This window comes from Pangasianodon hypophthalmus, chromosome 21, assembly GCF_027358585.1.
Source record: "Pangasianodon hypophthalmus isolate fPanHyp1 chromosome 21, fPanHyp1.pri, whole genome shotgun sequence".
NCBI lineage: Eukaryota > Metazoa > Chordata > Actinopteri > Siluriformes > Pangasiidae > Pangasianodon > Pangasianodon hypophthalmus.
In genome coordinates this window covers 1,975,958-2,095,728 of record NC_069730.1, presented here as the reverse complement: position 1 = coordinate 2,095,728, position 119,771 = coordinate 1,975,958, and the positions used below count along the sequence as shown (strand labels likewise).

At 38.8% G+C, this 119,771-nt stretch overlaps 6 protein-coding genes across 8 annotated transcripts in view; 3 read left to right on the top strand and 3 right to left on the bottom strand.

Annotated features, from left to right (window-relative positions):
• The window catches only part of LOC113543213 (E3 ubiquitin-protein ligase RNF31), a 17,894-nt gene extending 4,743 nt beyond the window's left edge, over positions 1-13,151 (bottom strand). Inside the window, exons 1-17 of one of the 2 annotated variants that reach the window (XM_026941293.3) lie at positions 13,016-13,151; positions 11,321-11,518; positions 11,078-11,224; positions 10,095-10,250; positions 9,959-10,015; positions 9,395-9,542; positions 7,932-8,103; positions 6,796-6,941; positions 5,475-5,620; positions 4,819-5,037; positions 4,437-4,742; positions 3,351-3,536; positions 2,807-3,013; positions 2,478-2,651; positions 1,854-1,952; positions 1,037-1,126; positions 405-519 (exon numbers count right to left, since the gene is read on the bottom strand). In XM_026941293.3, coding sequence (XP_026797094.3) covers positions 405-519; positions 1,037-1,126; positions 1,854-1,952; positions 2,478-2,651; positions 2,807-3,013; positions 3,351-3,536; positions 4,437-4,742; positions 4,819-5,037; positions 5,475-5,620; positions 6,796-6,941; positions 7,932-8,103; positions 9,395-9,542; positions 9,959-10,015; positions 10,095-10,250; positions 11,078-11,224; positions 11,321-11,515 — 2,563 coding nt within the window. In that variant the 5' untranslated portion in view covers positions 11,516-11,518; positions 13,016-13,151. Of the gene's footprint in view, positions 1-404; positions 520-1,036; positions 1,127-1,853; positions 1,953-2,477; positions 2,652-2,806; positions 3,014-3,350; positions 3,537-4,436; positions 4,743-4,818; positions 5,038-5,474; positions 5,621-6,795; positions 6,942-7,931; positions 8,104-9,394; positions 9,543-9,958; positions 10,016-10,094; positions 10,251-11,077; positions 11,225-11,320; positions 11,519-11,884; positions 12,100-13,015 lie in introns of those variants that run through there. The other variant, XM_026941294.3, reaches the window with a different exon arrangement.
• Positions 13,152-15,292: 2,141 nt separating this feature from the next.
• On the top strand, positions 15,293-18,890 carry buc (bucky ball). The gene is made up of 7 exons (XM_026940979.3): positions 15,293-15,435; positions 15,535-15,594; positions 15,788-15,940; positions 16,043-17,533; positions 17,881-17,994; positions 18,089-18,202; positions 18,285-18,890. The coding sequence occupies exons 2-7, from the start codon at positions 15,588-15,590 to the stop codon at positions 18,314-18,316; spliced, it is 1,911 nt and encodes a 636-aa protein (XP_026796780.3). The 5' UTR covers positions 15,293-15,435; positions 15,535-15,587; the 3' UTR covers positions 18,317-18,890.
• Positions 18,891-21,283: 2,393 nt separating this feature from the next.
• Positions 21,284-29,336, top strand: rnf152 (ring finger protein 152). Its single transcript, XM_053227758.1, has 3 exons — positions 21,284-21,365; positions 21,487-21,597; positions 27,299-29,336. Exon 3 carries the CDS (start codon positions 27,431-27,433, stop codon positions 27,959-27,961), a length of 531 nt encoding a protein of 176 aa, XP_053083733.1. The 5' UTR covers positions 21,284-21,365; positions 21,487-21,597; positions 27,299-27,430; the 3' UTR covers positions 27,962-29,336.
• Positions 29,337-37,200: 7,864 nt separating this feature from the next.
• gad3 (glutamate decarboxylase 3) lies at positions 37,201-59,866 on the bottom strand. The gene is made up of 15 exons (XM_026941178.3): positions 59,738-59,866; positions 56,671-56,812; positions 53,828-54,070; positions 53,620-53,710; positions 52,395-52,507; positions 52,160-52,275; positions 50,516-50,595; positions 50,375-50,429; positions 49,965-50,081; positions 49,799-49,863; positions 47,512-47,590; positions 47,284-47,433; positions 44,934-45,041; positions 42,168-42,257; positions 37,201-41,289 (listed from the first exon to the last, which is right to left on the bottom strand). The coding sequence occupies exons 2-15, from the start codon at positions 56,795-56,797 to the stop codon at positions 41,116-41,118; spliced, it is 1,608 nt and encodes a 535-aa protein (XP_026796979.1). The 5' UTR covers positions 56,798-56,812; positions 59,738-59,866; the 3' UTR covers positions 37,201-41,115.
• Positions 59,867-63,477: 3,611 nt separating this feature from the next.
• On the top strand, positions 63,478-66,080 carry mc4r (melanocortin 4 receptor). Its single transcript, XM_026941181.3, has one exon. The coding sequence runs from the start codon at positions 63,867-63,869 to the stop codon at positions 64,881-64,883; it is 1,017 nt and encodes a 338-aa protein (XP_026796982.1). The 5' UTR covers positions 63,478-63,866; the 3' UTR covers positions 64,884-66,080.
• Positions 66,081-73,681: 7,601 nt separating this feature from the next.
• Positions 73,682-89,790, bottom strand: c21h5orf22 (chromosome 21 C5orf22 homolog). Of its 2 annotated transcripts, XR_003404390.3 has the most exons (10): positions 89,626-89,790; positions 88,685-88,830; positions 88,438-88,587; positions 86,342-86,723; positions 82,041-82,103; positions 81,528-81,649; positions 81,073-81,139; positions 80,240-80,379; positions 79,163-79,369; positions 73,682-78,625 (listed from the first exon to the last, which is right to left on the bottom strand). XR_003404390.3 is itself a non-coding variant. In XM_026941180.3 (9 exons), exons 1-9 carry the CDS (start codon positions 89,692-89,694, stop codon positions 79,222-79,224), a joined length of 1,287 nt encoding a protein of 428 aa, XP_026796981.3. In that variant the 5' UTR covers positions 89,695-89,790; the 3' UTR covers positions 78,645-79,221. The 2 variants fall into 2 exon arrangements, 1 of the variants encoding a protein (XP_026796981.3); XM_026941180.3 differs by lacking the exon at positions 73,682-78,625 and having other exon boundaries at positions 78,645-79,369.
• Between the last annotated feature and the right edge of the window lie 29,981 nt (positions 89,791-119,771).

The window sequence follows — 119,771 nt, the reverse complement described above, 5'->3', positions numbered from 1 at the left end:
AGTAATATCAGTATTAATATCAGTAGTAATAATGAGTAGTAATATCAGTAGTAATATCAGTAGTAATATGAGTAGTAATATCAGTAGTAATATGAGTAGTAATATCAGTAGTAATATGAGTAATTTATTAGCCCGGTCTCAGGTCAGTGGCCAGCGTGTACGCCGGGTCACAGTTTAACGCTCCTCCTGCTCTGTGCTGTTTGTTTGAGAGTAAAAGGTCGTGCTCTGATAGCGCTGTGTTTGGACCCGTGTTCCCTCAGAGGGGTTCTCAGGGTGGGGCTGTTTGTGGTACTGATCCTGCTGTTAGCTTCGTTAGTGCCAGATTAGAACAGAGCCTAGAGGGTATGATGATGATGCTGATGATGATGCTGATGATGCTGATGATGATGATGATGATAACTCACTGATCCCATTGTCACGCAGGTAACCAGCCAAACCCTGGCGCTGATACTCTGGATCGTTCTCACGCTTCCACAACTGGAACTGTTCACACGACAGGCCAGCATGCTGAGCCTCCCACTACACACACGCGCACAAACACACACACACACACACATACACACACAGAGAGAGAGAGAGAGAGAGAGAGAGAGAGAGAGAAAGAGTATAATGAATGTGTGTGTGTTTATGTGTGTGTGTGTGTGTGTGTGTGTGTGTGTGTGTGTGTGTGTGTGTGTGTGTGTATGGTAGGGACCAAATGTCTGTGCAATAACAGGAATATCAAATAACGAAAACTGCTTTTATTTAAAAACAAAACTGAGCCTACATTTTTTTTGGTTACTGAGAATAAGGTTAGGATTATAATTAGCTATATTAATAATGATGTTAATGGAAGGTGCTCACAAAAATAGTAATACAGAGATGTATGTGTGCATGTGTGCATGTGTGCGTGTGTGTGTGTGCGTGTGTGTGTGTGTGTGCGTGTGTGTGTGCATGCGTGTGTGTGTGTGTGTGTGCACGCGTGTGTGTGTGTGTGTGCATGCGTGTGTGTGTGTGTGTGTGCGTGCGTGCGTGCCCATTCAGCTGTACTACTCACGGCTTTCTTGCACTGAGCGCAGAAGCTGTTCCGGCACTGCAGACAGGTGACCTTGAGCTGATCTCCGTCATAGATGAAACCGTATGAGCACTGTGACAAGAACAGAGAGAGAGAGAGAGAGAGAGAGAGAGAGAGAGAGAAAGATGAATCTGCGGGAGGAAATGAGCTCTACTGTTCTCAGGACTTAGCACTCTGAAGGTCACTTTAACTCCTGTTACAACTGCTTTGAAGTGCAGCTTTAGAAGCGAGGACATTAGGGAAAGCTTCAGCAGGACCCCGATTCCCCACGTCACCAAATCCAGATTAACCCTCCATACACTTAGCAAAGGATCTCCATTTAATTTAGATTAAAAAAAAATAAATTTTATAACAACAGTTTCATTTAATAACATGAAACAAGTTAGTTCCTGTTCTCACTTATTTTATAGCAGCTATAAACACTCAGTCTTTTTTCTTTTTTTCCTCTCTCCTAAAGTTAATAAGACGAAACAAACGCAGTTTATCGTGTTAATGAGAAACCGCAAAAAAGCGTAAACTCCTCTGTCCTGAAGATCTCGGAAAACTTAGTTACAGCTTTACCTCTGACTGTCACAAAGCGCTGACACTGGAGACTCCTTCCATAAATGTTACATAAACATGTCCTTATAGAAAACTTCACCATAACAACAATTTCAATGTCAAGCTTCTGCCATACAAGTCCCTAGTCTTTATTTTCTTTCTTTTTCTTTTTTTCCCCTCTTGTGTTCCTGTCGTTCTCTTTTCCCCCCTCACTCACTGTGTGTGTGTGTGTGTGTGTGTGTGTGTGTGGAGTACTCACATGGCTGCACCACAGGAACTTTGGGTCCTTGATGAGAGCCTGTTCAGTCAGCTTCTTATGGAAAAGATCATAGACCTCTGGCTCCAGGCACTCCCTCAGCTGGGTGTAAACACACACACACACACACACGGCATGAGATTCCTAAAAGTACCCTGTGTGTCAAACTTTCTCTTTGCCTTACAGGCTATTATTAATAGTCTAATTTAATGTTTGTCCTGATAGTATTGTCGTAGTTCAGCTCTGTATCGTTTCCTGGGGTGACGTCTTTTGTTACAGTGCAGCAGCCAGTTGCACCAGCCTAACGTACATCGACCGTAAGTCAGCGTCTAAACTCGATCCTAAACCTTACATTGAGAAAAGTTTAAAACTGATGGTTGCACTTTATGGAACGTCATAAAGCAGTGGCTCAAATGATCCATATATTTTGTATTTGTACTTTATGTCCTTCTTCAGCTTGAGCATTTCAGTAATCGAAACAGCCACAATTTTATAATAATTAAATAAAAATTTTAACACTTTAAAGTAGAGTGTATTACTAACCATTTATGCTCAAACCAGGCCACGACAGAACTTACATTCTAGAGGTGGGACAGAGACATTCCTCAGAGACATCTGTCTCCGTACCTGGATGTCCAGAGTGGAGAAGTAGCTGTTGAGGTGCTCGGGGTCGTTGATGTCGGGTTCGGAGCACACAGGACACACCATGTCCCTGATGTGTTTGTCTCTCACGGCGATGGTGAAGTGCTGCTTAAAGCATTCGCAGCAAACAGAGCACTGACACGACGTCAGAGACTGCATCTGAGGAGGAGGAAGAGGAAGTGATGAAATGAGAGAAGAGTAACAACAAGCGGGGAAAAGAAAAAATGGAAAAAGGAAATGCTGATAACAAGTAAAGCACGCTAATAACTCTGTGTGAGTGTGTGTGTGTGTGTGTGTGTGTGTGTATATGGTACCTTGCTGTGGGGAAACAAGGACAGGCAAATAGGGCACTCTTTCGCCAACACACGACGGATGAAGTCACGGTCATGTGACTCACGCACGGCCTGTACCACGTCCTCCAGCGTGTAGGGGGCACCGGGGTCACGCAGCAGAGACAGGGCTAGCTCACAGCGCCCCCAACTGGGCAAATTGTACATGGCAAGAAGTCTGCGACACACACGCTGAAACACACACACACACACACACATATGAAGTCAGCAGAGAGCACAAAATTATAAATGATGCTAACATTAGAGTTAACTATACCACAGTGCTGTTGGATTCTGAATTCTGATTGGTCAGGGGGTGTTGATTAATTTTCTATAACAGCAGCTCTGATAATAGTGCAACTCCAAAGCATTTATTTTAAGGCACTTGTTCTATGCTAGCTATGCAATTGTTGCTAATAACGAATGTAATTAAAATCTAGCTCATGTAGTTAACAAGGTAGCTAATTAGGGATGAAAACCTGAACTGTAAACTTTAATTGTATTTAAATTGTAATTTGTATTCTCACACCTGTTTGTCTGGGTGGTTTATGTCGATGGTGGGTTCGGGCTCATCACTCCACATGCGCTTGTGGAAAGGCTCCAGCAGGGGGCGCTGCAGCAGCACCAGAGCTCCTCTCACCTCACCGCCGCTCTGCCTCAAAGCCTCCTCAGAGGCGGCCGAGTCAGTGAAGCCAAGAGAGGCTAGCTCCTTCACCTGACACACACACACACACACACACACACACACAAGCAAAGAGAGACGAGAACATTTAATGACCATTTATATCATACACGCTAACATAAACTGTAAATGGTTGTGTCATTGTTTCAACATCCTATTGTGCAATATGTTACGTTTAGAGTCGTCTGAGGGGCGGAGCTTAGCAGCCATGCTTTGGCTGGGGGCAGAGCTTATTTCTAGGCTGGAAAAAAGATTTTTAAAAAAGAGAAAAGAAAAGAATCGAGAAACAAAACTAGCAAGACCTGATTTATGCCAAAATTGCCAAAGAAGTGAAAGTACAGAAGTAAGTACAAAAAAACAAAGGGAGGCAGAAAGAAAGTGAGGAAAGAAAGAAGAAAAAAGAAAGTATATATGAAAGAAGTGCAGCTTGTGTTTATACTAATGCGCTTGTGCTAATATGTTATTGTTTCTATAGTAACAGCTCATTAAAGCTGTAACTGTAAGATTTCCAACATTTTCAGGACAGAGGAGTAGAAGGACAAGTTTTTTTTTTGTCTTATTAACTTCAAGAGAGAGAGAAAAGAGAGGCTGCTGAGGGAACAACTCTTTATAGCTGCTACAACGTGCTGGAAAATAATCAACATTGTGGGGTGGTAAAAGTCACTTCCCATCACTGATTATTTTTCTATAACAGCAGGACACAGAGTGTTTAATTCCTTACATGATTATCATATGAAGTGCACCTTTAAGTTACATGGGTGTTTGATTTGAGGCATGGAAAAAAAAACACTGAAGATGATTTTTTTTTAAAACATACTGTTAATCACATGACGTTAGGACAACCATATTTTTTTTATTTAATGGTGAAAATGTCTCTCTTGTCGATTTACGAGACAGAGTCATGCTGCATGAGAGCTATATCCTGAAACTCACTCTAGCGAGGCGGTCCCTGAGCGCCTGCCTCGCCGCTTTCTCACTGTCGCCCCCTGCTGTGAGCCAGGCCTGCTTGGCCTCGGCTCTGGATATAGGCACGGAGGTCTTCTGGGGCTCGGCGTGGTGCGCAGCTGTAGTCTGGAGAGGTTTAGGCTCGTGCTGGAACGAGGCAGCCATGGCACAGATCTCGTCCAGCCTGTGCGGCAACTCCGTCTTCAGCCAATCACACGGCGTTCCGCTGATGCCACCTGAAACCCGCAGACTCGTGTACACTTCCTCTGGGCTCACGCCCTTCATCTCACCCTCCTGAGGAAAAAAGATTAGAACGTGTAGGTACAAAAAAAATACAGTTTCCTATTGTAACAGTTTGAATGTTACATACTCGGATCAGCTTGATCAGTTTAAGCCCTTCCTCCCGCATTAATCTCTGCCTCTTCAAATCGGGATCCTCCACCGGCGGACTTTTCGGCTCGAAGTCCTTAATCGGGGAGGGTGGGAGGGGTTTAGAAGGCGACGGGGCGGGGTCTGATCTCGCCAGGTCGCACATTTCGCAGCGGGATGACGGCGTGTGGTTGGCGTAAGTACAGAACTGACAGATCCACTGAAACACAGTGCAGAGAAAAAGAAAAGAAACAGAAAAGTAACAACAGGAGGCTATAAATTCACACAGATGGCTGCTTAGCAGGTGTCTCTTCAAGTTAAAAATATAGTTTGCACGTTTGCTCCTTCTTGTGAATGGATAGTCACGATATTTTGCAGCAACATCAAAACAAGCAGTTGAAGAAATGATGTGGGACTGAATTTGTTAGGAAGAAGTGTTTAAAGATGAAACCAAAGTCCCAAATACAATTTCTAAACAGGAGTCACATGAACACTTAAATATGCATATGGCTGATCAGATTAAACTTAAGCCCTGCCCATGACCCAGAGACACCGGTACCTGAGCAAAATCTGAATCTCGGGGCCTGAATCTCAAGCCAACATCTAACAGATCTATCAAAAACTAAAACATGCAGCAGTGAGATGGCGAGGGAGTACCTGCCCGGTGTCGAACAGTCCTGCAGGAGCTGGCGTGGGTCGCGAAGGAGTCACAGGAGGGCGTGTGGCCAGACGGGGGCGCTCACACACCTCACACAGGATACTGCTGCCAGAGTTCACCACTGTGCAGCTCTTACACTGCCACTCTGATAAAACACACAGGAAACGTGATAGAGTTTCGATTTACTGTGACTGAACACACCGGTGATGTTTCATACCTGAACTGGAATTACAATTATAAATTAATTCTAATTCACTTATAATTCAAGAGTAAAATCACTGAGGAGTCTCAAGACTCCACTCAATTATTTAAAATACACAATTTACAAGCAGCTTTAGTAAGAATTATTTTACAGCACTTCAGCGCAGAACATCTCTACACACGGCTGCAGTGAAAATTCTGTAAACGATTACGAGTGTGTGATTCATTAGAGAAGTTCTTCATTAGAGACTAGCTTATGATTACCTCATTTAATCAGTGTTTAAGTTTTAGCTTGTACCTCAGTGCTGTTACAGTGTTATGAAGCAGAGTTGATCAGTTTCCTATAACAGCACTTCCTGAAGTGTTTAATTCCTCTTATATCACAGCGATTTGTTTAAAGAAGAACACTGTACACTTTTTCCGTTTATAGTTATATTTTAGTTATATATAGTTTGCCATTTTACTGAGAACTCCTGAAGACTTTCCTGTGGCAGAAGCACTTAAATGTTAAATAAACATCTCGTTACAGAAATTTTCAACACATCAACAATTAAATCCACACCACATCTTCGTCTAAATAACAACATAGTTTTTTTTATTATTAACCATTAGTGAATGAGGTGTTACTATAGAAACAATAACGTATTACAACAAGCATTTTATAATAAACCTGTGATTTGCTGCTGAACTATTGTCAGAGCTGCTGTTATAGAAAATTAATCAACACCTTCTGAGAATTCAAGTGCATTCTGGTATAAAAGCATGATCGTTCAACAATCGAGCTAAAACATTTTTAATCTGAACTTGTTAATCACTGAAATACGACAAAACACACTTTAGCTGAGTATTTCCTTGTCTTCTTCTTTTCTGCTTTCTGCTCACGACCGATCACGGCGCCCAACGTGGGGACGCGTCTGACTCGACCTGACTGTGAACTGTGGCTTTTGTAGTTTTTTAACCACGAAGAAGCTTATAAATAGTGTTTGTTTTGATCAGGTGCAGCTTCTGAAATGTGCAGAAGACAAGCTCTATACAGTGTTTATAATGTTTTAGCCATGAGCTCCACTCAAAGGCAGAGTGATAATAACAAGACAAAAGATGTACAGCTTGTTGACTGACCTGTAATGGTAGACGGCTGTGGAGGATCTTCCTGTACAACCGGAGCAGCTGCAGCCAGACGAGGGCGCTCACAGGTACTACACAACACCTGCTGCATTGTGTTCACCGTCGTGCAGTACGAACAATGCCACGTGGCCCGAGACACACTGCGAGGAAAGCAAGCATGAGCAGAGTCTAAACCATGCACGATTAGCTTTTACTGTATAACCTGTAATGGAATAAATCTTCTGGCTGCTTGTGAAGTCGATGGACAGTCATCGGTTTTGTATTAATTTGGAAAGTTGTAGCAGAAGATATCTTTGATGCTGAATTTTCTTGTTAAATCACTAATGAAGGAGTAATCTTCCAGGTTTTATAAATGCTCTGCCAACAACTAGACCTGTCTAAATCATTACATATCTGCTTAACCGTGATTAATTCCTAAATATCACAAGTTCCAGTATAAACAGATGCGGACGACAAACACGTTCTTTCCAAATTAGTTTCAATATTCCTTGATCTTTTAACGATTTCAAACATTTTATTTTAGTCATTATCACTAAAACCTTTGCAATTTTGTTAGTTTTGCTAGAATACTGAGATTCCTGTCCAGTGACCTATTATTTCTGTGTATTCTGGAAAAGATTTTGAATATTTATTATTTGTTCTGTGTCTCAGTGCAATTTTTTTTACTTGTCTAAAATACACACTGATATTTAATGTACTTCAGTGTTGATAAATGACTCTCGGTGCATAATCACACTTTTATGCCCATATTATTAAAAAAAAAAAAGTCAGCAGCCAAAGGCAAAATTTCAGAAATTGTGACAGAACTGTTCTTACTTAATCAAATATATCAAATGTTAATCCAGTATTATACTTGTAATGTTGTATTATGTATTTATATAATATTGCACTCTGTATTTTTACAGATCTTGCTTCTCTCTTTTTTTTAAAGAATAAAAAGTAAGACTGCGCAATCAACTCTAAGAAATGACTCCTTGAACCCAAATCTCTAGATTTGCTGAACTCATGCCGTATGTAAAAGGATATACAGTGCATACTGTTTACAATTTAAGCGAAGATAAGATACAGTAGATATTTTAAACCCTGTATTGCTGTGCAGTATAAACAGTGAACATGAGTGTGAATCCCACCTGAGAGATTTGGAGGTTCTGGGGGTCGCCACTGGGATCCTGGTGTGTGTGGCGCGAGCTGGGTGTGAGTGGTAGAGTCGGTCGCACTCTAAACACAGACGCTGGGAGCATGTGGTGCAGTGGGAGGTCACGGGGAAGATCCCACATATGCTGCAGTTCTCCTCACAGACAGCTGCGGAAGACATACGGAGAACGTTAGTGAGTTCACGGTTTTCCTTGCACGTTATATCATTTGCATTTAGTCGTTCATTTATCCAAAGCAGTGTGCTCAAGGACGTTTTAGATCGTCTTCAAGGACCCAGTCATGGGACGTGAACTCACATCCTTCGTTCTGGTCACTAGCTGAGCTCCAACTAGTTATTGTGCAAGGACAGACACTGGACTTTAGAGGTAAAGGTGTGTGCATCATCAACCAAATATTTAATACAATACAAATTAGAGGGCAATTCCACATCAATGGATGTGACATTTACACTAGGAAAATGTCTCACAGCAGAGACATGATTATGATCAATGATTCAACTTGCATATGTTGTCTTTTAACCTCTTATGGACAATGCAGACAAATCTTAACGCTTTATTGCATAAATTATTTATACGCATAACCCGTTTCTTTAGATTTTCTCTTTTTTCCTTAAAACTGCATGAGGTATGAATTTTGATTCTGTCTAAATATCTAAATATTAGATATTTAAAAAAGAATTGTAAATGAGTAAAAAAAAAGGCTAAAATATTACACCTTAAATATAATAATTAAAACATTTTTTCCGGTGTCCAAAATGTTTAACAATCAGATCTAAAACATGCTGAATGCTTAAGTTTTTTTTTCTGTTGAATTTTTTGTTATTTATTTGTTATTTTTAATCTTATGTAGAAAGTTTGAGAACGACAAATCTTCAGTCTATCGAGCTACAGGAGTTTACATTAATTTACAATAATGCTGTCAAGTGATATGGATCAAGTGATTATATTTTCCAAAAAATATAAAAAGAGCCTTCAATTGACTGGCCCTGAGTGTGGACACTATAAAGGGTTAAAAACTCATGTTTCAAATATACAGCAATTTATCAATGTTATGGATGTGACATCAAGTGGACAATCATTTGTAGGACACTATAGATTCTCTACAAACTCTACATGTGTAGAACATGAAAGAGACTTGAATAAACACAAAAAGTATAGATTTTAAAATATTTTTTGTTTCGAGAATATGTTGTGAAGAAAAAACTGGTATTATAGATGTGACATTTTTGCAAGTTTCTCTAAAATTTCAACCAAATTTTTAATACAGTTAAATACAGTGAAATATAAGTGAAAGATCTGAGAAGACATTGTAGAAGTAGTTTTATTCCTGTGCTCACTCCATGGTAACGGTTGATATTTGTGTGGAATTGCCCTAGAGCTGTTTGAGTGTGTTATACTGTGATGTAAAAAGCCAGGTCATGTGTGAGACAGGAGCTGACCTGTTGGCTTGGCGGGTGTGATGGAGGAGAGAGACAGCAGTCCTTTGGGCTGAGACGGAGACAGCGTGGGCAGGGAGAGCTTCTCCCACGGCCTCTCACTGGATGGAGATATTACTACAGCGTCTGAGCTCAGTCCATTATCATCATCCTGTTGGTCCGACACACATAATCACGTCAAGTCAGTCTTTACTTTCATTCCATTCTCTCTTAAAGTTAATAAGACAAAAAAAAACCACAACTTGTCATTTTACCGAAAAACCCAAAAAGCATAAACTCCTCCTGTGTATCAGTTACAGATTTACCTCTGACTGTGACAAAGCGCTAACACTGGAGACTCCTTCCATAAACAGTAAATAAATAGAAGTCCCTATGAATGAGCTGTTACTATAGAAACAATAACGTATTAGAACGAGCGCATTTATACAGACCTGTGATTTGCAGCTGCACTAGTGTCAGAGCTGCTGTTATAGAAAATTAATCAACACCTTCTGACCAATCAGATTTGGGAATCCAACAGCGCTGTGGAATAAAAAGTGTGTATTGTGTGTATACGTGCTTAAATACCTTCTGAGTGAGAGAGGGGATGATTCTCTCAAAGAACTCTGGGTGAGGATGGGTGTCCTGCACACGTAAATAAAGATTAATTATTATTATTATTATTATTATTATTATTATTACTATAATAACACTCAGCACTAACCTTGATGAGCATGTCCAGCTCTACGCGCAGACTCATGACCTCCAGCGTCACCGAAGCCACTTTGGCAACGTCCGGCTCTGTGATTTCATCGGGAAAGCTCAGTCCGTCTGGCTGCTGATTGGTGTAGCCGTAAAGGTACAGGACGGCCCGCCCACCCTGAGTCAGAACACTCATTCACTTACACACCAATTCTCCTTGTAGGCTTGTCATTAGTGCATCTTTCACATATAATCAGGATTTTTTTTTTTTTTTTAGATAATGATTAATCATTTTTATCAACACTTTTTAATTGAAAAGACTACTCGAAAATATAGCTTATAAATTTATTTATTGATTTACTTAATGTATTTATTTACTACAAATTATGTAAATTAGCCAAATATCAATTAGTACAAAAATTAAATAATATATATTTTATTTTTTATTTCATTTATTTATCTGGGTTGTATTTGATTTGCTTTTTGGGGCTTGATCATTATAGTAATGCTAGTGATAAAAATTATAACTATTACAAAACATTAGACAGGGATTTTATAATAATTATTAATTATAAAAATTCAACCAATATAAACCAGGCAAGATAAATAAAACATCCATAAATTAAAATAAAACATATCATAAAACCTTCAATTTATCAAATAAAACCCATAATAATTTAAAACATTATCATGACCATTCTGTAATTTTATTTATTTATTTATTTACTTATTGTTATTATAATCATACATATAAAAATAATGCCTTTGTGAATGAAAACGTTTCGCAAACAAAATTACCATTTTTTTCTACCTGTCTTAATAACCAACACACTTTTTATTTAATAGTTCAGCCATTACAACAACAGTTCGTGTGTGAAACTAAAGAAACCAACCTTTCTTCCCTGATTTAATATATTTAGCGTGAGACGCTGGAAACTGTGTAAAATGTAAACACAAAGCAAAATCTGGGAGTCGTGACAGAGTGTAGTTTTCAATGTCACTCACGTGAACAGCGTCCACTGTGGCCCTGAACACTGGGTTGTTGTGTTTCACCGTGCGCCAGTACTTGGGTCTGCTGGGGCTGGTCAGGTTGGAGCCGTACTTCTCCAGGATGTTGAGCGCTGTGGACAGTTTCTGCAGTGACGCTATCGCCTGGAAAAAGAAAAGAAAACAAAATAAGGCACTAAAACTACATCCTTAACTCTCAACTCTGCACTCTTGTTATAGAAAGTATGAATTCAACCTCACCTCTTTCTTGTTGCTTCCAGCACTGTTTTCTATCAGCATGGTCTCTGCGGCAATGTAACGATATTTAGCCGACGGAGGCAGTGAGATGTTGGCCACAGCGGACACGTTGTTCCTGATGTCCTGCACAGAGCCGGGTCTGGATAAACTCGCCTCGGCCCGGCTCCTCACCTCCTCCAACTCTTCTGACAGCGTCATCGCCTGAAAGTGAAAGCACCACAAAAAAAAAAGAAAAAAGAAAAAAAGAAAACAGAGACAGCTGAGCATTCTCAAATCTCCATAACATTATAAGTTTACCAAAGATTTATGATGTTATAATGATGCTGACGTCAAGAGGTGGAGCTGTCATGAAGGTCAGCATTATGTTATAGAGCTGTATAACTGAAGTATGGATCTGGTGCTAAAATACAACATTAAATACCTTTAAAAACAACAACAACAAAACAAACTAAGAGTATTCCATAGACAAAACTATAAATGAAATTATCACCACATACAAAATGTACAAAGATCAAAAGTTTTAAGTTCTTAATTATTCTGTAATAAGGAAATAAACAGAAGTTCTACCTCGGATTTACTGCAATTTCATTTGATCTTGTGAATCCAGATATCTCGGCGTCTTTTGTTACTATTTATTGTGTTTAAATTAATTAATGCTAGTATTTAAAAATAATTAATAAGTTCATTAGTTTCCGAATACTTATATTTTCTGTCAGTGAACGGAAAGTGAAAGCAATAGCAATTTTGGCCTGATTTTCACTTCCGTATTTCCACAAACCACGCCTCCTGCATTTTGATTGGCTGATAGTGGACACATTAACCAATCACAGCGCAGAAGGAAGTGTTTCAGCCGAATTACGGAAGTTCAAGAGTCGATTTTGGGAGTCGATTCAACGAGGCATTTCTATATACTCGAACACAAACAAATACGTGCGGAAAAATTATCTAGTAAAATAATACACACTATCATGATTAATAGTGTGAATGACAGGAGATTTTGGCACAAATATTAACATTATGTGCTACCGTAATTTAGAGAGCTAACGATTAGCGAGGCTATTTTATTGTAAGCCAATTTTGTCGTAAATTTTAAAATTTTTTTCACAATGTTTCCCAAAGTAAAGCATTGCTCCAATGTGTGTTGGGTTTTATAAACGCATTTATCTATAGTGACAACGAAATCTCCTACTTTTCCGTGCGCAAATTCACCCGTGTGGAATCGACTCCAAAGCTGTTGAGTCGACTCTTCATTGAGCCCAATGCATTCAAACAGAGAATCGACTCTTTCCAGGATCGAGTCATATCCAGATAGCTTTGGAGTCGATTCTCAGTTCTTATCAATGCACAGAATCAGAGAATCGACTCTTTTCGGAATTGACTCCCAGTCCTAGTTGGCTTTTAAATTTTCTAACCTGTCTCTAGATTAAACGCGATTTTACGGCATTTATTCGAGCTTTCTGGATTATTTAATCTTTCACAACCCGAGTAACAAAAAGCAGTATTATATAGGTTTGTTAAATAAATAGTTAACCTAGCCTGCTTTTGTCTTCAGCTAGCAAAACAGCTAACAAACACACACACTGACATTGACACGCACACTGACAGTTATGCGTTCATGCAGAAATATCATTTATATGACAAATTAAGTTACAACAACTCATATGTTTATGTAACTTTGTGTTTATAAGTGTGACTTACTGCGCACTTCAATGTGGCTAGTCAGCTAGCTCTCGGGTTTGTACACAGTACGGTGGCCGGTAAGGTCCACAGTAAAGTGCGTTTGTGTTAATTACCGCCATCTTCTGGAGGTGAGATGTAAAGCAGTGCAACTTTAGAGTCCCTGGACTGCTCTAATTACTGTTTTCCTGCTTTAAATCACGTATTTTAACCTTATGAATGACTCTATAATTACCTGAAGAAGGCTCCTGAAGAAATAAATATATTACAGTATGCTCACTGTTAAAATAGTTGGATTATACCTTTGTACATATGGTCAATAACCTGGTTGCTTTTGTTTGTACTCTTACTGATATTATTGTTCATCATAATACTGCACTGATTTGAATTTTTGCACGGTTTTTTTAATACTGAAATGAGTCTCTGACTACAAAGTTTGATTTCATATGGTGAAATAAAATTTCCAAAATATATTTCATTATGCACAGCAATACGATTGTTTCAAAATAAATGAATTAATTTAAAAAAGAAGTAAAAATAAAGTGGTTCTGAAGTGCACGTGTGTTTTTCACTTGCACACCTGAGAGAATAGATGAGATGATGAGGAAAGACTTTAGATTAGTGTTCTTTATCTGCTCCTTTGTGCTCAGCATATTTCTTCTCATTCTCTGTCACTCCTGCATGAGCACAGACCCACAAAAAATATATATTTTATTTATCTAAAGTATATAATCTCACAGAAGGGTTGCACACTTCCCACAGAATCCAGGCTTCATCCATTTCGAACTCTGTCCCAGACTTGGATTGATAGCACCTTGGATTTTTAATAATTTGTGTTTGGGTATGTTCTCTAACAAAAGCTGGATTCTTTTAGGAATAGATGTATTTATATTGAGGGAATGTGATGTATAATCCCAGTTAAGTCCATTTTGAACTGTAACTATCTGGGCTGTAACACTACAAAATGTGGAGAACTTCAAGGGGGTGAATACTTTTGCAAGGCATAAGTGGGTTTGTAGGTCTGGAACTTACTGATTGACTTTAAAAGAAAAAAAAAAAAGAAAGAAAATGAAAAACACAAGCCTTTTTTCAATTAGCCCTTTGATAATCCAAGTGTGATCTCCTTACATCTGGTTGCACTTGAGTGAAGGTATAATTACTCATAATGGAAAACAAAAGGAGGTTAATTATACACTCTTATCTAGTGTGTTGCTTTAAGCACGTTACCTGAATGGCTCAGCAGACCATAAAATGCTTTTCCAGTTAAACACAGAGTCACACACAGTTTTATTTTCTTCCTACGCTTCCTGCTTGAATAAATGTCTCCTCTTGTTCTCCACACCATAATATCACACCATTAAAACTTACTCTAGTGCATTCATCTCATTTTACAACAACTTTGTGTTTTTAATATTAGATTTTATTTCAAATCACAACATCTACAACATCTAGTCATATTTTATTTAATACAGCTGATTTTAAAATGTAAAAAATCTAAATTGTCCAATTCTTCCATAGAGAAGAAAAAAATAGACTTTTTTTTTTAAATTCAATCATAGAGAGATATCTTTTGTATTTATTATGTAATGGAGATATTAAGTAATAATCCATGTTTACAGTAAAATATAGTGATGTTTGTAAACTTACAGTGAATTCTGTATGTCTAATGAATGATATACAATATGTAGAAATTTTGACATATATTAGGAGATATGATTTTAAGATACAAATGCATATTTTACACATATATCTAATAGTATTAGTTAGGTCTAATAGTATAGTACATAGTACCATATTAGGAGATCTAAATCTTATTATTTATCAGTAAAAATATATATTAAAATATTATACTATATTTACTCTTTAATTTACCAAACAATTATTACACTATCAAATATTACACTATCAATACTAATATTTTTAGCTTGCTTTAAGCTCTATATAGAAAGCTTTTTTTTTTGCAAATGATTCCTTGCAATATTTATTCCTATATTAAATCCCAGGTATATATTCGCCTAAATTTTTAAAATTAAAAATATAATGATTTTTAATAATAACTACATATTTTATTGTTTTAATCTACGTAAATTCATATAATTATACGACAATCCATTTATCTATAAATTGATAAATTGAACACAGTACAGAGCAGCAGCATGTGCGCGCTGCTCTGCGTAAAGGTTGCGCAGAGGTTAAAGGCTGCGCAACCTCGACGCCGCCAGGTGTTAAAACACCCTCTAATTAATCAAGTGCCATCAAATGGGAGGTAATTACTACGAGGCGGTGCGTTTCCATTTCAAGATGGTGCACACCTGCTGACCTCAGCCATGCGTGGGGAGCTTATAGGGGCTATTTATAGGGTTGAAAACGTTTGTGTATGGAGTTTGTTGCTCTTGCTTGGTGCACTTATTTGCACGTTGTATTCACATTGCACGTTTAAGGTTTGTTTTTAATCTATAAGTGCTGTGCATAGGTCTTGAGGTCTCTCTTAAAAAAAGTTAAATGTGTGTGTTTTTTTCTTTTTTAATATTCTTTTGCAGTATATATAGTGGTGTTTTGTATCCTGTGTTTGGTTCCTGCCCTTTCACTAAAAATGGAAGGTGAGCATGATCATGGTTTTAGTGGTCACTTGTTTTGGATGGATTACTTCATGGTCCTGGAGTAGAGCCTGTCCCAACACACCTTATTAAACTAAGCAGATAATTAACAGCCATTTCAGAGTTGGGAGCAGGGAAAACACAAAAATGTTCAGGACAGGAAATGTTTTTTGACACTGAAATGTTTCTTTTCTAGACATTTCTCATCCTTCACAGTCAGATGTTGAGCAACCGCACCCCCCAGTTAATCACAATAGACCTTTTTTCTATGTCCAACCACCATCTCAACCTTATTTCTTCTATCAGTGGCCTATGGATCCATTTGGACAGTATGGCTTCCCAGGGCCAGGTAAGAAATCCATCATGAGTATCCTTTTTTTTTTTTTTTTCCCCCTCCAGTAGTTGTTCCCGACTAATGGCAGCTTTTCTTCTTTCACTTTCTTTCTCTTAGTGTTCCCGTTTGGGCGTGCTTGTATGCCTCCATATCAATTTATGCAGTACCCTGGTTATGTGGTCCCACATGCGCCCATGCAGCCGACTGATTACAGAAGGATTGCCCCCCTCTTCCCTTCTGTCACCTCCTATGACCTCCGTTTCCGTCAGCACTTCCAGCAGATGAGCATGCATCGTGAGACCACATCGTCTGAAGCCCAGACGGAGCCCGGAGATCCAGTTAGTAAACTGATGGACTGCCTGGAAGGTCTTCAAGCATGTGAAAAGTCTGGAGCAGTCAAGGAACCCAATGTGATGTTTTCCTCAACCCCCGCTGTAATCTCATTCACCCATGAGATGGAGAAGATGAACTATGGAGATGAGTTAAATATGGAGCCTGCTTCTCAGCTTGATCAGGATGATTCGGGGAAGCCGGTGACGCACTGTGACTCTGCCGTGTATGACGCCGAGTCGAGCCAGGGCCGATTGGAGGAGTGCGTGTTGTCCGATGTGCTGCCTCTTGACAGTTCCTCCATTCGTGACGAAAGCCAGGGTCAGGACCAAGATTACAAACGAAGTGATTCGGAGATGCCGTGCTTTCAGATTGAGAAATCTGGCATGAATCACATCAGCAATGGAAGCCATTCAGCTGAGGTCCATGACTCTGGAGCTCATGTTTCTGATTGCAATGGGACGTCTGATTTGTGTGAAGGTAAGACCTCCATCCAAAGTGAGAAGTGTGAGAATTTGCCTTCTGACTCTGTAGAGGTTACCGAGCCTCTGTTGCAGATGACCGCAGACTGTGATCTGCCATATCAAATTCTCCGCCTTCCTTGCAATAAGACTACCACTGGTTTGTTGCTTCAGAAAGAGGTCGACCCATTGCTGTACATGGATACTGCATCTGCTCTATTGCCTTCTAAAAGATACACTTTTGGCAGCCCATACACCCATAACTACTACCCTCAAGTGGTTCCTGCACGGCAGAGTGTCCTCAGTCCTTCATTAGACGAGCTGTCCTCCAGGGATGAGATGTTCTCCACTGATGTCGAAGATGATCTAACGTCTGGGCAAGTCTATGTAGATGGTGGCAAACTGGCAGAAACCGGTGCTGTTCCCACCCACTCTGAAACAGATCCTGCAGATAAAGCATGCTCTGTTTGGGCCAAAACGTGCGCCTGCTGTGGTGCAAGCCTTCCAGATGAAGACATCAGCCCTGCAGAGCTGTTGGATCAAGATTGCGACTGTGAGTTGGAGGAAGATACTGAGGCGGCAAGTACCGGTGAAGCTCAGAAAGTAGTTTTGAGGCAGCATCTATCCAAGCATGGACTGTCGCCTTTTGCTCAAGTTTCCAAACACAAAGCCAGGAAGGTCCTGGAGGTTGAAGAGCCAAGTGGGCAGGACCAAGACCATGGCAGAGGAGAGTGTGGTGAGCAGCCTCATCCTACTTCTAAAGGAGACAAGGGCCGAGGCAAAGGTCAAAAGGGTACCCAGTTCAGATCTTACTCTGGTAAGTAATGTGTTTCTGGTTGATAATGGTAATTAGAGATTTATGCACTGCATGGCTTGTTGGGTTCCCTGGTTCCTGGTGTGGTGAAGATTTTGAATTTTCAAATTTGGTCAGAGTTTATATTAATGTACTTGTTCTACTGATTTTTTTTTTTTTTTAATATTAATGGCTCACTTACAGGGGAAAAATTACAGATAAATGTCACTTAGCAAAAAAAAAAGTTTAATTGCGGATGGGTGAAGTTTTCTGTAAGGAGATGATTAACGTTTTACGGAAAGAGTCTCTGTTGTTGAAAATCTTCTACATGGAGTGTGTGATTCCATACTTATGATTGTAATGTTCTTCAGAACACTTACAGGGAGAATGTCCAGGAGAGATAATGGACCATGAAAATTGGACTGGCTGCAGTGGCAAGCAGAGATCACGATCCTGCAGGCCGGCCAATGGTCTTCAAGAAAAAGGCAGGCTCTTTTCAGTGTAATTATTTTTTCCATATTTACTATTTGGTGATTTTAAGATTACAATTCCCATTTGAAAACTTGCAATGCCGTGAAGGGAGACCTGCAAGACGAAGGCCTTCTTGCAAGACATTTGCTCAGCAGAGGCCGAGGAGAAATGAATACGATGACCACAATGAGGCAGAGTTTTCCTACTGCCAAAGGGGCAGAGGTAAGTGCATAACATTTTTGTGACCGTTATGTCTTGGAATATCTCTGGTAGTGCTCAACTTGATGGCATCGTTCCTTTCCAGGATCTATGAAAAGAAGAGGCACAAGATACTAAGCAACAATGAGCACTGCTTTAATACTTAAATGTATTACCTATTATAAACACTATTGCACTATGGAATGCACAAAAGCATGCTATAATAAATAAACGAGCACTGGTATTTATGTGAATAATAAGGGGTAATGCAGAAATGAATGCCTTGCTGCACATGACTGCCTTTCCAATGCTCACACCGCTTCACTTTGAGTGCTGTGCATTCATCTTAATCCTGCCTGAGGGTGATTTCTCTGGACTTTGCCTTGACGTGCTTAACTCATCCCTTTGTACTTGTGTGGCTGGATCTGGGAGGTGTAGATCTAGCCTCTTCACTGCTGGTGCTGCTCGTCAAGGTCTGAGTCATCGAAGCCATTCTCAGATTTTTTTTTTTTTTCTCCCGAAGGCTGGGCATTAGAAATGCAGCTGATTAAAAAAAAAATAAATTGGCAGATACCTCGGCAGTCTGGCCGAGCCTAGTCCAGACATGTCGTTTTATTATTGTGCAACCTGTTTTAAACCTGTAATGCAGTGTAATGTTGACTTACAGATGTGTTTGCTTGCACAGTGGTGTCATTAAAATCCTTGCATTGCACTTGTTTGAATGTTTGGTTTTAGTAATTTGGTTCTGAAATTGATGTACTTTCACATCTGAGTCATTTATGCCATTTGAATGCATTTGACACATGGTAATTTGCATATACTTACCTAAGTGTGTGTGTGTAATTAGGCCAAAGTCTTGTCAGTTGGGTTCTTCAGCAAATGGCTGAAAAACTCTCTACCTACATGGTCATTAGTGGGCATTCAGGTTTTATTTATGTAATCTAATAATCATATGTGCCTCCATATTGCCCTTTAAAGACATTACTTAAATTAAGCTGTCCGAGGTGAATTTATGTTGCTTCAGTAATTTGCAGAATGTAGCAAAACAAGTTGGGTTATTAAATGTGTTTAAATGATCACCTCATGTATGTTTTACTTTTGTTGCATTTTCTCAGTCTTTTATGCTGATTGTGGCACAGGGTTGTCCAAGGTTTTTATATTTTTATATATAGTCCATGTACACAGAAGGGAGAAAAATGGGATTAAATGGCTTACCCTAAGCATTTAAATACAGTTTCCCTTGTTGACTAGTGTCCTAGCCACAATAAGCTAATGCCCTAGAATGACAGAGACAGACATTATTATAAACCTCATGCTGGCCTTGGCTGAATGTTTTCAGTGTGGCACACAAACAATGGGATCCGAGACCTTAAGTCAAGGTGACTAAGCTCTGTGTTTAAGTCCTGTTTCCTTGGTTTTTTCCTATTCAATGTTTCAGAAATAGCATGATGGATTGAATATCTTCATATACAATGACCAATATAGTCAACTGGTGTGATAGTGATGCTTACAACACAGCATGTCATTTAGAAATGACCATTTCCTTGAATAACAGGAACTGACTTCAGCCTAGACCCATGTTGTTTACTTCAACCCCTAACCCTGCCTGCATCAAGTTGAATATGTAAACACTGGCAGGTACCTGCATGGGAGCACCCAAAATATGACCGTTTGACGAATGGCTGTCTGATCATGTCATGTTTCAGCATCACAGCATGTGGCACGTCACTTTGAGCGACAGCTTTGACATCTGGAAAATCTATGTTTGACCATTTCCTTTAAATATGTTTGCCATTTTGCTCCAAGGTTCCTGCTACCCAGAGCTGAGATTAAATTCTTCATGGTTCCAATAATACAACTGGAATTTTAGTATTATTTTACATTTTAGCATTACATGTGTGTCAAATGTGTCCATTGCAACTGAAACCAAAACACCAACTTCATGCTGTTTACTTACAGCTATACAAAACTTTAAATGAGTGTTTAGTTGCAAAAAGTGGGTGTCATTTGTGGAATTATATCAATATCTTTGTGCAATCATTTGGATAGCTGCTGTAATATGAACTACTGTAGAACAAAGTCATTTCCACTGTGGAGAGAACAATGAGCGGCTGTTTTTCCTTCCTCTGTATTCATGTCACACATGCAAACAATTAATACAAGCTGTGCTGCATACCAGCAGGCAGGTGTATTTTTTTTATTTATTTTTACTTGGAACAGTCCTTGGAAAATCTCCAGTGTTGCATAATTACTAAGAATGTAGAAGGTAGTTCAAGAGTTAACTCAGCTTGTTGTGATTCAACATTCAAGCATTAATAAAACATCATAATGCACATAGCACTAAGCTGACTTAGTGCTAAGCTGTAAGTATCCATTCAATATACGGGTTATTAAAAACTTTATATATATATATATATATATATAAAGTACAATATATGATTTTAATTATAATCGTTATTGTATTTCCATTATGCTTTTCTATCCTTTTATAATAAACTCTTTGTTCCTGTTCTCTCTTAAACTATTATAGTATTTAAACTATTTTTTAACCTTTTATTTTATTTTAACTAATTCCCTGGCATAAAATATATCCATAATACTTTAACATTATTAACTCATATTTATGATGAATTATAATCAAACTTAAAAAACACACAAAATGAAAGAGACCTTCCCTTATATATAAGGGAATGTCTCTTTCATTTTGTGTGTTTTTTAAGTTTGATATATATATATATATATATATATATATATATATATATATATATATGTGTGTGTGTGTGTGTGTGTGTATAAAAATCAATAATTATTCATTACCATATGATTATGGTATGTCATTATTAAACTTTAAACTATTAAACCCACAAAATTAAGAATAAATCTGAGCTTTCATCAGCTTCAATGTTTTTTTGGACACATTTTTCTGGCATAAAGGAAAACTGTTCAACAAGCCATTTGCACAACATAAACACAGGAAAATAAAACGTGAGCTGAGGCGGTCTCCATTTGCGCTATTCTTATTTGCTGTCACTCACGTCATTCATCCGTACTTGCTTCTGATTGGCTGAGGGGCGGGCGCTCGTGAACGCCCACAGAACTGTCAAACCAGCAGCGCGTGCCGAGAGAAAGCACGAGCTTGTCTCTCTCTGCTAGCGCGCGCGATACATCTCTCTCTCTCAGAGCTGAGGTAAGTCTTCAGCACTACATTTCTCTACTACAACTCCTTCAAATGTTGTGTTTTAGTGTTGTTGTGTTGTGTTATATCTTTATATAATGATTTAAGAAGATATTTGTTCTTTTCTGTACAGGAAAGGGACAGTAAAAGGGAAAAACAAATCCTTTAACCAGAGGGTGAGGTACTGTAGGTGAGCGCGAGCAGACCATCTGAGGTGAAAAAAACAAAACGAATTAAAACTACGGTTTGTATTTTTATTTATTTACTTATTTTTTTGGTAAAGTGTATACCTTGGTATTTCTATGAAGTGTACATAATATGTGTGCTTTTCAAACAAGCTGTCTGTTGTATTTATTTGCAGAAATCTGAGTTTTCTGCCAAGTTTCTAAGCTCATAACGGAAATAACGGTCACTCTTGGCCGTTAATTCCACACTAATATTAGATAGTATAGTATTTATCTATAGTTTGTACTCTTGAGTATGGAGCTAAGCCTTCACTGTAACAGTAAAAGTGTTATTGTCGAGCAGGACTTTGTACTCCTATGAAGATTAGGCGTCAGCCCACATTGGACTGATTAACTCAGTGTTTTATGTGGGTTGTTTAGACTACACCTACACTCCTGTATGTCCGGAGTTCAACAGAGTTTCATGATTTCCACATGTTTACACCCTTACACTCTTACACACAGCTCTAAACCTGCTCATGAGTTGATATCGGATGTGTTAGACGAGGGGAAACCACCAAAACATACTGGATTCTAGACATATAAACCACACACCGTCCCAATTTCATTGGATAGATGGACAAGAAAAAGCTACTGCAGCTTTACATAGTCAATATCGCCAAATTATATCATCGCAATACATAAAGGACACTTTGTTACATAGCACAATATGTATAAATACACAATATTTTATTTGCAAAACAGTATGCTGGTGCATTACTATTTTCACACAAAGGCTATCAAGACAGCATTTTAATTTCAAAGTTTACGAATGACGCGATAGGAATGCAAGGTATATAAAAAAAACAAAAAAAAAAACAACAACAAACCTTTTTGCATAATAGACTGATATTTAGTCAGCAGTTGTAGGTGAATAACGCTGTTAAATTCTTGCTTCTGGTTGGTCAGAAGTTTCTATTAAGTTTCTATTATCTTTATTGTTTCTATAGGAACAGTTCATTCACAGGGGCTTGTCCGGTAGACACACAAACGGATTAAAAAATGCATTTAATCGGTGATACGGTTAAGTGTTTTCTGTAAATACATGCCTGTTTAACGTTTATGGAAGGAGTCTCCAGTGTCAGCAATTTGTAACAGTCAGAGATAAAGCTGGAACTTGAACATTTCCGACGTCTTCAGGACAGAAGAGTTTGAGTTTACGCTTTGTAAAGAGAAAACAAAGAGGCTGGTGAGGGAACTACGAGGGGACAAATGTATGACGTATCGTTCTTTAATAAATAAAAATTGTAATCATTGGCAAATTATGCAGTATAAAAGGAATAAAAGGCTTCAGGATGTGCTGTTATAGGAAAATAATCAACTTTAGTGTAGTAACTCTGCTTCATCACGCCACCTCATCACTCACTATTTTATTTTTAAAAGTGTTTTATTTCTTAATACATAATTTTTTATATAATATGCAGTAGGTCCATATTTTCAGATGCGAACATGATACTTATATAAATCATTACAATAACAGCAACAAATAAGTTCCTCAAGCTATTACATTTGGCAGTGTGAATGGAAAGTTAGGATTTCTCAAGCTTGTTATTTAATTAAAACCAAATTTTTATCATATACCGCATTTTTCTTTCTACAACAATTTCCTGGATTGCGGTAATCGTCAGGAAGCTTGGAGATTAGCCAAATAACTAAATTACACCGACGTTATCTCAGATGAAAGAACCTCTATCAGATGCTGATTAATCGACTCGGCGCTCTTCAGGTCAGCTGTGATGTACTGATTGGGGCTGTAGACTCTGACTCCTTAAAGAGACTACGACCAAAGTACATGCTAAGAGTGTGTGTGTGTGTGTGTGTGTGTGTGTGTGTGCGCGTGTGGTAAATCATATCTCGTTTGTTTTGAGACCTTCATTTAGCTCCTTGTCCGAGAGCTTTGCGATGTGGAAATAAGGGCCCAAACCGCCATGCTGTGATGTAAACACCATCTGGATCTCTGTTTGTTTCGACAAATTGAATAAAAATGGTTCCAGGTGCCATTTCTTGTAGGTGAATGAATCACCAGCGCTAATAAGGACGTGCATGAATTTAAATCCCGGTTAGGACGATTCATCGCTCTTGTGGATGCACGATGTCTTCAGTGACTTTTCCCCTCATTTTTATTCCTCTCTTTTCATCTGGTGTTGACAAATCCCCCCCGCTGCTGCTCCATCTATCCAGCCGATCGGCTGATACAGCATCCAGCTGATAGACTGCTCGCTGCTTTATTGTCTTTTCTGCCATTTCTATCAACATGACAAATAACGCTTGACATCTTAGTGGAATAATTACCCCGGTTTCTCTTCTCTCGGCCTCTTTTAATATTAAGCAAGGTTTAATATCTCAGGGTTACCTCAGCTGTGCGTTTTTAGGGGCCAATCATTCGAGAATTCCATGAATGCGTTCGCTGAATGAATTTCATTAGCTAGGTTAGCAGTGTGCTTTTCACACATGGATGAAAAAAGGGTGGATATTAATGGGCAGTGAATTAAAAAAAAAAAGGCAGCAGGCTTTTGTGCCGTGGGCTGCCTCGGTCAGCAAAAAACGAGAGATTGATGTGGGTAGAAAAGTGAGAACTCGAAGGACAATGGGACAAGGTCAAAGCTTTCACATGATTTAATAAAATTACCCACAGGACCCTTGACAAACTGGTGTAGATTTTTTCCCCTTTTGCCTTTGAGTCCTGTATCAAAGTGGACAAGAGATTTTGCAATCACAAAGACGAGGTCTTTTATCACATAAGAAGGCATTTCCAAGGACTTCTGTCCTCAGCAACATCTTCTGCAACACGTCCTTGTTTCCAAACACATCATTTCAAGAGCACTGAGCAGCACACAGATATATGAAGAAAAAAAAAATGTCGGCTCATGTGAACAGTTTCATCCAGTGCATGTTTTTTTTTCACGAACCTGAAATTGTGTAATCGTATTCCATCACAAATTTGCTATCACGAACAGCTCACCATCACACATTATTCACATACAATCCCTCTATCTGCTGCCTTTCTAGTTTTTTTTTTTTTTTGAACGGAGTCCACACCCAGATTTCTATAAAACAGCTTTGGGATAAATACCGTTGGACTGTGTCCCAAACCAAAACCTATATTCGTGTTCACACTGCTTGAAATCTAGCACCAAATGATAAAACATAAATTCTTCTAGCAATCTTTATTAATAATCTTTATTTAAAATCGAATTCTTCAGTGGAATTTTGTTTGGAAACTGCGGTCTGATTTGTCAGTGGAGTTTTTTTTTTGGGCAATGTGGTTTCATTGGTTACATGTTGTCACATGTTGGACGGGAACTGTGGTCTAACTGGTTATACAGTGACATGTTTGGTAGGAACTATGCTGTGATTGGCTCCCATGGTATTTTCGACGAAAACTGCGGTCTAATAGGTTACACGTTGGCACTTTGAGCAGAAGTTGCAGTCAAATTACTTACAGTGGCATTTTGGGCTGAAATTATAGTCCATTTGGTAACACAGTGGCATTTTCGACAGGAAATGTGGCCTGATTGGCGGAGGAGGCAGGAAGTTGCAGTCTACAGTGAAGTCATTCAAAGTCAGAGACTGGTGCTCTAGAGCCTCTTACCCTTTAGGTCAAAGCTATAGCGCTCGCTAGCTGACTACAGCTTCACAAACACGTAGTAATATGTAGAAATGCTGAAATTACAAATGGAGTGGACTCAAATTCTCATGTAACTCTACTGTTAGTATAATGTGTCATCACCTTGGATTTAGGCAAAAAAAAAAAAGCTTTTAGGCATTAAAAGGAATTCTGGCATCAAATTGAAGGAAATAAATAGTTTATTTAGAGTCTCTGGGAATTCAAATCTCCCTCACCAGACATTTTTCTCTATATCACACACACCTTGCCAACATTAATAAAGACTCTGTGACGCTAAAGTACAAATTAATGAAATGAAATGCCATCTAATTCTTGTATCTGTGTTTAGTCTGTAAGTGAGAATCAATCATCGATCTCACTCTGACCTCTTTCACGCGATAAACTCAATGCGAGGTGGAATATTTCTGCTTCCTGTTTGCTAGATGCTGTGCGTCTCATAACCAGTGAAGCCTTGAAGGGATTTGTCCATTCATGAGACAATTGCAGGTTTAATTACATTATTAATTACTTTTCTCTCAGGGGATGGCGGCAGAATAATTCTTGATGAAAAGACCCTCCTTCGGTTCGATCCCTCGAGAGGAGAACCTGATTTATGAACCGTGTTATTATAGCAACAGCTCTTTCATCTTATGTCATGGCTGCTTGTGCGGGTTATTATCACAGATTGACTCCATGTTTCATGCACACTACAGCAGTCCGAGGTGGCGTTCACTACTGCGCAGGTTGAGGCTTGTCATTTTCTGCAAATTACTGAGATGGGATGATCTCATAAGGTAAATTTGTGGTATTGCTTTTTGGCTCTGGTTTCACTGGCAAACTTATTTTCACGTGAATAATTGTCCCATTTTGTGACAAGCATTAACGGCAGGCAATTAACGTAAATAATAGCTGTGTGGTTCCTCAAGGCAATGTTTGTCCTCCAAACAGTTTTACACGGCGCTGGGTAATAGCTGCTTCGGGTTCTGAAAAGGGTTGTGACTCCACAGTTTTTGTTTGCATTTTGCATACTAACCCACCGGTTATGCATACTAATTCAGAGCTATTATTTTCACTTATTCAAAGGTTATTAACCTTAATTTTAGAAGGGATTTAACAAGGCTTTGAATTATGTCACACTTCTACCATCAGCTTGGCCAGAAGGTGTTGATTCTTTTTCCATAACAGCAGCTCTGACAGTATGTGTTGTTGTTTACATACAAAAAACAGTCATTGATATGGTGAAGTTCTCTGTAAGGAGGACTTTATTTAACATTTATGGAAGGAGTCTCCACTGTCAGAGGTAAAGCTGTATCTTTAGGTTTTCCAGTATCTCCAGGACTGAATAGTTTACACTTTGCGGTTTCTCTCCTGTCTACACAATGCCTACATAGATTCTATTGAAACCATATAATGTGCCTTTTAAAGAAAACGTGTTATGCTGAGCAGCTCTGTTTGAGCGGGAGGTGGAGCTCATTTAAAAGCCCGGAAAGAATTAAAATATAAGCCCGAAACAAAAACTAGCCAGAGTCATAGTAAACCAGCGTTGCCAGTTCCATTTTTTTAAAAATATATCTTTGAAATGAGGTCATTACTAAATGTAAAAACTTTTAAAAGTCATGAATTGCACCTTTAAATTAGAAATATCATTGGATTTATGGTTAGAAAAGCCCAATATGTCCGTGATGTTTTTGTTGAGGTCTAGACAGCTGTCACTTCTGTCTAGATCTTGTCATCCTTGGATTAGAAATAACTCGGCTTGACAAATGGTCACATGTTGTCATGCACATCTTCACACAAGTTCTCAAATATAATCTGACAAACAGAATTATGTGTTAGATAAATGTGTCTGTGGTGTTGTAATGAGAACCTTGTGGCCTACACTCCAGTCTTAAATACCGTACCAGCTTCTCGGTGGCCATATTAGGTTTCACTGGCTGCTATATTCTCCCACAGATCCTGTTTAAGATCTAGGTGATGTGTTTATGTGTTGCGTATTTGGCAGGAGGCAGAAAGTATGCTTGTTTCCAGCATATGGTCTTAGTGTGAGATTTAGTTTGGATTAATAATGACAATGTTTTAATGCAAACCTGCTGTATCTCTGTTTTGACCCACAGATGCAGCCAGATATGGATTAAAAGTCCAAGCTTGAGATTTGACCATGTGGATCTTCGTCAGTAAACTGGCGTTCGTGTTTCTGCTCTCGTGACACTGAGTTTGTAGAGGAGCTTCAGCAGCTGAAACATATAATGGAGACGTTCTCTAGACCAGAGTGTCAGATCTGCTTTAACCCGTTCAGCCCTCGACGGCGGCCCAAACTTCTGGAGTGCAGGCACACGTGCTGCTCAGAATGTTTGCATCAGATGGTGCTGAATCACAGGGAAGTCCGCTGCCCCTGGTGCCGCCATGTCACGCACCTCTGCGGCCTCTCCGTGTTACAGCTCCCAGATGATCCGGAAGCACTCTCAGCCATCACCTTGGCACACGCGCCCGTTTTTATCCAGCTGCCCAATAGCAGCTGCTACCTGCTGCCTCTGTCAGGGGATGAACACGCCTACAGATACGGCTTCAAAAACCCAGACGGGACGACTCAACCTGAACGCCTTACAGCCGGAGAGGAGGAGGAGGCAGAGGGGAGAGACGCGACGATGAAGAGTTCAGCCTGGACCGGGTTCTGCACTGTCCTCCTGGTAGCCATCATCCTCATCTTCCTCCTGGCCATCGTCCTGCACAACATGTCTTGTGTGTCCAAACGCTTCAGCATCATTTCCTGTGGATGAAAGGCGAGACGGGGGCTGTGTTTCAAATATCACCCTACTCACTATTCCCTACGGAGAAGAATCAGGAGCACACAGTAGTGCACTGAAAAGGGAATGAAATTCAGGGTTCAGATAAAGGATTTCATGACAAATTGCTCACAGTGATCGGTCAGCTGTGGATGTGTCTCAAATTACAGTTTGTATGCACTAGTTAGGGAACATAAACACAAACCACTTGCCCTGATCACTACGTAGGGAACATAAACTCCATTTTAAACACCTCATGTTATATATATACACTGTGGGCGTGTCTCAAACCACATGCCCTATTCCCTATATAGGGCCATTTCTAACAGCTCACTATAATCCGTCTGGTGTGGGTGTGTCCCAATTCCAAACCACACACCTTATTCACTATGTAGGGAACAAACACCATTTCTTATTTACCCTATTTACTGTACAGACTACATACTGTATCATGTTCAAGCTCCGCAGTGTATTGCTCGGTTACACTGGACGCTAACTGTGTTCTGATGTCATGAGCGCACTGGATAAATCCCAGGTAGGTAGTGCACTATGTAGTGAACAGGGTGTGATTTTGGACCTACAGTGCGTTTGACTTTCAGTCAGAAAGAGGAGCGCACGTTTGTACAAAGACACTCTGGATATAATAAGAGGTTCTAAGAGACTCACTGTTTCCTGCTGAAAGGCAGGAGTTTAAAGTAACACTCAGTAAATCTTTCTCTTTTTCGTCTGCGTGGGATTGGAGGAATTTCTCCACCTCAACTCAAAACACTGTATGGACGTTATTTTTTTTGCCAGTGTACAGTTAAAGACCAAGCTCGATGCAGTGTTGAACTGGGTCATATTGTAATGTGGTAGCAGTGTGTGACTGTGACGATTTAAACGTAACGTTAAGAAGGTTTTCACGTATGTAGCGTTTGAAGCCGGACCAAAACAACCGATCTGAGATCGCGCCGAGGTTCTGGGACTTTTGCGATTATGTTCTAACCCTGCTCCTTCTCACAGATTCAAGCAATTCGTTTTTTCTTTAATTTTTTCTCAAAAATCTGCGCAGTGTGAAATCAAACCGGGCCAAAACGAAAGTTAGAAAATGAACTACAGCTAACAGTTACAGTATTTAGAATGGCCTAATGAGTAAGAAAGCTTAAGTCTTAAGTAATAACGCTATAAAGCTGACAAAGAAGGGGCTTTTCATGACTAAGAAGAAGAAGAAGAAGAAATCTTTTATAGTGAATCAACACAAATCCTGTTTGCTGGATTTCCTCCTTCAGCTCTGCCACATTTTTAACTAATGTCCAAATATACAATTTTCTACGTGTTATTTAAATGTTGCTGTGAAATGTGTAATAAAAGACGTTGGTGTTGTGAGTCATTCCTCTGGCTGTTATAAGCACTGAACTGATACTGCTGAATTCTGGATTCTGATTGGTCAGAAGCCTCTGACAGTAGTGCAGCTGCACATCGCAGGTTTATATTAATGCACTCCTTCTAAAACGTTATCGTTTCTATAGTAACAGATTATTTACAGGGACTTGTACACTTTATAAACAGATTAAAAAACGTGTGTAACTGTCGATATTTATTTAACACTTATGGAAGGAGTCTCCAGTGTCAGAGGTAAAGCTGTAACTTTGGTTAAAGTTTTGTTAAAGTTGTCCGACATTTTCAGAGACAGAAGAGTTTACGCTTTTTTGGTGATTTTTTTTCTATAAAATGACAATCTGCGTATTTTGGTCTTATTAAATTCACGAGAGAGAAAAAAAAAGGGAGGCTGGTGAGGGAAAGACTGTTTATAGCTGCTATAACGTAAGTGAGAACAGGAACTAACTTGTTTCATAGACATTCCACAACATTAAATGTAGCTATAAGTGAATAAAAAGTATGATATAATTTTTTAAATTAAAATTGTGGTATAAGTGGAATAAAACACTTCAGGATGTGCCGTTACAGGAAAATAATTTTCAGAGTGGTAACAGTAACTCCGCTTCATCACACCCCCCCATCACTGATTATTTTCCTGTAACTGGATGACACTGAGTGATTTATTCCTTACATAAATTACAGTTAACATGGAGTCTTAAAGTCTTAAAAAGTATTAAATTGAACTTCAGAAAATCTTTTAGTGGCTTTAGTGAAAAGGGTTTGGGATTTAACAATAAAATAAAAATAAAATAGCACCACTGTACAGATCTCGCCTGTCTTCTTCCATAGTTTCTACAGAAGAAGCTACAGTCCTCATGACAGTCCTTGCTATCAGTTCTTTTGTAGGAATAGGTAAAAATTGATTTCACGCTGAGAGCAGATTGATAATTTGTCACAAAAGAGCGTATTAACCCACATTGGGGCAATTATAAATGGTGGAATATGGCTGCCTGCCCAACTCCCGAGATCCCTCACTGCTGTGTCTTCAGCACAGTTTAATTAATCGAGGATCCTCGTCAGGACAGCTTTGTGGTTAGAGTAAAAGATTTCACACACCCCGTGGCCTGCACATCTATCTGCTACATCGTGGAGTGACAAAATGTAGGACATTTTATTTTTATTAAACTGCACATCCATAGCTAAATGCCATTATAGGAAATTAATCAGCGATGAAGCCTAGTTACTGTTACCACCCTGAAGTGAAATATTTTCTTGTGCTGACACTGGAGACTCCTTCCATAAATGGTAAATAAACGCCTCCTTACAGAAAGCTTTACCATGTCAAGTCTCTGTAAATGAGATGTTACTATAGCAACGATAACTACTCAATACTTTCTGACCAATCAGAATCCAGAGTTCATGAGTGCTGCAATATTGTTATCACGGATAGAATATTAACTGTTAAAGTTTTTCATCTATGTTAAGGTTGCCTTCTTATTTTGTCCAAACTCCCATAATTTTGAATACATTTCTCAGTAATGTGTTTATTAAAAAAAAAAAAAAAACACACACACAATATTGTGATGTGAAAATATTAACACTGGCAGAAGGCCATTTCCTGACTCACATCTGTGATCAAGCTATGAGCTGAGGTCATGTTTCAATCCGTGCAGGACATCTCAGCGAGAAACTGTTCAATTAAATGTCATTCTGTCACCTTGCTGCACCCCAGCAGTGATTAAAGATGCTATCTGTTACCTGTAGACATCTAATCAAAGTCAGATTGCACGGATTGTCGTCCTTAGCGTCGCAGGATGCACTAACAAAACAAACACACCCCATTCACCAAGGAGTGAATCCTTCTCTCCATTTGATTCAGTAGTTGAATGAAGTGTGTTTCAGCACATATGTTTTTTTAGTCTTTAGTTTATATTAGCACAATATTGTGTTTATATGTATATATACAGTATATATATGGGTATTAATATGGAGTTGGTCCTCCCTTTGCAGCTATAACAGCCTCCACTCTTCTGGGAAGGTTTTCTACGAGATTTTGGAGTGTGTCTGTGGGAATTTGTGCTCATTCAGTGAAAAGAGCATCAGTGAAGTCAGGCGCTGATGTCGGGCGAGGACGCCTGGCTCGCAATCGATGTTCCAGTTTATCCCAAAGGTGTTCAGTGGAGTTGAGGTCAGGGCTCTGTGCAGGACACTCGAGTTCCTCCATACTAAACTCGTCAAACCATGTCTTTATGGATCTCGCTTTGTGCACGGGGCATTGTCATGCTGGAACAGGAAAGGTTCTTCAACGAAAACTGTTGCCGCAAAGTTGGAAGGATAGAATTATTTAATGGCGCTCTACAGTGACAGCGCTTTACACCACTCCAGCCCACTGCGCTTGGCATTGCGCACAGTGATCTCAGGCTCGTGTGTAGCTGCTTGGCCATGGAAACCCATTTCATGGAGCTCATGACACACAGTTCTCGTGCTGATATTGCTTCCAGAGGCAGTTTGGAATTCTGTAGTGAGTGATGCAACAGAGGATAAGAGATTTTTTATTGCTACGCGCTTCAGCACTCGACAGCCCGCTCTGTGAGATTGCGTGGACTACCGCTTCGTGGTTGAGCTGTTGTTGCTCCTAAGTGCTTCCATTTCACAATAATAGCACTTACATTTGACAGGGGCAGATCTAACAGGGCAGAAATTTCACAAATTGACTTGTGGCATCCTATGACAGTGACCTATTTAAAGCCACTGAGCTCTTCAGTATGACCCAGTCTACTGCCAGTGTTTGTCTATGGAGACTGCATGGCTATGCGCCTGATTTTATACACCTGTGAGCAGTGGGTGTGGCTAAAACACCTGAACTTAATCACCTCAATTAAGTTAAATTAGCTTCAATTAAAGGGTTAGCTTTCTCATATATTCAACATGAGATTAAGCTAATTAACCAGAAATACATTTTTTTTTCTGTCTCCAGAATTATTGGCACCTTTGGTGAATAAAGCTGGGTAAAAAATTTTATTAAAATAAATTAAAATAATAATATTTTCATTATGTTTATTACTGTTAAATCTTTCTTAATACCTAGACAAATTAAAATTATACAGAATGTTGATTATATAAGGAAAATGTTTGTAGCAGTGCTTCCCTGAAGATTTTTATTTAATGCCGAATTAAATGACAAGCTTTTATATCCTAATGAAATTCCAAATTTTTTTTTTAAAGTCTAATTTTAAATTTGTGATTATTTTACTTCATTTTTAATTTAATTTTAATTTTATTTTAAATGAGGCCACTGTTTGTTTAGGCAAAATGCTAAAATATGGACAGTCCAAAAATTTGCATTAAATGAATTTCTGAGATTTCTAAAATCATTATACGAAGGTATAACCACAACAGGCATTTATAGTAATAAATGGCCCACAAAGTGCCTGTTTGTGTGTTTTTTTTTATTTTATTTTTTTTTAAATATGATCAATGTCATATCAAGGTCACCATTCAACATAAAAAGAAGACAGCACTGATAATGAAATGTGTTATCACGTAGCTATAACTGGACACGATGCCTCTACAGATTTCCAATCTTCTACACTTCCAGCTATTTTTGACTCTATTGCGTTATGCTGACAGATCCAGCTCCACATGTCCAGCTAACGCCCTCAACCTGTGTGTGTGTGTGTGTGTTTGTTTTATCAGTATGCACTTGCTGTTCTCCGTGTCCACCATCGCACATGCACACACAGCCTGAGCACAGCTCATTAATCTGCATATGCTTTCTACATTCAGCTAAACTGCACACATTGGCAGTTTCGTTTAAAAAAAAAAAAGTTGTAAGCTGTGCAGTCTGTGATTGATGCTGTTGTCCAGATGTAGTAGCATGTGCTATTTCTTTTCGGCCCAGTGTTGCTAAATCAGCTGTAGAAAAGCGGCTTAAACACACCATTAACGCAAGACACACACATATATATATATATATATATATATATATATATATATATATATATATATATATAGCACACGCAAAGATGGACGAGTGTAAACTGTGCTGCGTTCAGAGGCACCGATAAATCATACATTATATGTGAATTTGAAATTTAATTTGAAAATGCATATATGAAAAGCCACCTCCTGCGTGAATGATGGCAGCAGCACGGCCAGGCGTCGATTCTAATCCTAATGGCACGGTGCTGTCAGAAGAATTGCGCCCCCACCCACCCCCATGCAAAAGCCTCTGGCAATATTTTGATGTAGAATAACAACGTTAAATAGACTCGCTCATTGATTTCTCCAAAGTGGAGCACATTAAATAGTCAGTATCCACAGCAATGGTAATGGTGTTTACTGCTCAGCACTGTATTTAATTCGCCTCTGTGACTGCAGGCAGTTTTGTAAAGCAATGAGCGCAGAAAGAGTTTTTATTTTCAATCCAAGACCAGACATCTCAGTGGGTGACATGACAGCGATAAAAAAAGAAATAAAAAATCAAATTTGAACAAACACCAGCTGGTCATCTCAGGTACTGACAAGCTTGTTAAAACACTGTTAACATTTGCATTTCTTTCCTTCTTCTTTTTTTTTAAATCACAGATGCGTTTTTTTGTAACCAAGATCAAATCTGAGTAGTTGGGGGTTAAATAAAATCTATAGAAATATAATATAGAGAAATTTACATCCTTAACTACAATTTAATCCAAACCAAGAGTGACAAAAGCTCATGCCAACTGTATGGACGTGTTAGATTGCATTATGATTGAAATCAGTGTCTCTCCAGCAATGTAAAGTAATTGTGAAGTGCTAGTGCTAGAAAAGCGTGTAGGAATGACAGAGTGGAGTTTTGTATTTACACATGAACATTGCGTGGTGCGTTGGTGTATTCTGTAATTTGTCCTTCCAGCTAGTCAGCAGAACAACACACATGTCACGACTAGTTTAATAAACTGGATTAAACTGACATTTACTGTTCTCTTTTATTTAATCGCCTAATATCACGAGCCAATTATTAACCATTTAGATTTGTGAGTTTTGCCGGTGAAGCTCGGCAAGATCAGATTAACTGCCGTATTTTTTCTATTTCATTATGTGAAAAACATTGTCTTGACTTTTCAATCATAAAAATGTGTTAATTAGATAAAACTACAGCTTGCCACTAAGTGTAGATCCTGATTAACTTAACTGTAGCATAGCCACAAACTCGACAAAAATAGCGTGAATAATGTGTAGTCTTCCACATGGATCTGGTTTCTGCACGTGTGCATTTCTTCATAACTATATCTACGCATACGTCAGTGTGAGAATGGGAGGAACCCAGACGTTTAACATCTTAACCAAGAAAATGTTTGACTCTTTTTTAATGATGGCCGGGGTTATGTAATACAGCCACCATTTTGAGGGTTGCACACTGCACACACACTCATTCACATTTTAAGCTGTGTTTTGCATCATCAGAAAGTTTCCCAAGCTGACTGCGTCTCAGTAGCTCTTGATCAACATAAACATTAGACATGTAACCGAGTACAGCGGATAATGTGTTCTAAACAGATGCAACAAAAAAAAGTGGTCAGATATGAAGCTTGTAGGACAAAGAAAGACCCCGTTCCATTCCTTAACCTCTAAAGTGAACGATGCATTCATTCATCCTTAGTAACTGCCTGGTCAGGGTTGCAGTGGTTTAAATTCGGTTACTAGTTTGTTTCAATTTTGAGAAACTCAGTTCTAGAAAATATCATGGGCAGGTACAATTGAAAAAAAAATAACTGCACAACCAGGAGTAAAAAAAAAAAAACCACAACACTCAACAAGAAACTTTCAAAAAAGAAAAAACAATTGGCCTTCAGTTTAGGCCACGCCCAATTTAGGTTTAATGCTGGATTTTGCTTACCTCAGAAGTGGGAAGTCAGAACTCAGAGCTCAGATTGACGTCATTTCCAGCCTTCGTGCATTCGAGCTACAAAGTGAGAAAAAAAAAAACACGGACGCTTCCATGTTCATCTTTTGTTAGCATTAAGCTAGCCAGCTAACAGTGATGAGTGATGTGTATTTTCCTCCTCAGACTGTATAGTCAGTGTTATAGATTTAACAAGTGAATATGTCTGTATGTTGATGGGTCTAAAGTGCGTATCTGCATCTTCTTCAAAATACAGTCGTACTGTTTCTGCCACCAATCTTTGTATCTCTTATATCATATTTTCACCATATTTTCATATTTTTATATTTTATCTTTCCTATCTGCATACAAGTAAATTCTGGTTTATGTAAAGTCTATTTTTATGTCATGGACTGTTGAAAAAAGCATTTATGTACGTACAGTATAACTCATTTAAAGGTAAGAAGTGCTGCTGTGTATGTTACTGATGCTGTGAGTGGCCATGCTGATTTGACGTCACTTGCTGAACTCTGAGGAGCTCGGACTACTATTGAGCTGAACTGTGAACAGTTTTCCCTGATGAGTAAAATCCCACTATTGTGTTGCACTTCTCCCTTTTCACCAGCAGATGGTACTAGCAGGCTGCGATCAGGTCTCTGTAACACACCGCCTTTCCCCAGTTCATTATGAGTAAATCATTAAAATACATTTACACATTCAACAGGCATTTTTAACCAAAGCAGCTCACATGTGCTGCATAAGAGGCTGAGATGTAATCTGTTAATTTACTTAATTAACATATGAAACAGCACTCTACATAAATGAATATGCAGAGCGCTATTTCAGGGTTTGGCGCTAATACCCTAATGGTTATTAGCAGGGAACTCTAATGAGCACTGCACATGGACATTATCCGTGCATTCAACATGCTGTATTCAACACGTTCTATGAGGCTGTAACATTATTTATTACCACGGCAGTGCTGAATTTCTGATGTGTTGATTAATTTTCTATTACAGCAGCTCTGACTGTCACAGGTTTATATTAATGCACTGTTTCTAATACATTATCGTTTCTATAGTAACTGCTCATTCACAGGAATTTATAAGGCAGGAGCTCCATGTAAACAGATTTAAAAAGTGTAATCGTTAATATGGTAAAGTTTTTATAAAGAGATGTTTATTTAACATTTATGGAAGGAGTCTCCAGTGCCAGTGCTTTGTAACAGTAAGAGGTAAAGCTGTAACTTTACCTGTAATATTTCTGACACGTCGTCAGGAGAAATGTTTCATTTTGCATTTTATTTAGTGGCGCGACACACCCTCTAACTTCAAGAAAAAAGAGAGGATGGTAAAAGAACGACTGTGAGAACAGGAACTAACTTGTTTTACAGACGTTCCAGGACATTAAATGTAACTATAAATGGATAAAAAGTTTGACGTGTCAATCTTTAATAAATAAAATCGCAAATAAAATAAAATAATTCTTGGCAGATTGATGTGGTATCAGATGAATAAAACACTTTAAGATGTATTGTTATAGGAAAATAGTCACCTTCGCTTTGGGAACGAAACTCTGCTTCAACGCCTCCTCCGTTGATGATTATTTTCCTATAACAGCACAACATAGAGTGATTTATTCCTTACAAAAACAATGTTCTATCAACGTCCTACATGTAGTAATGGTTAGCTACACAGTGTTTCCAAAAAAAACCTAACATCAGTTATATAAGAACGTTTTCAGAACTCCAAGAAAGTGTGATTTTGCATTCTGCCAGCCTGAAATTGTTAGCTGGAAACATTTGGTTCGTATTCGGATCTTTAAAATTCAAGATCCACTTGCAGTAATTGAGACCTTTGATGAAACGGTGCAGATTGCCCATCTGTGCATTTTCAAAGCACTCATCCACTCTCACTCAGATCATCTGCCGTAGATAGAGCGCTTGCTTATTACATCTGAAATGGAGTTTAGGAATTTTTGTACGATTAAACACCTTCACAGACGTCGTGCATCATGGGTGATGCTTCCTAAAGCAACTTTAATTCAGATGTTTCAATGACCTTCTACATGAATATTCCCAAAGTACACCATTAAAAAATAAAACTGAAGCACAAAATACATTAAAATACTACAGAGTATAAATACTAAATGTACTAAATAATTCTAAATGTTAAGAAAATATATTAGTAGACCTTTACCAAGCCATATCAAGATAAAATCTGTGAACCCCTTGAAACCTTCAACAGAGTATTTCCCTTAATTATCCAATGAACCCTTGAAGAACCCTCGAAGGACCTAAGTATATACCAAAAAATACAAAAATAATTTCAATTAGTTTGTAGTTTGCACTACACACTTAACCAGTTACATAAAAAAGGTTCTTCAAGGGTTCTTTAAGGGTTCACTGGATAACGAAAAGGTTCTTCAGTTGTCTACAACTCTTTATTGTTTTCATCACAACATCTAGAACTTGTCATTTAAAATTTAGCTATCTTGGTATTGGTAAACTTTTGGAAAAAAAAGATTCTTTAAAGGTTCTTTAAGGGTTCACTGGTCAACCTTAGGACAGAATATGTCCTTGTCAGAACCCTTTATTATCCAATGAACCTTTAAAGAACCTAGGAGTGTACCAAGATGGCTAATTTATAAATGACGAAATTAATTTCCAATAATTTGGAGTTTGTACCACATGATTAACCACCTACATAAAAAGGGTTCTTCAAGGGTTCTTTAAGGATGCATTGAATAATTAGGGGTTCTTCAGTTGTCCAATTATCCAGTCAATCTTCAAAGAACCCTTGAAGAACTTAAGAGTGTACCAAGTAGCAAGATAGCTACATTTTAAATATCAGGTTCTCGGTATTAAGATGAAAAGAATGACCAAAAAAATTGGAGTTTGTAACCCATAATTACAATTTTGGTTAGAAGAAAAATGTTTTTTTTTTTCAAGGGTTCTTTAAGGGTTCATTGGATAATTAACACTTTTGTTGAGGGACAACCAAAGGACCCATAAAAGTGCTTGCTCACAAAATGTGATCTGATCTTCTGTTAAGTTCTAATAAAAAATAAAGACATTTCGAAGTCACTTACTCCTAAGGAGAACCTCAACGGTTCTGAATTTTGTTCACGTATAAACTTCTATCAGACATTTTCTGTATACATTTTCTGTGCCTGACTGTGTTCTTTAGAAATCCCTTTGTTACCATTTCCTGCTCTGTGAATGTTTTGTTCCACGTTATTCAATGCACCATAATGCACTTGAATAGAAGCCTATAGTAAAGAGCAGGTGACCACTATTGTGTGTTTTTACCTGACAGAGCAAGTCAAACCCACATCTGAACTGGAACATGTGTCGAATTACACTCTTTTTAAGCATGTCGCTGTTTTAATGGTTCACCTAATGGGCGTGTCCCAAACAATAATATACAAGAGATGAGTTTAAAGTCATTAGAAGTCTTGGTCAACAATAAGCATTTACTTTAAAAATGCTAGCAAAAAATAATGATAATGAATATTCTAGGGATTTTAAAGACAACCTGACAATCTGAAAATCGAAAGAGACTTTTTTTTCACTTTCTTAGTTCCGTGTCTCTGGTAATATTGTACGATTAATCTGTAACAATCATATAAGAAAAGAAAACTCATTTTTTCCCATTAACATTAATCAGTTTTGCTTTTTTTTTCTTAAAAAAAATGCCTTCTCATTTTTTAACGTCAACATTCACTCCATTTCCAGGCCAAAGACTGTAATAAAAATCCAGTTTCTGTGCCAGATGAGTCACTACAGTGAGAAGAACAGATCCAGCATCCTTTGGCACATATATAGTTTTTTCTATATTTACTGAAATATAGTAAATATAGTAAAAACTATTTCAGTTACACCATTTCCAGGCGACACAGTAAAATTCCCACGTAGCACTGAATATTCACGTATATATCACTGTGACGAATCCAATTTTCAGCAGCATCTCTCACATCACACGAACGAAATTAACTCACATAGACAACAATTGAAAGTCAGTCACATGTGACATGCAGCCCATTTTTTAAAATCTAAAATAGTGTGGGACAGTCACAGTGCAAAAAAATCAGAAAACAAGCAGACAGATACATATTTTGATTAATTAAGACTGTTTCATGTAGATTCTCCAGGGCTAAAGATATGGGAAGGATTGTTTTTTTAAATAAATTCCCACCTGAAGGAATTCTGATTAATCCCGCTCATTCCTATAGTTCATTTTGTAGACCTGTCTAAACTCCTGCCCCTCCTGTATGAGAGTAAAAACCGCTTACTCAAGCAAAATAATTTTTCGGGTACTGCAGGATCCATGGATAATGATGATGGGAATTCCCATTCCCAGCTCTCCTTGTGCGTAAAGCTAGCTCATCTAGGTGAGTTCACTGGGACTGCGATTCCGCAGGACAAAACAAAAAAGTCGTACAAGTGCGAGAAGTCTTTCATTTGGAATTTGAAGCTTGTGCGCAGGGTTGCCAGGTTTTAGGAAACCTCCTCAACCCCAACTACAACACACAAAAAATTATTCCCAAATTGTTCAGGCATGAGAAAATGTAGATTTTTAAAAAAAAATTCTTTTTCTCAGTCTTCGCCGTCTGTGGAAAACAAGTTAACCATGGTGCGCGCGCATTTCTGATTTGCGCTATGTGCGATACAAGGACATCTCTTGCGGGACAGAGTCTGAGCTTTTCATAAACCGAAACCATCCTTATGTTATTTTCTGCATGAATATTCACATTACTCACACATTACTTAGATGAAGATATGTCATTTCCTTTTTAACATTGTTTTTAAATACAGTGAATAATTAGAACAGGTTTTTACTCTATCTATAATAATTTAAACGTAAAGATTTCCTGGTTACTGTTAAATACAAGTGGAACCCATGGGTAGATGATTAGCATCAGAATAACAATAAATAAACTATCAGAGACCATTAAGAACACCACAATCCATTAAACTACCACAATTGCAACCCGATAGGAAGCACTAATGCTTTGAATAAGTTCTGCTTGTCTGCTTGTGAGAAAGATTGTTATGAATTATCACTAAGTTTAGCATTTAGCATTTAAAAGACTTAACTCACAATGTTATCTTCTTCCTGCAACAGAACCCACAACTTTTAATGAGAACTATAACTAAAAAAAATGTCATTTGGGAGCCTGCACACACACACACACACACACACACACAAGGAAACTTTACGCTAACATAAGCTGTTAGCTAATCAGCTAATAAGGAGTTAGCGCATAAAATGCATAATGCATAGTGCTCTACATCCTGAAACTGCACACTGGGACGCTAAAGCCATATGAACTCAAGCTATGTTGCGGATAAATCTCAGCTTTAGTTTATTACGAAACCAGTGAAATATTTTCTTGGTAAACGGAGGCATCGCTCTGAGCCATTTCTCAAGGTTTAAAGTGACACACATGCAATGCATTGTGGGAGATTCTGGGGAGCTGACTCAGCACCGTGTAGCAGCTATCAGGGTGTCATGCTAGAACACCTGTTTACGTGCTCTAGCATTTGAAGCTTGCCTTAAAGTGGCTCATATGCCTTAAAGTGTCTAATATTAGCTAGTCATGAATTGTAGTATTTGGAATTAAAGTCAGATCACGTGCAGATTTTTAGAGGTCCCAGACTTTTAGTATGATGCATACTAAAAAACTTCATGTAGACAAATAAAATTATTTGTGCATTCTTAATTATATTACACTATCTCATACTGAATATACTAACATTCCCACAAACGAACGACGTAAAGTGACACAAATCGTGCAAATTAGTTTAAGTCTCTGCACCGCACTACAGATGAAAACTTCATAATTATATTATACCCCGAAAATAATATTAATCTGTTGTGTCCATAAACAGTAAAACGAGCCTCCGACTCCGACTCGTTAGCTCTTAAAGCTCAGCTCCGAGGCATGCGATTTCGTCCAGCAGGAAGTCCACGTCCTGCTTCTGCGTGGCCGGGTTGGAGAAGACGCAGCGGAAGAAGTTGGGCTTTTCTCCCAGAGGCTGGTAGCCGATCATGGCCACGCCCTTCTCCATCAGCTTGGCTTTGATCTTTGAAGTGATCTGGAAAAAAAATAGAGATTAGTTTCAACTTCTCATCAATGAAACACATCTGACTCCATGTATTACAATGAATTAAAACTTAGATGTGAAGTTGATTAATTTCCTATAACAGCACATCCTGAGATGTTTTATTTCTCTTATACCTCAGCAATTTGGCAACGATTAAATTTTTTTGCATATTAAAGAATGACACGTGATACTTTTTATCCATTTATATTTACATAAACAAGTTAGTTCCTGTTCTCACTTACGCTACAGCAGCTATAAACACTCGTTCCCTCACCAGCCTCTCTTTATTTCTCTCCTAAAAATGTCGGAAAACCTGAAGTTACAGCTTTACCTCTGACTGTCACAAGGCGCTGATACTGAAGACTCCTTCCATAAATGTTAAAAGTTTTACAGAAAACTTCACCATGTCAATGACTACACACATTTTTCTTTGTTAAATGAATGAGTTGTTATTATATTATATTATAATATATGTATTAGAACAAGCACATTAATATAAACCTGGCTTCCTGCCAGAACTACTTCCAGAGTCGCTGTTACTGAAAATGAAAACATCTGACCAATCAGATTCGAGAATTCAACAGTGCAGTGATAGACGTGGTGGTTATGTGCACATGTGCAAAGTTGCCAAATACAATACAAAACACCAGCAATGCATCAACGTGCCCGTATTATTTATCTATATTTTTGTTTTGAGAGTGAGATTGAGGGTGGTGTTAAATTGTGCTAGGGATGTGTGTGGGAACACGGCCGCTCTGCTATCGCTACATCTTTTTTACGCAGCTGTCAGCTACCTAACAGGTTTTCTCACTTTCCATTATTTTGGGAAGTTTTGGATAATAAGTTGAGGGATTCCATTATTTTCTCACCGTATGAAGTTCTCTGTCTCTGTCAGGACCTGGGGACATGTTCCTCACTCGGCTCGGCAGGTACCAGAAGCACACGTTACTGTGCTCAGGCTGAACAGACAGTAGAGAAAGACGAGTTGTTACCTGCTCACTCGACACGAGATGTGTGATAACTCAGGTAATATTCATAACGTGTCAGTGTAATGTGAAAATTATTGTACTTTTATAATAATAATAATAATAATTATGAGAAAAAAGAAAATGGCATGTTGTGGGAAACAGGCAGGCATACAAAATACAGTAAAACTTGTCTATGTGAGTAAAAATCTCAAAAACTCAATTAAAAGTAGGAGTCTGGAGGCAAAAATCTACTTGTGTGGAAGTAAAAAAAGTGTCCAAGTTTAATCATACTCAAGCATTTAAGTGTAAAAAGTAAATATTTTTAACTGATGAAAAGAGCTGAGCACAAGCTAAGGCAAATTAAGAAATTACCTAGCTATATTAATGAGCTAATTTATGAAACTTAACTAGCTAGCTAATTTAATGAGCTAATTTGCAAAATTTAATTAGCAAGATAATGTAAGAAACTAATTTACAAAATGTAACTAGCTAGCTAACATGCAAAACTTTCTGAAGTGATCTATCTATCTCTCTACCTAGCAATCTAACTAACTACACTATATTACCAAAAGTATTCGGTCACCTGCCTTGACTCACATATGAACTTAAGTGCCATCCCATTCCTAACCCATAGGGTTCAATATGATGTCGGTCCACCTTTTGCAGCTATTACAGCTTCAACTCTTCTGGGAAGGCTGTCCACAAGGTTGAGGAGTGTGTTTATAGGAATTTTTGACCATTCTTCCAAAAGCGCATTGGTGAGGTCACACACTGATGTTGGTTGAGAAGGCCTGGCTCTCAGTCTCCGCTCTAATTCATCCCAAAGGTGTTCTATCGGGTTCAGGTCAGGACTCTGTGCAGGCCAGTCAAGTTCCTCCACACCAGACTCTGTCATCCATGTCTTTATGGACCTTGCTTTGTGCACTGGTGCACAGTCGTGTTGGAAGAGGAAGGGGCCCACTCCAAACTGTTCCCACAAGGTTGGGAGCATGGAATTGTCCAAAATGTTTTGGTATCCTGAAGCATTCAAAGTTCCTTTCACTGGAACTAAGGGGCCAAGCCCAACTCCTGAAAAACAACCCCACACCATAATTCCTCCTCCACCAAATTTCACACTCGGCACAATGCAGTCCGAAATGTACCGTTCTCCTGGCAACCTCCAAACCCAGACTCGTCCATCAGATTGCCAGATGGAAAAGCGTGATTCATCACTCCAGAGAACGCGTCTCCACTGCTCTAGAGTCCAGTGGCGGCGTGCTTTACACCACTGCATCCGACGCTTTGCATTGCACTTGGTGATGTGTGGCTTGGATGCAGCTGCTCGGCCATGGAAACCCGTTCCATGAAGCTCTCTGCGTACTGTACTTGGGCTAATCTGAAGGTCACATGAAGTTTGGAGCTCTGTAGCAATTGACTGTGAAGAAAGTCGACGACCTCTTTGCACTATGCGCTTCAGCATCTGCTGACCCCTCTCCATCAGTTTACGTGGCCTACCACTTCGTGGCTGAGTTGCTGTTGTTCCCAAACTCTTCCATTTTGTTATGATAAAGCTGACAGTTGACTGTGGAATATTTAGGAGCGAGGACATTTCACGACTGGATTTGTTGCACAGGTGGCATCCTATGACAGTTCCACGCTGGAATTCACTGAGCTCCTGAGAGCGGCCCATTCTTTCACAAATGTTTGTAAAAACAGTCTGCATGCCTAAGTGCTTGATTTTATACACCTGTGGCCAGGCCAAGTGATTAGGACACCTGATTCTGATCATTTGGATGGGTGACCGAATACTTTTGGTAATATAGTGTAGCTAGCTAATTTGCAAAATTCAACTAGCTAGATAATTTAACAAACTAATTTACAAAACACAACTAGCTAGCTAAGCTAATAAGCTAATTTAAAAATCTTAACTAACTAATTTATGAAACTTCGAGTTAATGTACTTATCTTTAGATTTGATGATTCATTTTTACAAAGAAAAAAAAAAAAGAAAAATCTTACGGCGTTTGAGATTTGTAAAGAGTACTCTGAAGGTCAATCTGGAAATGTAAGTTTTTTCTCTTGTAAATTTACCCGTTTTTTAAGAGTAGAAATATTTAACTTCAATAATGCTTGAGTAAAGTACTAATCATCCTAAACAGTACTTAAGTACAGTAACAAAGTACAGTTACTCAAGTATTTTCCGCCCCTGGAAAAAGGACAGATTGCAGATATTTCAGTGAAATGCAGGATTTAAAAGAATAACATTTTTAAATGGAAGTCAAGTTGCCATGGTTTCCTGCTTTGTATGAAAAACAAAACCTGAGCCGTATCTCAAATTGCGTAGTGTTGGTGCGAATAATGTTCCAAACATGCAATATTCTGTTAATACCAGGTGATATACTAGAACTGTGTGAAACTCGTGCTGCATCACAGGGCAGTTAAACACACTCGGAGGAATGTACTATCTGCCCTCTTCTGCATATGTGACCTCGCAGATGCCTACGATTGGCTACTTTTGCTGTGATTGACGAGAGAGAGAGAGTATGCCCCTCCCACCCAAACAGCACAGCCAGTTTTGCTCTTTTGACAGCTGTAGCTAGAATCAGATCAGCTAGCTAGTCGTAGCTTGTCCTGTACCATTATTCGTCCAAAAAAAAAAAATTACACGCATCATCTTTGGTCACTTACTTTGCTATGGAAGACCAGCTGAAAATCTTTTCTGCTCTTCAGCTTGTAGTAAAGATACTCAGCGTTCTCCAGGCAGTGGTTGATCTGCGATTCGAAACCTTCTGACCCCTGAAAAGCATTGGGTCAATACTTAACATCAGTGTTTCCATTCACGTTTACACCTTTACATCTCCCTGCTGGACGTCATGTTTATTGAACTGTCCTTCCATTTCCTTCAACCTGTGTGTACTGAGTGAATGTGAATCAGCATTCGTGTTATTGCATGATGTCTAATATTCGTGTGTCTTTGCTCCCAGAGTTCTGTATATAAAACAGGAATTACTGTAAGGAGAATGTTCCAGAGGCACAGTGTGTGAAACATAACAATCAGCACATTAGATGATCAAACAATATGCTCAAGGACAGAACGCTTTGTGCGTGACTTGAAGCAAAAACATGACTGCCCTCTTGGTCAGATTAGGTTTTATTTTTCGATCCAGAAATCAGCACGACTGCTACATAGTTAAATAAAAGCAGCACTAACACTCAAAATGTGCAATTTGTCTTCTAAAAGCTGTTTTGTAAAATTCGAGCCTTCTGAATAGCATAACCTTCTGAACCATTCTGAATTGTCACCGTTGTCAGAATTAGAGCTGGGAGATATGACAATACGATATCAATATCGTGATAAATTATGTAATACACTTTTCTAAGATATTGTGGGTATCGAGATATCATTTTATAACATAAAAAAAAAACTATGGAAGCAGCTGATTTGATGTTAAAGTTTTAAAATTATAAAGTTTTTTTAAATTATTATTACTATTTTTTACAGATTGTAATTTTCCCCCATTTTTTTCAGTGGTAATTTTTTATTTTAATTTGAATTGTATTTGTTTTGAACTGCATCACTACACTATTCCTGGCAGTTTGCTAATGAACCCAGGTAAATATCGTAGATCGTGTCATAGAAATGTCTTTAAATATCAAAATAATCAGAATTACAGTTCAGAGTCTTCATTCTAAGCTGTGATTTAGCATTCCGCATCCCGGGTTTCTTGTGTTTTCGTTCCTTGTTTTTCCTAGATTCTTTGGATCCCCTACTTCTCTAGGTACTTCATTCTTGTGTTCATTTACAAGTCAAATTTCTAGTATTTACTCAGATGTTGAACTCTGTTTGTGTGCCTGACCAGGCACTGACCTTAATATCCACCGGATATGACCTGATATGGGTAAAAAAAAAGTGGTTTTTTATTTGTTTTATGAATTTGGTGCCACAGTTCCACTGAATCCACCCTGAACATCCACTGAATCCACCCTGAACATAACATAAATATTAATTAGTGATTTTCAGTGGCGTCCAAGATTAATTTTTTTGGCTTTAAACTTCTTTCATTGTATATTTTCACTCTGATTAACAGTTTCCTTACATTACCCACAATGCAGTTTGGCTACTTGATGATGGTGGTGGCAGTACTTGCATCATCTCTTCCTAAAGGAAGTGAAGTTCAACTTTCATGCTAATACAGCCATCAACTCCATCATGCTAGTCACCTTGTAGATCGCTAGCCGAGCCAGATTTCTGCCATAATGTTTATAGTAGCATTGCATTCTGGGACTGAAAACTGAGCGAGAAAAGATTATGATGTCCTCTTATCTTTAATAGCTAACAAGGAAACCTGACTGTCATCACTTAACAAATTAGCACCAGCATCATTTCAATATAAACATATTTAATGTGTGGAGTTTCCTATAATGCTGCAGTGTTTGTTCGAGAAACACAAGTTTAAACGAATTTAATGCATTGTGTCTGAATAAAGGTCAGATCCGGATAAGAACAACACCAGGGTTGCCAGAACTAGGCTCTTTTTGATTGCTGTCACAGTTTTTTTTTTTTTTTTTTTAAGCTGGAGGTTTGGCCTTGGAAGATTTGAATACATTAAAAATGTTTTGCAAACCAAATAGGTAAGAGGATTTTTTTCTGAACAGTAAATTCATGGTCTATGGAGCATGACTGTAACTACTGCAGCTACGAAGGCTTTGTTTGTGTGTATAAAGGCGTTTAGGGAAAAATCAGTCATCTGCTCATCTGTTTTAGTTCAAATGTAAAGACTAGAAAAGTTTACATGCACACTTTCTTCTTATATTTTTCCTAGAATGTTCATTTTAAGTCTATATGTCCATTTTAATGTAAATAGGCTATACAATGTACATCTCAGTTGTATAATTGACAATAACTAGATAAAAATAGATTATTTATTAGTGCTAAGAGCTCTGATCTTGTTCTTAATATGAACTATCAGTTTGTAAATTTGATCATTTTTTTTTCTAGTACATTTTCTTATAGAGGAAAGAGAATGCCTTGAGGTACCTTAGCCTTCCACATGAGCCAAAGCTTAAAGACGTCGACGTGCCGCCCACACTGGATGGTCTTGTCTCCGGTGTCGTACGACATGTCGTAGTGCTTGTCGGTTTGGAAGAGATACTCAGCGCATTGCTTATTGCACGCCTCCAACAGACCCTGACATCAGCACACAGATGGGTAAATCATCTGATCCAAAATGTGGTTCAGGTTTTGAATAAATATGAGCTGACTGACCTTCTGTCGCACCAGAATGGCAGAACACTGCAACGGGGCGCCCATCATCTTGTGGGGATTCCAGGTGACGGAAGAAGCCCTGAGGAGATAGAGAACAATCTATCAGTGGGCTCGATGAGAAAAAAAGATTAACGCAGAGAAATGTGTTAAATTACGTGGTCTCATCGATGAAATAATAAGAACGATGTGGGGCTAAAACTATGACAAACATAGTTTTTTTTAATAGTCCGTAATGCTTGACTGGCTTCATGTTTCCTCCAAGTACAAAAATCGATAAACAGAACACTTTTGTTCAAACCAAAAAAACTTGAAAAAGTTCATCTTTCCTTTTGTGTAATTTCTACTTTGATTAATCTATCTTCTGTTAGTTTCCCTTCTTTTGAAGAGAAAAAAGGATGACTCAGTATATAATCCCGTTCATTACGCCCACACCTGTTTTTTCCATGCGCCTTCTCAATCGCTGCTGATGGCATGTTATGGATGCGTGTGAAAAATATCTGCGCAAATGGATATCAAATCCAGGGTGACCTCCACCTGCTTCATTGTTAAGCTTTCAAGTTTTTTGATTGACAGAAGCATTCAGTCCATGCCATCATTCTGCCTCAGGTTTTTAAATATTCATAATCTTCATTTAGATATTAGACACAAATATGAACTGACTCAGAGGGATGTGGGCAAAGTCAAGGTCCTCTGCTTTAATTTTATGCCCAGTTTCACCTGAATGACTCAGCTCTTCTCTAGCTTGACGTTTTACATCAGATAAAATATGGCTTCTAGTTGTCGAGAGAGAGAAAACCTTGAGAATGTCCCATAGATTCAACAAGGTCAAATACAAATTCGTATAAATTCATTTATTCATACAATTCGTATTACTGTCCTTTATTTTAGTCGTGAAGTTAAGAGCTTGCTTTTAAAGACTTGTCCTGTATAGACATGTGTGTCTGAAAGGTGTGTTATAATCTGATAGAAGGTCAAAACTTTTTTTTATTCCTTTTTTGAATCCAGACAAGCCACAAGAGCAAAATGTTCATTATGACATTAATACTTGAGTCAGAAAAATATGAATGATAGATTGAAATGAAAGCTGACGACTGATTAGGACAAAATGGGACCAAATGTTGATTACCAACAGGAGTACTCAGACCTTCTTGATTCTTTTACGTGATGAGCGTGGGTCCATTTACATTAGGAGCGCAGGTTCATTTGCAATAAGGGCGGCGGCTATGCTCAAGATTGTAAACTACTTTGCAAAAGTTTAGGTGTGCTAGAGCAGGCTTCGACAACAGCAGTATTTTAAGCACATCGTATCAAGCACTCAAAAATACTGTAGCAGAACTGAATAATGTATGAGAAAAAGTCTGTAGTACAGTGAATCCGGTTTTTAAACATGAATCATTGTAGCAGATCCTCTGTCACAGCCAATACTATGCATTTTTGTAAATTATTTAGCTGAAGGCAGCTCATCGAGAAAGAGGAGCGCTTTCAGACTTTTATAGATCTGATTAGTGAACTGATGACTTGTTCCAAATTGACAATGAAAACAGTGTTTAAAGGTGTTTACAGAGGACTCTCAGTGTATTCTTTCCTTTTCATAACAAATCTCATCTTTTCATCAGAAAAGTGGCTACAATGACGCAAAATACAACTACTTTAAACTGTACGCACTGGGGACCAGGATCCTGAGTGGGAGGTTTTTAACGTTCATGCAGGAGAGTGGTCAGATCTAGGACAAGGAAAGATCACGTACATTAACATGAACATGAATGTGCGGCAATGTATTTACAGCCTTCATTCATTCATCCTTAGTAGCTGCCTGGTCAGGGTCGTGGTGGTTTAAATTCTAGTTTGTTTATATTTTGGGAAGAACCAACTAAAGAGCCTAAAAAGTCATAGCCAGAATTCGCACACTATGCTGACACCGCTGATATTTCTACATCCGGGGATTTTTCAGTAATTTTCCAGGGGTGTATTTGTAGAGTTCATATTTAATTATTTAAAAAAAAAAAAAAAAAAAGACTTCGGGTTAAGGCCACACCAACTTCGGGTTTAAATTTGAATACAGATACAAATATTTGGAGCACTAAACAGATAGAGATTGTGTCATATACAGTATGAACAGTTATTGCACTGTAGTCCTGCTGTACAAACCTGTGTATTACATGTAATTAATACATACTGACATATTAAATACTAAATAACTTACTGTATAATATGTTTTAAAGGACCTTCAGCCAAAGCCAAAGTTATTAAGTAAAAGGAATTACCTAAAGTAGGTAAACGTTCTTACTTCTCAATGCCCTGCAGTTTGAGCTTGTGCTTCTTGGACAGCAGTAATCCGCCTCCCCAAGCTGCCTGTAAGAGTGAAAAGCTGCCTGTGATAAACATCAACGCTTCACACGTTCATTATTCTGTTCTTCAGCATGTATGGAAAATGATCTAGATCAGCTAAATACATCGACATGCATCCACAGGCCGCATTTTTCACAGATGTTTGCGATGTCCGTGAAAGGATCGAAGGCTCCGTAGACCGTGGTTCCTGCCGTGGCGTTCACGTAGAACGGAACCAGACCCTGTGGAGACAGATCGAGGTTCTTCAGCTAGCAACAAGTCATAGTTAATTCTTAATTATCCAACAGCATGATAATGATAACTCCTGTGATGTCACTGTACATGTCACGGGCACAAATAATGCAGTTTTATCAAACTTCTAAAGCGTAATGCCAATATGGCTGACAATGGAGTAAAAACCCAAACACTGTGCTACATATCACGTATCATGAACATGTCTTCATGTTTTTTGATGATAATTTTGCCCTAAAATAGCTTCTGGTCATTGTTAGCCATATTAGCATGTTTGACCCACCTTGGCTTTTGCTGCCATGATGCTGGATTCCAGTTCTGCTGGAATCATTTTGCCCCTTACAAACAGACATAAGCAGTGTGTTGTTAGCATCTGGATACGAGCCCAAGCACAGAAAGTCACAGGCACCGGGCCGATTCTCACCTTTCATCACACTTCACGGCGATGACGTTTTCAGTGCCGATCCCGAGAACCGCCGCAGACTTCTTGATCGAATAATGGCTCTAATGGAGAAAGATGAAACAGGGCGAACACAATCAGCATCTCCTTCAGTTACTTTCACATCAGTGCACATAATCAAATGTAGGCTCATGTAGAATAGAGTGAAATAGAACAACACAAGTGAAAAGAATACAACGATATATAAAAATAGCATCACAATTCATTAATTCAATGAGGACTTAATAAAATAAAATAGAATTGCAGAGAATTGAACTATATAGAAAAGAACAGGACATATTAACAAGGAAATAAACTAGGAATAGTATAGAATAGAAAACATTAAAATAGAATACAATAGGACAAAATAAAAAAATAGAATAGGATAGGACTTAAAAAATGAAATAGAACGAAATGCAACAGAACAGAATAAAATCATCAAACCTCACAATCATTATATCATGACATGAGAGGTTTATGTGTTTCTAGCAATAAATGTAATGTAATAAAATAGTATAGAATTTAATATAATATGACTATATAGAATAAAATAGATCATATTTATATATATATATATAAAACAGAATAGAAATGAATAAAAGAATTCATTAAGAATAATAAATTATGAAGAGAGTGTGACAGAATATAGAGCAAAATAGAATAAAAATAGAATATAACAAACAATTAAATAGAATACAATTTAATTTTAGACAAAATAAAAATAGGACAGAACTGAACCAAGAATAAAATAGAGTACAACACAGCAGAGTAGAATAAGACAGAGTAGGATAGAATAGAGCAGCATGAGAATATAAGAGCATGACCAGTTTACGCTGACTGTTAGGAGGTCTTGCTGGACGTCTGATTTAATAAAATTTAGTACGGCCCTGGTGAAGAAGCAGGTCTGCGGCCCGGCGGGATTAATGTTTGGCAAACATTAATAAGCGAAGCATTTATAAAAGCACAGCTATATAAGTAACCTCGCATGTGGATCAGCGTGGGAGTGAGGGAGTGTAGGAGTGAGTGTAGGAGTGAGAGAGCACCTGATCACAACAGAGGAAAAATCAGAAAAAGAGAGTGCATCCGCCAACAATAACACAAACCCGACAATGCTTTAAACCATTGCAAAATTAATCGTGGTGAACTTATTTGACTATAAGAAGATCAAGGTTCTAGTTACTACTGTTGTGTTTTTGCATAATACTAGAACTGTGTAGAACAGAGCAGAATAAAACCAGGAGAATAAAATGGATTAAAATAAACATTAAAATAGAGTAAAAATAGAATAAGGCAATAAGATTGATCAGAATATAACTAATTATAGAATTAGATAGAAAACAAAATGGCTTAGAATATAACCATGAAAATAGAAAATACAAATAATACAAAATAGAATGAAAATACAATAGACTAGAACAAGAAAATAAATTAGAATAGAGCAATAAAATAGGATTGAATAGGATGAACAGAATAGAATTGTCTGTAGCAGCACAAAACTGAGCAGAACAATAAAATGAATTGGAATATAATAATAAAATTGAATAAAAATAGAATACAACAATAAAATAAATTAGAGTACAGAGTATAGAATAAAAAAGAACAGAAGAGACTAGAATTGTGTACACTCACGTGTGCGGAGGTGAACAGGGCAAGGCGAGGTAGCGCCTGCATGCCTTCAGTCTTCACCTTCGGGAAGTAGTGATACCTGGCCAGCAGGACGCTGTAGAGATTTGATATTGTGCCACCTGAGAAACAACAAGAGAAAAAAAACCCAACACTTTTCAGTAATTTCAGAAAATAAACTTCAAACATTGTAGCTATATTTTATTTTTTATAAATCAGCAGTATTTTATTGTGACGTTACCCGGGCAGAAGATTCCGTCTCCTTCCTCTTCAGACCAGCCGATGATGGACTGCATTTTCTTCAGAAGGACTTCCTCCATAAGGATAAACACTGGAGCAACCTCATAGGTGAAGCTGCAAACACACAGTCACATATTTCAGACAAAATATACAAATAAATAAACAATAAAAGACAACAGGCTATTGAACAATTTGAGAGTCTTTAGAATTTTTAACTTCCAAAGACCAGATGTTCCTAAGATCTATAGTCCCAAGAGCCTATAATGTTAGTACCTTTATTCCCAAGACTCAACATTCCCAAGCCTCTACATTCCCAAGACTCTATTTTCCTAAGACCTATATTCTCAAGCCTCTACATTCCGAAGACTCTTTATTCCAAAGACTCTATATTCCCAAGACCACATGTTCCTAGGACCTATATTCCCAAAACTCTATAGTGTTAGTACCTATATTCCCAAGACTCTTCATTCCCAAGACCCTCTATTCCCAACACTCTACATTCCCAAGACTGTACATTCCAAAGACTCTATGTTTCTAGGGCCTATATTCTCATGGGCCTATTTTCCCAGAACTCTATACTCCCTAGACCCTATATTCCCAATACCCATATTCCCAGGACCCTATGTTAAAGACCTATATTCCCAAGACCCTATATTTCTAGAACCTGTATTCCTGAGACTCTGCTTCTAAGACCTTTATTCCCAAGACCCTATGCTGGTAGTACGTATATTCCCAAAACTTTGTTCTTAGGACCTACATAAAAACTATGTTTTGAGGGTTCTATACTCCCAGGGCCTTAGGGAACTTCCTAAGGTCATGTTTGAGGTCATGAGGTCATTAATACTTCTACCTAATTTATATAATATTTGTAAACATAATTTAGATATTATTAACTGAACCTACACATAAACTATGAAGTATACCATACAGTATTGATTGATGTTTGTCTTCTTTTTGCATTGCATCTAAAAATAGGGAAATATTTTAAAATTGCACATATATTATATCTGATCAGTCTGTTCCTTTATGCTGAGAAGATGCAAAACATTGATAGCAGTTAATTATCATGATTATATTTGGTTAATATTAAATAGGGCCATGGACGCTGGCTTATTCGAAACTTTGTCAGTTTTCATTGCTTTTCAAAAATAAGATAATCATATAGACCAATTTGAAACTCATTAGCGCTAATCCTGTTTTAATCTAGAGCATGGTTGAAATCCTACATGTTTGTGTTCGCAGTCGAGGTGAGCCATTCTCCTGCCAGTCCAATGATGTCCAGTCCACTTGAGAGCTGGTTGAGGAATCGTGGGTGACCTAGAGGTTTAGCAACAAAAAAGGAAGGTCAGGACAGGAACTCTGTACAAGTGTGCTGAGCGCGACAAAGAATCTATGAGAGAGAGGTTTAGCATTATTTACTGCATGTGTGTAAACCTGTTTTAACTCCATATTTCAGCGTGTTCCTGCAGTCGACCAGCAGCTGCTCGAGGTTGTCTGGCTGCTCTGGCAGCTCCAGGCTGAAGCCCTCCAGTCCTTCCTTCAACTGGTGCGGATGGTGGAAGTCCAGCACTTTGGAGCTGCGGTTCATAGACTTGCTGATGTACGCCAGCAGGATGTTCAGCAGCTCCTGCAGGAAGTGTTTGGTCAGCTCCTCGCTGTTCTCTGCAGGAAGGAGATCTAAGTGAAATACGGAGAACTTTCGATTAATTTCCATGTTTTTGTAATCTGTTGGTACTTAAACACTGATAAAGACCAAAGATATCTTTCACCACACATTCAAGAACAAGATCAGGCCTAAAGAGGAACCAACAGAACTTCTGATTCTGGTTCTTGCTCATTTTCCACCACGTTGACAGACAGTGTTGTTTGGTTAACCAAACACCCAAAGTGTAAAGTCCTGTCCTGAAGATGTAGGAAAACCTAAAGTTACAGCGCTGATTCTTACAAACGCTGACACTGGAGACTCCTTCCTTACAGAAAACTTCACCATATCAACTATTTTGTAATCCATTTATGTGGAGAGTACAAGTCCCTTACCAATGAACTGTTACTGTAGAAATGATAACAAATTAGCATCAGCACATTAATATAAACCTGTGATTAGCAGTTGCACTATTGTCAGAGCTACTGTTATAGAAAATTAATCAACACCTTCTGACCATTTAGAATTCAGAATTCAAAAACACTGTGGGATAAATGAAATAACATTAATTATAATAACAACATTAGCAAAATCATGAAGTTGTCACCCCCCGTTAGATCTTCTTGATATGAATCAGAAGCAGGAACTGAAACCCACACAGCAGAAATCTGTAGTACTGAACTGGCACCAAAAAGTTTCATTGGTTTAAGGAATAAAAAAAAAAGTCACAAATGTCTTCGGTGAAGGTTCCCTAGTAGAAGGTCTTGGTGAGAAAACGTGTTTTTCAGTCATCAGGACAAATCACTCCTCAGCCAAGGGGCTTCAGCGGTTCTCCTGAAGGTCGAGACTCCCTGTTGTTTAAACACTGTAACATCAGACTAATGGAAAAGTGTGTAGACACCAGGGAGTGTCCCACTGTTCAGTACGCTCTCAAAATAGGTACTTAAATATACCTTTGCTTGTCACTATGGTGGTTTTGTCTATTGTACTTATGTCTTTCATCTGGGAAAGTCAACATAATGTACCTTTAAACATCTGCTGCTTAAAGTAAACTTACACACTACACTAAATGTACACCACACTAAAAACACCAAATTCACTTCTTAAAGACAAAGTTCTGAAAGACAACTTCTGAAAGACAGAAAGGTTCGGGAGATGCGCCCTTAAGAGTACCACCCCAATGAGAGCATAAAACTAAGTAGAACACACAATTCTTAGGACTACAACTAATCAAGTCTGTCAGAAACAAGCTACCCTGTGCCCCCTAAGCCTCTCTGTGCCTGAGTTTAAGTAAAGTAGGCGTGGCGTTTGTGCTTGTCAGTCATGGATAAGGAGGTGTGGCCTTTGTATTTGTCAGTCAAAAGTGTGGCATCTGTGCCTCAAAGTCATAGATAAGAATTATCAGTATTAATAATTAATAATTGTCAGTATTAAAGAGGGATGTATGGCCTTTTTGCCTGTTAGCTCCAGGTGAAGGAGGTGTGGCTTCTAAACCTGTCAGTCCCATAGAAGAAGGTGTGGCCTCTGCACCTGTCATTTCGGGTGAAGTGCTAATTCTTGGGAAGTTGTGAGATCAAACCCAGCACATCCAGAGCATCACTGTTAAACCCTTGAGTTAGATTCTTAATCCTTTATATATGAGTTAATATCTGCTTCACTTCTACGCTGCTTTGGAAAAAAGCTCCTGCCAAACATATAAATGTAATATTTTACATATTTCTCCTTGATTTATTTACAGCCATGTCAGATCTTCTTATGCTTCTGGAATGAGGTCACAATTGAAATATTTGACCATTGAACTGATTTTATTAGATGCACGGAGATAAAAGTCTCAAAACTTATCAAGTTTGCCTGCATTTTTATTCATGAGATTCTAACTGGAGTTCGTCCAAAACCACTGTACAGAGAACAGGCTTTAACAGCTCGAGGCTTCACAGATGTCCTGTTGTTTTTCTTTTCTTTTTACCCTTTTATTTGAGACACTATTTGATGTGACATATGTTGTAGGCAAACCTTTGGTGGCAATAGTTGATTGAGTTCTTGGGCATTTTGGAGCAAAATTATAAGGGCAGCTCTTCTATATCAGCCATCCTTATCACTGATTGCACAAAATGTTGACATTACATGATTGAATAATTAATAGATTTTTTGGAACACAGTGCTTTCAAACATGTCAGACAGGATAAACAGCAATTCAGCTGGGTAATATTAAGCCTCTAACAGATCAAATTTCACATCAGTGTAAGCAAACAAATGTAAGTCCAGTTGAATAAACCGAAGAGTCAGGAGTGGAAAGCCATTTGGATGCTGGCCATAGAAGTAATTTCCCAAGTGTGTAGCTTTTTCACATTAAACTGACAACACTCTATATCTTCTCTAGTAAAGTCTAGTTTTGAAGCTGGGATAATGAACGACCTCGAATCCAGATAGATTTTGCATTAATTCTATGCATATGAAATTAACCTTCCCTGCTGGTGGCACAATAGAACATCTTCCATTTGAGAAATACAAACACAGTATTACAGAGAGGGATAATCCTGACAGATGTGTGTTCTACAGTGACGGCTGAACCTATGAATGAGGATGACGGAGATTTTCAGCACCTTTTCATCTGGTGCATCGTGACACGCCTCACCTTTGCCGTGGACGCTGCTGAAGTCGGTGGTGCTGCAGCCTCCGTCAGCCTGCTCTGTGTTTTTGAAGGGATCTCCGTCCTGCTTGCTCCAGCTCAGGAGTTCACTCATATCCTGTTTGATTTCCATTGAGCTCCTTGAATTCTGAAACAGCAACACACTTTCAACGTTATATTAGCAGTGTTGTCTATGTCCTTGTGTCTATGTCTATAAGCACAAGAAGCTGACTCATCAACTGAGTCAGAATCCAAAAAAGCATGATTCCGATTAAACAATTGCACAAATTTAGGCAGAAAATCCTCTGAACAGGCAACTGATTTGTTCATACCAGCTTTGGCTCCACCCTGTTTATGCTCACCACCACCTTAACATATGTATATACTGTATATTTACATGCACATGTATCCAAATTGAGTGCAAATGTTCATACAGCCCTTATTTTGCAATGCGAGTTCCCGTGGCAGTGGCGGCTCAGCAGTCAGGTCTGCAGCTCTGGGCTACTCATCAGACAAGTGACTGCAAAGTTTTCTACAGTTGGACCCTTGAGTGAACCCTTAAACTGCAACTGCTCAGCTCATTGCACAAACCCTTGTGCGTTCTTCTAATTACGGCTTCTGTTTTTTCCCCAGTTCTTTCATTACATTCGCAATAGCGGTATTTTACGGTAAATGCAAAAAGGAAATGTGTCATACGTATAACACAAGTAGTCTGTTGTGAGTCATTTCGGATAAAAGCATCTGCCAAATGAGTGAATATAAATTTTCCTAAATTGAACCTTAATTCTACAAGTAGCAAAAATGATCAATTAGCATTTGCTAATATATTAATAAAGAAAGCAAATAAGGGTTCTTCTCCTGCTGTTAGATTTAGCCTTTTGCTAGTCACATATCCTCCTGCCATTGTTTGGTCGTGTCTTTCTGACTGTTGGTTTTCACTGATGGAAATTGGTCTTAACATGCTGATATCTTTATTGTCCTTCTTCCAGCTTTGTTTTTTTAGCACTTAGCAGTTTTCCTGATTCCTGTTGACTGCTCACAGCCAACTGCGTAATAGTTTGAACCTGCTTGAAATTTTGCTGCCTTAAATAAAACTTCAAGTGAGCATAAATGAAGTAAAGCATGTCAACGAGGATGCAGTTAAAATCTGTAAAAAAGGGTTTAGTTTGGATGGTGAAACAGGGATTCAAATGAAAAAAAAAAATCCATTAAATAAAAATGAAAAAAATTGTAGAGCTGTAAAAGAGGTTTCACGCAAAAAACGAGGGGGATGTAAAGATGGCACTTTCCTTTTCCCATCTATATGGAGATCACTGAAATTTGTTCACATTGTTATTGACTCTAACATTTAAAGTGAAGTAAAAAAGCCACCTATTTTTTACATTCCACGTTCTTACAGCAGCGGCCTTCTCGGCGAGAATTAATTCAAAACTTGACTTCTGCCATGCGAGTATGATTGAAGTCGAAACCTCATATTCTTTAGAACTATACATTCTGTGGCCCTCAGACACATTCAAAATTAGTAGATTGATTTGGCATTCCTGTCCAGCCCCGAGTGCAGAGGGGGAATTTAACAAAGGCACTCAGAGGACAGCCTTGAGAAAAGCTCTTCTAAAAGGCATGAGGGGTTCGTTATGAATATGAGGAATTACTCTTAGTGAAAGGTTATGAATGTGGAAAAAGGCTGAAGCTGTAGAAAAGGTTTAATCTAAATTAATTTAATGCTCCTCTATTATTCAGGAGCCGAAGAGAAAAAAATGATTGCTATAATTTTCCGTGATAAAAGAGAGGAGTCTGGAATGTTCCATGATATCTTTATGTTTAGAGGTTGCTAGTGCTCTGTGACTTCATTTCACCTCTTCTACTCGCTAACCTTTTTGTTTTGGACAGTTTACCAACACTAAAATTTGTTCATTCATTCAGCTTTAGTAAGTATTTTATATCGGTCATGGTCACAGTGGATCTGCATCCTATCCCGGGAATATACTGGGCATGAGGTGGGAATACACCCAGGATAGGAAGCCAGTTCATCACAGATCACACACTTATTCATGCTTAGGGGCAATTTAGAGTTGCCAGTTCATGTACCAGCGTGTTTTTAGGAGGTGGGTGGAAACCGGAGAGCCTTACAAGGACACGGGGAGAATGTGCAAAACTCGACACAGACAGTATTCCGAGCTCAGGAATGAACCCGGAATCCTGGAGCTGTGAGTGCTGCCCAATATTAAAACTCCCAAATTGTAAAAAAATAATATGTATTAACAAAATAAAAACACGCCGTAACAAAAATAACTTTTTTTTCCTTTTTCAAGTCAACTAAACAATCAGTGTTGGTCGAATAACATTATTTATTTTAAATTTGCGTTAATTTAACACACTTATTTAACTTGGCGTATCCGTTGTTTTCAGAATTTTTCTCTTGTTAAATGAGAAACTTTTCATGATTTAAAGTAATTTTCTTCAATTTATGGTAATAAATTACTGCTTACTGCATTAGTCAACATTAACAAAGCATCAATTTCAGCAGTAATAAACTTTAAATAAAGTTAACAATGCAACAATGTAAGTTAACTCATGGAATAATTGACATTTGTTTAAATGTTAATGAAATTCACCTGAATTGACTAATGTTTTTTCAATCAATCAAACTAAAAAACTCCAATTATACGATTTTTACTTGTTTACCTGTTCCTAAATGTTGTTTACTTGTTCCTAAATGTTAATAAATATATTACTACACTCTTAATAACTGCAAACTCAATATTCATAGAGCTTCATTAGTCAAAAGTTAAACTAAATTACTAACACTTCAGTATTATTAATAGCAGGATTTTATTTCTTTTTTTGCATTTTTTTTATTGCTGTTGCTTTTTTATTTAAGCACCTCAAACACTTACAACTGTCACATATCTGTGCTGAAAAAATGATCTAACTCATGATAATACACTCTTAAAGTTATTACCAAAAGTGCAAAATTAGTCAAAGAGGATTAAATATCTGCTATGTGTACCAGTGTAGGGTGACACTGTTGTTATAAAGAGTTATAGCAATCAGAATAACAGCAACAACTCACCGTTTTAGCAGAAAATGGTTTAATCTTCAGAGTATTCAGAGTAAAAACATCAGTCTGTCTGCGAATGCAAAGTGTTGCACTTTTATCACCTATTCAGCTGAAACCTAAACCTTCATCCCCCCACCTCCAAAAAAAAAAAAAAACCTGGGCGTGTCCCTCACCTGCTTATGATCTGAGGCAGAAGGGTGGAGTGCTAAGGGTGTTGAGTTTTTTGCCCTCCGCCTGCTTTTGTTTGTGTGTGTGGTTGCGTACATAAGCAACCCTTCTTCCTCCGAATTAAAGCTACATGAATCAAACTTTTTTCCAGTATCAGTTTTATAAAAACTAATTTTTAGTCTGCTTCACTTAATGGCTGTGCTGAAATCGCTGAAAGGACACGAGTCCCTACGCTGCACTTAAACTCTGTAAATTTATTCTCCAAACAGGTAAAAGCACTGGATAATTGATGGGTATGTTTTTACAAGTGAGAGAGAGAGAGAGAGAGAGAGAGAGGAGACAGGATGTACAAGAGAAAGGACAAGCGAGATGGAGAGAAAAAGCAGGAATACAGCATGATTATTACACCACAGCGATGCTGAATTCTCAGTTCTGATTGGTCAGTAGTGCAGCTGCAAGTCACGAGTTTGTATTAATGCACTTGTTCTAATATGTTATTGTTTCCATAGCAACAGCTCATCCACAGAGACGTGTACGGCGGATGCTCCACATAAACACTGTTGATATGGTGAAGTTTTCTATAAGGAGATGTTTATGTAACATTTATGCAAGTCTGGAGTCTCCGGTGTCAGCGCTTTTTTAACAGTCAGAAGTAAAGCTGTAACTTTTCCAGCATCTTCAGGACAGAGGAATTTGACGTTTTCACGGTTTCTTGGAAGCTTGACAGACTGTGATTTTTGTCTTATTAACTTCAAGAGCGAGAGAAAAAGGGAGCGGCTGGTGAAGGAATGACTGAAGAACTGGAACTGACTTGTTTCATGGACATTCCACAACATTAAATGTAGCTATTAGTGGATAAAAAGCAAGAGTTGTTCATTAAAAAATAAATTGTAACCGTTGTAAATTGCTGTGATATAAGAGGAATAAAACACTTCATGTTCTAGGACATTGCTGAATTCTCCAACCTGATTCGTTCTGATATGTTTCTGTGTCTATAGTAACAACCAGTATGGTGGATGAGCTACATGACCTAAGGCTAAAAGTAAACAGACAAAAGAAGCCTGTTGTTATTTAACAAAAAAAATCATCTGTTGTGTTTGTCACAGGAACAAGGACAAGATGGTTTAACCAGTATTTTATTGTAATGGGTGTGTGTGTGTGTGTTTGTGTGTGTGTGTGTGGATGCAGACATACAGAACTGGTTCCTATAATACTGGTTCTCTATGCTACTAAACAGATCAAAGAACTGCAACGCAACACGCATGTGATGGACAACTGCAGAACTCCATCTCCACCATAACAGTCAGAGCGAGACTCTGTAATGTCAAGTATCTCTGTATAAAGCCTGTATAAAGGACATTATATACTGCCATGGAAACACAGGAATAAACACATGACTGCCAGGACAACCTGAACTTAACCACGATGAGAGATTGTATCTGTATTTCATGCCTCAGATGCGCTGTAATTTTTTTCATTTCAGCCCAAAATTTTGAATTTTGTCACACAGGTATTAGATGTTGTCGGTTGACAAATATTTGTTTGTTTGTCTGAGAGGATCCTAAACGTGGGTGATTACAGTCTGCTCCCTGGGAAATTGCTTTTCAATTCAGTCTAAAAAATAAAGAAAGAAATGCTTGTAGGAGAAGTAAAATTATTTTGTCATGACCTGTTCATTCTTCAGACCTGATTAAAAAAAGAAGCAGTGTCTGAATAATACAGCTGAGAGCTGCAGATTAGAAAGAGTTCAGAGGAAGTTACTTGTAAAAAGAAAGACTAGATATACAGGTTACTCCCATTCATACACAAGGGGGATGCTAACTTTTGAACTGGTACCATGATTAATATTTTAACCTACACTATTTGACAATTTTTGGCATCTAATCCATTAAATGTGTTGCTAAAATGAATCTAATCCATCATGGATTCATCATGGATTAGATTCATTTTAGCAACACATTTAATGGATTAGACGCCAAAAATAGTCAAATACTGAATCTAAAAGATAGACAAACACAAAATCTAATCCATTAAATGTGTTGCTAAAATGAATTTTAGGGTGTGCAAACTTTTGCACTCGACTGTCCTCATGCCATGCTGCGGTAATTTTTCAGATATAGATTTGTTTATTCAATCCATGACTAAAAATAAGTGCTAAAACATAAAATAGATAAAGAATAAACCCCCTGCATGTTGTGCTTTTACAGGAAAATAATCAACGTGCAGTTTCTGTTACCACCAAGTTGATTTTTTCCTTTAGTCCTGAAGTGTTTTATTCCTCTCATACCACAGCAATTTGTCAACATTTGCAACAACTTTTCTTCTAGAAATGAAACAGATTTGTTCCTAAGACCAAAAAAACAAAAACAGCTTATCATGTGACGAACTGCAAAGTGTAAACTCTTCTGTCCTGAAGACTGTTACAAAGCGCTGACACTGGAGACTCCTTCTATAAATGTGAAATAAACAGCTCCTTACAGAAAATTTCACCATATAAAAGATGAGACGTGTTTCTGTGTTGAATAACAATGTCATGTTTATTTAATTAGGTGTAGATTATATGGAGCCTCCCTGTACTTTATATACAAGTCCCTAGGCATGAGCTGTTGCTATAGAAACAATTAATATAGACCTGTGATTTAAATTACAGCTAGCACTGGTGTCAGAGGTGCTGTTATAGAAAATTAATCAACAATCACACACAGAGCTGTGTTACAAAAAAAGCACCATTTCTCAACATTAATAATTGATTGGTCTCCAGGCATAAATATTAAAACTTGCTTCAGGCTCATTTCTGAATTTTGACACAAACATGTTCATTGCGGTGTTGCTCATGTTGGTTTTAGTGGGATTAATTTTACTCAGTGAGGGGATGAATGTTGGTTAACACCGGTGATTATTTATCTCATAAAGGGAAAAAAGGTGTAAAGGGAATCTAAAGGAACAACATATTCTCGCCTGTACTTTTCCTCATCTTTTTATATTTCTTTAATTTGTTTTCTTTTACAGTTACAGCACAACCTTTTCACAGAGCAACAAAGACTGTCCTCTTGATATAATTGCATGCTGTATTCCAAATCTACAGGGCTATAATCCAGTTAGTTCTGTTCTAACACTACAAGCACTTCACTCACTTTAATAAAGTCCAGCCACGTAGCGAGCTGAAAAAGACGGAGGACACCGACTGCATTGACAATGCCACGCGTCCACGGTTTAATCTCTTCCTTTCAATCGGTGACCGAACGATGAGCAAGAGCTGTGTGATCAACGAGGCATGACGAGGATGAGAAGGACAGATCTGGGATCGCCAATGCACAGATCTCGTTAAAGCGAGACTGTTTCTTGAATGCAAAACAAAGGAAAAAAAATCAATCTGTGCAACCAAATAGATCCTGAATCAATCACAAGGTGATAAAGATTTCTGTTTTAAAGTCTCCATAATTCATTTGTTTGTACATATCTGTGTATAACCTAGTGTAGTTCATCCTTGTTGCACAGTCTCTGATTGGATGCTGGAGTTAGAGGAGGAGTCAGTGATCACAGTGCAGAGCAGGGGCTAAGAGGGAAAGTGTCAATCTGCCAAAGGAATGCTCCAGAGAGCAGATACCTACCTCAGATTCCTGCATCTTCCTCTTTTTCTTTTTCTTTCTCTTTTTTCTTCTTTTTTTCAGTCATTTTGTCTCATCCTCAGTCCCAACACTCTCCTTTAAGGCTCTCTGTGTTTATCTGCTTTTCCTCATCCTTCGAATACTGCTCTCTCATCTTGTCATGCTCGGGGAGGACAGTGTGTGAGCTGCTGGAAAGCTGGCTGATGCTTGAGGATGACACAGGGACCACCATGCACAGAGAAAAATCATCTCTTTAGGTCTCTTTAGCTCACATGGAGATGGAGGATACGGAAGAGACTTGCAGTGTAGAATAAACGTAAATGAAGATGGAAAGCAGAGGACTGTGGTGAGGAGAACCTGCAGATATGAACATCTCCGAGCACCATGGGCTGCACCATGCCCACCGGAACCACAGCCTGGGCGTGCAGATTGGAAACAAAGCTGCCTCGGGGGGAAGGAACTCTGCCTCAGGCTGCTACGAACAGCTGTTGATTTCCACTGAGGTCTTCATTACGCTAGGGTTGGTCAGCCTTCTGGAGAACATTCTGGTAATCGCAGCCATCATCAAGAACAAAAACTTCCACTCACCCATGTATTTCTTCATCTGCAGCCTGGCGGTGGCCGACCTGCTGGTGAGCGTCTCGAACGCGACGGAAACGGCTGTGATGGCACTGATCACCAGCGGCAACCTGACCATCTCTGGAAACGTTGTGAAAAGCATGGACAACGTGTTCGACTCCATGATCTGCAGCTCACTCCTGGCTTCCATTTGGAGTCTCCTGGCCATCGCCGTGGACCGCTACGTCACCATCTTCTACGCCCTGCGCTACCACAACATCATGACCCAGCGCCGGGCGGCGCTCATCATTGTATGCATATGGAGCTTCTGCACAGCGTCCGGCGTGCTCTTCATCATCTACTCGGAGAGCGCTACAGTCCTCATCTGCCTTATCAGCATGTTCTTCACCATGCTGGCCCTCATGGCCTCGCTTTACGTGCACATGTTCCTCTTGGCACGGCTTCACATGAAACGCATCGCCGCCTTACCAGGGAACGGTCCCGTATGGCAGGCGGCCAACATGAAGGGCGCCGTGACGCTTACCATCCTGCTCGGAGTGTTCGTCGTGTGCTGGGCTCCATTTTTTCTCCACCTCATTCTCATGATCTCTTGCCCCAGGAACCCGTATTGCGTCTGCTTCATGTCGCACTTCAACATGTACCTGATTCTGATCATGTGTAACTCGGTGATCGACCCACTCATCTACGCCTTCAGGAGTCAGGAGATGAGGAAGACCTTCAGAGAGATCTGCTGCGGCTGGGCTTCAGGATGGAGCTGCGGCTGGAGTTGCGTTGGCTTCAACGAGAGACTTAACAGCTATTAACCAAATGTTTTTGGTCGTTGCATCTTGAAGGCACCGATGATTCGCTCCTCGTTCAAGGCTGTTCATTGGCCGAAATCATGAACTACGTCAGATGATTGGTGAAACAACTTTACCACCAATTTCAGTCTACTTTTGTTCACCAAAAAAAAATCCAAGACCTTCAAGATAACCAGACTCAAAACCTTCAGAAACACTTGTTTGGTGAAACAACCTTGAATTTTGTCTTTTGCTGCACAACTGTGAAGTTTTTAAATCATTTCTGCCTTTCCATCATCACCAGCAGGTGGGTTACGTTTGCTCTAAAATCATTTCTGGACAAAATCGTAGATTCCTGCATGAGAAAAATCTGGAATCATTGTAATTAGTAATTATCCGATTGATTGAGGTAATTGTCTCATCCCCACTCTCTGCTGGTCGATTTTTGCTCATATTTGTTCACGTAATCTAATGTAGAATTTATATTGTGTTGTGAAATAGCTGTGAATCTCTGTACCTTATTTTCTGTTATTGATCTAACTGTGATAAGTGATTAGGAGTATAATTAGATTTTTCTGCACATCAAGCTGAAATACGTATTTGAAACCAATATGTCATTAATGTATCAGGAGAAATATAGAGATTTCCTCTTGACTAGACATCTAGAGTTTCATTTATAAACATCAAACACAGCAGGCACACATCGAGCTCAAGTCTTTGCTCTAAGGCCAGATTGTAATATTGTGTATCATGTAAGATATAATAATTAATAAAGGCTCAAAAAGTAAGAAATAATCCATTATGTTTATTTTGTCATATTAGAATGTGAATAGAAACCAGTGATACTGTTCAAGTGCATCTCTCAGACGTCTCTACTTTGTCTTCTTCCAGCAAGTTTTTATTATTCATTCTCGAGGATCTTATCTCCAGAGAGATGAAGGTCAGACAGCAGGGTGTAATAAACGCTAGAGCTTTTATTCAGTCAAGACAGGATATACAGAAAAATGAAGTGTTGTGCTGTTATAGGAAAATAATCAACAGTGAGGTGGTGTGATGAAGCACAGTCACTGGTTCCAGCCTGAAACTGATTATTTTTCTATTAACAGCACGTCCTGAAGTGTTTTATTCCTCTTACGCCACAGCAATTTAGGCAACGCTTACAATTTTCTTATTTATTAAACAGCATGTACTTTTTATCCATTTGTAGTGACATTTAACATTGTGGAACATCCACAAAACAAGGTAGTTCCTGTAGTCGCTATAAACAGTCGTTCCCTCACCAGCCTCTGTTTCTTCTCTCTCATGAAGTTAATAAGACAGTACGACAGCTTGTCATGGGGCCAATAAACCACAAAAGTGAGAAGTCTGAAAACTCTGGCTGTTACGAAGCACTGACACTGAAGACTCCTTTCATAAACGTGAAATAAACGGCTCTTTCCAGAAAACTTCACCATATCTATGATAAAACAAATATGTTTATTATTAGGCTTAGGTTATTTGGAGCATCCACCATGAAAGTCTCTACGAAAGAGCTGTTACTATAGAAACAATAATGTACGTCACACGTTTCAAACCCTGATCCTGGAGAACCTCCTGTCCTGCACGTCAGTGTTTGCCCTGCGCCTGATTCAGCTAATCTGCTAATTAACAGCCCTGCATGAGTTAAAGTGGAAACACTAACATGTGCAGGTCAAGAGGTTCTCCAGGACCAGGTTTGGGAACATGTGTAATACGATGTTTCTATAGTAACAGCTCATTAACAAGAACCTTTATGCTGGACACGGCTTGAAGGTTTTTTTTTTTTTTTGCTTTTTTTTCAGGGGGCGTCTCAGAGAACCACGACTCTCACAAAAAACATGAACTCATGAATCAACATTAAGATCATTCTAGCAATTTCACTCGTCTCACAAGACCCTCAAAAAATCCCCAAACCTTCAGAAACTCTTAACTGAATGCCGCACACAAACTGCTAACTGGAGAAACAGCCTTGAATTTTATGCTTCGTGTCAATTTGTGAGAATGAAGTAATAAAAAAAGTGTTTAAATGGAACCCTGCAGAGCGAAACCCTGCCTTTTTTCAATCTGTGTTTAGAAAATTAAACTCTTGAATCAGTTAAATATACAGAGACAACAAGAAAAAAAGCATTTAAATAGTAAAATGTCAAGTTGTAAATGAAAAGGGGTATGTTATTTTTCTTTGTAAAAGAAAGCAACCTTGAAAAAAAGAAACCTTGTAACATGTAGATGGTTAGGTAAAAGTATTTTATTACGTGGCAATCATGAGCTAAGAAAGAAGAGATCTGTAGAGATGTTTGTAATCTTTTAAAACTAAAATTAAAAAACAAACAAAAAAAAAAAAATCCCAAAAATATAAAACTAAAACTGAAATTTGTATGGTGATTTTTATTCATTTGTCATCCTGTGCATTCGGTCTGACAATAAAAAAAAGTCTAAGGTTTTAGGCTAAGACCTATTTAAAACTGTTTTTGTGGTAACCATGGCAACATTGCAACAGCTGGATGCTTTGCTGATTAGAAATTCCACAATTTTCCAGAATTGTACATGAGCCAAGGTGCAGGATGAGATTTCATTCCCACGTTTGTTTCAGGGGTTTGTGTTGATTTTCCTGTCACATTAATTCATACTGTTCGCTGAGAGGTGAGTAAAGACCCTGATTAACAACCACACTATAACCGTTAGGAAGGTCATGTTACACGTGACTTCATAGCAAAGACGAGACTTCTTCACGTTAATGTTTTACATGTATGTATTTTGTATGATTTGCAGCATCTCTGAGCAGGTAGAGGAACCAGTGAGCAGGTGAACAACGTAACAACGGAACATAAAACATAATCAACGTAATAACATAAAACATAATCAACTGAGTGACTTAACATAACTGAGTGATGTAACGCGGGTCATGTTGGACAAGCTAATTTAAAAATGCAGCTAGCTGAGGCCTGGTACATACTTTATGCAAGTTGATGTGAGTCTTTTTCTGACATACAGTATCTTACGCATGTTCTGCTGAACTGACGGAGTTGTAGACGACTAATCCACAAGGGGGCAGCAAAGTAAAGGCACAGAGAAGCAGAGATCTGAAATAGCTACTACATTATACGGCCAAACGTTTATGTACACCTGTCATGCTGGAACAGATTTGAGGTCTCTTAGTTCCAGTGAAGGGAAATTGTAATGCTAAAGCATATAAGGTACATCCTACAATCGTGTACTTCCAACTTCCAACTGGCTGTGATGATCAGGTGTCCACATACTTTTGGCCTTATAGAGTATTTTCCTGAAATGCTTTCTTCTTCAATTCTGATGTGCCTGGGGTAATATTTGTGTAAAGCACCTTTACAAGCAACATGTGGAACAATGAGTCATGTTACAAATTTTGGACACAAAAACTATACGTAAAGGCCAGGAACGCCGCTTATGTAGCCTCTTACGTCATTGCACGTGTTGGCTTGCGTAGAGTACGTAACAGGAATAATTATAAAGTTATAAACTACAGTCGAAGCTAAATACATTATGGATGGCAATATAACAGATAGTAACTGCAAAGAAAAATCTAGCTCTTGTCAATGATTTAAACTTGTTGGTATCCAGCAACCTTCTTGAATTTATTTTGTTTCAAACAACTACTTTTAGTTTTGCTTCTTGATTTAAAAAGTCACGCTACATTAAAGTATAGTTAGTTAAGATAGCTAGCTACCAACTAAGAACATTATTAGAACATACAGTATATCTGACGTTATAGCAGTTCGTCATGTTACCAAGAAACCGCAAAGAAGCGTAAACTAATCTGTCCTTAAGACGTCTGAAAACTTAAAGTTTTACCTCTGACTCTTACAAAGCGCTGATGCTGGAGATTTAATAAATGTGTCGTTGCAGAAAACTTCACCATATCAACCCGTGTACATGAATCATCTGCAGTACACGTCCCCATGAATGAGCTGTTACTATAGAAACTATAACGCATTAGAACAAACGCATTAATATAAACCTGTGATTTGCAGCTGCACTACTGGCAGAACTGCTGTTGTAGAAAATTAATCAACACCTGCTGACCAATCAGAGTCCAGAATTCAACAGCACTGTGGTGTAATATATTAGAAATTGATCCTTTGAGAATGAATATTGGAGTTTTAGTTTATTCTCCACTTTTCCTGATTTCCTCTTCATCTCCACCCACATATACTCTCTCACTCTTTCTACACACACACACACACACACACCGTCCTACAGCAATTCACTAACAAGTACTCACTGAGGTTCTAGCCAGCAGCGACCTATTGATCTTCCTGCTCAGTGCATCGCCTCAACAATTTTCTGAATGACCTCCAGATGACCTTCTGCAAATGATTGCTGCACACCCACACGATGATAAACACCACACCAACAACAGCCACTGCTTACAAATAATGTTTTATTCCTCAGGTTGGAGTAATGGAGGTTTGTGATATTTCACTCACTGACGTTCCTGCATAACATGGAACAATATGGATCTAAATGTGGAACCTACAAGGGTTCTTAAAAGGGTTCTACTTGGAACCCTTTCTTATAGAGAGTCTGTTGTGGGGTTCTACACTGAATCTTGATGAGTTCCTCAGAAGGAAAACCAAGGCACCTTCTTTTTGAATAAAAAGTTTGTAAGTGATATTTTGGAAGCACACTTAATCATACTGTAAGAAACTTTAGAAGCATTAACGGTTCCTTAAAACTCTCTAGTTGGAACCATTTCTGATAAGGAAACACTTTTTGTAGAGCTCTACATCAAACTTATAAGGGTTCCCAAAGAACTCTCAATGGTTCTAAAGTTTCTAAAAGCGTCCCTTCTTCTGAACAATCTCCTAGAAACCCTTTCTGAACAGGAAACACAATCATACTGTTCTACATAAAACCTTTAACGGTTCCCTCAGAGTGACAGCCAAAGGACCTGTAAAGTTTCTAATGTTTCTAAGAGTGACATTTTTGGATGGTGTATAATTAAGGGATCCTCTGAAAAGTGTTCTACTCTGATCGTTGTTGTAGAATTATACATCAAACCTTTAAGGGTGTGATTTTTGGTCATTTTCATCTGAAAGCAGAATTTCTTTACTTTTTTTTTTTTCTTTTTGGAAATTGTTTCCACTTATCTACTTTTTGAAAGTTCAAGAAGAACAAACAGTAAGTGGGAGAACCAGGGCAGTGTGTATATAATTAAACCTGCTTCCTGCCCATCACAAAGACACAGCAGGTTCCAGTCTGGCCGCTAAAATCTGAATCTAAAAGCCTCTACAACACGCCGTGGATTACAGGCTCTGAGCAGAACTCCAAAGAACGATTCCATTATTTCTGTAGTGCACTGTGACCTTTACTGCGCTCGAACTCGGAGAACGAGCTCTGTCTATTACTGCACAAGAGCGGTGCTGAGTGGAACCGGGAGCGACGAGAAGATGCAGAATAATGGAACATCAGATTTAAAAAGCTTCATTTTCTTTAGGTGGTGTGGGATGTTTTTTTCTTTTTTTTTTTGTCATAGCACTTCTGTTTGAAGCCGTGGATTTGATGAGGGGTCATTACAGACAGAAATCATATCTCCACGGCAGTGAAGCCACACACACACACACACACACACACACACACACAGACAGGAACAATTTACATGTACAGCGACAGAAAGAACAGAACACCAAAGGAAATGAACTGACATTTGGATATGATCATATATGAGTATGACATATTATCATGCCAATGAGATATGGCTAAAAAAAGTGTGTTTTTAGACAAATGCCACACACAGCTTTGTTCTGCATCAAGCTGAAGTCTGTATCAGATGCAGCTCAGCAAATCCGCAATAACGCAGCTGTAAATCACAGGTTTATATTAATGCGCTCGTTGTAATACATTATACTTTACGTTTCTATAGTAACGGCTCATTCACAGGGACTTGTACAGTGGACACTCCACATAAACAGATTTAAAAAGAAAGATGAATAATCATTAAAGCAGCTCTAAACACTCATTCCCTCACCAGCCTCTCTTTTTTCTCTTTCATGAAGCTAATGAGACAAAAACTCCTCTGTACTGACGATGTCGGAAAAGTTACAGCTTTAGCTCTGACTGTATCAAAGCGCTGACACTGGAGACTCCTTCCATAAACATTAACTAAATGTCTCGTCACAGATCATCGAACATTGTGTCAGGTCCCTGTGAATGAGCTGTTACTATAATGTATTAGAAACGATAACGTATTAGAACGAGCGCATTAACATAAACCTGTGGTACTGTCAGAGCTGCTGACCAATCAGCATCCAGAATTCAACAGCGCTGTGGTGTAAAGCTGCTATAACGTAAGTGACAACAGGAACTCACAACAAATGAAAATGTGTTGGCAAGTTGCTGTGGTATAAGAGGAATAAAACACTTCGTGATCATTTTTTGTGTAATGCTAACGCTGTTTCACATTATTGATTTCTTCTAACAGCAAAACCTGATGTGTTTTTACTTCTAAAATGTTTGAAATTTGGAAACAAAAAAACCCTGAATTTTAAAGTGCAAGTGTTCTGTGCCTTATAGAGAGTAATTACTGTTACATCTGTCACAACACATTAATATAAAGCTAAATGAGAAAATTTCTCCCCTAATGACAAAGCGCCTGGGTTATGTTAATGATCTTTTCCTAGGCAGCTCTTTCCACACGCTGATCACGTAAACACTCTGACCTGCACCTCGATCAGTCAACACCGGGACGAGTGCGCCGTGCTCAGAGAGAGAATCGCTTGGTCTCACAGGGAGACGGTGCAACTCAGAGGTGAGACTCTACACAGAAAGAAAGATCAATAATGAAAAGGAAGGATGTATACATACCTGGGGTTATTCGAAGCACATACACACACACACACACACACACACACACACCGAGTCTTCACGCCCTGGAGTGGAGAAAACGAAGCTTGGAAATGTATTATTCAGTAACAAGGTTAGACTTCATTGGTGGGTTCTCAGTCATTGCTCACTCGCAGAACTTCCACTCTTTCACTCCCTAGAACAGGTCACTTCCTGTGGTTTCCAAATCAATCTTTAATTTTCTTTTACACACAACTCATTTCCTCACTGGTGTCTGGTGACTTCCATCACCCGAATGACAAACTGAAGATCTCAACATCTTCAGTTTTGAAGATCTCAACATCTTCAGTTTTGGCTTGCTCTCGTGCTACATGGTTCACAACGAGGAAGTGGATTTTCCGACAAATGCCACATGCTGAAAAAAAAGAAGAAGAAAAAACAGGAAACAGTGGTCAGGCTGAGCTCATATCATCAGCTGGCACACGTAGAAGCACAAACTGATGTGTGTCTTTCAGCTCCCGTTTAAAGTTAAAGTTCAGTGCTAATGCCAGTGTTTGTGTTTAAATGTAGGAGGTGACTAGCAGGTTACAGGTTTAATTCATTTTACCTTTAATGTTTTGCTAAAAAAAATGAATTCAGATTTCTCAGTACTATATGACTGTTGATATGTTGAATTCTTCTGTAAGGAAAGATGTGTTTATTTAGCATTTATGGAAGGAGTCTCCAGTGTCAGCGCTTTGTAACAGTCAGAGGTGAAGCTGTAACTTTTTGTAAAGTTTTCCAAAATCTTCCAAAAAGTGAAAATAGTAATTAAGCTCTTTTTTTTTTTTTGTTTAAGCGCTCGTTTAAAGTTCATGCTAATTCCATTTCATTCTTTATGTGGAAATGTGTTATTTATTTAGCAGGTTATGGAACATATGATGGAAAATATGATGCATGAAGTACACAAAAAATGAATCTTGAATAAAACAAAATAAATGTCAACTTACAGGTTAAGTTAACTTAAAGTTACAGGTAATCTTTTTAAAAAAAAGTTTTTCCTCAACTAAGAAAATTGATTTTCTGTGTCGTAACAATTTTTCAGTTGAAAAAGACTAAAAAAAAGGTGCAAAAAAATTGCCTTTTTTTTTTTTTTTTTTTTTTTACTTTGATCCAAGGTTTTGTTCAGTGTTTATTGGCATTGATGAATTTTTCCTTCCAGGTTTTTCTAAAACACGTCACATTCAGATTTCTCAATACTTACTGGTTTAAAAAAATCTAAATATTAAAAAGTCTGAGTTTGATTTTTTATTTTTTTTGGAAAACCTAAAATTGGATAAATCTAATATTCTAGATTTATACACAAAAAAGTTGTGATTGAGTAAAACTGCTGCACCAAAAATCTATTCCAATACTTTGGAAGTTCAAAAGTAAATTCAGCAAAAAAAAAAAATTAATTACAGGGAAAAAAAAGTCTGTAAACTGGAAGTGTTTCTGGAACAATCTTCAAATATATGTAGCCAACATCAACTGTATGTTTTTCTGAAGTTAAAATTACATTCAAAACATTAAAAACAGACAAATGTCATCAGAGCAAAATTAGATTTTTCCACAAAGTCACTTTTGTGGTTAAAAGAAGCAACTTTTCTAGTTCATTGAAACACAACCAGCTTCTGATTCTTTCACTGTTATTTGAGTTTGAATTAATTGTTTATTCTAATATAAAGGAATTCGCAGTATGAAGATGTTTTATCAGCATGAAACAGATTAATAATTTGTAAATATCATTTTTAAAGCTACATTTTGATTCTAAGTCGACCTTTGCTTATCTGATGCCAATGACATTTAAAACATTAAAAACTCTCAAGTTTTTTTTTAACAGCACAAACAGCTAATCGAGTTTAGGTGATGCTGTTACGCCGTAATAAAAGTCGTAAGAAAAGAAGTTATAAGGAAAGCTATGAGCACTTAACCCCGCCCCCAGCTTAAACTTCACCAATCGTGAGTTGTTATTTGAGTCAGTCAGAGCGCTGATAATTTTGGTAGTGTGGAATTTAGGTGTTGTGTTAGTTAACATTAATAAACGATAAACTTCAGCATTAATAAATCATCAGTATATTGAAAAAAATTCATGGATCAATGTATTTAAATTAAGGGCTGAATTTCCACTTAAGTAAAATGTTTCAAGTTCAACAAAAAGTAAATACTGTATGTAAATAATGGCAGGTTTATGTTAAACTCAATAAATAGAAATATATACAGTTACAAACTTCAATTATTGTAATAACATGGACATTATATCAATATGTAAAACCCATAATCACTGTATAGGTTGTAATGTTTATTAAATATTAAGGAAGAAAATGTAAAATAACCCACGTATTAATTAACGTTTGTTTGATAAAATCAAATGTTCCTAAATGTTCCTGAGTCTCTGGGTGTAAATATTAAAATCACTGTGGTGTAAGAGGAATAAAACACTTGGTGGTAACAGTAACTCTGATTCATCACGCCACTCTGTCGCTGATTAGTTTCCTATAACGGCATGACACGGAGTGTTTTATTCCTTACCTAATGTTACTGAAGGTGTTTTAATGCTTTGAGAAGCGTTCTGTAATGGCCTGGAGGGTTCTGAGCCGCCTACATTGTAATTACACACTGAATTTTATACTTTTTCTTCTTCAGCATTCGAGAATACAGACAAAAGATAGAATGAAGTCACTGTGCCTAAGGCCAAACACCCACAAATTGAATCCTAATTTCAATTGCAGTAAAAGATAACACAGCTCGTGGGCTGAAACGATATTCACGAGCTCACCGTATCTGCGAGCGACCCATCCGACTCACGCAATTAATTACAGCCCATAAGTGAGCAGGATTTGAATAAAATTCATCCATTAGAGCGCGACTGTCTCCGGCGTGCGCCGAGGATGAAGTGTACCAGGTCTTTATCAGCAGCCTGCCTGTGCATCATTGGCATTCATTGCAAACGCACACGTGCTGTAGCCTCTTATGCACACGATACACTCAGAGCAGAACCTGCTGTTCTCACCCAGCGACCTGCATCAGCTCTTTAAAGAGGAAGAAAAACCTGAAGCCTTGTTCAGAGAAACTGATGTGAAGCTACACCACTGCGTCGCATCACTGAACCTGCGAGTGATGTTGAGTGTGAAACGTGCCTCAAAATCATATTTACGCTTTTTTCAGTTGTATCCAGCTGTTAGCACGGCTTCCGTCGCCTGGCCATTAAACAAGACAGAGGTACTCTCTAAAAAAATGATGCTGATGCTAAAATGTAATATAAACAAATAAAATCAGAAAATACAACCCTAACTGTTACAAACTGTGAGTGTGGATAAATGTTTTAAGTAAGGAATAAAACACTCTTTGTTGCGCTGTTATGGGAAAACAATCAGTGACACAACGTATTAGAACGAGCGCTGACCAATCAGAAAGTGTTATTCCAATGTGCCATCAGTTTACAACATTTACAACCCTTCCTGAACGTAATGTAGATATTCTTTTTTGTCTCAAGCTTTTCCTTTTTAGCTCTGAACAGCTTTTCGATCGTCTGAGTTGTAATATTCAGACATCTCACGGACGTGTGCACATCTCTGCAATAATCCTGGTAAATGTCACACATGGATTTCCTCAGATCAGGTCATCACAAGACCTCCTTTTATTCCAGGATACAGCTACATTTCATTTTTAATTTCAGTCTGGAATTCTTTTTTTTTTTTTTCAGATAAACCATAAAACAGGTAAATTTTCATTTTTTTAATATAAAAAAGCAAGGAGGGGTTTTGCACTTTTACTCTGTACTGCAGTGTCACCCATCCCATGTTGTAATCATGTGTAATCAATGTGTAAAGAAATTCTAAATAAATCCTACCGAATGTTCTGAACAGCGAGAGAAGACTCGCTGAATGCCAGCTTTTTCCTGATGATAACGAGATGTGTTTATCAGATATCTGTGAAATCAAATGGCATTAACATTACCCTGCTCTAAAATGAGCCTGTGATTAGAGCTGATGAAAAATTCTTCGAGGCAAAAGGGAAAACGATGAAAAGAGCGCCGAAACTCTACACAGCTCATTGTTATTCACAGAGCGTTTTCTAAGGGCAAAGGCCAAGCAAATTTATTTCTCATTTCGGATGAGCATCTAGCTGTGCCTTGGTGTTGATCTGCTGATTGTGGGTTTACGCAAAGACTTTTTCTTTGCATGACGTGTATTAAATTAAGCTTGAAAATCTTTTAGATTGATGTTTACATCGTGACTGATTTACAGGAGAAGATGTGGGGGTTCCTGTCATATCTGTTAAAAAAAAGAACAAAGAATAAAATAATTAACATGCACATTTTGTGGTATTTTAAGCCAACTCTCTTCAAGGGAAAGTGGCTAATGCGTGCTCAAAAAGTCACAAGAAGTCGCAGACTAATTTGAACATTCATCGAATCGTCATGCTCATTTGCATATCAAAACGTGCCACATGAAGACGTTAGATGCTCTGAAGACACTTAGATACTTAAATAATAGATTATAAATGATTTCTTAGAGAAAGGAGAAGTTGTAACGTCCTGGCCACTGTGTAAAGATTTCCTTTCCTTTTCTTACCTCGTTTTAAACAATAGTGAGGATGACAAAGACTAATCCAACAACAATAACTTGGTCATGTGACACACCTAGAATGTGACATTTTAAATTCCTGTGAACTGAGTGTTGAATTTCAGATCGCAGTGATGCTGAAACTACAAACTGAAGCTCGGTGCTCAGTTCACAGAAATTTCACAGGAACTTCACATGGTAACTGACAAACACAGAACTTCCTGCTAAAGTTCTGGAAAGCCGTATCGAGTGCAGGACTGCAGCTAGTGTCTGAATAAGATGTCGCTAGATTTTGAAATAAATTACTCTAAAATGTTGCTAAATTTAGCGAGAAACTCATTAATCTGCCAGCAACTGGCTTTAACATATAAGGATGCAGCATAGGTTTAATACTTTAACACTTTTTTAAACACAATTTTTCTTAAGTAGTGCAAAAAACGGGTTCCAAAATTATCGGCACCCTTACGATTAATATTTCCCCAGAGTGCACTGAGCCTCTTCTTGTAATGTCTAGCAATGATCTTTGATCCTCCTTCATGCAGAATGTCTTTATATTCTCAAGTTTGGATGCTTTCATCAATTTAGATGTTTTCAATAGCCAAAGTCTTAACCTCCTGGAAGAGGCAACCAGGTTTTGGGTTGTAAAATATCCTGGTGCTAAGCAGAATGTATTCTGTTAGGTGGATTGGGGACTCAAAATTTCCTCTAGATGTTTATGTGTGTGTGTCCTTGGTGCCATGAGGGTGTATTCCCACCTTATGCCCAGTATTCCTGGGATAGACTCCATTGAGACCCTGACCTGGAAAAAGTACACTAGAACTAGCCGGATAGCTAACTCAGTTAAGGTCAATGTCAGAGTTGTGGTTTTCAGTGGCATCCAGATGGTGAGTTCATAAAAAGAACCTTGGTCATGATGGTCCTGTTGCATCCCATCTCTGAGTCATGCAGAAATAATATGACCATGAAGTTGCTAAGCAACAGGATGTAACATAACTTTGTCTGGATGGCCGTATCCATGGCCTTGGCTGGGTGTCATCGACTTGTACAGGACTGAGGACAGGGTTGATCACAGAGCATCTAGACTGAGAGCACATCATCATCCCCAGACCTGAACGTCATGTCTACACACACACACCTAGAAATCTGCACATGTACCAGTGTGGACACGTACAGATTAAGGACTCCAGCATGGAGGAAGATATGAAGGAACAAAAACAAATCAGGTTTTGGGCAAGTGGAGAACATTTAGGCTCATGTGGAGCCAATCGAAAGCACAGCGGATGTTTTTTTTTTTTTAATAAAACACTTCGATGTGTGGAAATGAAGCAAAGACTGAACAACAACCCACATAAACACGCTAAATTGAGTGTGCAATCTGATGAAATGAGCATGTTACAAGTGATTAACCAAAAAAAGTATGCGATGCTATGTGTGAGTATGGAGAGAAAGTGATATTTTAAATAAAGCTTTCGCTAATTGTATTCTAATTGTACTCAATAGCTGTGGCATGTTTAGACCACAGAGACTTCCGGAAGAGTAAAACTGAAACTCTGTGTAAATACACATCAACAGTATAACTCTTAAATATTAAAGACAGAGCGGCGAGTCAAAAAACTGTTCAGTGACAGTTAAGGAGGACGAGGAGGAGGGCGTGGCCTCTGTGTCTCAGTCCCCAGTGGAAGAGGAGGAGGGCGTGGCCTCTGTGTCTCAGTCCCCAGTGGAAGAGGAGGAGGGCGTTACCTCTGTGTCTCAGTCCCCAGTGGAAGAGGAGGAGGGCGTGGCCTCTGTGTCTCAGTCCCCAGTGGAAGAGGAGGAGGGCGTGGCCTCTGTGTCTCAGTCCCCAGTGGAAGAGGAGGAGGGCGTGGCCTCTGTGTCTCAGTCCCCAGTGGAAGAGGAGGAGGGCGTTACCTCTGACCCTTTCAATCAATGTAGAAGAGGAGAAAGGCGGTGCTTTTGTACTTATCAGTTCCAGTGAAGGAGGAGGAGAAGGAGGAGGAGGGTGTGGCCTGTTTGCTTTAGCCCCAGTGAAAAAGGAGGAGGGCGTGGCCTCTGGTTTTCAGTCTCTAATGAAGGAGGAGGAGGGTGTGGCCTGTTTGTTTCAGCCCCCAGTGAAGAAAGAAGAGGGTGTGGCCTCTGTTTTTCAGTCTCGTTTGAAGGAGGAAGAGGGGATGGCATTCGGGTTTCAGCCCCCAGTGAAGAAGGCATGGCCTTTGGGTTTCAGTCAATGATGGAGGCATGGCCTCTGGACCTGTCAGTCCCAGTAAAGGAGGAGAAGGGCGTGGCCTCTATCATCTCATTAAGGGAAACACCCAGGTCCAAGATCCAGGAAGTGAAGGACGTGTACCACTGTTCAGAAAATATTACGTGAGAATTAATGACTGAATTTTATGTTTTTAAACGTTATATGAATATAAATAATGAAATGTTATTCTACAAATATAAATTTCTTTTGTCTTGTTCTGCATTTAATTTGTGTTTTTTATATTTGTGCCTTGTAAAAGTATTATAGAGGTTAAACTTTATTACATATTTACACAAAATACAGCTTTATAATACAATATTTAAACTTCAGTGAGAACATACTGTGTTTCTTCATGTGTTCACAGGAAGTCAATGCGATACAAATACATGCAAGTCCTTTTTTCTGAGAAACTTTCTGTGTGTGTGTGTGTGTGATTTAATCAGTGCTCCTGTAACGGATGAGGTGTATGTGACTTCAGCGCAAGGACTTTACTGGCTTCCATATTTCACTGATAACAAATTCAGCCAACAGAAATAGATTCCAGGAGCTTCAATTTAAAAACACTCAACATGCTCTCTCTCTCTCTCTCTCTCTCTCACATACACACACACACACACACACACAAGCACATACACACATACAAGTACTCATGCTGCTTCACTCAGAGTGCATCATAAAGCTGCACTAAAGCTGATTTTCATCATGAGGACTGAGATGTGCTTTCTCCAGAAGCTTCTTCGTACTCCTTATGGACATCTAAAGAACCGAAAAGAGTTTCCAGAATCTTCAGCACGCTGCTCTGAATGGAGTCGACCTGATCAGGAGGACAATATTCATCCAAACTCGACCTGTGTGCGGGAACATACGGAAACATAGATAAATAGACAGATAGATAGACAAATGAATGAACGAACAAAAAGAAACAAAATGAATTAATGAATTAATAATTAAATACATTTAAAAGAATGAATAACAAATAAATGAATGGACTACTGAATGAATGAATGAATGAATGAAAAAAATACAATTTAAATAATGAATAAACACACTATTGAGTAAATAAACCAAAAAACAAGTGGACTAATGAATGAACAAATGAGTGAATAAATAAATCAATAAACATACAAAAAATGAATGAATGAATGAATGAATAAATAAACTAATAGCTGAATGAAAAAACAGTGAATGAATGAGTGAATAAATAAATAAGTGAATACACAAACAAATAAACTAATGAATAAACAAATACAGTTAATGAATGAAAAAATAAAATAATGAATGCATGACTACTGAATGAATGAATGAATAAATAGATAAATAAATAAATACAAATGAATGAGTGAATAAATATATTTTAAAAATGAATGTCCATACTGTTTAAAGCAACAGTTCAGTGAAAAAGAAAATAAAATATAATTTCATTCTGCCGCAGTAGCAGACACGGGTAGGAGGTGTGGCCAACGTGTGAAGGCGTTTATAGCGATTGGATTTAATGGATTAGTAAAAAAACAAAAACACTTCAGACAGCCGTAATGATTCATGGCTTCTGTTACCTCGTTTATTTTTAACACCTTACAATTCTATGTGTCTGTAGTTATTTTGTAATATAGAGATACATGTGCTGCATTTTCCATTCAAACCCCAAAGGGGGTACAAACTTTTGCACTGTACACACGTTAGCAGTTGAGTTAAAGGTTTATGCTCTGTGAGGATTTCACCTGGACACGGTGATGAGGGTGGGTTTGGGCAGAGGCTGCAGGACGAAGCGCACAGCGAGCATCAGCTGCTGGATCTCCGCTTCACTGCTGACGTGGTGAGGAAGCTCTGAGTAATCACAGGTCAGGCCTGCCTGGTGGACCTGCGCGCGAACACACACACACACACACACACACACACACACTTAGAGTACTCCACACGATGTACAAACTTACTGAAGGGGAAAGAGAACAGTACAGTGATGCTAGAGATGTTCAGAACACCTACATTATTGCTCTTCTTAGAGAAATTGTGTGTGTGTGTGTGTGTCTGCGTTGTAGTATGCAAGATTCTACAAACTTACAATCCTAGAAACATTAAAAATATATTTTTTTCTCCTTCGTTTTCTCGTCAATATGGTCACCTGCGAAGCCCCGCCCACCAGCCAGCTCTCACTCATTCACACGACAGCTACCAGCTGGGAGGGCGGGGCTAACACATGTTTCCTCCGAGACACGTGAAGCGAGACCGCACCTCTTCGAACTGCTGCGTCACAGGGTCGAGTATACACGATAGCAAGAGTGCTATCCACCCTCTTCCGCATACGTGAGCTCACAGACGGCCATGATTGGCTAGTGTCACTGTGATTGACAGGGGAGAGAGAGTAAGCCCCTCCCACCCAGGGAGCATGATTGATTTCGCTCAGAGGATTCCAGCCATGGACGGCTGCGGCATCGTCAGGATTCGAACGTTTTTCTGTTGCGCCATTCGGGGTCAGAGTTTTAACTCATAAAGACAATCTTTAATGTAAAGAGTGAAAATAAATTCACTGTTTGTTTGTTTTTTTTTTTTTTACCATTTCGTAGTCTGGGGTTTCGTTCCGACTCTTCAGGCTGCAGACGAGTTTAACCAGCGATTTCATCCTGCAAACACAAATCAGCATTACTGCAAACACACACACACACACACACGCACACTACATATTCATACACAAACTCTGCACACACTGCTCAATCAATAGACACTACAAACACACTGCACACCCACACACAAACTCTACACAAACACACACACATACACTTACACAAACTGTACATAGAATAGCTACTTTTAAACCACACCCTCCACAAACTCTCTCTCTCTCTCTCTCTCACACACACACACACACACACACAACAAGGAAGAAGGGGAAAAAAACAACTGCGGCTTAAATCAGCTGTGTGTGAAGCCGATAGTGGCCACACTGCAGCAGTGACCAGAGACCTCTTCAGCACTGTGTGTGTGTGTGTGTGTGTGTGTGTGTGTGTGTACCCAGGCTTATCAGCTAAGCGCTCCAGGGTGAGCTCGCTGTCGTCCTCCAGCAGGTCAGCGAACACTGCCTCCAGATCCTCGAGCTGCCGTGTTCGTCTCTCCACACACTCACACAGCGTCTCCTGGAGAAGTTTATCAGCAGTGTAAAGCAACAACACGTTTACACAACACGTTCACGCGTACACACGGAACAGCTGACCACGCCGTTTATCTGGAATCCCATTCAGAGTGTATTCACACAGTTCTCAGTATTCCCAGGACACACCATGACCCCGAGCAGGATAAAGCGCTTACTGAAGATGAATGAATCAATAATTTTATGAGGTACATGATGCCCTGGGTCATGGAAACACTACCTACCCACTGTGCCACTGTGCTGCTCTACATGGAATTAATAAAATGTAATTTTATTAGATTTAAAAACAGAAAATGGCCTGAGTGTTCAGCTCGGGATGGACATTTTGTGTTCTCTCTCCGGTCGTTAGTGCTAATTTGATTGAAAGCCTCCATTACCTCGTCTGCATCCTCGCGCGGCCTCTCGAAACTGTACAGCTCCTGCAGGATGGAGTACTCTTCCTGTAGAGAGGAAGCACAAAAGAACATCGATTCAACTGACTGAACTCTATCAACCTCATAAAAAATAAAATTCCTCATTTTACGCAGCCCACACAGGCACAAAAAACTATTATTTATAACCGTTTCTCTGAGAAGAGAACGAGCTTTCCTCATTACATCTCGGGCAGGAAGTAAACAGCTCGTGTTTTTCAGGCTCCCAGAACACAAACAATTATTATTTATTTAATACAGAAACTTTAACACTAATAATATGGGTCTGTAATATAACTTTCTACCTCAGCACTTTTGAGCTCTGGATTCTGATTGGCCAGAAGGTGTTCTAATACGTTATCGTTTCTATAGCAACAGCTCATTCACAGCGAACTGTACGGCTCCACTAATAATAAGCTAATTAAAAAAAAAACATGTCTAATCATTGATACGGTGAAGTTTTCTGTAAGGAGATGTTTATTTAACATGTATGGAAGGAGTCTCCAGTGTCAGTGCTTTGTCACGGTCAGAGTTAAAGCTGTAACTTTAACTTCAAGAGAGAGACAAAACAGAGGCTGGTGACAGAACGACTGTGGAAGTGTGTTTAGTTTCACGGACGTTCCACTAGATTAAATGTAACTATAAATGGATAAAAAGTACGATCTGTCATTCTTTAATAAATAAAAAAAATGTTAATCATTGGCAAACTGCTGTGGTATAAGAGGAATAAAAATCTGTTATTGGTTACATTGGTAGCTGTCGTTGATTGTTTTCCTGTAACAGCATGACACATGACTGTTATACCCTTAAACATAAAAGCCAGGACTTACGTACAGCAAGTTGCAGATATAAGTTGCAGGTGTGTCTATCAAAAGAAAATCAAACGTTGAACAATTCTTTAAAATTTGGGATAAAAATCAGGAAAACAAACACACAGAAAAAGAAAATCTCTGTTTGATGAGCTGTGATGATTCTGTGTGCTTTGGTTTTAGCTGTTCGTTCTATTTCTAACAAACTACATGCTAATTAATCAATGGGAACAGTGGTGAGTGAAGCGCTGCTGGAATTTCCAAACTCCAATTAGGAAAAAAACAAACAAAACGCCCCCCAACTCCTGACTCCTGAGAAAAGACCAACATGGAGGCGTCCATCTTCTTTCCCACTTTGTAGCTCGAACACACGGATGTCAAAAATGGTTTAATTCAGAGTTCTGATTTTCCACTTCTGAGTCCAAACACAGCCTAAGCAACGTTATAAAATTAGTAAACTGCCGGAATGGTGCGTTTAAAGCGTGTTTAAAAGACACAAGGATGGGCGATATGATGATATTATATCAATATGTCGCAATATGCTTTACTGAGATATCGTGAATATCATGAAAACTTTTTATAAAATCTTTAAAATAATTAGAAACTGATGAGAAGCACGTGTTAAAAAAATGCACATTTTTTTCAGTGTTAAATAATTTTGTTAATTATAATAAATAAAAATGTATTTTAAATATGAAAAATAAATGTAAAATTGATTATCATTGCTAATAACAAATGTATTATTATGCATTATATGTATTATGTATTATATGTATGATATAATAGTATCACTGTTATATTATTATATATTTTTTAAATGCAACACTACTATATTTCTGGCAGTTTTCCATACTGAAATTTCATGATGTTTGTGTTTTCTGCCCTTTTAACCCCCGACTGCACCGCTGTGTGCTTTGTGTGTACGCTGCTTTAGATAAAAGTCTCTTCTGAATGAATAAACGAATGAATATTGATGTACGCTGAATAACGTGCATTAACTCCCGTGTATCTGTTCTATACGTCGTGCTTTATGTTTATTCTGTATCCGGCGTCGTCTGCTGTATCTAAGTCGTGAATTTCCTGCACGTACACTGTGTACGTAAGTCCTGGATTGGTTCTCTGAGTGCTGTCGTCACTCGTTTGTAGGCTTGCGTAGAAATCCCATCCTGTCCTAGCAGCATAATAACAGCAATAATAACAATAACAACAACAAACAGCTGTTGATTTTATTTATAATGCAAATGATTCAGAAATCAGAGGAAGCAGCAGAATTAAATGGATTAAATGAAGTTAATGTGCTGGGGATGTGAAAGGCCTGAGAACAATCATGATCTTACGCAGGTGTGGGTTTGGATATTTTGCGCCCTCTGCTGCCTGATCCATGAATTTCTAAAAAAATTTCCCCACATCTGACCAACTTCCTTTCACTCTGTTAAAACTGTAAATCCCTTGTAATGTTTCATCCATCCTATTTGTATTTACACACAAATATGTAAATATTTGAGATCTTTCGTGCATTTTCCCCCAAAACCTTAATCTTCAAACTCTTTGAAGATTATTCTTCTATAATGCATTTCTCCGTTCTTCTACTCAAAGTGTGTTAAATAAGGAATAACACACACGGGGCTGTGCTGCTGTAGGAAAACAATCCACGCTGGCATGGTGTGACACCTTGAAGTAATAATAATAATAAATAATAATAATTAATTTTCGTATAACAGCACAGCCTTAAGTGTTTTCCTCCTCTCATACCACAGCAATTTACAAACAATTACAATTTTTTTATTCATTAAAGAACAACACATCATACTTTTTATCCATTTCCAGTTACATTTAAGGCTGTGGAATGTCTGTGAAACAAGTTACTTCCTGTTATTACTTACGTTTTAAACAGTCATGCCCTCACCAGCCTTTCTTTTTTCTCTCTTGAAGTGAATAAAAAAAAAAAAAACACAGCTTGTCATGTCACAACAAAAAGTGTAAACTCCTCTGTCCTGAAGATGTCGGAAAACTTAAAGTTACAGCTTTACCTCTGACTGTTACAAAGCGCTGACACTGGAGACTCCTTCCATATATGTCCTAACAGAAAGAAAACTTCACCATGTCAACGATTACAAACGTTTTAACTCACATACGTGAATGAGCTGTTACTATAGAAACGACGATGTATTAATATAAACCTGGGATTTATGTGTATCATATATGACTATAAGCACAAGCTGATGAGAAATGTTTTTTTGGAATGTGCGAAGCTCCAGACCTCGGCTAGTCGTGAGAATAAAAGAACTTTAAGAAGTTGATGTATTTGCGTGTCAGCACATCTCATCTCAGAAAGAAAGAATCCTACATCCTCTGTTTCACATCCCAGCTGTGTTTCTCTGTTCCCTGTGGGTTTGAAGCGCAGGGGATTTGTGACTGTACATTCTCTTTTCTCATCTGTATTTACTGCTTACTTAAGCTTGAATAAACACAGTTAAAAAAAAAAAAAAAAAGAAACTCATCAATTTAGGGAAAATAACCTAATCCCAAATACACACCTTTTAATTTCCTGTATAAAGAAAACTAATATCAGCTTCTCAGAAACATGACAAGCTGTGTTTTTTGTTTTTTGTCTTATTAACTTGAAGGAATGACTGTCTGTAGCTGCTATAACATAAGTGAGACAGGAACTAACTTGTTTCATGGGTGTTCCACAACATTAAAGGTAACTATAAATGGATAAAAAGTATAAAGTTGTTCTTTAATAAACAAAAACTGTACTCATTTGCGAGTTGCTGTAGGACAAGAGGAAGAAAACACTTTGTCCCTTCGCATCACACCACCCTGGCAATGATTATTTTCCTATAACAGCATGACACGGAGTGTTTTATTCCTTACTAATGAAAGAGTTCTACAGATTTAGTTGAGTGAACGTGATGCAGTTGGAAATCATTCAGTATCCTCTGAATATAGTCGAATAAAAAGGACTATTGACCACGCCCCTGAGCATAACTCCGCCCCTAAAGCCATCCCTGCAGTTAACCTTAAAAAGAAAGTGTGAGGCCATGTTACCAAAAATTATCCTGATTTATAATTATTTTAAAAAATCATTTGTTTTTATATACTTGCATAAAACATTAAGTGTGAACATTTATCAAATGATTATTAGATTATTAAATAATTATGAATTATTATTATCATTTAAATTATAAACTTTCTCAGTTATAATTTAGATTTTAGCTACTTTAATTTTGAAGTAGTATGAGTTTTTATTTTTTTAATTTTTAAAAAAATTTTTGTATGTTCTCAGCTCAAGAATTTTTCAGACTTTCCCACTTAGCAATGGATTTTAGGAAAAAAAATGCTAGCTAGAAACATTTTGCGCTTGTTCGTAGAAACTAAGTGACTTCTGGGGAGGATATTTATGTAAAGAGATGTAGAGATGTAATCTAGACAAGGAAGAAAAAAAGAGTTCAGTACCTCTGTGTACATATCCTTGAAGGGATTCTTACAGGAGAAGAAATCCAGGTCGATATCGAGGATGTAGGGATCGTCCTGCTTGAGCACACTCAGTAGGCTGCCTACGACTGAAGCGGTCGCTTCCTCCGCACTCGGCGTCTCTGGTGTGCTGCTGCTGCCATCTGCTGGCTGAGATACGCCACCGCACGACCCACTGCTGCTCAGGTCAGGGTCCAGTTTAGATTTTTTCGCAGCGTTCTGCTGGTCGATATCCCGGTTCCTCTCAGACGTGTGCGCTGGATCCACACGGATGACGCTGAGATGGAAGGGCTTCCCGTCTTCGAGCTGCTCAGCAGGAACGTAAAGAGCGTCGCTCAGGAAGTAATCGTCTGTGCCCGTGACTCTGAAGTGGAAAATTCATTAAAGAGGTGTTCTCAAAGTCATTTTCCCTCTCCTCCACTTCATCAGTATGAAAATCAGGTCAATGTGAGGGATCAGGAGCGTCATTTAAGAAGACATGAACATTTTAGTGCTCACCAGAGCAGATGAAGGTCTTTAGACGAGTGAGGAAATGTCTTTAATATTAAAGTCCACTCACTGGACCTTTTAAATCAACGGAAAATCCTTCATCCACGAGTAATAAAAGATTATAATAAATGACCTTCTTTACTTTCCTTTCACTAGACATTTCAGATAATTGTACATGGTAATGGACTAAATAATAATCAATTATTTTTGCTTGATATTTTAATTAGAATTATCATAATGATTCAGCCAATTGAAGAGCACACAAGTTTTATTAAATATAATAGAACCTTCACTTTCGTACTGTATACAGATTACTGTATACTAATTTCATTCAGATGAAATGTATAAATCTGATTCTTAGTCAATTTAATTTGTTTGTAATTTCTTGAAATGTGCACACGATTACATGGATTAGCTAATTTCATCCAAATTCACAAGAAGTTTAAATAATCAAGAATCTGTAATAATTAAGCTGATCTGGTGAATGAGCTCTAATGTGGCTTTGGCCTTCACTTCTCAAATTCAGAATAACAGTAACAGTATAAACACAGAAATTGAAAATCTGAGGATCTGCTAGATATGATTCCTTCTTTCTGAACGACTCACTAAGGTGAACGAATCAGTATTGGTCACTGATGTACAGAGTTGTTCTTTTCGTTTAGTTGCTGCTGACTGATAAATGATTATAAAAATAAATTGTTACACAGATTTGCATTATATATTTATCTATAATTTTTTGAATCAGTGAATCATTTGGCTATGACATTTTCACTCCTCTCTCCTTCAGCAAATCCACATTTGAATCAGTGAATCGTTTGGTTCGATCCTCTCTCGGTCAGGCGGTCAGTGTGTGAATCAGTGAATCTTTCAGTCGTGACCAAGATTTGTGCCTCTCTCTTTAACCTTGATTCAGTGAATCATGACAGAGATTCACTTCCTTCCCGTTCAGCAAGTCAGAGTCTGAATCAAGAAACCTTTCATTCATGACTCGTTCAGTGGGTTAGCATTTGATTCAGTGAATCTTCTGGTCATCACAGAGATTCACTCATCTCTCATTCAGCGAATCAGTATTTAAACCAGCGAATCATTCAGTCATAACTGAGATCTGCTCCTCTCTAATTGAGTGAATCAGTGTTTGAATCAGCGAATCTTTCAGTCATGACCAAGATTCAATGAATCAGTATTTGAATCAACCAATATTTTAGTCATCAGATTCAGAGAGTCGGTTAGAGCTCATTCAACTATGGGTCAGGAGATTTCCAGCACTTCATTGCATGCAGTAGTGGTAGTGTGTGTTTGGTTTGGTGTGACAATAATCCTTCCAAACATTTAATCTTATTATACAAGCTTATTATAAAATAATAATAACGAATATTAGCTATTTTAGACGACTCAAGAGTCAAGCGTTTGTTGATCAGCCTGCACGTTTAATCAAACTGAACGAATCTGTGAAAGAATCTAAATGACTCATTTAACAGAACGAACTCAAATGACTCGAGTCAAAATCTCAACTCTAATAACTGCTGTTTACTAAAGCATTATTATTGTGTAATAAGACTCCTGTAAGAGACCCGGTGGTGTTGCGTCACCTGATAGTGTTTGTGGACGTGTCCCTCCCCACACACATCTTATGCTCGCCCTCTCGGATCTGCTGAGCCCAGTACGGATGAAGCCAGGCGACGTGGGACACGTGTCCGGCGTACACCATCGGCATGATCCAGTTCTCGATGCTCAGCTCACTAGGAAAGAAAAAACACACACACACAGCAGTCAGACAGATTGTTGAACAGATTACACACACGTAAAAGAGATAAATGCAGATTCACATCTTCTCACCTGAACAGAGTCTCTTTATCAAACACGGCGTGTGCAGCCATGCTGACGGGGATGAGCAGGTCGGGGTGCGAGTCCAAGTGAACCATCTTAATGTCCTTCATCGGGATGTGCCGAGAGCCGATGGCGCGGTAAATGTGCTGCACAACCTGGACACGGGGAAAAAACACAACAGAGCTGTAGCTAGTGTGTGTGTGTGTGTGTGTGTGCTACTTTTACAACTGCACATTTGTTAATTACTAACCAAAGAAGAAAAATATGAAGAGGTTGCAGGGATAAGCAAAAAGGCTGCACAAGTTGGAGAAAAAAAAATTGCATGTCGTAAATTTAAAAAAATATTATTATTTTTTATTATTGGATCACACAAACGACAACATTTATCAAAACTCCTACAAAAAAAAAAAAACCTGTGTAGCTTTTTGTTTGCTTGTTTCTGAGAAGGTCATAATGCACACTGAACCTTGCATGCTGCTTTTTTCTTCTTTAAATGTATATGACATTATTTTACTTTATATTACAATATATTTTACAATAATAGGTATGATACTGAACTTCAAAAATCCACACTGTCTGTAACGGCAATATAAACCAGTACATAATATATACATATAATAATAGTATATATAATAGATAATAGTACATAATAAAATTAATACTGTAATTCAGTGTATATTCATATACACTGAACTAATAACTGTCAGTTGTTGCATTACAGCACAATAAACACGATTTCTCCTTCAATTTATTTATACCTATTGCTTAAAGTCCAAATAGTTCCATACTAGATAAATAGTGCACTAGGTAGTGTACATAAGATGCCATGTTACACCCTATATAGGGCACCTAAACAGGAAGTGAGGAGCCATTTGGACTTCCGCCACAATCGTTAGCGAGCTTAGGTTTTTTTCGGAAATACAGAAATAAATTTTAATTTAATGGCTGACCTCATGATGATCTTCTACAATCCACACAGGAAGTTTAGAGTAACTGCGTTTCACCGGCGGTGTTTTCATTGAGCTAAAGTCTTAAATAAATCCCCAGAGATATTGTAGTGATTATGCTAGCTAGTTGCTAACAGTAAACGGCGGAACAATATTAGTGAAACACAGTGCACCGCTGTTTTAGTACCGGCCGGGAACAGAGCTCAGCGCAGAAACAGCTTGTCTCTGTATTCATGAGTGATGAAAGTTCTGCTTCAGCGCCTTTTTTCTGCTCTCTAATGACAGCCTCTTCTGACTCTAACACACACACACACACACACACACACACAAAACTATTATTTAATCTGGAAATAATTATTCACCTTCTTTTTTTCTGGTTAAATCCATAACCAGAGTTACTAGACACTGAGATTCACATCCACAATTTAGAAAATGCATCATATTTAACAGAATGATCAGGGAAAGGTTTTAAGTAGATTACTGTAACTATACACAGTTAGATTAACAATAATTATAAAAGTGTGTGGTGATGTTGTGATGTACAACGTTATTAAAAGAAAGTATAAATGATGAGGGAAAAATGATGTAGAGGTTGAGACTTTATTAAATCTCTAAAATACCATTTCCCCCTTAAAAACAGGATAGTCTCTCTCTCTCTCTCTCTCTCTCTCTCTCTCTCTCTCTCTCTCTGTGTGTGTGTGTCTCCACTACATCTTTCTTTCTTTCTTGTTTCACCTGCTTACATTTACATTATCCACTTCCCAGTTCTCTCTCTCTCTCTCTCTCTCTCTCTGTGTATCTCTCTCTACTACATCTTTCTTTCTTTCTTTTGTTTCACTACCTTCTCTTTCTTATATATATATATATATATATATATATATATATATATATATATATATATATATATATATATATATATATATGTATAATGTGTGTGTGTGTAAAAACAAACAAAAAATGGCATTTTAAAAACAAAACAAGGAATCACAGTGAAGGTAAATGTTAAATGATGTCACTACAACAATTAATAAAACAGCCCACAATTAGTCATTTTTACTGTATGTTTTCAGGTGAAATTTATTCTTTACTTTCTTCAAAGATCACACTCTCAAACACACACACACACACACACACTTTCTCTCTCTCTCTCTCTTTCTCTTTCAATATTCCAGCTGAATCCTGAGAGCTTACAGACAGCAACAAATAAGCAGAAGAGCACATAAAGAACATTTCCTTTTCATGGTGCACATATAAATATAAAAACAAACGGATGAATGGATGAACAGATGAGTCATGCTGTATATTACATATAGAATATGAGTATGCAATATGCAGAAGAAAGAGTGTTAGCCCGTAGCTGTGAGAGTGACTGCTGTCTCTGTCAGAAGTGTTGGGAGAACTGGAGCATTAAAGATGCATTCATCCCATCATCTTTTATTCACAAAGTTTTCTGCAGTCTAGTGTGGAGGTCCATCCGTTCATCTGCAGCTTGACAGCCGAATTGTGCTAAGACAGATCATTTCACAGCCTTTCATGCCACATTCAAGAATGTTTACCACAGCGGTGTTAAATTCCCAATTTTGATTAGTCAGAAAGTGTTGATTAGTTTTCTATAACAGCAGCTCTGACAGTAGTGAAGCTGTAAATCACAGGTTTATATTAATGCACTCGTTCTAATACGTTATCGTTACTATAGTAACAGCTCATTCACAGGGACTCGTACCGCAGACGCTCCACATAAACACATTTTTAAAAAAATCATGAAGTTTTCTGTAAGGAGACATTTATTTAACATTTCTGGAAGGAGTCTCCAGTGTCAGTGCTTTGTAACAGTCAGAGGTAAAGCTTTGTGGTTTCTCGGTAACATAACAAGCGTTTTTTTAAAAATATAGTTATTAACTTCAAGAGCGAGAAAAAACTCACGAGGCTGGTGAGGGAACGACTGTTTATAGCTGCTATAAAGTACTATAAGTGAGAACATGTTTCATTAAAGTTCCACAACAATAACGTAACTATAAATGGATAAAAAGTATGAAGTATCATTTTTTAATAAATGAAAAATTGTAATCACTGGCAAACTGCTCTGGTATTAGAGGAATAAAACACTCGTTATTGGGAAATAATCAACTTTGCTGTAACTCCGCTTCATCACACCATCCTGTTGTTGATTACTTTTCTATAACAGCATGCCTTGAAGTCTTTTATTCCTTATAAAACATATGATATTTTAATGTTTTAGTGATCTTGAGTTGTCATAGTGCAAATATGCTGCAACAGCCGATACAGTGATTTGAACTTGGGGTTCTCTTTCTTCTTGCTGACCTCAGATCAGCATCTGGTGTCCACCGGGAGCGCTCCTGGACCCTCCACTGCCCCAGCATCTGCCTTTCGATGCACGTTCCCTGATCTCTTGCTATCTCTGGACTCTGTAAATCATTGAAACCACTGAACCCTACATGCACTGTAGTCTAATTGGTAGCTCTGAGCAGTGTTTGTGTGTGTGTGTGTGTGTATGTGTGTGTGTGTTTAGATGCTGCGGTTCGTCCATGATTCATGCCACGGCCTGGTTTGACTTCTCATCGTCGAGTCTTTTCACTTCATCATCATCATCCTCCTCTCCCGTGTTCTTCGGGGAGCCTGTTGAGTCGGTGGCTTCAGCAGCCGTGGGTTTGTTAGAGCTGAATCTGGCGCTCGGGGAGGAAGATGGAGGAAGGAGGGAGGAGGGAAGGAGAGGGAGGAGGGAGGTAGGAAGGGAGCACTCTGTCTTTTGTTGAATTATTTCTCATTCCTCAGGTCGGCTCGATGGCTTCCTCCCGGCCCCTTCTTTCAAACTTGGCCGCGAAGTGCACGGCAGACGAGGCAGGTGAGAAAGGGAAGGGAGGAAACTTTTTGTACAGGCAGTCAGCCGGGCGCTCTGATCTCTGATTGGGAGAGTGGCAGAAGACGGAGGAGCTCGCGCAGCAGTGCGCAGGACGCATGGAGCTCCCGTCACTCGGCGCGGATTATTAACTCTGACTCGGTGTCAGGGCCGCACTGAATAAATAATGACAGACTGATGGCTTCCCGTGTTCTCACACTGCTCCCTCTCTCTCCCTCACTGTGTTTCTCTATCTCTTCCTCTCACAGACGCTCTGTTCTTGCCCTCTCTCTCCTCTCTCTCCTCTCTCTTTTTCCATCTCTCTCTCCATTCTCTCCAGGTGTGAAATTGGACACAGAGCCTGTTTTTTTTTTTGTAGTACCGTTCTGTCATCTGCTTCCTATCCTCCTTCGCTTTTATGCCAGAGGCTCTGGTTTGTTGTAAAGCAGTGTTCCTTGTTCCTGCACCATAGGAGTAACTTGATTTTGAAAAATGCTGCAGAAAAAAATGTTACGTACAAATGTAAATGCTTGATTTAAGCATCGTGTACATGACCACACGCCAAGCTTGCTTCTCCGTCATACATAAGGATTCGAGGAAGGAGAAATGAGAGAAATGGGAAGTGCAGGTGATTACTTATTCTGTTCTGCAATTAGCAGCAGCAAGTGGTTTTGAAAAATTAGTGTTATGAGTGTTAATGGGTGCTGTATGGACAGGGTTGCCATGTACACCATTTTTCCTCAGTCCTTGTTTCCTGCAGTTTTTTTTTGTATTTATTTAACTGCTTGTCCACTGTGCTGATTTTGTCACAAAGATCTGGCAACCTACTGTATGTCACAAACATATACATCAATGTCCTTACATATAACAAAGAATTTGAAACAATATAGATCTACTCAGAAGTTCTGTAAGAGTTTACACATGTGGGCGGAGTTTGAGTAAAGCAATGTGATTCTGTCCATTTGTCTTGCGCGATATCAGGTCATGTGACAAGTCCAGCGCCACTACCTGACAGATTGATGTAACCACAATATGGCACTATTCATTAATAAATAATATCGTTCTTTAATAATAAAGTCCACGAAAAGGTTTTTTTTTTTTTTGCAGTGAGAACATCGGAGGAGACATCTTAATCAAAGACATTGCTTATCTCTAGGACTGAATTTTTTATGGATAAAATGATGAACTTAAAGTGAACTGTGAGTGTAGCAGATGAGTGCTTTGTCAGCTTATCCTTCAAACCATGGGCATGTCTTCTTTACAGGACAGCAGTTCGAATGAGTAAAATTATTGTAATTATTTTTATAATACATTAGTATATTGATGTTGCATTGTATTATTTTTGAGCTAAGAAAAAAACTGATCTGCATCTTCAGTCCATGTTTTTTACTCAGAAACCTCTACTCAAGAAAAATCTGGCAACCTCAGAGGCATGAACTACATGCAGTTGATTTTAATAATCTGAATGCAGAGCCCAGAAAACTGACTTAAGCAGGTGTGTAACCCGTCTCTGTATACGTGCAACTTTCCCAGCATAAATATTGATGTGATCTTTGGACTTAATTCGCTGATTCTAGGGCAAAGCTCTTCATTTTTATTCGTAGACAGCCGGCTTTTCATTAACATTAAACCAACTGGGAATCTAATGATACATCAAGCATTTGCTTGTTCTTAAACAAGTGTCTTTATTTAAAAAAAACACCTAATTTGTTCATAAATGTATTTCTTCATTACTGAACTTGCATTACATTTTTAGTCCTGAAAATTTTCATGTCACTTTTAAACGTAGAGAATTTAGTCACATCCCGGGTTCAGTTTGTTTACATTTTGGAAATTAGAAATTAGAAGTATGTTAGAAAATTTCACAGACAGATGCAAACAAAAGTAATAACTGTGGGAGCATAATAGACCCAACAGTCCCACGCTCTTAACACACACACACACACACACACACACACACACACACACACACACACACAGAGTCAAAGTGTTTATATAGTAAATGATATTATCACATAATATTAGAGTAGCGCTGGCTGATTTTCAGTCTCTGGCTCTGTGAGTCCACACGCTGCCGAAGACTGTGCCCTTTTACAGAGAAGAGAGAATTTATCATTGTCACACAGCTCCTGGACTCTTTGGCCTATTTTTGGAAGAAGAGCGGGGTGTTGAAGGAAAAATACCCAGTGGCACATCCCTGCATCTCTCTCCCTCCATCTTTATTTTTCTCTCTGTGTGTTTTTCTCCACTTTATTTATATATTATAAATAAAGTTCCTTTCTCTCTTCCCCCACCTCCATCTTTCCTCTCTTCTTCTGAGACATGTCCCACATCACCCGAGTGCCCATGTCACCCACGGCCCTGTGGGGCTTTCTGATTGGCTGAGGCTCTGGTGCGAGACCGGGCCAGTGCAGGTGAGTGGGCGGCTGGTTCTGACCCGAGGGACTGCGACAGGCCGAGCTGACGAGTCTCGGCTCACGATGCCAAGATGGTGTGGTGGAAGGAAAGATCAGAAAAATCAGGCTGCTCTGTGCTCTCTTCTCTCCTGCCGTAATAATCACAAACATCCTCTTTGCCATCATTCTATCTTGAAATGTGATTTCATTTTAAAATGAGATATTCCTGCAATGATTTTAATCACAAAATTAAACGCCTAAATGATGTAATCTGTAATCAAACATCTACGTTTTAATTATATTTTTTAAATTTAATTATATTTACATTTATTAGCATTATCTAGAATTTCTGTAAATCACTAAAAGTCTTATTTACATTATTAAAAGTACACAATCTTGAGTAATAAATTGTTTAAACCAAAAGTAAGTAGTACAAAAATGGTCGAGCAACATCTGTACACCTTTACCCTCATTAAAAACGATCCCAAACAGTCCTGAATGAGTATCGTCAATAATTTCTCAGTCATTTATTTAACAGTAGCCAAACCCGTCAATATATACAGTTACCATAACAACCACTATTTGTTAAAAGGAAACTGTGGTAACAATAAATATATTATTATCTGATTAATGATGGAACTGACAGGAAAGGTGTGTAATAAAGAGAGTGAAGAATTTAAAACTTGCACAGAAGTGAAGAGAGCCAATCATATTTCAGCTTTCGTCATTCTGAAGCTAGTGGCCAGAAAAGTGTACAAAGCTTTTTAGCAGAAGTTACAGTTACGCCACTTTTGGCTTAAAAAAAAAACCACTGAAATTATATTTTAGCAAGTGAAAATATCTTGAATATAGATACATTTATTCACAGGTTCTTTTTGAGATGATTATTAACTAATATAATATTATTAAGTGTATTTTGCGAGCTTGAAATTCTTTTACTGTAATTACAAATAATTTTAAATAATTAAAGTGTTTATTTAAACTAAGCAAAATTATCTGTCAATATCACAAGTAAAAATCTCTAAATAGTTAAATTTTATGATTTTAAATCAACATAAATGTATTCAAGATATTTTCACTTTGACCAACAAATGTGACCAAAATTTGGTTGGAAAATTTGGTTGAATTTTTGGATTAATAAGATGCAGAATTGTGTGAAAATTTTAAATATAGCTGCTTGTATACTGTTTACATAACTGGGCCATGTTTGCTATACCTGAGCCTTTTCTCTTTACTAAAACTCAAATATATTCAGCCTACAATGTGTTTTGTGTGTACTGTAACCCATTTGTGTTTATTGTTATGTGTTCATTGTTCATTGTGTGTTCATTGTTGCGTGTTGTAGCCCATTGGTGTGTGTTTTAACCCATTGTGTGTTGCAGCTCTACTGGTGTGTATTGTTTGTGTGAGTTTAAGCTGTCCTTATCATTGTTTCCAGTTCCTCAATCCTGTGTATTCGACCCTAGCCTGTTTTGTTTGCAGTGTGATGGCAGATTTGCCTCTGTTTACGACGTCTGCTTGTGTTTTCACTCTGGGCATGGATCCTCGGCAAGATTTATGGATTAGCCCAAATAAAGAGACTTTGCTCATGCATTCTACTGGACTCTCATTCCTGTTTATTACAGGATCAATATCTGATGTTCTGTCTGAGATGTAAAGAGCCAAAGAAGCAGTCCATATTTCTTCATTTTACTCTTCATTCATTATCAGGGTAATCCAATGCAAATGTCAAACATAACATGACAAAATACAGAGTTGATTAATTTGACAGTAGTGCAGCTGCAAATCACAAGTTTATATTAATGCCCTTCTTCTAATCCATTACCATTTCAGTAGTCACAACCTACACAGGGACTTGAATGACAGACATGTGTAATCATTGATATGGTGATATTTTCTGTTTTTATGTTATTTAACATCTTTGTAATGAGTCTGTAGTGTCAATGCTCTGAAACTTTAAGTTTTCCGACATCTTCAGGACAGACAACATTAAATGTAAATATAAATGGATAAAAGGTATGATGTGTTGTTCTGTAATGACTGAAAAATTACAGTAGCTGGAAAATTACTGTGTTGGAATAAGCCGAAAAAGACACTTCAGGATGTGCTATTATAGGAAAATAATCAACTTTGGGATGGTAAGATTAACTCCACTTCATCACAACAATCTGTTGTTAATTATTTTCCTGATGTAGACAGTGTCAGTCTCCAAAATGTGATTCTACATTTATAACACTGACCAACCATTATATCTGTAATATCTGACTTAATAGCTGCATTATTATTATTATTATTATTATTATTAGTAGTAGTAGTAGTAGTAGTCGTATAATATTTTGGATCTCCAGCAATTTGAATCCTGTGTTTTCTTCAGTCTTGCCATATATGTTTCAGTGGTAATGCATTAGTCAAGGTCCTTCTCCCTTTATTTATTTTTCCAGCATCATCCATCAGCATGAAAGAAAGTGACACCTCGGACCATAACACATTCTCACACTATTCATAATCCAACATAAATCAAACAGACACATGACACAACTGCATTTATTTCTGGGTGAGTATACTCTGTATTTCCAATTTCACCAGCAGTGTAGTTTCACTGCTGCAGACATCGCTGTGCTGTTCCCAAAAGAAAAAAGAAAAAAGAAAAAGAATGTCCATACTGAGATTTAACCAGATAAACAGATTATGTGGCTAAAAGCTCCAGCTGGCAGCTAAATATGGAAGCTCTACATCTGTGTTCTAGAGGCATACAGAATCGTCATGTGGAACCAGGACTAGACTTCATCACATGATAAAGTCGTACAGCTGAATTATTTAGCATCCGTGGGACAGCGTTGGCAAAGTTAGGCTGGAGAGGAAAGAGGAAATCTTAACCAAAACTTTATTAATCCAGCACTGACAGTGGTGCAGTCATATCCGCTGTCAGAGCTCATAAAACTCCACTAGATATTCTTAGCTACATTTCTGACCTCATACACAGATTTATAATGCACACCAATGGGCTACATTTCATACCAGTCAGTTACGATACCCTCTAATGGGTTTCAACACACACCGGTGGGTTAACAATACACATCAGTGGGTTTACAACACACACCAATGTGTTACAACACACACCAATGGGTTACAATACACACCAGTGGGTTAGAACACACACCAGTGGGTTTACAATACACACCAGTGAGATACAATACACACCAATGGGTTTACAATACACACCAATGAGTCACAGTACACCCCAATGAGTTATAGTACACACCACTGGACTACAATACACACCAATGGGTTACAATACACACCAGTGGGTTTACAACACACAACAGTGGGTTTACAATACAAACCAGTGAGTTACAATACGCACCAATGAGTTTACAACACACACCAATGTGTTACAACACACACCAATGGGTTACAATACACACCAGTGGGTTTACAATACACACCAGTGAGATACAATACACACCAATGAGTTTACAATACACACCAATGAGTCACAGTACACCCCAATGAGTTATAGTACGCACCACTAAACTACAATACACACCAATGGGTTACAATACACACCAGTGGGTTTACGACACACACCAGTGGGTTAACAATACACACCAATGGGTTAACACTATTACACAGGCAAATGGGTTAAAATACACACCAGTGAGTTACAATACACACCAATGGATTCCAAAACACACAAGTGTGTTTACAGTGCACATGTATTGGCATCCCTCTACTCTGTCCATCAGTGGAATCTGAAGGGATGTGTGTGTGTGTGTGTGTGTGTATATGTGTTTTGCTGGTATGAGTGGATCAGCTACAGCAGTGTCCTTTTATCATGTTGTTTTTGGGGCTTTAAACACACACACACACACAAAAAACAGCCTCAAAAATCAGTGAAGGCTAGAGGATGAAAGCTGAAATGGATGAAAAAACCCCAACAGGGCAGGAGGATGTGATAAAGCACACTAAAAGTGTACAGACAGTAAGACAACAAGGCGTGGTCAGGGTGATGCTGGGTGAGCAGTGAGGTAATCCAGGAGGCAGAAGACCGACTTATGGTTATGTAACAGATCCACTGGTGGATCCGTGGTTTGTGAAAAGGCCTTAGAATGAGGATCTCAGTTCTCTACAGCATATAACACAGCTCTGTGGCTTTTTTATCTTGTTTTAGACACACAAGTATCTGATTTCCTTACAGTAGTTTTAATTGATTAAAGTTGGATGGTATCAAGTGTCTTGCATCATGTTATCCAGGCTTAATATTGATTATCAGTAATAGGACATTTTTCTGTGGCCTCCTTTTCAGTGCACTGTACAAATAAATGCTTTCTCTTGCTAGGTCTGTATTAGGAACGATTTTAAAACCCCAGCCAGATGTCTTGAAAATGTCAGTAAAGAGGTAGACTATATTTTGTGCAAAAATGCTGTACTTTTTTCATGTTTTTTTGGTGCTTGTTGATGTCATGGGCTGCTAGCAACAAACTCCTCATCCTGAGTTTTATGTTTAAGATGTCATGGCATTTGAATAGTATCTTTAATCGCGAGCATAAGGATGGTGACCTGAGCACACAAAGCAGTATCAGTGAGCACAAGGTGCCATGAATGAAATCTTGAACAATGAGCAAAGTGTAAAGGAAGTGGATGTGCCTCAGTGCTCAGTGCTTGCAGAAGTGAAGTGCTCTCTCTTAGGTTCTCTGTTCGCTCACTTTACTGCTCCATGCTCCCAGATGCCTTTGTGTGTGTGCGCAGTTCACAGCACCTTGCACACACAAAGCCCATGTCTGTGTGCTCAGGTTGGTCATCCTCACACTCTCTGTTATATCTCTACCTCAGTACTATAAGATCCTTTAACATTTAAATCTTTAACCTTGAAAGGTCCAGAGAAAGACATTTTTAGTGAGCCTTTTGAGCAACCTTGATGCGTAAATGAGTTAAAGATTCAGCGGGGAGTCGTCTGGGCTCACTTGTCATCTTCGATGCGTCCAATATGGCCACTGGGTTGGAGACGCAGGAGTGCACATTTCAGAGGCATGTCACCGAGACGAAGTCCAGATCTGTCCTCTCTCTCTCTCTCTCTCTCTCACACACACACACAACCTTTCTCTCTCTTTCTATCTCGTGTCACTTTTTTCCACCTTGGGTTCGATCGAGCCAAACACACTCTCTTGGCAGATCAATCATTTCTAAACAGGCGAAGCTTTTGCTCAGGAGTGGATGGATTTCTTATTGTTGAAAGATGGAAGAAGACGGACAAACGCATGAGCATTAGCATGAGCAACTGCACCATTTTTTTCAGGACACTGCAGCAGAAAGCCATTAGGGTTGTTTGAGAGGCCTGACGATTTAGAAATCAATTGTTTGTTCATTTTTTTTTTGTGTTCAGCATTGTTGCTTTGTCAGTTCATTCTGAAATCCTACTGCCTGCAAACATGGCTCTGCATTATTTAATAGCACACTTATGCTATAATGATACCCGGTGAGACCATATGCAGGGACAGAACTGTGAAAAATGGAAATATATAATTCAGTGCATGCTGTAGTATTTATTGAACTGAAATTCACTTGCTCACCAGCAGAGGGCAGTGTGCATCATGCAATCGAACACTGCTGTTAAAAAAGCCACTAAATCTCCTACAAATGGAGAAGAGAAGCTGATAATCAAAACCTTTTACATAAACACCGTCCATGTTTCATCATAGACTAGCATAACCAAGCTAACGCTAATAGAGATGTCAGTGCAGCAGACAGTGCATTAGCTCTGGCCGCGACTCAAGAGTGCATAAGTGGAAACCCAGTTGAAGGCTAACGCCCTTGAGCTTAGCACTTAACCCCATTCCTCTTCTCCACAGCTGGTTAATGTCAGCTATTTTAAATAAAAACAAGAATGCAAATATCTACAAACGCACTTGCTCAGATATAACTATTAATTTAACGGTTATTTCACAGAGCTCCGCTTGGCGACAGTCCATTTCCTCGGACTAATGTTTGCGGCCCCGTTGCTTGAGTGGTTTATGAGGAAGTCAGACCTGTAATATGAGCCCTCAATCTTTCTGAGGAGAAACCCGAAGCCTAAATCAGTGTCTAAATGATTGCTATTTCAAAAACATGATCATTTTCTGGTTCACAGCAAGCATGGCTGATTGGAATCAAGTTTTTTCCCCTGTGCTCCTGTTTATGTGTCACTAACCATCACTCTGGATCCTCTATAAAATCCCCCTGCATTCAGAAGTGTGAATCTTACATTTCAATTTTAAAACACACAATTTCTTAGTACTTCTGTATAAAATGATTTGGATATGGGGCAACGTGTGAGCCCAGTTTGTGATTTTACAAAATAGCCTAAACCTATGATGGCCTGAGATGCAAATTATTACATGATAGTGTGGTGTATTCTTTTTAGCTACATAACATGATCGCCAGGATAGCTGTATAGCTAGATAGCTAAATGTGTTATGGTATATTTTGGTAGGTTTAGCACTAGGTGGGCTAATTTAGTAGCAGATATCTAGCTAACCAGCCATGTGCTAATATTACTAAATCATAGTAATAGTTGATTAACTGATTAACTTCGGTGGAAAGTGGTAGAATTTGGATGGCAGAACAATATTAGAGTGTTTTTCCCCCCTAATTTGCATAATCATACATATTCATAGAACCTTCCTTTCTTTATAAGGGTAAAGGTGTAGAGACGTTCCTCATCCATGTGACAGTTTCTTGGTAAATAAACAAACAGTCCCAATTTATTATTCAGCCCAGATTACCTTTAATAGTTTAAAATTACTCCTTCAGGGCTACTTTAGACACTGATGGTCCGACCTGACCACACGATAATACATTTTGTACACGCTAAGCTCTGGGATTTCTAATGCATGGCTAGTCAAGCATGCACGACATCGTAGTGAGGATGCACACACTTTTATCACTGTCTCTGTGCCTCTGAATAATAAACAGCAGTGTTATCCTAAAGAAGAGCCAGCTCTTTTGGAATGCTTTTGGTTAGCTGACCGAGACCCCTGGAGGGGAGATGTACCTCCTGATATCTCTCCCTCCCTCCCATCTGCTTCCTCCTTCACTTTCTGCCATGGTTGCCCCTCTCCGGCTGTGAGTAATGGCTCAGGTAGCAAACAGTGTCAACCTGTCTCTCCATCTTCTTCCCTCCTCCTCCTCCTCCTCCTCCTCCAGAGAGTGATAAGCAAATGTGCCATTCTGCTTGCACCAAATCAGAGGAGCCAGAAGGCATGGATCAATATCGAAATGATATTCTGTTGTCTTCACATTGCTGCATGTGCTGCCGTGTGGGTGTGTGTGTGTGTGTGTGTGTGAGTCATAGGTAGATGATACGGATATGAACCATGTACTCATCATATTCTGGTGTCCTTTGTGGCCAGGTGATGTGACCTTTCAGCTGAGAGCCTTCCAGAGGAGCCGGCATTTATCAGACGAGATAACACTCTGCCATCCTCCCAGCTGGAAGGTGTCTAGGGAGCTTCTTGGAGGGAAAAAAGGGCCCCAAAACATCTCACTGAGTTTCCACAAACACAGCATGACAACGAAGATCCATCCAGTTTGAAGATTCAATCAATAAGAAGACAGGTTACTTGAGATCTTCTGCTACAGGAGAGAAACTCTTCTCATGGATCTAAAGTTCTGGATGTGAAGATTCTTCTCTAAAATGACTTCTGTTGAATTTTAAGAAGAATTGTATTCCAACACTTGTATTCCAAAATACACCTTAAGATGAGTCTTTACTATGACTTGAGTCGTTTGAATCAGCTCAGTTAAATGATTCATTTAGATTTCATCACAAATTCTTTCAGTTTCATCATTTGCCCAAATGTGCAGTCTACTGATGGCACTGTCTAACTGACTCACTGGATTCACTGAATCAACTGATTCGCAGAAAATGGGAGGTAAGAATCTCAGTCATGACTGAAAGATTCACTGATTCGAACAATGACCTGCTGAACGAGAGAGCACCGTATCTTGGCCTTGACCAAAAGGATTGACACGAAAGAGGACACGGATCAGGTGCAGCACTCTCGCCACATAAAAGCATTTGACGTAACAAAGTCATGACTTAAATATTTGCTGATCAACACACTGACCAAATGAGCCTGAACTGATTCACTGAACACACTGACTCAACTGAGTCACTATGAATCAGTTGCAAATAAGACTCACACAATTCTCAGATGTTTTAAACATTGTAGACAGAGCAACATATATAACATAAATACAGTAAAATCTCTGTTTGATAATCCTGAAGTTGGTTACGGATGTGTACGGAAATGGATTGCTTTGGCTTCTAAGTTTCAGTTTTTTAACTGTGAAGCCGGTCAGCCACAAGTGAAGAAAGGAATGAGTCAGTGCATGGCAGTGACCTTTAATGATTCATTCACCTTAGTGACTCATTCAAAAAAGATTGACTCACTTGCGAATGAATCTTCTACTATGGAAGGGGAGACCCTTTATAGTAACTTCCAGGTTGAAAGGCACGTATCCCAGCACATTCTTATGGATGAAAAACATCTCTTCAAGCTCATATGAACACTTCATGACAACCTGTAAGAAGACATGTATTCCGTCATATTCCTACTAACATCTCAGCAAGCTTACACAAACACACCATGCCAGTGAAGATCAAGATACCACTGGAACGAAGGTCGCTTTCTATTATCTCATCAAGCTTCCACAAACACAAATAGCCACCAAAGGTCATTCATTCAAACAAAGGCTTGCTTGTTGTTGCTGATCTATAAGAAGACATGAACCCTAATGTATTACAAAATATCTCAGCAGACACCGTGCCACTGAAAATCCTCAGTCACTGGGGTGGAGATCCTCCCATTAGATTTATTACAAGACATGTCTTCCAAAATATTCCTACTAACACAAAACATTTCATGCTGCTTAATATCCTCTGCCAGTGGAGTGGAACTCGCCTATTTGAACTGAGATCACTGAGACTGAAGATCAAAGTAACACTGATGTGAAGATCCCCCTTTGGAGCAAATTCCACAAATACACCAAAAATCCAGAGGATTTCCATTGGATCTATAAGAAAACATCTCAGCATACACCATGCCACTGAAAATCCTCAGCCACTAGGGTGGGTTCCTTCTTTGGAACCAAATTCCAGTGATCTGGTAGAAGACACGTATTCCAGCACATTCCTATGGAGGCCAAACATCTCTTCAAAAGCGTCTACAAACACACGATGACCCTTTGAATGATTTCCGCTTGATCTGTAAGGAAACGTGTATTCCAACATATTCCTGCTAACCCCAAACATCTCAGTGAGGTTACACAAACACCAAAAATCCATTCAAAGGATTTCCATTGGAGCTATACAGTACAAAGAGATGAAATTTAACTTGCAAAAGGATGCATTTCCAAAAGAATATACAGATTCTGAACCACAGTTAGCTTTGGAGCCTTTGAATCCATGGCCTAGGGATTTGTAAGCTGATTACTTCAAGCCATGTATGTCTTGTCAGAGTTTCTAGGTTAGGAACGAATACACAAAAGAGTCTAATCAGGAGGTGAGGTGCAATCACTTGTCCAAAAAGAGCGTCGGAATGACAGCTCAAATCTCAACACCTTGGCTCAGCTCTTCCTGAATTCATGGAAATGGAAGCCTCTTTTCATAGGCTTGTCATAGTTGGATGAATTTTTGTCACTGAACCGTTAGGGACCCCACCTCTGGTTTTCTGGTTTTTCCAGCTCCAATTGAAAACTCTTTTTTTTTTTCTCATGGATGTGGAACTGAACTGAACTTGTCTCAGAGCCTTTTTTTGTGTGTGTGGTTGAGGAAATCTCTACCTAAGAAGCCTCGTCTTCCTGATAAGCTCTCATTTTCATTTCCATCAAATCGGAGACGGGAGAGAGAGAGAAAAGCCCATTCTGTCCCTAATTTCCATGTGTGGTTGATCTGTGGATTACATTCTGGCAGACGTGGCAGCTATTGGAGAGCAGATGGTGTTGTTTTGTGTGCCATTCTAAGCTTCTCCTATTAAAGAGACCAAAGCAAGGATTACCTCTCCGATGAGGAATATTATTACAATCATAGGGTTTTTTTTTCTTTAAAAGTGAAGCACTCTTATTCTGTCTGGCTACTGTCAAAGTGTTTCGCTTTGATGATGAAAAGAAATGAAACCTCTCTGCAAGGTCACCGAGGAAAAAAAAAGAAAAGAGAAGCCGGAAACTTCTCAAGATTAAAAAAAAAGAGAGAGAGCGAGTCAAGCCCTTAATGTGAAGCACACACAAATGAACCCACTGTGGATTTGCCATTCATCAGGCCAAATAAAGTGGGCAGGACGAATTCTTTGAAAATTTCTTCTACTTTTTTCCTTTTGTTTGTTAAGCTTGGAGGAAAAGGAAGATGGATATGAGGTGAAGGCCATTGAAGACATTCCTTCATCAGTTAATTTTAAAATATATTCTGGAAATATTTGCCAGGCGTAATAGCCTAGCCTAGTTTGAAGCCTTTGAGCTTTAAGTGCCTCAAACACTGAATTTAAAAAAAGAGAGACTTAAATGGACCGTGTTCCCACTAATTAATAAGCACATCCTGTGCCTTGATGTTTTCAGAACTTTTACTGAATCATTTATCCAAACAGTTTATATTATTGCAATGGCAAATTTTTCACACACTTTCAGTAACCACTTAATCCTGGTCAGGGTCTCGGTATTGGTAAATCCCGAACCAATCCCGGGAACACTGGGCATGAGGCAGGAATACACCCTGGATAGGGCGCCAGTCCATCGTAGGTCACCACACACACATTCACACCTATGGCCAATCTACGTATCTCAGCCAATCCATATGCTGGCATGTTTTTTGAGGTGGGAGGAAACTGGAGAACCAGGAGGACTGATAACCCAAACTAAGGATCGAACCGGGAATGCTAGGCCACTGTGCTGAATGGTTAATCTGAATAAGGCAGCAAGCCTCAGCCTTGCTTCTCGCTTCTTCATACCATTCTGTGTTCGTTCTGGTCACGCATTTGTGCTTATACTCTGAAGACAGCTGTGCTAGAACATTCCAGCTACTCCTGTTATAAACAATATATCCAGTATATATTCACAGATTCACTTATTTTCCCCAGCAAGATTGATTTTCTATGCTGCTAAACATCTGTGTGTCTACTGGCAGCACTAAGCCCAATCTAGCCAGCTTCCTTCTCCAGGGCCAACATCTCTTCCGTAGCTTTATTCAGAGCAGCTCTCTTTACGCTGAGATATTAAAGGTTAAGTGCGAGTCTCTGCTAGCTAGAGAAAGGCAGAATCATTCTGCGCCTCATAACTTGGCGTCTCTTCATTGCGCTCGGTTGGGCGCTCTTGACCCCGGTGAGACACCCAGGCTCAAGGTTAAACAGCGAACGCTTGTGTTTTTCCCACCTTTGTAACAGGATGAGAGTGGAGGTGCAGTGCAGTAATGTGTTTAGTTGCTGCAGTTGTTCTGGGTGGATGATAGAGGTTTTTTTTGTGTGTGTGTGTGTGTGTGTGTGTGTGTGTGTGTGTGGTGGATGATGGATGTAGAGAAGGTAAAAGGAGCACTGCAGAGCACGTTTAGTCCCTCAGAGACCCTGAAGTGGGACAGTGAGTGGGAGGAGGCAATGCGATGGCCTGATGGATGACACACAGAGCGCTGGACAGACCGTGACAGTGATGGAGGGGGAGAAACGAGCGACGCCAGACTCACATATGAATGTGTGTGTGTGTGTGTGCGTGTGTAAAACAGTGTGTATAGCTATAAAGTGTACTTTAGGGTTTGGTGCATTGCTGTATGTTTGAGATATTTGTCAGGTGTGTATTTGTTCTTATAGGTTTCTCTCTCTGTGTGTGATGAAATCTCACACAGTGATAATTACTAGTTAATCTTATCTCATACCTGGGTGAAGGAAGGCCGGTTAATACTTCTGTGTTTGTGTAACAATGCGGAGAGGGGGATTATGGGTAGGTAAACAGCAGCCCTGCACCCACAAACCAATCAGAAGTCTTGTTATTCAGTGTCAGAACCAATTAGATCTCTCAAAAGCAACATAGTTGATGTAAAAGTCATCAGAACATGTGCATGGTGAACAAAGAACACGTGTATACACTCTTCAGATTAAAATTATCTTATTATCTTATTTTTCAATAAACTTTATGTTGGGTCTCTCTCTCTCTCTCTCTCTCTCTTTTAAATCCCTCACAAACATTTCCCTAATGTGTTTTTTGTCTCTCTTTGACTAGAATTGAATTTTAATTGTGCTGAAAAAATGCTATAAAACATGCTGAGGAATGCTTAAATTCTACATTTATATTTATTCATGCATTCATCTTTAGTAAGCGCTTTATCCTGGTCAGGATGGTGCTGGATAAGGAGTGTACTCCGGGAATGTTGGGCGTGAGGCGTGACTCTATCCTGGGAATATTGTCTGGTTCATCTCAGAGCACCACATGCTCATTCACACCTAGAGACAATTTAACGAAGGCAGTCCACCTCTGCATGTTTCTGGGAGGGGGGAGGAAACCAAAGAACCAGGAGTAAACCCACACAGGACACAGAAAGAACATATGAACCTCCATATGAACCTCCACTCAGTCAGTAACCCGATGCTGCAGCATGCTACCATCTTGTAATAACTTTTTTATCCCAGAAATGAACCATGACTATATTTTATTCCAAAAGTTTCAACATTTGTGCTGAAAGAAATAATATAGATATGAAACATGGAATGAGGATTAGAAAGCTTCAATTATACATTTACAAAAAAAATCAGAGGCATGCAAAATAGCTTCGAGTTGTTGGTGGGTTGGTGGTAATGAATTGGCCCGTATTCAACACCTCGGCCTGTATTTTGACCCCTGCTACTGATATTGATGATGAATCATTAATATAAACCCTTAATATAGCTATGCATATGAATCCACTGCGCTCTCCCGGGTCCTCCGTGTTACAGCAGCCTGTGTATGTGTGTGTTGGTGCATGTATGTGTGTGTTGGAGTGTGTGTGTGTGTGTGGATATGTGCGAAGGGCATCAGAAAACAACTTTTTATTATGTTTTGATTGATGCAGCCATTCAGGCTAAAAGCATGCTGGGAAGCCTTGGGGAACCAGAGGCAGCAGGCCATCTCTACACAATGTAAATCGATGTAAGAGCGCCCGTTAGAGCTCCAAATCGTTCACACATGCACAGAACATTCCTGCTATTTTGAGCCGTATTTGTTCATGCGCTTCAGACATCGCTCCGAGAGATCTTCAATCTCATATAAATAGGAAAATCTCGCAGTTGTTATTGACGAGGAAAGTAAAAATCGCCGCTTCTCCAGTCCTGTGCCCTTTGTATCTGTTGCTAGGACACCAATAACCTTTCACTGTGCATTTTTTTCTTTTTTTTTAATACATTATCATGTTACCAAATACATCAACCGTCATGTTTTCTTTTGGAGTCCAGTGTTTGACAATTTTTAAAGGGAAACTTTGGACAAAATAAAAAATGTAACCATCAGTCATCTCTAAATCTTATTGTGCCATCTACTTTAGGCTTCTGATCTGTTTATTATCGTCTTTCTTTATTATAGCATTATTGATTTTATTTCCTCAAACAACAGAATAAGGTAAAAATGGAGTCTTGGTGACTTTGCCTGTGGCGTGGATCTTGTTCCCAAAGGGCTGGTTTGAGTATTTCAGAAAATCTCCTGGGATTTTCACACACAACAGTCTCTAGAGTTTACACAGAATTGTGTGAAAAACAAAAAAACATCCAGTTCTGTGGTCAAAAACGCCTTGTTGATGAGAGAGGTCAGAGAACAGGTTCAAGCTGACAGGATGGCTATGGTAATGCAAACAGCCACTCTTTACAGCCATGGTGAGCAGAAAAGCATCTCAGAACATGCTGAACCTTAAGGTACAACAGCACAACAGGTACAAGACCACACCGGGTTCCACTCTTCTTCAGCCAAGAACAGGAATCTGAGGGTACAATGGGCAATGGCTCACCCAAACTGAACAGCTGAAGATTGGAAAAATATCACTACTATACATTTTTACTTTTTTTTGGAGACTTTTGTGGGGTGGGTAGTTTTGGAGGTTTTCAGTGTGAGGGGTTTATCAACACTGCTAACTGCTTTATTCATTACTAATCACTAATTACTAATGCCTAAATACTAATCACTAATTACTAATGCCTAAATACTAATCACTAATTACTAATGCCTAAATACTAATCACTAATTACTAATGCCTAAATACTAATCACTAATTACTAATGCCTAAATACTAATCACTAATTACTAATGCCTAAATACTAATCGTTAATTACTAATGCCTAGTGGCAGAGGCATAAAAAAGATAGGTCAGGGTTTTCTAAAGTCATGTAAACCGTCTCTTTTAGGATGTTACATAAAAGAAACAAAAAATTCTCTTTGAGAATCATAGATTTAACAATGAAGGCCAGAGGTTGGGTTCTCCCTGTTAAATCTCAGTTCCTCTTGAGGTTTCTACTCCCTTGGCTCCAATCTCCGGATTTGTTCTTGCCGTTGGTACATCCTTTACTTGCACAACGATGTCTGTAAAGCCGCTTCTGGGAAAATCTGTAAATTCCATGATGAACAGCGCTGATATAATCACACTGTATGAAACGTAGATCTGTAAAGCTGCACATCAATACACACCTGTGGTGCATGAACAGAGAGCTCGTAATCAAAGGCTACTAGATGAAGCGCTTTGTTCTCACACACATTGTATTTTATGCATCCTCAAATTTAAAATTTTTTAGACGAAATATTTCCTGCAATGTTAGCTGATATTAATGCATAATTGGCGGCTGTACAGGTTATCGGCATGTCAGATGGACACGTCTACGCTTCACCCACTCACGTCTTTGAGCTCTGCATGGGTATGCGATCCGGTGTGTGACCACCTCCACCACCTCCACCACCTCCGCCCGGCCTTGCGTATCCATCAATCTGCCTCCTTCCCAACGAGATTAGAGCCCGACTTTGATCTCTCGCCTCCCGAGGTTTCAGGCCCACTTTGATGTGTTCTCTTCTAGTTAACGACGGAGGCGATAGTAGATGACAGCAACCCTTCCGGGTGATGGGGAATGAGAGAGTGAGAGAGAGGTGAGGAGCGAGGGAATGAGAAGACGTGGATGAGAAATACTCTCCAGAGTGATATAAAGCAGGACATTGGGACAGATTGATAGGTGCTCCTCTCTTGTCTTGTCGAGAACCCCCTCCCTCCCTTCTCTTCCTCTCCACCGACCCGAGGCATCTCTCTGACTGCTTCGGCATTTTCATGGGCTTTTTGTGGAGATGAGAGATGGGCCCTCTCATTTATTTCATCTTCTATAGGAGATGTTTTAAGTGCTCCTCTGGGGCAAAGAAGAGGCAGATGCTCTCTCTATATCTCTCACTAAGTCTTTCTGAGTCCCTCTTTTCTCGCTTCTTGCCTCTTGCTGTGGCTTTCTGTGGGTGAATATGTCCAGGTTATTAAGCCATATGTTACCCTGAATACAACGCAACAAAGATGTAATTAAACCGATAACATTTCATACAATTGATCATATTCACCATCTATAATATGTCAAATTCCATTTTTAACCCACAAACACCATTATAGATTAAAGACTTGGCCCTAAATGCTGACTAAATTCTCAGATCTGCTGGTACAGTCACCCAAACAGGTGTGATTTTGAAAATGATTCATGGTGCACAGAGCACACCAGAAGGCAAAATCGAACGCTGTTGAGCGCTGTGGCTAAGAACTAGCAGAGCGAACTGAACACACATGCGGCTGCCGGCCAATTTCTCTCTGTACAATATGTCCGAGTCCAACAGATATGCTGTGCTGCTGGCCAAAAAAAAAAAAAAAAAAAAACGGTGTAGGAAACTGCTCCGCTCCTGGGATCTTCTCTCCTCACAGCTTTCTGAACAAAGCTTCAAGCTGCATCATTTAGCAAGAATAATAAAATCTAATAAAAATCTACATTCCACCCTTTTCTCCGTTCCCAGGCATCCGTCTGCTTTTGCGACTAATTACACTCACTGTGCATGTCCGCCTCGCAAATAATGCAATTTTTTTCTGATACATTTTAATGGTGTTGTTTTATCAAGGGAATTTGTGGGTATTACTAAAATGGCTCATTCTGTCACTTTTTGTGGCATGGACCATGTCTAATGAGCTATTTTGCCAGTGGAGGAACGATGGAAATTGTCGAGAATGGCGGAGGTATGACAGTCAGTGTTTCATTTTGTTCTATCCAGCATGACGTACCTTGTCACACATAAACCTTAGAACAATGGTGACGTTTTAAAAGCATTGGATACAATAGGAAATCCAGCGAAGCTAAAGACGTGACACATTCTATTTCGTTTATGAAATGCCCAAACAAAAGTTGAACAGCATGAGAGATTGGGCGAGAATTCTTATTCCAATGGTGCAATGCCTGAGAGTGAGAGCGACCGGTGTAAGTTATAGAAGTCGATGAAAGACTCAGGCTATAGCAAAAGGCCTCAGACTGAAGCAAGTGGGTTCATTACAGAGATTGATGGGGAAACTCACATCTGACAAAAGAGAAGTGCAGACACATACTTCACAAAGGCTGCGGTTAAACCCGTCTCAAACCAGACCGGTCATTCAAGTTCCTGGAGAATCCCAATGGGTCAGTAGTACATTCTCAGGGAGGGTGATCACATTTTCAAAAGGAGTTGCACGTGCCAACTTGTATCGAAATGTACAAAGAGTTAAGGTTAGGGTAAAACTTAAACTGTGAATTCTGAGAGTTCATTCTTGTTTTCTGAGAAACCCAAAAGGTTTGAAACATCTGAATAGTTAACGGTTTTTAGACTGATAGTGCTCTTACTCCCTGACCTAGTCAACCAGTATGAAAATGTATTTATTGATAAACACTTTAAAGCACTTCTGTAAGTCACTCTGGATAAATGCGTCTGCCAAATGCCATAAATGTAAATGAAGGAGTTAAAACTGGCTGAAACTGGACTGTTCATTCAAAGTACTGGAGAATCCTAAAGTGATGCTTAGCCAGCATGGTCACATTTAAAAGTCTTTGCATGAGCTGGATCAAAATACAGTATCTGAATGGTGAAGGTTAGGGTAAGAGTTTTATCTGAAATCAGAGGGATAATTCAAGTTTGCTGAGAATCCCAAAGGATTTGAAAGAGATCAATCGAGTCTTGGACTGAGGTCCAGTCTGGCATTTGTACTTGGACTTGTCTCAGTCTCAGGGATTGGTCATGCTAAATATGGTCTTGGTCTCAACTGATATTTTGCAAAAAATAATCTTTTCTTTTCTCATGCACAAGTAATTGGACAAGATGTAATTCCTTCTTACAGAAAATATAGCCTAATGATTGGTGCAATGTGTGAATATGAAGCCAGCTATATGCAGTAAAGGTGTGGCCTTGAAAAGGAGCTGATGGTTTTCAGTCTCGATCTTTGATAGATTCACTTTCATGTGGACTTAGTCATTACTTGGCCTTTACCCCCTTATGACTTGGTCTTGACTTGAACTTGGTTAGTCCTGGAGTTGGACAGTTGCGGCCTTGAGTATAGCCTTAGGTTCGAAACATCTGAATGGTTATGATTATGGAAAGGGTTAAACCTGAAAGTCTTCAAGATGAAGAGTGAACATAGTTCTCACACACAATATATTTTATGCATTCACAAATTCGAAGCTTTTCTGAGAATCCCAAAGGTTTCCCAAACATCTGAATGTTTAAATGTAGGGTAAAGGTTAAACCTGGTTCACAGTGAACCTGTTCTCAGAGAATCGCAAAGGGTCAGTGGTGCATTCTTGGCCATGTCAAGGTCATGTTTTAAAGAACGCTGAGCCAACTGGTATCGAAACATCTGAATGGTTCAAGTTAGAGCAAGGGTTAGCTCAGGGGTATTCAACTAATATTTGTAGGTTCAGCTAGATAAAAATCCTTGTTTACAAAGGTCTGGATAATCAACTAACACTACCAAATGGCAACAACACTCACATTTTAATAGCTAACCATTAGTGATTAGTTTATGGCTATAAATAGAACATCACTTCAAAGTGGTTACATCAAGAAACATCTTTTTTGAATAAATGTATAATTCTCAGTCCAATCATCTTTAAACATTGTTTTTGTCTTCGAAGACGTCATCACTTCACTAATCAGACAAAGAGTGAAAGAAATTAAAATCTAAAAGCCTGTGCACATTCTTTCCTTTCTTTGTGATCTTCCTTCAGCGAGATAATTTTTTATAAATGCACATGATTAGCCACAACAGAGAATCAGAAACTGTGATGGTTCCTGTTTAGAAAACTAGAGTCCCTGAACTACAGCCAGGTTTTAAAATTGATCGGTTCTGCTACAGCATTTTTCAAGTCCTCGGTTCAGTCTGCTGAAATATATTGCTGGCTCTGCATCCAGTCCGTGGTTCTCCAGTTGACCCCTGGGTTATGAGATAGTGGTTATCTTTTCCTACAAGCTCTGTCTTGTTAGGACAGCAAGCCAAATTGGGGTCAGATTTATCTCAAGCAATGCATGCTAATGATATTTCCAGCATCTCTAAGTAAAACCTGATTTGCTTGATCCTCCGGTGGACAAAAGTTTAGCATGAGACAATTTGTATCGTAACTTACAAACGGGAAGTGTAAGGGAATGTTCATTCAAAAAATTCTTTGAGAATTCAAAGGGTCAGTGGTGCATTCTCTCTGCCAGCATAAAGCCAACGTGTATAGAAACTTACAAACAATTAGAATAGTGCAAGGGGTAGGAGGTACTGGTTATAATCTTTTGTTTCAAGCCCCTTCTTTTTAGGACAAAAGGCCAAATTGTGGTCAAATTTGTTCTCAAACAATGCATGCTCCTCTAAGCTTGATCCTACTGTGAGCAAACCTTTTGCAGGTCCTGTTCAGACCTTAAGACTTTTGTGCAACTCTGTCCTTTCAGTAATCACGTGCATGCTCTCAAAGCCCATTAGCATGTTTTAGAGACAAAGACTCGCACGTTAAGCACTTCCATCTCCCAGCTACAGATGAGATTATTAATAGGTTGTTGGCTTGGTTAAAAGAGGCTCTTCAGTTGAATCAATGGAGCACTTGAAGGGGACGCTTTGCAAGTGGACCTGATGGTCAAGCCCTCATTGTTCAACCTAAAGGGTCTGGATTCTTTAAGCCCTGTAATACCATCTGAAGCTATTTTGTTTAAAACCATGCCAGCCATAAGAGACAAGGAAACAAGAATGTGTTTTAGCATGAACCCAATTCAGCAATATTTCATTGACCTAAACTGGAGCAGGATGTTTTTAGAGAAGTACCAGAATTTGAAATGGAATAAAATCTAAATTCAGCCTAATGGAATAAATGTTTTCAAAGGCATATATCTGCTAGAAAGAGGCCATTTCTGCAAGGCATCGCTAATGGACTTCGCTTTTAGACACGAATGTAGGTTCATACTTACGGAGACAAGGGAGCTTCTTCACTCACCAGGGAGACATCACATGTATCTCCTAAGTAGTCCATAATCTGTATGCATCCCCCCCCCCCCCTGCCCCCCCCCCCCCGTCCATTGAATAATGGATTTATGAATCAGCTCTGTCAGAGCCGGAGTGACCTCAGAGGCCACGGTCTCTCCGGGGGTTCTTTCGCCGAGCGGCCTGAGGGGGCCGGAAATCATATATTCTAAAGTGCGTGTCTGGAGGAGCATAAATTATTCTGATCATTTTGTGAGGAATGAAAGCAGCAGGTGAAATGAAAAACTGCCGAGGTGACGGAAAACGCGCTGGACCTGATGATCTTTCATTTTCTTTTCAACCCGAGTAAACATAAAGTCATAAGGCAGGCATATTAAAAAAAAAAAAGATCTGGCAACCACTTCACATTTTCAATGATAATCCAGAGCAAGTGATGACAGCATGGATGCATTGTGGGATGAGCGTGAAATGCGGAAGATGAGGGGTTCTGAAAGGAAATCGATCGCTGTCTACTCTCCCGGTGAATGGAACACACAGCATATGGCCCAGGGCAAAATAAATGCTCCTCTTGACCCTTTTATCTGGGGAAACAACCTCCATCTTACGGTCCGTTGGAGAAACATGTTAACACTTCCGATGGTGATTGTTTTGAAGAACGCTTTCATGTTGAGAGGAGAACGTGTTTGCTTAATGAGGCCTGAGAAAGTTCAGTAGTTCATATAAAAGGCCTGCAAGCCTCAGATTTGTTTCCATTGATTTTTAGCCTCTTATACTTTCACATGGATGCACAGGATTGTAAACAAAAGGCCATCACTGAAATCAGAGGAGTCGCTATATGATGCTTCCTCGTAGATCAAGTGGGTTTCTCTTTAGTGAAACTCTCCAAGTTCTCCAGGCCCCCTCTTGTTGGTTCTTTCAGCAGTCCCCCACTGCAGACTCCAAATTCTCTCAAATCTTTTAAGACACAGGAAGATCTGGGAATAACAAGGACTATCTGAGAATCCATAGAGCTGCTTTCACATATACAGTGTTAATATTTGTAAGAGAATCCTGATGTGTCAACTCAGCTGCAGGAAGTGAATCAATGTACTTTGGGTTGCAGTGTTTTTGTTTTTTTTTGCAGATGTTGAGCTGTTGAACTGAGACAAAAGACAGAGCTGTAGAGCTGCAGAAATGCAATACGTTCTTGAGATTCGGACCGATGAACAAAGAGTAAATTAAATGCTGGATGCGACACACAAAATGTTTTAAATGAGTTATTTGTAAGCGCTGATGCCATGTTCTCTGTGCTTGAGTGATTTTTGCACGTGATTGGTAAAGGGTTCCCTACCTCTTTCCATCACCGTATTTCTAACCAATGACTGAAAGAGTTTTTTAACCAATGACTGAAAGGATGTTTTCAGCCCCTCAATCAACTCTTTTTTGCTTGTTGCTTTGTTTAATTACATGCAGTACGAAGACAAACGAAACCAAGTGGCAAATGAATCAAATGTGTCAAAAAAACCCTCCGTTCTTCTTCTCAGTCCTGCTGTAGAGTTTTTCTTCCCAGTATCATGAATGAGGTAGAGTTAATTTAAAAATAGCAAAAGTACTTTTGCCCTGTGTCAAATTCACAATGCAGTGAAAAGGGGGAGAAAAAGCCATTCAACTGAGAGGTGTGTAAAATTAAGAGATTAATGTTCCACATCTGTAACAATGCAGGAAAAAAGCATAGCGGTCCACATTAATTAGAGTAATCCATCAAATGCGTCGGCCATGACGCTGCCTAATGATTGCTTTGAGAAGTTTTTAATGAGCACTAAGCACACTACAACTCTGTTAGATAAAACAGTGACGTATCTCCACACACGCTGCTCACGAGCTTATTTTCAGCCACAGCCAAATGTCCTTTGTGCCACAAAATAAATAGTCTCTTGCCTGGTAAATGACTCAGAACTATGAAGAAAATAAGAAAAAATGAGAATAATGCTAAGCAGTCATTCAGCGTACGAGTGGGAAATAGTTGTGATAATAAATAATAAATTCAGTATGGCATTGCTTTGATAATCGAAAAAAAAAAAAAAAACATTTTTTTTGTGATTTTTTTGCTGTACATTTGCTGCAGCTTATCTCAATGGAGTCATCATCGGTCTGAACGCATTTCTGTTTCTGCTATTAACAGCGAAACCTTACGTTGTCAGCAGAGACATGACATGATGTTAAAGAGGGGAGAGAAATAAGAAATCGAAGCGTGAGACAAGGTAGATCATCGCTCAGCGCTGCTCCTTGTATGACACGCCTGTCCAAGATTAAGGCTAAACAGACAGCCGAGGTTAATAGAAAGCGACGTAGCATTTTTTTGCCTTGCCGTGATGACTGGTGCTGCAGATGCGATATGGCTGACTGGCATTGATTTAGACTACACACTTACACACACTCAACCACAAACATTCGGTTCACATTTTAGCCCTGATAGAGTTTCACTTTGAAGAAGTGTCCAACAATCTCAAGGATAAGTACAAACCATAGGATTTTGCTGTTAGCTCAAAACAAAGCTTCTTTTCTCTCACTTTTCATTTTCTAGCATCATTCATCATATTTTAACCGTTTTAAGTGAAAATCGAGAAAGAAGTTCCAGAAAATTTCGTTACAGCTCAAAACGTCATTACAAAATAAGTCTTGAAATTCACATGGTTATTTCTAAAGATTAACATGCAAGTCATTCAGGGTGGATTTCTCCTTTAAGACCTTGACTATTAGCTCTGGAGTTAGATCATGGAGGTGGATCTGGTGCAGAGAGAGACAAAATTTTAAATGTCCTAGCCCTGCAGGCCTTGAGTCAGAGAACTCGGCATTGCAGCATCTCTATTTATTTATTACCAAAGGCTAGCATACATAACCCTCAATCAGCTTAGCATGACAGGGATTAGCCACACGGACCATGTTTTAGGTATTGCTTTGTGGCCTCTGCTCTCTCTCGTGGATAATCTCATCCCTGGATTTGAGCTAGCTGAATTTTGATTGGACTTCTTCTCACAATCCACATTTCAGCAAGATCTTTGCCAAGACTCAATTGTGAATCCGGACCAGCTAACTTTACAGAAGAAGTCACGCTGATGCCTCAGAGAGAGACTGTTTGAGTTCAGAGGCTCCTCATGCCACAATAAAACACAGTTCACCAGGGCACGGGGCAGGACGCATTAAAATTAAGCCCTTAATGCATTTGTGCAGGGAGCCAGGCGAGGATCAGATGAGATGAGAGTTGGCGTACATATTCACCGCGTGCTTGGGGCGCCAGGGTGATTGAGTTAGAACGGACGTCATGTGAAATGTCACCATCTGCCTCGATGCCTGATCCCAAACCAATTTAAAAACCGAATCCCCTCCCTTTTCCCCCCACGTCTCAAATCCAGCAGCAATTATAGATCGGGCTAATTAGCTGACGGTCTGTGACGGGCAACAGCCAAGGTGATGCTTTCAATTTCACTCGCAACCATGGAAATCAGGCCTCGAGGATTACGTTCCAGTCATATCGAGATGTGATAGCAGATTGACACTGACTATCTTTAAGTAATACATTATGTCTTAATGGTTAATCCGTGTTATAGACCAAATTACCGCTGAATCCAACCTGACTGTTAGATTTAACCGGCTCTGGAGGACAAAGATTAATCAATATTAGTCAATATTTGACATTTCCCAGCTGGTCTTGTACGATTTTCCCAATAATCTGTTTATTTTGGAGAACTCCTTTCCCTGATACTGAACAGCAATATACATTATATTGGCAAAAAGTTTGTGGACACCTGACCATTACACCCATATGTGCTTGTTGAACTTCTCATTCCAGATTTATTCCCTCTTTGCTGTTATAATAAGCTCCACTCTTCTGGGAAGCTTTCCACTAGATGTTGGAGCGTGGCTGTGGGGATTTGTGTTCATTCAGCTACAAGAGCATTGGTGAGATCAGGTGCTGATGTTGGGATGTCGAGGAGGTCTGGGGTTCAGTCGGTGTTCCAGTTCATCCCAAAGGTGTTCAGTGGGGCTGAGGTCAGGGCTCTGTGCAGGACACTCGAGTTCTTCCACACCTTGTCTTCATGGAGCTCGTATTGCCCAACCTTGTGGCAACAGTTATGCGAAGGCCCACATATGAATGTGATGGTCAAGTGTATACAAACCTTTGGCCATATAGTGTCCTCTTACTAATTCAATTCAATTCTGTTTGTATAGAGTTTTTAACAATGGACACTGTCACAAAGCAGCTTTACAGAAATAAACACATTCAGGATATAAATTGTACATGTATGAATTTATCCCTAATGATCGAGCCAGAGGCGACGGTGGCGAGGAAACACTCCCTGAGATGATATGAGGAAGAAACCTTGAGAGGAACCAGACTCTCATCTGGGTGACACCGGATAGTCACCACTGAGGTTGAAGCCAACAGAAGAATGTTTTGCACTTTAACATTGCATACAATCTCAGTCTGCATTTTTCTACCAGGCATGTTAACTATGCTAGCAATGCGCAGACTAATAAAACTAGCCGCCGATTTCCTGGCTGAGCAAATGATATTTCTCTGAATGTTATAAATCACAGGTTTATATTAATGCACTGGCTTTAATAGTTTTCTGTAGTAACAGCTCATTCAGAGGGACTTGTATAGTGGACACTCCACATAAACAGATTACAGAAACGTGTAATTGTTGATATGGCGAGGTTTTCTGTAGGGAGATATTTATTAGCATTTATGGAAGGAGTCTCCAGTGTCAGGACAGAGGACTTTATGTTTTTTGCGGTTTCTTCGTATCATGAAAAGCTCTGTTTGTATTGTTTGTCTTATTAACTTCAAGAGAGAGAAAAGAGCGAGGCTTACGATGGAATGTTTATAGCTGCTATAACAGAAGCGAGAACAGGAACTAACTTGTTTCACAAACATTAAATGTAACTATAAACGGATAAAAAGTATGAAGTGTTGTTTATTAATAAATGAAAGATTGTAACTGTTGGAAAATTGCTGTAGTATAGGATGATTATTTTCCTATAACGACATGTCCTGAAGTGTTTTATTTCTCATACACCACAGCAATTTGATAACAATTACAAATTTTCATTTATTAAAGAATGGCACGGCATACTTTTTATCCATTTATAGTTACATTAAATGGTGTGGAACATTTGCAATACAAGTTAATTCCTCATATAAGACATTCGGTTTAAAAATTTCAGTCCTGAACATAAAGCGCCGTCTTTAAGCTGCGAACAGGTTGCTCAAGTGGAAGACGATTGCCTCACTTTGTTGCAGCTGCTAAATCATCAGACGGCAGCTCACACAGCTCGTGACCTGAAGGTTTAAAAATCCCAGGACTGCCAGAAAGCCAGTGTCGGAGTCCTTGAGAGAACCATTAACCCTCGACTGCTCAGGTGTGTGCCTGGGTTCTTGTAAGAAGTCCTGCCT

What these genes read in the sequence shown, in the direction of transcription:
- buc (XM_026940979.3), top strand. An exon ending in CCAGTTCAGATCTTACTCTG is followed by an intron (nt 17,534 to 17,880) that starts GTAAGTAATGTG and finishes AATGTTCTTCAG; the next exon opens with AACACTTACAGGGAGAATGT. An exon ending in CTACTGCCAAAGGGGCAGAG is followed by an intron (nt 18,203 to 18,284) that starts GTAAGTGCATAA and finishes GTTCCTTTCCAG; the next exon opens with GATCTATGAAAAGAAGAGGC.
- rnf152 (XM_053227758.1), top strand. Translation starts at nt 27,431, where the DNA reads ATGGAGACGTTCTCTAGACCAGAGTGTCAGATCTGCTTTAACCCGTTC.
- gad3 (XM_026941178.3), bottom strand. Translation starts at nt 56,797, where the DNA reads ATGGAAATCAAACAGGATATGAGTGAACTCCTGAGCTGGAGCAAGCAG. An exon ending in TCATGGCAGCAAAAGCCAAG is followed by an intron (nt 50,082 to 50,374) that starts GTGGGTCAAACA and finishes CTGTCTCCACAG; the next exon opens with GGTCTGGTTCCGTTCTACGT. An exon ending in GCCTGTGGATGCATGTCGAT is followed by an intron (nt 49,864 to 49,964) that starts GTATTTAGCTGA and finishes TCACTCTTACAG; the next exon opens with GCAGCTTGGGGAGGCGGATT.
- mc4r (XM_026941181.3), top strand. Translation starts at nt 63,867, where the DNA reads ATGAACATCTCCGAGCACCATGGGCTGCACCATGCCCACCGGAACCAC.
- c21h5orf22 (XM_026941180.3), bottom strand. Translation starts at nt 89,694, where the DNA reads ATGAAAACACCGCCGGTGAAACGCAGTTACTCTAAACTTCCTGTGTGG. An exon ending in TTGTAGAAGATCATCATGAG is followed by an intron (nt 88,831 to 89,625) that starts GTCAGCCATTAA and finishes CCCCGTGTCCAG; the next exon opens with GTTGTGCAGCACATTTACCG. An exon ending in ACCCTCATCACCGTGTCCAG is followed by an intron (nt 79,370 to 80,239) that starts GTGAAATCCTCA and finishes TCCCGCACACAG; the next exon opens with GTCGAGTTTGGATGAATATT.